At 41.9% G+C, this 144,179-nt stretch overlaps 1 protein-coding gene across 1 annotated transcript; it reads left to right on the top strand.

The window, feature by feature from the left end:
* Positions 1–28,663: 28,663 nt before the first annotated feature.
* Positions 28,664–141,371, top strand: XPR1 (xenotropic and polytropic retrovirus receptor 1). The gene is made up of 15 exons (XM_063428310.1): positions 28,664–29,037; positions 51,388–51,439; positions 111,820–111,921; positions 112,134–112,357; positions 114,022–114,171; positions 116,751–116,834; positions 117,586–117,667; positions 118,236–118,423; positions 121,558–121,737; positions 123,271–123,433; positions 123,949–124,143; positions 134,367–134,533; positions 134,757–134,896; positions 135,255–135,476; positions 138,355–141,371. The coding sequence occupies exons 1-15, from the start codon at positions 28,969–28,971 to the stop codon at positions 138,413–138,415; spliced, it is 2,079 nt and encodes a 692-aa protein (XP_063284380.1). The 5' UTR covers positions 28,664–28,968; the 3' UTR covers positions 138,416–141,371.
* Positions 141,372–144,179: the final 2,808 nt, after the last annotated feature.

The following is a 144,179-nucleotide window of genomic DNA, read 5'->3' as shown; positions in this document are numbered from 1 at the left end:
CCTTCCCTCGCCCTGCTGAGCTCAGTCTGCGCGGAGCCCTCCATGGGTGAAGATGGATTATTATTTTTTTGCGCTCGTTTTTTTTTTTTATTGCGTCGGTTATTATGGTTTTTTATTTGGCCTTTTTTGGGGCTGAAGAAAGAAGATTTTAGAAGAAAGAAAACATCGAATGGTAAGTTGTTTTTATCTCTCTTTTTTTTTTTAACAGGTTTTTAGTTAAAGGTCCCCCCCTCATTATTTTTTTGGGGGGGGGGGAGGGGTGACTAGGGTCCCCCCCCTTTGTATTTAGGGCCCCCACCCACCGCTCAGGGGTGGGGGCCGGGGGGGACAGTAGATCCCCCCCTATTGTTATTTTTAGGGCCCCCACCCACCGCTCAGGGGTGGGGGCTGGGGGGGGACAGTAGGTCCCCCCCTATTCTTATTTTTAGGGCAACCACCCGCCGCACAGGGGTGGGGGCCGGGGGGGACAGTAGGTCCCCCCTAATTTTTAATTTTAGGGCCCCCACCCACCGCTCAGGGGTGGGGGCCGGGGGGGGAGGACAGTAGGTCCCCCCCTCATTATCTTCATGGCCCCCACCCGCCGCCCAGGGGTGGGGGCCGGGGGGGGGAAGGAGAGTAGGTCTCCTCCCCCCCCTTCAACCACTATTGTGGCCATAAAGAGTCCCTGTGGGTCCTCCTCTTCGGGCTTCAGCTGTCAGCTCTAGCCACTCCCACAGCAGAGCTGACAGCCTCAGCACACAAAGCGTGTTCACAGTGCTTTGTGTGCTGATAGCCCGTCTGAAGTATTCACCCATGCGTGAATACGTCAGACGTGAGGCCTTTTTAGGGCCTCTGAACTCGGAAGTCCCTCTGGTGGCCGTCTGATTGACTGCAACAAGAGGTGTTCCAAGCTTCCTATGTAAACACTGCATTTTCTCAGAAAATACAGTGCTTACAAGAAAAAGGCTGCAGGGAGCTGTAGCACTCACCTGAACAACCTCATTAAGCTGAAGTTGTTCAGGTGACTATAGTGTCCCTTTAATGTGCTTCTTCTTGAGCCACTCCTTTGTTGCCTTGGCTGCGTGTTTTGGGTTATTGTCATGCTGGAATACCCATCCACGACCCATTTTCAATGCCCTGGCTGAGGGAAGGTGGTTCTCATCCAAGATTTGATGGTACACGGCCCCGTCCATCTTCCCTTTGATGCGGTTCAGTTGCCTTGTCCCCTTAGCAGAAAAACACCCCCAAAGCATAATGTTTCCACCTTCATGTTTGACGATGGGGATAGTGTTCTTGGGGTCATAGGCAGCATTTCTTCTCCTCCAAACACGGCTAGTTGAGTTGATGCCAAACAGCTCGATTTTGGTCTCATCTGACCACGACACTTTCACCCAGTTCTTCTCTGAATCATTCAGATCTTTATTGGCAACCTTCAGACAGGCCTGTACATGTGCTTTCTTGAGCAGGGGGACTTTGCTGGCGCTGCAGGATTTCAGTCCTTCACGGCATAGTGTGTTACAAATTGTTTTATTGGTGACTATGGTCCCAGCTGCCTTGAGATCATTAACAAGATCCTCCCGTGTAGTTTTGGGCTGATTCCTCACTGTTCTCATGATCATTGAAACTCCACGAGGTGAGATCTTGCATGGAGACTGACAGTTATTTTGTGTTTCTTCCATTTGCGAATAAGTTGGCTCTGGACTTATAAGGCACATCAGCTCCTCAAATATTCAGAGTATTGCAGTTTATATCACAGGAACAGCAGGAAATTCCAGGTCCAAAGTGAAAAAAAAGCTTTTTATTTTTTTGTTCCCGATTTGGTGGATAGGGTGAGCACACTTAAGGAGTGCTCCTAATCCCAGCTTGTTACCTGTATAAAAGACACCTGGGAGCCAGAAATCTTACTAATTGATCAAATACTTATTTCAATCAATGACATGCAAATCAATTTATAACTTTTTTGACATGCGTTTTTCTGGAATTTTTTTTTTCTATTCTGTCTCTCACTGTTAAAATACACCTACCATTAAAATGATAGACAGATCATTTCTTTGTCAGTGGACAAACGTTCAAAATCAGCAGGGGATCCAATACTTTTACAGTTTATGTTTGCTATCATTGAATGTTTGATCTTTGTAGCATGTGCAAATTTGTATGTTGTAAGTTGTAGTATGAATTCAATAAAGATTACTTGGATTTTATAGAGTGAGCTCCTCTGTTTTCTATTTATTGAGAGACAATAGAAATTCACCAGAAGAGTCATAAACTGTGCCTATTTCAGCATACAATAGAACACACTTAAAAGAACATCTTGCGAGCACAGTGCATGCATGGACACTTCTGCAGTTCATGTACAGGACTGGTCGTTGGTAGTCTGTTTGTCAGCCCCAGTGTTCATACTGAGATGCCCCCTTTGAAAGCCACATCCCTGGTATCCCGGTCTAAATATCTATATTGGAGTTGACTTGATTCCTTTTTTAAAAAATTCTTTATTTTGTTCGTGCAAGTGAGTAACAAGCGTGTTTGCTCCGCCACAATAGCTGAGGAAAACGGTGTGGTCCACAATAAAAACAAACAACATTATGGCAGTAGAGACAATGCACATTTTTTAAGGTTAGGTATTCAGGTTAAACATGTATGGTGCTACATTGAGAGATGTGAGGTTAATTGCTTGGTTCGGTCAGTGGTTTCATCCTGCATAGCATGCTGTGTTCAACAGCACGTCTTAGCTAATGAGTATGATTTTTGCAGATAACTGTGGTGAGGGCTAGAGCAGTATAGCACCTTACGTGGTGGTAACCACAAGGTGGGAGAGTAAAAGGCGGTAGAGCTTTGAAACACATGCTTGCTATGAGTATGGCGGACAACTAGTGCTACTCTTAAAGATGAAAAACAATAAAGTAAAATAAACTTTTTAAGGACCAACTATGCCCGTGTGCTAAGAGTATGGCTATCAGCAGGCTCAACTCTTATTTGGTAGTGTCACAGAGTAAGCCATGGGTGTATGAAAGACGAGGTGTCTGGACAATAGGGTGGTAGTCTGTGAAACGAATGCTAGGAGATTAGTGGACATTTGCCTAGTACTCCGTTGTGTAGCCTGGTGTTAGCTGCACTAGTGGGGGGAGGCAAACTGCCTTGTCCATGAGGAGTATTCTACGTGTCCCTCAGCCTCTCCCTTCGGGGTTCGGCCGTGGGAACCAGTATCGGTAGGTGATGGTGTTGAGTGAGGGCCACTATCCTGGCCTCTTGGAAGTTGATGGGTGCGGTAGGGCTATGTGTGGCTAAGTGCTATATGGCTGTAGGGGTGTTCCTGAGGGTGTGTGGGTGCCTCAGTGGAAAAGGTGCGAACAAAAACAGATTAACAACGAAATATGTACAGTCCTCCGGCAGCCCCAGGGTTGCAGTTGGGGTGGTTGGCGTGGCTCTGCTGGCCCGCAAGGGGTAGTCAGGCTGGGGCCGTCGTCTGTGTCGCGTGGTTGGATCCCCTTGGGACAAATGTCTCTGAGGTTGCTGGGTTCCATCGTTGGGGGTGAGAAGTTGAGCGGGGTTGCTGCGTCAGGTCTGCTGGAAGGCCCAGTGTTGAGAGTGTTCTTGCAGGTCTGTTATCGAGATAGTAGCTGTTCCGTGGGTCACCTGGAGCTTGTGGGTCGAGCGCCACCGGTAAGTGATGTTATGCGTGCGTAGCAGGGAAGTAAAGGGCCTAAGGGATGCTCGCCAGGCCATGGTTCCCCTGGATAAGTCTGCATAAAAAGTGAGGGCCATGCCCTCGAAGACATATGGTGTGCTGTACTTAATGGCGGTCATGACAGCCATTTTATCTTGTCGCTTCTGGAACCTAACAATTAGGTCCCTTGGGGCCGCTGCTGGGGCCGTTGCCGGTTTGGGGATTCTGAATATCCCATCTAGGCACAGTCCTTTGGCCTCCCTCGGTGGGAGCAGTGCGGTTATCAGGCGCCTCATGTAGTGTGGAAGTTCTGCGTCCAGTATTGAGTCTGCTATGCCCCTTATTTTAATATTTTGAGCGCGGCGTGCATCCTCCATTGCCGCCATCTTTAGGTCCAAGACCATGTGCTGTTGTCGCAGTGATTTTATTTCCTGCTGCAGCCCGGTTATTTGCTGCGTGTGGTTTCGGGTATCCTGCTCCAGGGAGACCATGCGGCCTGTCAGGCCCTGTATGTCCCTTCGTATGTCCGCCACGTCCGTCTGTATGTGTCGACGGAGTTCCGTCAGCAGTTCTAGCATTACTGCTTTCGTTACCGGGGTGGAGTCCGGCTGCTGTTTGGGCTGCGGTGGCGTCTGCTTAGTGGGTGAGCATGGTTCCTCAGGGTCCGATATTTGTTCATCTGACTCCTCGAAGTAGTCGGTGTATGAGGCCATATCATGCTCCGGGGCGCCATGTGCGCGCCGCCAGAGATCCCCGATGCTCGTGCCGGGTCGGGGCTGCTCAGGTTTCTGTTTTTTCTGCCCATCTCTGCCAATCGGACCCGGTGAGCACGGCTTGTTTAAGTGAGTAGGAGTTAAATATATTCGGTTTTTAGTAGTTTGTGCTGAAAACTTGTGGAGCTCACGGTGAGTGCGACCAGTCGGTTCGGCTGTCAGCTCCGCCCGTCGACTTGATTCCTTTTGATAAGCTATTCAAATTATCACAATCTGGTAAATGAACCTTTCAAATTACAAAAATTCCCATAGACTTTAATGATGACTTCTTTAGATAAATCATTGGGGAAAAAAATGTGTAACAAATTCTGATAATTTGATTGGCTAGAGCTCAGCTCACAGGCAGGGCCCTCTTTACCTTTTGTATTGGTTTGTGAATATTGTATTGTTTTTTCCCCAATTGTACAGTGCCATTAATAATAATAATAATAATAATAATAATAATTTTAATAGCTAATTTAAAATAATTAAATTAAGACCATTGGCAGTTATCAGTTATCATTGCATGTCTGGGACTTAAAATTTGTCCTGTGAGTAAGGACCTTGTGAAATGCGTCAGGCTGTCTTTTGTTTGCAGTATATGTTGTGGCAATATTGGATTAGACGTAATAAGTTATTTGCATGTTCTGAGCAGAACCAACACCACAAACATCTTCCCTGTATGGTCAGGGCCGTCTTTAACACAGGGCAAAAGGGGCAGCTGCCCTGGGCCCAGTTACTCCTGGGGGGCCCAAAGCAGCTGCCCTGTGGGCCCACAACAATTTGGAGGGGCCTATCAGGTGGCCCATGCATTTAGGGCCACCCGATGGGTATCTCTGAACAGGGACCCGGTGGGGTGCCATGGCCCTTTAAGAGCCGACCGGGCCCCTGTAGTATTAGCTGGCTGGGAGGAAGTGACAGCCAATCACTTCCTCCCAGCTTCAGAAGAGAGCACCGCGAGAGGAAGGAGGCAGCAGCAGCAGGTAGCAGCATGGGGAGGAGAGGCAGGAATGAGCTGCTGCTCATTCTCACTCCCATCAGCCTCAGCCAGCACTAAGCTGAGTTAGAAGGAAGGTAAGTGTATCCAGTCCCTGATCCTCTCCTTCTGGGTGAATGGCTGCAGCTAGGATAGTTTTTAGAAAAACCACCCCACTCAATGCCCCTGCCCTGATTTCCCCCACTTACTGCTTATCTTCCCTTGCCCCCACTTACTGCTTCTCTTCTCTGTGCCCCAACTCTCTGGCCCTGCCCTGCCTTCCCCACTCACTTTTTCTCTTCTCTCTGCCCCTGCCTTTCCCCACTCACTTCTTCTCTTCTCTGTGCCCCCACTCTCTGCCCCTGCCCTGCCTTCCCCCACTCACTTCTTCTGTTCTCTATGCCCCCACTCTCTGCCCCTGCCCTGCTTTCCCCCACTTTCCCCCACCTACTGCTTCTCGGTGCCCCCACTCACTGCTCCTGCCTTCCCCCCTCACTGCGTTTTTACCCTGTGCCCCCACTCACTGCCTTTCTACTATGTGCCCCCACTCACTGCTTTTTTCTGTTTAGATGAGTTTAATTATTGCTGCAGTTGCATTTAAGCACAGTGTTTATTTTATGTTTTAATTCTTTTTTGTTGTTGTTGTGCATTACATATAACAGTACCAGCTTGCCTTGCCACAGCAGCATCAGCATGTACAAGCTTTGTGCCTCCTCCAACTCGTTGCTTCTGCCCTGCTGCAAACATAAAAATTATCACATGTATGTCAGAGTGTGTGTATCTGTGTGTATGTGTGTGCCAGTGTGTAACTGTGTCGGTGTGTATCTGAGTGTTTATGTGCCAGTGTGCATATCAGAATTTGTGTGCATGTGCCAGTGTGTGTATCTGTGTGTCAAGGTATGTGCATGTGTCAGTATGTTTATATGTGTGTTGATGTGTATGTAACTGTGTATGTGTATACATCCCAGCAATCAAAAACAACATGCAAACACATCCCTGATAACACAAACATTACAGACAAACACACCCCTGATTTCAAACTCCAAAATTATATATAAAACACACCATTTACTCAAACACCAATACTATACACAAATGTTTAGAAGACAACACTACATCCTTTAACAACCCTGAAGGCAAATATTACATACAAACAAAACCCAGTATTAAAATGCCAAAATGATATGCATACACCAACTCACAGTTGCACACCTGAATTTAAAAGTCAACCATACATACAAACACACACCACTGCATTCAAACGCAAACACTACACACAAGTACACCTCTGCATAGTACATACAAATACACCTCTACATGCACACATATACTCTATACAAAAACAGGCTTACATTCAAATGCACAAACACTGCACACAAATACAACCCTACAAGAATGGGCAAAGTATAAATCCCCAGCTAGCATAGCATTGTGGGAGTTGTATGACAGATGGGGATGTATCTTTTCGCCACTCTTGTGCTAGAGGGGGATGCCCAAACAACTTTCTTGTACCAGGGCTTCTCTGCATTATTTCCGCCACTGGGTTGGAGTGTAAGGCATGATTGCATGCCAGGGAGTGGGAGGGCAGCAGGGTCCAGGGGGCCCAAGCAAATGCTTGCCCAGGGTCCAATCACTATTAAAGACGGCCCTGTGTATGGTAATGAAATTATATCCAGTAATTAAAGGACGATGATGAAATTATTTCCAACGATGAATAGACAAATAAAAACTGTACCCAAAGCAGAACAATCAAGTTGATAACATAACAAACGCACATGCACAATGTCTGTATTGTCCTTTTATAGCAGGGGTCTCAAAGTTAAACATACAAGGAGGCCATGTCATCTTCTCCCATGGGGGCCATGAGGTATCCCCATGTCCCCAAGTATCTCCCTCACATCCAGTGTATACCTTTCCCCCATGTATCTCCCTAACCCCCCAGTGTATTACCATGCCTCCGGGTATCTCTATTGGTAGGGTTCCTCCATTACCAGTAGAAGCTCTTGGTTCGCAACGCTTTGGCCTCAGGCTTGCTCTCAGTGCCTAAGTGACTCATGGCTCTGATCAAGGGTTTTTGGCACCAAACTGGAGTAATGACAGCTAGGTTTGGTAGATTTTCACTGACAGGTAGTGTAAATGTGACATTAAAAATATTAATTTCAGGGGCTTAATGTTTGATGTTGTGTCAATAACAATTGACTCTAGACTACTAGTTCCAACTGAATGGATTTGTGGCTATACCTGTGAATGAAAGGATGTATCAATAATCTTCTAGTGCACGCCATATTCACATACTATTTCACTACATGCATGCATACACATATTGCAATATACACTGATCAGCCACAAGGTTAAAACCACCGTTGACCACCCGTGACGTGATTAATTTATTGTTACAATGGCACCTGTCAAGGGGTGGGATATATTAGACAGCAAGTGAACAGTCAGTTCTTGAATTATTTGTGTTGGAAGCAGAAAAAATGGGCAAGCAAAAATATCTGAGTGACTTTGACAAGGGCCAAATAGTGATGGTTAGAAGACTGGGTCAGAGCATCTCCAAAACAGCAAGTCTTGTGGGGGTGTTCCTAGTATGCAGTGGTTAGTACCTACCAAAAATGGTGTAAGGAAGGACAACCAGTGAGCCGACATCCGGTCATGAGCACCCAAGATACATACGAAGAGCGAAGACTATTCTGTCTCACACGAAAGAGCTACTACTACTCAAAATGCTTAAAAACGTAATCCTCGCCATGATAGAAAGGTGTCAGAACACACAGTGCATTGCAGTTTTCTACGTATGGGCTTACGTAGCCTCAGAAGGGAGTATCTATTATGACCCCTGTCCACTTCTAAAAGTGCCTTTAATGTGGTCATGAGTGTGAGACCTGGACCATTGAGCAGTGGAAAAAGATTGCCTGGTCTGAGGAAGCACATTTTCTTTTAGTTCAGGTAGGTGGTCAGGTGCGTGTGCATTATATACCTGTGGAAGAGAGCAGGCAGGCAGAGGCAGTGTTATGCTCTGGGAAATGTTCTGCTGGGAAACCTTGGGTCCTAACAGTTATGTAGATGTTACTTTAACATGTACCACCTACCTGGAGATTGTTGCAGACAATGGTGTTTCCCGATGGCAATGGACAAAAATTGTTCAAGAATGGTTTAATGAACATGACAAAGAGTTCAAGGTGTTGCCTTGGCCTTCAAATTCCACAGATCTCAGCCCGATCTGTGGGATGTGCTGGAACAATCAGATCCATGGAGGCCCCACCTCGCAACTTGCTTAAAAGGATCTGCTGCTACCGTGGAGCCCATGCCTCAACGCTTCAGAGCTATTTTGGTAACACAAGGGGGATCTACACAATATTAGACAGGTGGTTTTAATGTTGTGGCTAACCAGTGTATATATAATGTAACTACTATGTAACTACTAGCAAACGTCATGTGAATATTTCTTGTGAGCATCCTAGATATCGCATAGCAACCAGTGTTTCTATTCGTTAACAAGGACACTTAACACTTCATGTGAAAATAGCTAGCAAGGCTTTTGCAATTACAGTGAAAAAATAATTTCAAGTGAAATATAAGTGGTAAAAAAAATGCTCCCATGCAAATAGGGCCTTTCATTACTGGCAATTAATTTGAGCCATATTATTGCATGATTTGTGACAGTGCAACTATAATGCACCATATTTGGTGTTCATTAACATGCAGCACAACAAGTCCCCCCCCCCCCCCCCCCGCCCTCCACGAGTGCATGGTTAATACAGCATGGTCTGGGATTACCATAGCAGGTGCAGCCGTTTATAAACGTAGGTTTATATCAAACTCTGAATTAAATCAAAGATTTTCATTACAAGATACGGAGGCTCATATTCTGCTTATCTCTTTTTTTTATTCCGTTGACAGCAAAGCTAAAAAGTTATATAAGACTAAGGGAAAAATCAAACCAACCCACAAAAGGTTAAGGACACAACCTGACTATGTCTTGTCACTCATGGTGCCATGGTTACACCATGGAAAATAACCCCTCACCAGGCAAAATCATTGAGAAAATAGAAGAAGCTAAGGCTCTCCCAGAGACATCCAACTCTGAATTGTTTCTTGTTGAGTTATCGGATAATGGTGAAGTCCAATATTTTCCGATTGGTCTTCTCCTGACCGATCGGTTACTAATTAATCTACAGACTTCTGGACTATGCATGGGGTTGCCACAGTAACCTGGCAACCTCGTGTGACCTGTGATGTGTGGAACATGTCCTGCACTGGGGAACAGAAAACGCCATGCAGCCTCCAAGTTGGAGGGAGTGGCACTGGATCCTAAACATCAAGGTTGCTGCGCAATTCCCTCTGGAGCTTGCAAGTGCTGCGCGGCCACTGGAGGTGTGACACCTGCATGGTAAACCGATGTTTGACCCAGAGGACCTACAACATACCAGGTCCATGGACTGATATCCTCATGGTCATGTGGTTAAGTGAGTCTGAGAGTCTGTAAGCCTCTTGACAAGATGATGAGAAATACATTTAGGGCTGAATGCCCACATCTCGTAATTCAGTATGCATCACCCCACAATATGCAAAGATAGCCAAAGTTTTTGGTAAGTCGAGGTGGAGAGTCAAGAAGGGTTTGGAGTTTTCTCTACGCTACTGCCAGGAAAAGGTCCTTAATATCCTTGGTCCTAATACCAAGATATTTGACATGGTAGAGACCTGCATGTGGAGGTCAAGTGGACCTGCATGTCATCAAAGGTTGGATACAAAGATCCATTTGCATGATATGCAATGCAAAAACCGCTCTGGCAACAGAGAGATGTAAGTCAATCTTACTCAAAATAGAGCCAAAATTGGTAAACTTTGCCACTACTGAGCCTGGGCTATAGGCAAAAGGTCTCCTCTTCGAAAACAGCTTCTTTAACCCCTTAAGGACAGATGACATGTCTGACATGTCATGATTCCCTTTTATTCCAGAAGTTTGGTCCTTAAGGGGTTAAGGAGGGGGGCACATATGTTAGCACTTTCACTGCCTGGGACAAGGCACAGGCTAACATGAAAAAAGTTTTCTCCCTCAAGATTTTTGGAGGGGCGGTCAGAACCTTGGGCTGTCTGGCAGGCTGCTCCTCCAAGTTTTTTCTGCCGTGCAAGACACTAGGCCAAGGCCCTCTTTCTTCTCTGAACATCGCCTGCCTTAACATGCTGTAAAGAGGAGTTTCACATGGCAGACCCCCTTAAGGTGGCAGGCTATTTCTATTTTACAGGCCATGGGAATCACTGACTTCAGATTCTTGGATTCTGCAAACTGTACGAGTTTATTGGATCCATTTTTGTAACACAAGGTCCAAACAGTTGTTCCGCATAAGATTGCCTTCTCAGACCGGGACGAGAAATTGGTTTTGGACTAAATGCACGCTTTACAGAAATATTGTACTATTATACAGATCCTACCTCTGGCACCAAGTTTCCTCAGCATTCTCTTTTTAGTCACAAAGAAGGAAGGTGGTGTCCCACCAGTATTAAACCTCTATCCGTTGAACCCTTTTGTGGCTTATCAGCATTCCAAAATTAAGGTATTCATTGCCTTCAGAATCTATTTCAATATGGGGATTAGATGGCCCAGCTTGACTTTAATGATGCATACCTGACAGCTCAGAACCTGCTCTTGGGCCCCTCTTATTCCTCTCAATTGGGAAGCCAAGGAAAAACTCTCCTGGTGACTGCAGCACATGGAGGCATGGATCGGTCATGCCATCTTCGGTACTGCCCTGGATTCTATTATTGAATTCGACACAAGAATGCTCAGGTGGAGAGCGCACTGCGTTCCTCTAAATTGGATTTTGCTGAAGGGATAATCTGGGCACGATAACAACTAAATCGCAATGCACATGTTCCTATCACTTAGCAACACAATGGCAGTGACTTCTCAGCTCCTGATTGAGATTAATCTTGGTTATCTTCAGAATGCTTGTGCTAGCTGACAAGAGTATAACAAACAAGTACCTCAAATTTGAATGTAAATTGCTTTTAAGAAATATTACATTTTTCATCCATTTCAAGTCTAGAATTTTTTTTGTCTCAGCTAGTCACAGCTTCATTATTTTATCCATTTTACCCAAATTTTGCAGTTGACATCACAGTTCACATAAATAAACTGCCTTCCGTAAGTCACTAAAGTCCTTAAGCCCTCAACATTTACAAATATTTGGTGGAAATGATTGACTTTAGATCTGCAAATCTGATATTCACATATGTAAAAATGGTCCAAGTGGTCATTCACTAAACTCCAACTTTTAGCAAATCTAGATCTGAATTTCAAAGATCAGGATAAAATAGAAAAATTGCGACTGTAGCTGGGATGGAGAATTTCTTCAAATCAGATATTTCAGCCTGAATTTTGTTGTCCCCATTTTAATTCACTACAATATGGAATTTAGTGAATGGCTTTGCACGTGGCACATCCAATCAGGGCCGGTGCAAGGATTTTTGCCGCCCTAGGCAAAAGTAAAGTTTGCCGCCCCCCCCCCATGTGACATCACAATGCCCCACCCATATGATCTGCCATGTTAACTAACGCCAGTGCTGGAGTGCCGCCGTGTTTACATTAAAAGGCCTGCAGGGACAGGCTATAGACACCAGAACCACTACATTAAGCCGCAGTGGTTCTGGGGACTATAGTGTTTCTTTAATGTGAGGTAAATTAGAGATTAGTGCCACGATAATATATTAGATTGCCTACTTACAGCCAGATGAGGATGATGATGGGCTCTAGCTGCAGTCTGGCTCCACTGGTCTGGTGTAGAACAGGCTCTCTGCAGGCTGTTTGTAACTGTGGTCATAAAAATCAATGTTCTGGGAGAACGGGAAGCAGCTCCCTTTTTTGGGGGCCCTTTACACAGCTCAGGGTCCACCTTCATGTTCCACCAATGAGTTTGTTCACAGGGGGTGGAGTGTGTAGGGGATGTCCTGATATGTGTGTAAGGAATGCATTGTGTGAATCTGTGTTTGTATGTGTAAGGGCTGCAAGGTGTGTTTCTGTGTATGTACGGGATGCAGTGTGTGCGTCTGTAAGGGGTGCATTGAGTGTGTGTAACGAATGCATTGTGTGTTTCTGTGTGTGTAAGGGTTGCATGATTGTGTGTGTGTGTGTGTGGGATGGATGTCAATGTCTTTCTCCCCCTCCCTCCCTTGTCACTCTCTTTCTCCCCCCTCCCTTGTCACTCTCTTCCCCCCTCCCTCCCTTGTCATTCTCTCCCCCCCTCCCTCCCTTGTCATTCTCTTCCCCCCTCCCTTGTCATTCTCTTTCCCCCCTCCCTCCCTTGTCACTCTCTCCCCATCCCTCCCTTGTCACTCTCTCCCCATCCCTCCCTTGTCACTCTCTTTCCCCCCTCCCTCCCTTGTCACTCTCTCCCCCCATCCCTCCCTTGTCACTCTCTTCCCCCCCTCCCTCCCTTGTCACTCTCTCCCCCCATCCCTCCCTTGTCACTCTCTTCCCCCCCATTGTCACTCTCTTCCCCCCCTCCCTCCCTTGTCACTCTCTTTCCCCCCTCCCTCCCTTGTCACTCTCTCCCCCATCCCTCCCTTGTCACTCTCTTTCCCCCATCCCTCCCTTGTGTCACGTCTAAACATTTGTTATGAAGGAACACAACTGCAGATTTCTTATAGTTTGAATATTTATTATCAAAAGTAAAAGGTATTGACTTTAAGTCCAATTACAGGTACTGTAGCTTTAATTAATAAACGATAACTGAAGTCCACAATTACAGGCACTGTAGCTTTAAGTAGTAAACGATAACTGAAGTCCACAATTACAGGCACTGTAGCTTTAAGTAGTAAACGATAACTGAAGTCCACAATTACAGGCACTGTAGCTTTAAGTAGTAAACGATAACTGAAGTCCACAATTACAGGCACTGTAGCTTTAAGTAGTAAACGATAACTGAAGTCCACAATTACAGGCACTGTAGCTTTAAGTAGTAAACGATAACTGAAGTCCACAATTACAGGCACTGTAGCTTTAAGTAGTAAACGATAACTGAAGTCCACAATTACAGGCACTGTAGCTTTAAGTAGTAAACGATAACTGAAGTCCACAATTACAGGCACTGTAGCTTTAAGTAGTAAACGATAACTGAATCAGAAAGAGTCTCTTTAGTAGTATTAATGGATTAGGTGATAAGAAGTTACAATAGCTGTTCCATAGACTTTAACTGAAGCGATATAGATGCAGCTAACTGAGACAAAGTATGAGTTGAAGTTAGCTGTAACGGTTTTGTTTTATCGAAGGACTTTGAAGACAGGAAATAACAGCTTTGAAATGCAACGCTTATCACAGAGGTTTTACTTAGCTTCCGGCACATAGAACACTGGTTCCCGAGATCTCCTCAGAGGCGGTTATCCTGAAAGGAGAGAGTTCAGCTTTAGTCGTGGAAGAGGAGAGGTGAAGGGAACTTGAAGTCTTCTAGTCCGGTCCGGTAACAGAGGGCTTTCACAACGATGTTGCAGCCGGTTCGTGAGTACGGAACGTAGTTCAATAATCCAGCGTCGCTCAGCTGGTGCGGTCGGATTAAATAAGGAGACCGTGTCATAAAGGGGTGTGGCTAAGCTCCGTGGAACCAGGAAGTAAGAGGATACCATAGTTAAGGCATGACAGTACCCCCTCCTTAATGAGCAACCTCTGGGTGCTATTGACTTGGTTTAGAAGGGTAACGCTTGTGGAACTTGGAAATCAATTTGTCAGCATGAACGACAGAGGAGTTTTCCCATGTATCTTCATCAATTCCATATCCTTTCCATCTGATGTTGTAAAGAGCCACGATGGATCCTTGAATCCAGTATACTTTGAATTTCGTATTCTTCTTCGCCCTGGACCAATATGGGATCAGGAGAAGTAGTGACATTTCTTTGAAAAGGGTCAGGATGATGAGGCTTCAGTAAGGACACATGAAAAACAGGATGTAGCTTCAAAGTAGGTGGAAGTTTCAATTTAACAACATTACGGTTGATGACCGGTAGTATTGGAAAAGGACCAAGAAAAAAGGAACTTAACTTCTTTGATGGACGGTTTGTAGAGATGTTCTTTGAGGGAAGCCAGACAAGATCACCGATTTCATAAGAGGGTGAAGGTTGTCTTTTTGTATCAAAAAACTTCTTTTGATTGGAGGAGGCCGATTCTAGATTTTCATGTAATTTCTTGAATAAAGAGGACATATGAGAGTTTTGATTCGAATCGGAGAGATTAGATGAAGAAACTGTCTGAGCAGGAAATGAGGAAGGATGAAATCCATAATTGGATAGAGATGGAGTCATTTTGCTGCTGGTATGATGATGAGAAGGAGGTAATTCCACCATGAAGTCCATAGAAATGGATTGCCAAGGTCGTTCAGGAATCGGTAAATTTAATAATTGACCGAATGGTTGTTGATGGACATGTTTGGATCTTTGGCATTCAGAACAAGATTTGACATAAGATTCAATAGTTTGGTCTTGACGAGGCCACCAATAGTATCTTTTAGACAATTCAAGGGTCTTTTTTATACCTGGATGACCTGCCAGAGGAGAATCATGAATAAATTCGAGTACTTTAATTCTGAAAGAGAGAGGTACGTAAATCCGGTCTTTAAAATAGTAGAGACCGTTTTTCTTGGATAATTTAATTGATTCAGGAAGTTCAAGAGCATCTTCACTGAGATCTTTAATGTCGTCAATAAGAGAAGATAAGATTCCAATGACTGTAGACGGAGGAGGTTCAATTTTAGTGTCTTTATGGATCCTGGAAAGGGCATCAGCCTTTTTGTTTCTAGACCCAGGTCTAAAGACTATTTGGAAGTTGAACCGGGAGAAAAAGAGATTCCATCTTACTTGTCGAGCAGACAGTGTTTTATTGGAGTGAAGATATTCGAGATTTTTATGGTCAGTATATATGATTAAAGAGTTCTGAGCACCTTCAAGAAGGTGTCTCCAGGTTTCTAAAGCCACTTTGATACTTAATGATTCTTTTTCCCCTGTAGGATAATTCTTTTCGGCAGGAGATAATGATCGTGAGAAGAAGGCGACAGGATGAAGAGGTTCTTGAGGAGTTTTGTGTTGAGAAAGGACAGCTCCAATTGCAAATTCCGAAGCATCCGTTTCAAGGACATAAAGATATGAAGGATTTGGAAGTTGAAGAACAGGAGCTGTTGTGAACTTTCTCTTTAATTCATTGAAGGCAGTTTGAGCCTTCTCGTTCCAATTGAAGGGATGTTTTTTTACTGTTAAGTTGATTGAGTGGGTGAGCTATCTCAGAGTAGTTTTTAATAAATTTTCTGTAGAAGTTGGCGAACCCTAGAAATCGCTGTAATTCTTTTACTGTAGAGGGAACAGGCCAGTTGATGATACAATCGACTTTTGAATTATCCATAGGGTCACCAGGTATGAGGTCTACAGGACAATCGTAGGAACGATGAGGTGGGAGCGTTTCAGCTTCTTTTTTACTGAATACGTCTGAAAAGTCTGAATAACAAGAAGGTATAGTTGGTTCTTTGGAGATCTGAAGAATAGGAAATTGCTGTAAACATGTTTCTTTACAATAATGTGAGTTAAAGGTGAGAGAGAAAGGAGACCATGAAATTTGAGGGTTGTGGTTCCTTAACCAGTTGATCCCTATTACAACGGAATAAAGAGGTGATGGAATAACATCAAATACTAGAATTTCAGTATGAATATGATTGGTGGTTACCTTTAGAGGGATGGTTTCATGAAGAATCGGTCCCGAGGATATAAGGGAGCCGTCAATCACTTTAATAGGAACAGAAATGGTTTTTCGAACCCAAGGAATTTTATTATTTGTTACAAAGGTTGAATCGATGAATACTCCATTTGCACCAGAATCGATGATAGCTTCAGTCACAATTCTCACCTTGTCCCATTGTAGTATAAGAGATATAGGAGTGAACTGAGTGGTTGGTGTAGAAGGGAGTGCACTGAAGATCGCAGAGGTATAGGCTTGCCTACCGGTCTTTGTCCGTTTTAATAAGGGACAATCAGAAACCAAATGATCTTGAGAAGCACAATACATGCATAGGTTTAATTGACGTCTTCGGTTTTTCTCTTCAGGAGTAAGAGGACTTCTTATTACCCCTATTTCCATAGGTTCACTTGGTAAGGAAGTCTTTTCTGGAGCTTTTGAGGGAGTAAAAGGTTTGCGGTCTTTAGAATGTAAAAGGGCTTTTTCGGCCTTTCTTTCTCTTAATCTTCTGTCAATGCTGATTGATAGGCGAATTAGAGCGTTCAAATTAGTAGGGAGTTCTGTTCTAGATAGTTCATCTTTTACAGCTTCAGATAAACCAATTCGAAACTGGTTGCGCAATGTGATGTCATTCCATTGCGTTTCTATAGCCCATCTTTTAAATTCAGCAATGTAATCTTCAACGGGTCTATTTCTTTGCTGTAGTGTTCTGATTGTTAAATCAGCTGTTGCTTGTTTGTTAGGATCTTCATAGAGAAGAGACATGGCTTCAAGAAAGTCATCCAGTGAACCTAAGATGGGGTCATCATTGTCCAAAAAGGTATGGGCCCAGAACATAGGTTCACCTCTTAGAAAGGAAATAACTGAAAAAACCTTAGATCTTTCTGTGGGATAAGATCTAGGTTTTAAAGCAATCAATAATTTGCAGGAATAAAAAAACTCCTTATATTTGGAACGATCACCATAGAATTTTTCAGGGTTACATACAGCAGGATCGCTAAGTGAGTGCAGAACAGTATGAGGAGTATGAGTTTTTAAGTCTCTGACATAAGTGAGAATTCTTTCGTTAGTAACTTGCAGTTCTTGCACACCTTGGGCTAGTGTATCAACTCTTTGATTCAGCGTAGTTATCGTAGAATCGAAATCTGCTGGATCCATTACAATGGCTGGATTATTCTGTCACGTCTAAACATTTGTTATGAAGGAACACAACTGCAGATTTCTTATAGTTTGAATATTTATTATCAAAAGTAAAAGGTATTGACTTTAAGTCCAATTACAGGTACTGTAGCTTTAATTAATAAACGATAACTGAAGTCCACAATTACAGGCACTGTAGCTTTAAGTAGTAAACGATAACTGAAGTCCACAATTACAGGCACTGTAGCTTTAAGTAGTAAACGATAACTGAAGTCCACAATTACAGGCACTGTAGCTTTAAGTAGTAAACGATAACTGAAGTCCACAATTACAGGCACTGTAGCTTTAAGTAGTAAACGATAACTGAAGTCCACAATTACAGGCACTGTAGCTTTAAGTAGTAAACGATAACTGAAGTCCACAATTACAGGCACTGTAGCTTTAAGTAGTAAACGATAACTGAAGTCCACAATTACAGGCACTGTAGCTTTAAGTAGTAAACGATAACTGAATCAGAAAGAGTCTCTTTAGTAGTATTAATGGATTAGGTGATAAGAAGTTACAATAGCTATTCCATAGACTTTAACTGAAGCGATATAGATGCAGCTAACTGAGACAAAGTATGAGTTGAAGTTAGCTGTAACGGTTTTGTTTTATCGAAGGACTTTGAAGACAGGAAATAACAGCTTTGAAATGCAACGCTTATCACAGAGGTTTTACTTAGCTTCCGGCACATAGAACACTGGTTCCCGAGATCTCCTCAGAGGCGGTTATCCTGAAAGGATAGAGTTCAGCTTTAGTCGTGGAAGAGGAGAGGTGAAGGGAACTTGAAGTCTTCTAGTCCGGTCCGGTAACAGAGGGCTTTCACAACGATGTTGCAGCCGGTTCGTGAGTACGGAACGTAGTTCAATAATCCAGTGTCGCTCAGCTGGTGCGGTCGGATTAAATAAGGAGACCGTGTCATAAAGGGGTGTGGCTAAGCTCCGTGGAACCAGGAAGTAAGAGGATACCATAGTTAAGGCATGACACCTTGTCACTCTCTTTCCCCCCATCCCTCCCTTGTCACTCTCTTTCTCCCCCATCCCTCCCTTGTCACTCTCTTTCTCCCCCTCCCTCCCTTGTCACTCTCTTTCTCCCCCTCCCTCCCTTGTCACTCTCTTTCTCCCCCTCCCCACTCTCTTTCTCCCCCTCCCCACTCTCTTTCTCCCCCCTCCCCACTCTCTTTCTCCCCCCTCCCCACCCTCTTTCTCCCCACTCCCTTTCTCCCCCTCCCTCCCTCCCTCCCCCCTCTCTTTCTCCCCACTCCCTTTCTCCCCCTCCCCACTCCCTTTCTCCCCCTCCCCACTCTCTTTCTCCCCCTCCCTCCCTCCCTCCCCCCTCTCTTTCTCCCCACTCCCTTTCTCCCCATCCCCACTCTCTTTCTCCCCACTCCCTCCCTTCCCACTCTCTTTCTCCCCCTCCCCTTCTCCCCCTCCCCACTCTCTTTCCCCTCCCTCCCCACTCTCTTTCCCCTCCCTCCCCACTCTCTTTCTCCCCCTCCCCACTCTCTTTCTCCCCCTCCCCACTCTCTTTCTCCCCCCTCCCCACTCTCTTTCTCCCCCCACCTCTATTGTAGCGTGGCCGAGCTCTGTATGGTCCGCGGGTACAGGGAGCTTTTGTTTCCTGTACCCGGCCGGACTAACAGGAAGTGTGCACTTCCTGTTAGTCCGGCCGGGTACAGGAGACAGATGCTTCCTGTACCCGCGGACCAGTGGCGTACACATGACCCATGGGGCCCCGGTGCGAAAATTGATCCGTGGGCAGTGGCGTACACATGACCCATGGGGCCCCGGTGCGAAAATTGATCCGTGGGCCCCCCCCCCCTCGCGCTTACTCTGCGTGGGCCGGGGCAGCAACACATGGCGGCGGGCACCTGGTCGCAGGGGTTGCGACCGCGGTATGTACGCCACTGCATGCAGATGCACACACACTTAAAGGACCACTACAGACACCCAGATCACATCAGCTCAATGAAGTGGTCTGGGTGTCAGGTCCCTCTAGTTTTAACCCTGCAGCTGAAAGCATAGCAGTTTCAGAGAAACTGTTATGTTTCACTGAGGGTTAATCCAGCCTCTAGTGGCTGTCTCACTGACAGCCGCTAGAGGCGCTTCCGCCATTTTAAGACACTGAACGTCCATAGGAAAGCATTGAGTAATGCTTTCCTATGGGCGGTTTGAAAGCGTGCGCGGCTCTTGCCGTGCATGCGCATTCGGAGCTGAGAGGCGGAGGGATCCCCAGCGCCATGGGAGTCCGGCGCTGGAGAAAGGTAAGTGCTGAAGACACACACACACTCTCACGAACAAATGCATACACACTAGCTAACAGACACACACATTTACTGACAAAGACACACTCAGCGGCAGACATACATACACACTCACTTACAAAACATACACTCTCACTGACAAACACACACTCACTAACAGACATCAAACAGACTCACTAACACACACACACACACACACTCAGTAACAGACACACACAGTAACACACTCACTGACACTCACTAGCACACACTCTAACACAAACACTCACACTAACACACACACACTAACGCTCACACACACACTAACACACACACACACACACTAACACTCACTCACACACACACTAACACACACACACACTAACACTCACACACACTAACACACACTCACACACTAACACTCACACACACATGTTTTTTTTTTTTATTTAATCCCCCCAGCCTCCTTACCTTTTGGAGTGCTGAGGGGATTCCCTGGGGTCCAGTGGTGCTGCTGGGCTCCTGGGGGGGGCGGTCACCCGGCGGGCTGGCTGGTCCTGCGGGCGGGCGAGGGAGCACTCTCCCCTGAGTGCTTCCTCTTCAGCTCCCTCGCGCGCCGCGTACTGATACCGGCGCCGGAAGATGACGTCATCTTCCGGCTCTGGTATCAGTGCGGTGTGCGAGGGAGCTGAAGAGGAAGCACTCAGGGGAGAGTGCTCCCTCGCGCACCATCCGGCCGCGGGTGTAAGCAGTGCCAGCCTCGGGGGGCCCGGAGGTGGCCGGCTCCTGGGCCCCCCAGGAGAAGAGGCTGGCCCAGAGCGTACATACCGGGTCGCAGGGGCGGCCGGGCCCCCTGGTGGGCCGGGCCCGGTCGCAGCCGCGACCCCTGCGACCCTGGTATGTACGCCACTGTCCGTGGGCGCTCCCCCCTCGCGCTTACTCTGCGCGGGCCGGGGCAGCAACACATGGCGGCGGGCACCTGGTCGCAGGGGTTGCAGGGCTGCGACCGCGGTATGTTCGCCAGTGCATGCAGATGCACACACACTTAAAGGACCACTACAGACACCCAGATCACATCAGCTCAATGAAGTGGTCTGGGTGTCAGGTCCCTCTAGTTTTAACCCTGCAGCTGAAAGCATAGCAGTTTCAGAGAAACTGTTATGTTTCACTGAGGGTTAATCCAGCCTCTAGTGGCTGTCTCACTGACAGCCGCTAGAGGCGCTTCCGCCATTTTAAGACACTGAACCTCCATAGGAAAGCATTGAGTAATGCTTTCCTATGGGCGGTTTGAATGCGTGCGCGGCTCTTGCCGTGCATGCGCATTCGGAGCTGAGAGGCGGAGGGATCCCCAGCGCCATGGGAGTCCGGCGCTGGAGAAAGGTAAGTGCTGAAGACACTGTCAGGATCGGGACAGGGATCCAACACGCAGAGTACAAACAGTAGCCAGATACGTATACCGGACCTTAGAATGGCCGGACTAACGTAAGTAGTACAGTATAGAATGGTCAAAGACAAGCCGAGGTCGAGGGTAACAGAAGACAGGTAAGCGAGAGACAAGCCGAATCAAGGGTAACAGAGATAAGCAGAGTAAGGTAAACAAGCCGGGTCAAAACCAAAAGGGATAATAGAATACACAAGCACTGAGTGACTAGAACAAGCTAGAACCACGACAGGGCAATGAGCTAATGAAAGAAGCTCTGTTAAATACCCTGTTCAGAGCAGTAACCACGCCTCCGAGGCGTCTTGATTGGTCCTGCAGCAATTGACTGACAGGTCGTTCCGGGGGAGTGTCCTGATGACTACTTCCTGCCTAGATGCTGTAAAAGGCAGTCACTCCCTCGCGGCCGGCCTAGCATGACCAGATAGACCGCGGGGAAGGGAGCCATCAGACCGTCTGGATGGAGGAACAGCTAAGTCTCTACCTCTTTCGGAGGTAGAGACCACAGGTACCCTGACAGTACCCCCCCTCTCAGATACGCCCACCGGGCGGAATGAACCGGGACGAGATGGGAAGCGAGAGTGATACGCCCTGCGGAGACGGGGAGCATGAACATCCTCCTGAGGTACCCAACTCCTCTCCTCAGGACCATATCCCTTCCAATCAACCAGATATTGTACTCTCCCCCGGGAGATTCGAGAATCAATAATAGAGTTAACCTCATACTCCTCCTGACCCTCCACCTGAATGGAGCGAGGAGGGGCTATTGTGGAGGAAAATCTGTTACATATGAGTGGTTTCAGCAATGAAACGTGAAACGAGTTCGGGATGCGTAAGGTATTAGGAAGAGCTAAATGATACGCAACTGGATTGATACGGGTCAGCACCCTGTAGGGTCCAATATAACGAGGAGCGAACTTCATGGATGGCACTTTTAAACGGATGTTCCTCGTGCTCAGCCATACCCTATCACCTGGAACAAAGACCGGAGCCGCCCTTCTACGTTTATCAGAGTGTTTCTTAACCAACATAGAGTTGTGCACAATGATTTGTCGAGTTTGATCCCACAACTTCCTCAAATTGGCAACATGAACATCAACCGACGGCACCCCCTGGGAAGGAGAATCCGAAGGAAGAATAGACGGATGAAAACCATAATTCATGAAGAAGGGGCTTGAATGAGTAGAATCGCAAACGAGATTGTTGTGTGCAAACTCCGCCCAAGGAATCAAACCGACCCAATCGTCCTGGTGTTCTGAAACGAAACAACGTAGATATTGTTCAACTTTTTGGTTAGTGCGTTCAGCAGCTCCATTGGACTGAGGATGATAGGCAGAGGAAAAATTCAATTTGATGCCTAGTTGGGAGCAGAATGATCTCCAAAAACGGGAAACAAATTGGGAGCCTCTGTCAGAGACAATTTGGGAAGGTATCCCATGCAACCGGAAAATCTCCCTGGCGAATATCTCCGCTAATTCGGGCGAAGATGGGAGTTTAGGTAAGGGAATGAAGTGAGCCATTTTAGTAAATCTGTCTACCACAGTGAGGATGACAGTCTGCTTTTTAGAGATAGGCAAATCAACAATGAAGTCCATTGCCAGACAGGACCAAGGCTTTTCAGGAACCTCTAAAGGGTGCAGAAATCCGCATGGAAGCGAATGGGGTAGCTTGGTCTTGGTACAAACTTCACATGCCCCGATGAATTCTTTAATATCCTTGCGTAAGTCAGGCCACCAAAAATCTTTAGAGACCAGCGCATAAGTCTTGCGGATACCAGGATGCCCAGCCACCTTGCTGTTATGGAGACAGCGTAGCACCTCCAGTTGGAGAGCGGCAGGAACGAAGTGTCGATCCCCAGGAGTCTGTTTGGGTGCCAAATGCTGAAACTTCATGATCTCAGAAAGCAATGGAGAGTGAATCCTGAGATTCGTGTTCGCGATGATATTCCCCTTAGGAACTATGGAGGACAGAAGTGGTTCAGTTATAGTGGATGGTTCATATTGACGAGACAAAGCATCGGCTTTAGAGTTCTTAGAACCAGGTCTATACGTAAGTACATAATTAAAGTGAGCGAGGAACAAAGCCCAGCGAGCCTGCCTGGCGGACAAGCGCTTAGCCTCCCCAATATAAGACAAGTTCTTATGATCCGTTAGGATAGTAACAGGGTGTAGTGTCCCTTCCAGTAAATGTCTCCACTCCTTTAAAGCCTTAATGACCGCTAACAGTTCCCTCTCCCCGATGTCATATCTGCTCTCAGGCCCAGAAAATTTTTTAGAGAAGAAACCACAAGGGTGTAACGGTTTATCCACCCCTAACCTTTGAGACAGAACAGCCCCAACTCCTGTCTCAGAAGCATCGACCTCGAGCAGGAAAGGCAGAGTCGTATCAGGATGAACTAGAATGGGAGCTGAGGCAAAAAGTTCCTTGAGAGTCTTAAAAGCACCAAGAGCTTCCTCAGACCAGAACTTAGTATCAGCCCCTTGTTTCGTCATATTGGTAATAGGCGCAATGATAGAGGAGTAACCCTTAATGAAGCGCCTATAGTAGTTGGAAAAACCAATAAACCTTTGGATAGCCTTGAGTCCTTTGGGCAAAGGCCAGTCTAAAATAGATTGGAGTTTACCAGGACCCATTTTAAAACCTTCCCCAGAAATCACGTACCCAAGAAAGTCTACCTGAGACTGATCAAAACTGCACTTCTCCAATTTGCAGTATAGACCATGTTGCAGAAGTTTGTGTAACACCTTTCTGACCTGTCTATGGTGAGTCTCAATCTCCTTAGAGTGTATTAGTATGTCGTCCAGGTAAACAATAACACAATCATGCTGAAACTCCCTAAGTACCTCATTAATCAACTCTTGAAATACTGCAGGAGCATTGCATAGTCCAAATGGCATAACAGTGTACTCGTAATGGCCATACCGGGTATTGAATGCCGTCATCCACTAGTGACCTTGCTGGATTCTCACCAAATTGTAAGCCCCTCTGAGATCTAACTTGGTGAAGATTTTGGAGCCCTTAAGACGATCAAATAACTCGGTAATCAGTGGGATGGGATAGGCATTTCTGACAGTTATTTTATTTAAGCCTCGGTAATCGATACAAGGTCTCAGCGTGCCATCTTTCTTTTTAATGAAAAAGAACCCCGCCCCGGCCGGAGAAGAAGACCTCCTGATGAATCCCTTTTCTAAATTCTCATGAATATACTCCTCTAGAACCGAGTTCTCCTGAACAGACAAAGGATATACATGGCCCCTCGGAGGCATAGTCCCGGGTAGAAGCTTAATTTTACAGTCAAATGACCTGTGTGGCGGCAAAGAATCGGCATTCTTCTTGTCAAACACTGCCCTTAAGTCTAGGTAAAGGTCTGGTATTTGTCTTTCTGTGGACTGAGTAGGATTCTCCTGTATGTTAATATTAGCTAATGGAGAAACCTTGCCCAAACACCGATCCTGGCAGCCCTGGCCCCACGAGAGTATCTCCCCTAACTCCCAATCAATAATAGGGTTATGTTCTTTCAACCATGGGTACCCCAGAACTATGGGAACGGAAGGAGACGAAATGAGCAGAAGAGATAAATTCTCCACGTGTAGGATGCCAACATTTAACTCAATGGGTATGGTTTCACGAAAGATAACAGGGTCTAGTAGTGGTCTACCATCTATGGCCTCAACGGCCAAGGGTGTCTCCCTTAGCTGGGATGGGAAATTGTTTTTACTGGCAAAGGCTTGGTCGATAAAATTCTCAGCAGCCCCGGAATCTATCAAAGCCATAGCCCTTACTACTTCCCTCCCGCAAGTTAAGGAAACTGGTAGCAGAAGCCTGTGATCTTTATAATTAGGAGTAGAGGACAAAATAGAAACACCCAAGGCCTGTCCTCTAGAGAGACTTAGGTGCGAGCGTTTCCCGGGCGGTTAGAACAGTTTGAGAGTAAATGACCCTTAGCTCCACAATACATACACAAACCCTCTCTTCTCCTGTACTGTCTTTCCTCCTCAGAGAGGCGGGTATACCCTATCTGCATAGGTTCAGGAAGCAAAGATACCGTGGAGTCAGGATTTGGAAAAGCGGGGGCTAACCTAAAAGAAGGTCTCCGGTTCTTCTCTCGAGTGTTCTGTCTCTCTCTTAAACGTTCATCTATACGAGAGATGAACGAAATTAAATCCTCTAAATTCTCAGGGAGTTCTCTGGTAGCAACCTCATCAAGGATTACTTCAGATAAGCCATTCAAAAATACATCCATATACGCCTGCTCATTCCACTTGACCTCTGACACCAGAGACCTGAACTCTAGTGCATAATCCACCAGTGTTCGGTTCTCCTGTTTCAGATGCAACAGTAATCTGGCTGCATTAACCTTTCTACCTGGAGGGTCAAATGTTCTTCTAAAAGCAACTACAAAGGCGTTATAGTTATAAACTAATGGGTTATCGTTCTCCCATAATGGGTTGGCCCATCTCAGAGCTTTCTCAATAAGTAGGGTGATAATAAATCCTACCTTTGCCCTATCTGTAGGGTAAGAGCGAGGTTGCAATTCAAAATGGATACTAATTTGGTTTAAGAAACCACGACACTTCTCAGGAGCCCCACCATAGCGTACTGGGGGGGTAATGCGAGAAGAAGCACCCACTGTGGCTACCTCTAGACCTGATCCGACAGGAGAAACAGGGGTATTATGTATCTCCTCTGGTGGGTTATTGGCACGAGATAATAGAGCCTGTAGCGCAAGCGCCATCTGATCCATTCTGTGATCCATGGCTTCAAACCTAGGATCAGGAGAGGCAAGCTGACTGTTTGTACTCGCAGGATCCATTGGCCCTGTCGTAATGTCAGGATCGGGACAGGGATCCAACACGCAGAGTACAAACAGTAGCCAGATACGTATACCGGACCTTAGAATGGCCGGACTAACGTAAGTAGTACAGTATAGAATGGTCAAAGACAAGCCGAGGTCGAGGGTAACAGAAGACAGGTAAGCGAGAGACAAGCCGAATCAAGGGTAACAGAGATAAGCAGAGTAAGGTAAACAAGCCGGGTCAAAACCAAAAGGGATAATAGAATACACAAGCACTGAGTGACTAGAACAAGCTAGAACCACGACAGGGCAATGAGCTAATGAAAGAAGCTCTGTTAAATACCCTGTTCAGAGCAGTAACCACGCCTCCGAGGCGTCTTGATTGGTCCTGCAGCAATTGACTGACAGGTCGTTCCGGGGGAGTGTCCTGATGACTACTTCCTGCCTAGATGCTGTAAAAGGCAGTCACTCCCTCGCGGCCGGCCTAGCATGACCAGATAGACCGCGGGGAAGGGAGCCATCAGACCGTCTGGATGGAGGAACAGCTAAGTCTCTACCTCTTTCGGAGGTAGAGACCACAGGTACCCTGACAGACACACACACACACTCTCACGAACAAATGCATACACACTAGCTAACAGACACACACATTTACTGACAGAGACACACTCAGCGGCAGACATACATACACACTCACTTACAAAACATACACTCTCCCTGACAAACACACACTCACTAACAGCCATCAAACAGACTCACTAACACACACACACAAACACACTCAGTAACACACTCACTGACACTCACTAGCAGACACACACACTCTAACACAAACACCAACACTCACACTAACACACACACACACACACTAACACTCACACACACTAACACACACACACACTAACACACTAACACTCACACACACACTAACACACACACACTAACACTCACACACACACTCACTCACACACACTAACACTCTCACACACTTACACATGTTTTTTTTTTATTTAATCCCCCCAGCCTCCCTACCTTTTGGAGTGCTGAGGGGATTCCCTGGGGTCCAGTGGTGCGGCCGGTCAGGCTGGCTGGTGCGCGAGGGAGCACTGTCCCCTGAGTGCTTCCTCTTCAGCTCCCTTGCGCGCCGCGTACTGATACCGGCGCCGGAAGATGACATCATCTTCCGGCTCCGGTATCAGTGCGGTGCACGAGGGAGCTGAAGAGGAAGCACTCAGGGGAGAGTGCTCCCTCGCGCACCGGCCAGCCTGACCGGCCGCCGGGTGTAAGCAGGGCCAGCCTCGGGGGGCCCTGAGGTGGCCGGCTCCTGGGGCCCCCAGGAGAAGAGGCTGGCCCAGTGGGTACATACAGGGTCGCAGGGGCGGCCGGGCCCCCTGGTGGGCCGGGCCCGGTCGCAGTCGCGACCCTGGTATGTACGCCACTGCCGCGGACCATACAGCGCTCGGCCACGCTACAGTGAGGGAGTGACAGGAGGGAGCGCTTCCCTCCTGTCAGCCCCTCTCCTCATGCTGCGCCCGGGCGGTGCGCCCTCATGGACGCACCAGTCTGGGCAAAGCTGCAGCTGCCTGAGGCTCTCTACAGAGCGCTCGGGCGGCTGCAGCATGAGGGGGGTCGGTGCCCCTTCCCAAGGGTTGCCCTAGGCGGCTGCCTAGTCCGCCTAACAGGTAGCACTGGCCCTGCATCCAATTCTGTACAATATGATGTCTGGTAAAAAAAAAAAAAAAAGAAATCAGAGAAATGGTCTGAAACTGATATAAAAAGCTCTGTATTTAAATACATATTTCATAAACTGAAAAATAACAGAATTCACTCCAATCTGTTATAGTAGGAGGCTTGTTCAAAAAGCACATTTGCCAACACTGGCAAGTGATACTAGAGAAATCCACAAGATTTGACCACTGGCTTCGCCAACAGGCGTCGTGTAAATTGTTATAAGTGAATAAATTAATTGGATTTCATGAAATTAAACAAATGTGGGACGCTGAATCTCATATTAATCAAGAGGGACCCAGAGATGTGATTCTTTCTTATTGCTTACATCAAAAGTAGCGGCATAAGGATTAATAATAAAGCATATTAATGACAGCTCTTATATTCACTCCTACACTACCAAATGTTTCGATGTATTTGTGCTATTGACCAACTATTGATTTGTATGAAAAGGCTCTTTGGGAATTTATTTCCCGAGTGACTCTGGAGTTACAGAAGACAGTTTTTACGGCCTGTCGGGCTGATTTGGATGAATACCAAATTAAAACGCTTCCTCATTAATTCGGATGTAGATTGATAAATTGTGAGTGATCTAACGAAACTATCTCCATAAATTACTTTCCTAATTGAACTGATCTCAACAGAATAATATTGCATCGTACAGCTGCTGTAAAAATATTATCCCCTTGATAGTTAAAAAAATAAAAAATAAAATGCTAAATATCCAGGTTACTCAGGTTAAAACATAATACAGTATATTAAAAATACTGTAATGATAATATATAAAAAAATTAAAAAAATTTAAACAAAACTGCACAGAATGATAAAAAAAAATGATGGTGTTTTTCTTTACTGGATGGGAGCCTGCCCTCAGTTCTCTGACAAGGGCAGAGCCAGAACCCAAAACTGGAGGAGCAGCACAAACATTCCAAAATCCAGCTTGAGAATTGAAAACATTGGGGCGGAGCTAAGACGCGAAGCCACGCCCATTTGCTTGCGGCTTATGTGCAGTTGGCTGTCTGTCGAAGAGGCGGAGTTCTGCTGTCAATCATGGCTATGCAAATTGCAGGCGCCCAATCAGAGGACGTGCATCATGGGAAGCTCCTCCCACATCCCTCGAGACAAGCTTCTGAAGCTGGCCGAGCGAGGAGGTGGTTTCCATGGCAATGACGTTGTATGTGGGCGGGTAGTACGCCGGCGCAGTGGGAGGTTTGGCAAGATGGCGGCGGGGCCAGTGAGGAGGCAGAGTCTGGAGATGCTGTGAGGCAGCCAGAGAGAGGGACAGCGGCCGCGGAGATACAAGGACCCGTGACAGCTCCCGTCACCGTTGTCGCATAACCGGACCCCTCACCACCCGACCTCGAGAACCCGGGGAGGTGGCCGGACAGTGCGGGACACATGAGCCGGAGCGGTCCCCGGGAAGCAGCGGCGGCGGCAGCAGAGGAAGCAGCCGGGGGCTCCTGAGGGCCGAGAGCAGGGCCCCTGAGGGCCCGAGCTCAGGATGAAGTTCGCGGAGCATCTGTCCGCGCACATCACGCCGGAGTGGAGGAAGCAGTACATTCAGTATGAGGTGAGACGCCATACATCCACCGCACCTGTGGACTGCCACTCTCAGAACGCTCAGCCACCTGCAGAGGGTTTCACTTAACGCTCAGCCAGGAGCTGTACACTAATATTTCCCAATACTCTCAGCCAGCTGCAGTGGGCATCACTTAACGCTCAGCCAGGAGCTGTAGACTAATATTTCCCAATACTCTCAGCCAACTGCCACTCCCAGAAAATGATCAGCCAGCAGTTTGTTTGTCTGGCTGAGAGTAGTGGGGAATGTATTCTAGAACAGGTATAGAGCACAAGTAAGCCATCCCTGCCTGTAAACAAGCCTATATTGAAGGTAGTTACTACTCTCTGGTAGGTAAATGGTTAATGAATGCAACATGTTCATGACGTCTTGTCTTGTTCTTCTATATAACAGGTACCAACTAGTCCAGGGGTGACCGAAAACTAGATGCCTAAGTTGGCAAAGCATGATGGGAGTTGTGGTATATGGTGACATCATTTAATGCTCACATTTAGCACACTAAATGTCTGGCTAAGGGTCATGGGAAATGCACATCACAGCAGCTGGAGTTATAAACCCATAATAGGCCTTTGTAACTTAATACCATTTTCATTTATTGTTAGATCCCTACTAATCCATCAATAATTGCTCATTTATAAAGCGCCAACATATACAGCAGCGCTGTGCAATAGGTCATCAGGTTTGTTTACCACTGTCAATGTTGAGCAATATGAGAATATGTTGGGCAATATGACCCCAGCAACAGTTTGCTCATCTGTTATAAGGCTATATCTCCTTTTTTATAATAAAATAACTGTGGACCCAAACTGCATGGCATTGATCCATGTATTCTGATTTATTTAAATATTTTGAACCTGAAAGTACATGATGTGTTGTTTTTTTTTTTTTTTTGTGGGTTTCTCTTGCATCAGAAGCTCTGCTATTGTTCTGTCTCTAAGCTACCCATGAAACAGACTATTTATCATCGCTGGGAGTTTTAGCAAGTTTATTTCTAACAAGATTTCATTTAGTGCAGTGAATATATGTGAGGGGAAAAAAATACAAAACATATACACTTACCGTGTTTCTGAGTCTGTGTTATATAGTCTACAAAGTAGCTAACAGTAGAGCTGTAATGTAATTACACAAGCTGAGAAGGACATGCTGAGATTAGGATCAATCCGATTATCAAAGCACCTAATCAGCCAATATAGAAAAATAGGTGGGAGAGGTGGGGGGGAGAGGATAGAAGCCATGAAAGCTTGACACTCGCAGGAACCTCCTGTTATGGACACTTGCTTTGTGTCTGTTTTGCTGAATCAGCGTTTTTGTAAAGCCATGTAATAATTAAGAACCTAGTTGAGTAGGTCATACAATGTCTAGTTCTTTATTGGCTATGGCAGTAGTTTAGACATTTGAAGGGGTAGAAGGGTTTCTGTCTAGGTACTTTCTAAAGGCCTGGAATGTAAGTTATAATCAGACAAGGTGCTTATAAATGACTTTATAATACATCAAGTAAAGTGTGGTCTTATGATGGAGCATAATCCAAAGGTTTATTCAGTAAACAGGAAATTGAAAAGAACAAGACATTTGTGTAATGTAGTCCACAATAGCTAAACTTGGGGGGAAACAAAATCTTGTATATTGGCAATTCGGCTGTTTTTATTATTTTTTACATTACCTCCATTTTGGAAATGTAGTTTTCTGTAAACCGCAAAACATTGGCTTTTTATTGACCAAAACCTGATTTGTAGTGAACTGAAAACTTAACTGTAAAATTAAGGCTAAGGTAAAACTGTAACTGAAGCTGAAATTGATCATTTATTTAAGTCTGCACTTTTTTTTCTAAAATCTTGCAATTCATATTTAAACACACTACAATCCTGGTGTTTAGTGAAAGTGCCATTGAGTGGTCCTTCTGTATATATCTCAGACTAAGGTGCAATGCATGTTTCTATTAGAATATAGCCATTGCATCAAGGAGCACAAAATTGCAGCACCTGTGTGTTGGGAGGGACATTACTTGCACCTCTATTCTAAATTCACGGAGTTTGTGTTAGTTGTCGGTTTTATATTCCAACGAGAGAGAGATTTTTTTTTTTCTCCTCCTTTTCATATTTGTAGGTATATTTCTGACCTGTTAAACTGTGTTTTAGTAACTTGAAAAACATATGTTAAAAATTCTTTGTGTCAGTGCCCCTGAGCATCCTTTGTATGGTGTCAATCAAGTATGGTAATAGAATAGTACTACCGCACCCTGAGCGGCATCGATATGGTCTTTGTTTCACACATAATAGTGACACATAGTTGTTATAAAAATGGTTTGAATTTTACAATGTTGGTGTGGCTAGTGTGCTAAATGGAATATATATGTGTGTGTGTGTGGTTAACAATTAAATGTATTTGTTAAATAACTGTATTGCATAGCTACCTGTGCTCGAGGCATGTATGTTTGGTTGTAATTATATCGACAGCACATGCCCATCTGTCAAGTGTAGGCATATATGCAATGATTTTGTTATTGTAGGTGCTATTTCAATTTTACTGCCTTTTGCTTCCCAGATAATATTGCATTGCAGAATATGGTGCTGCACTATAAATAAATGATGAGGTTATTCTCAAACTTTGTCAGACCTGCAATAAATAAATTGTGATCTACAGGATTTACAAGTGTCTTCCTCAAAAAACTGTGATTTATGAGTGTTTACAGCAACTACATGTACCCTTGTCAAACCTTCTGTATTGTGCCAGTGCAAAACACAACTGCTCGAAATGTAGGACACGGACTAAGTAAGCTGAACAGAAAGTACCACGAAATGTCTCCCAGTTTAATTCACAAAACAGCTAGGAAATCGTGAAACTGTTGGTCAAAAAAGATTTGTGCTCACGCATTTATTTAGTCTACATGCTGGCTTCTACAAATTACATGTTTAAGGTATTAATTTCTGGTCCTATTTCACCCAGTGTTCTAGACCCTCTAAAAGGGGAATACATTTCATGATCAAGTCAAACAGCAACATTGAATAATGTCTGCTGGACATCACAACTGGGGAAGTACTTCTGGATAATGTCCAACACATGATTGAATAACCAAATGTCACTGAGGGATACCAACATCTCTGAGTTTTTAGAGAAATCTCTATTTTGAAAGTCAAGTGGGTTAAAATATAAATCACTTGCATATATTAAGTGTTTTTGTGTAATTTGTGAAAATTTAAACTTTTAAAGCATTGTGAAATGGATTGAATTTTACTTTCTCTAAAAGAATAACTGTCATTGGAAATGTAGTAGAGAACCATCTGCATTGACAAGGTTATCTATCACTGTATCACAGGGAGTCTAGAAATTATAGCATAGTATTATTATATTTGCGTGGTAACAAGCAACAAATGCATTTGATGACCAAATTTCATTCAAATGCTACACCATACCTTCTTTAGTGAGTGGCACATAGTGTTTTAAAATGGCTATTTAGAGAAATTGTGTAGAGAAGAGGTTAATTAAAAAATAAATAAAAATAAATTCTGTTTAAAAAAAACAAACAAAACAAATAACTTGTAATTTGGTTTGAAAATAACCTTTCTATTCAGCCAGTCTGATCAAATATGCACTATTATGTGTCTTTCATTATGCATTTCCCCCAGCGCAAGAAAGACAGAAAAAATATGCATGAGTTACACCCTGCAGGGCCTGAAATACACAAATCACATGATTTTTTTTCAAGCTATTCTTGTAAAATAATCAAGGAACTAAGTTAACCCTTTTTGTACTGAAGAATATTTCACCATTATCCCCATGTCGCAGTGTGGCTGGTAGCACTGGCAGTGAATGGGTTAATACTGTCCAGTAAGCACATAAGCCAGTTTGGCTGCAGAAAATTCAGGTAGCGTGTCAGTTAAAGAGTTAAGCTGGTGTGTGTGTGTGTGTGTGTGTGTGTGTGTGCACACAAAGATGTTAAGCTTTGACTAATTATTAGTTAGTTGGCCAGTCATAATCATGTTCAGTGAGTCATTCTTCTCCAGGATGGCAGGCAGCCTTATATGCCTGAGCTTGCATTGTGCAATGGTATTTTATAGAGAGCTGGAACACAGGAACCAGATCCCAGTCTTACCTTTAAAAAGAGCTCGATATCACCCTGCTTGAAACTTCACATTTGGCTCGATATGTGTGTTTTGCAGTGTCAGACATGCCTATGCAGAGCAAGTGAAATAGGGTGGGCTTTGTAGGTCCTGAATATGAATGCTTGGGTAATGTGGCATGATAATGCACACTATCCCATATATTTATTCATACAATCGGTAGAGTGAAGAGGTGTTTTTCTTAATTTTTTTTTTTTGTTTCTATTCCCAGGGGCGTGCTCCCTGCGCAAAATGAAATAACCTAGCCTATTAATTCTACAATCCCTCATAAACAAGAGCTGTATTCTCTTATTGCTCGGGCTGGTTTTCCATCATAGCAGTCATGTTTAGTTAATGAGATACCGTACATGTCAAAGGCAGAGTGCGGCATGGAGCTTACCATGCATTCATCTTTGTGTTTTTTAAAAATTATTTTTTTATAATTCTTTATTTTTGTGTTTTCAACAAGGAAGCAGGTAAAACATTATTAAGTATTAAGTGTATCAGGATGTTACAGCGGGTCAGGTAAACAAACAGGTGGGGTACAGTACAATCATACAGTTTGGAATGTATATAGGTTCAGTTGTGTAGTCTTTTCATGCTGAGTTGCAGCCTAGATGTTATTGCCTGTTTTGGTTTGGGTCGTTGTGAGCTTCCTCATTCCCGGGTAGACTGGGGTGGTTTGTTTGGGGTTTCTGCCTTGTAGCTTCTGGATGAGCTTGTCTGTTGTCAGTAGGTTTTGTGTGTTTGTGTTGTCCCCTTGTGGGCGGGTTTGTATTTTCGTCCATTCGCCTGGTATTCGGGATTTCTGCTTATGGTTCTGAATTTGGGGCATCTTTGTGTTTTAATGCTGAAATACCTTAATATTGGAGTAATTTTTATAATCAAATAGTACATGGGGTTAGAGATGATCATCAGGTGCCTCCCCTGCTCCAGTGTCCTAATCTATTTTTTTTTTTTTTTTTTAAAGAGCCAGGCATAGTGCCAGTGCATGTGTACACCCAGGGCACGACCTCTCAGCTGCGTGCTGTCTTATTGTTTGCTTAAGCAGGTTTCTGTGGAAGGTGCGATCTCCTATATAGTCATAAAAAGTGTTTTTATTACAGTGTGAATTAATGGCATACATATTTGTGAAAGATCAATTGGGCAGGGCCTGAAGAATTTAAATCTCTTTTAATTGGCTATTGTATTTTGAAAAAAAGTTTTAAGTGAGTCATTTTTATTATTATTGTGTAAACTCAATTGATTTTATACCTGTTTTGCATGTAAACTTCCATAATCTTTTTTTTTTTTTTTTTTTTACTAACAAACAACATAAAACAGGACTCTGCTTTGGGATATTTTATTTCTCTTGGCTATTTTTGCCTAAGTCTTGCAAGATGATCACCGCATCTTACTGTTTAATGGCCAGATGGTGCATTGTCTTACCAAGGAGAATAATTTCCATTTGTGTCCTGAAAAGCATGAGCAGTATGTTATGCATAAAAACCAAAACAACAATAGGGTTTGTAATCACTGGCTATGTGTACCTTCCCTCTAGCGAACAAGTTGCACTAAAAATGCCCAGCTATGTGCACCTTCCCTCAAATACCTTTTGTCCAGGATCACACTTTTTATGCAGATGCATATTAGGCATTAACCCCTTAAGGACCAAACTTCTGGAATAAAAGGGAATCGTGACATGTCACACGTCATGTGTCCTTAAAGGGGGACTCCATGACTCAAATACAAATAAATCACTATTTTTATTGATGTGAAGCATTGGATTGGGCCATCGCCAGAAGAAGCCATAACTCCTTTATGATGTTGCGGGAGAGGTGAAAGCTGATGGAGTATTAGTGCTGGAAAAAAGGATAAATATAACTAGGGCTATAGTGTTGGGAATGCAAACCTGTATTCCTAATGCTAAAGTGTTCCTTGAAAGGATTACTCCAACCACCATGACCCCCCTCTGTGACTTGAAGTGGTCATGGTGGTAGGAGTGAGTATGTGCAGTGTTTCTTCTTGAACCACTGCACATACTGAGATTTTTAGATGTGTGCTGGGGGCTAGTTGCACCCTCAGCACATGTGACATTGGCACTGGGTTGCCAATGTCCATTCTGTTCTTTAAAAAAATAAATAAATAAAAAAGTCTGTCGCCAGCATCCTCTTCTCTCTTGAAGTCAGAGTGCCGGCAAGGGAAGATTGCTTCCCATTCCCCCCCACTTACTGTGTCTTCCCTCCGTTGCGCCCATTTTTTATTTGTTGTTGTTGTTTTTTTAAAGCTCCTACTCCCTCCCCTCACCGACCCAGAGCTTGAGCATGCGCCTTGAGCTGCTTCTCTATGTGAAGCCTCTGATAGGACTGTGGGAGGCACCTACCACTGTGACGTCAGAGGGGTGCACGAAAGTCAGTGCCGGGAGTTTAATCTGGCACTGGATTCCAGGTAGGTAAAACTTTTTGTTTTTTGTTAGCCGGTTAAACTGCACATGTAGGTGGGGGACCTTCGCCATAGTGCATATTACACACTGTGTTTAGTGCCAGTTTTCCTGGCACTATAGCTTCCCCCTGCTTGAAGCCTTTCCCCTCCACCCCCTCCTGTTAAAAATCCCTTCTGTCACTTACCTGGTTCCAGCGCTGATGTCCCTTGGCGCTGGCTCGGGTCCGCCTTCCTTCCTCTGATGTCGGTGGGGGAGACCTAATGCGCATGTGCCGCAATGGCCCTGCTTGCATTAGGATTTCCACATAGGAAAGCATTAAACAATGCTTTCCTATTGGGATTCCAGTGACGCTGGAAGTCCTCATGCATAGCGTGAGGACGTCCAGCATCAGTTAGGCGACCAAAAGTCGCCTAACGTTCCGAAAGTCCCTCTAATGGCTACAATAATTACCTTTGCAGGGTTAAGGGTGCTGGGATTTCAACGAGTGGTCTGGGTGTCTATTGTGTCCATTTAATTATGCGTTTTTCCCCAGATTTTCTATGTCTGTCCAATCTCTGAATTGAGAAAGGTCCTCTGAGCAATTGCCTGTGTATCAGGAAGCAACAGCATTTAAAAAAAAATATTTTTTGTGTCTGACAGCCGGGGTGTTACAAGGTTAGCTTTTCAAAGTGCCAATTTCTGTGGAAATCTGCACTTTTTGAAAATAGGTGCGAAAAGTGGAACATGGAGTGGGGTGCTCCCATGGGCTTTCCTATGCATACATTTGACAGTTGTTGAAAATGTTTTTGCAGTTATACACTGTCCAATAGTTAGCCAGTCAGACATCTGTTCTATTTTTATGGGCAATAGAGAATTGTGCCCTCGGAATGCATAGGAACTGTGTAATTAAATGTGCTTGTGCTGTGCAAGTCTACTGCAAGGCATTTTTGTAATGTTGTGTGTATGGGCAACCTGATGTTGGTATTATAGTTTGTGTGTGTGTGTGTGTGTATATATATATATATATATATATATATATATATATATATATATATATACTCTCAAAATTCATGTCCTAGGCTACTAGACCGGCCTAAAGGTTTAGGACTTTGGCGCACTCACCATGGATGAATATCTATTTGCCATGGCTTATTTTAAAGTAACACATATTCTTAATTTCCCTCTCAAATCATGCTTTATATCTCTTGCCTATTTTAAATATCTAAGCAGTATTTCTCAGCATAATCTAGTCTGCAGGTGAAGAGTCCCTATGCATAGAGGATCGCAAGCCTAGCTGCATAGTGCAGGAACCCTGAATACCAAGTCGATCATAGAAGAGATATCAAAGGGTATTGAAATAACTGATGTGTAAATATGAATAATATTAAAAAGAAAAAAAAGAAAAGAAAAAATTATCACAAGTCATCTTTCCATTTTATATTGAGTTATACATAAAAATAATTGCTCAATAGCAATGGTAATCCTATTGAACATATGTACAGACCAACACGCAAGATAAGAAAGGCAACATTCTTATTGAGTGAACATCTAATAACTACAGCAGTGAAATTCTGCTTAACCTTTACCCGGCACATGGCAGGCTAGGTACTAATTTCTATCCATCATTACAGTGTTTAGAACATTCTTAAAGGGGCAAGGGTTGATTCCGACTGCTTCCTGCTTCTCTACAAGGTTTGCATTCAAAACAACGTGACTTACTCAGTCATACAATTTTAGCCTTTTTGCAGTTAAGGATTCACCTGTAAAAAATAGCCCAGCAAATGTTTATTTCATTGCAATTGAAGTTAAAGGGACATTATAGTAACTTTAGCTTAATAAAGCAGTTTTGGTGCATAGCTTATGCCCCTGCAGTCTTACTGCTCAGTTCTATTCCATTGAGGAGTTAAATCACTTTGTTTATGCAGCTCTAGTCACACCTCCCTGCATGTGACTTACACAGCCTTCCTAAAGACTTCCTGTAAAGAGTCCTGTAATGTTTACTCTACCTTTACTGCAAATTCTGTTTAATTAAGAATGTCTTATCTTCTGCACTGTTAATAGCTTGCTAGAACTTTCATGAGACTCCTGTATGTAATTAAAGTTCAATTTACAGAGCAGGAGATAAAAACTTTTAAACTAAGTAACATATGATTTGAAAGTGAAACCATTTCTTTCCAGGCAAGCTGTATCAGCCACAGCCAAGGGAGGTGTGGCTAGGACTGCATAAACAGAAACAAAAGTGATCTAACTTTTAAATTGCGGTGAACTGAGCAGTGAAACTTCAAAAGCATAATCTATACACCAAAACTGCTTCATTAAGCTAAAGTTGTTTTGGTGACTATAGTGTTCCTTTTAACATAACATGAATTCTGCAATACACCTTCATTTGGCCCTCTTCAATGTAAAATGGGTGTTCGTTGTAACACCGTTCTGCTACGGTAAGCCATTTGATGGAGGTTAGGTCCTGATAATTGTGCCAATCTAATGGGGACCCACAGAAAATAGCACAGGCACCCAATTTTGGGCAGGTGTGAAAAACTGCTCCATGAAATTTTTAAAATAACTGAAATAAAAAATGTATTCTCTTTCAGGAAGTGTATAGAACACAATAGGAGAGTTAAAAATATATATATATATATATATATAAAAATATATATGCGGAATCTGTTGGCACTTTAATAATAATATATTCTCACACACGAATAACAAAACAAACTTTTATGCTTAGAAATATATATATATATATATATATATATATATATATATATATATATATATATATATATATATATATATATATATATATATATATATATATATATATATATATAAAGCTGAAAAGATTGGTGGTTACTTAATTTTTAAAAATACTTCATATAGTGCCATCGAGACTTCCACTGCTTAATAAATACATGAGACCTTGAGGTCTGGCCCTTTCCTGACAGTTTATCACATCAACCAGTCAAGGTAGAGAAAAACCAGAGCAATGATTTCCTCAAGGGGTGCTTTACAATACAAACCTTGGGCGATCGTTTTTGAAAGCTGATGTGGTAATCTCCATTTTGTAAACAGGCAGGGATAAGGTGGAGGTGTTATTGTTGTCCTCCGCAAAGCACTGAAGGGTTACACAAGAGGCTAGCACCAGTGCAGAGGAACGCATACAAAGAAATGGCTTTACAAGACTTTATTGGTTACTCATTTCAAGACATGGATAACCAGTGAGGGGGCGGGGGATAAACTATGCATTTTTTTTTTTTAAATATTTATTTTTAAATCAAAGTAAAGCATTTTTCACACCAGCTAATATTTCTTTATTTTTCCCCATATAGTTGTTGTTCTCTGCGTCTGTCTGTCTATCTCATCAACAATATGCAGACATGGGCTTGTTAGCTATCTTTCACATTTTATGATCATTTTTTTTTATTTATGAGCTTTGTATGGTTGGGACATTGCTGGGGAAACCCCAAACCAGTCCGTAATAAAACGCATAGAATAAATTAAAAATAAAGCCATAGGTGGCATACGCTAAGTATGGTAAATCCCATGGGTGGTATTGATTGCTGGCCTTGTTTTCCTTAAAGATTGTTTACTGCTCATGCCTGTTCGTGTAATTGAAAGGCTTCAGTGTGATTGCAGAAAATCTAGATAACCCGTACTAGATACAGGATTTATAGCAGGTTCCTTGATCTTTGAAAGGCAATTGTAGATTTTGTGTGAAATAGTAATATAATATTTAACCAGGAAGGGAACATAGCTCTAGTTGGCTCCAGCTCAGTGTGCTGTAGTGGTTATGGTGCAATGAGTGCCCACGTAATGAATCAATCAGTTTTAGAAATGGTTTGACTTCTTACCTAAGGCTTGCCAAGCACAGCTCCGCATCTCTGGTAAGTCCTATTGAAAGCAAGAAAATCTCCATACAGGACCAGCAATCAACCTGAGGGTTTTACTTCCAGCTGTCCATAAGAAGCAGAGGAGACAGGGAGCAGTGTCTGGCGGATTGACTCCTTCCAAGAATACTCCTGGCACCATAACGACTGCAGAGCATAGACAGTTTTTATATAAAATGTAAAGATTTTGATAAAGTTGACTTTTTATTTAAACCCCCCCAACCCCCCCCAAAAACAAACTACCTGCTGAATACCAGACCTTAGTCATAATCAGTGCCCCAATCGATTTACTGTGCTTTCAAAAGTCTTGGAAGTAAGATCAGATTAGAGTATATGTGGGTACTATGGATGCACCGAAATGAGAGAAATTATGGTCCGAAACCGAAAATTCAGGCTGCCCTTGGTCGAAATCCGAAAATTACTTTTTTTTTTTTCCCAAAATGATTTTAAAACAGTAGTAGTGTTTGTTATTTTTTTTTTATATTTTTCTTTTTTTCTTCCTATAATTTTATTAATATTAGACTTTTTAATGAATTTAATCTAATAAAATAAACTTCCCTTCTCTTTTAGTGCCCCCCCGCTTAATGTTCCTCTCTCCCCCTCTTTTAGTGCCCCCCCCGCTTAATGTTCCTCTCTCCCCCCTCTAGTTTTCTTCTCCCCTCCCTCTTTTTTTTTTTTTTTTTAGTGTACTTTTTCTCCCCCCCCCCCCCCACCCCTGTCCCAGTGTTCTTTTTCTCCCACCCCTGTCCCAGTGTTCTTTTTCTCCCACCACCACCCCTGTCCCAGTGTTCTTTTTCTCCTCCCCCCCCCCTTAGTATTTCATTTCTCTCCCATGTCCCATAGTGTTAGTGTATTAATTGAAAACTGTGTTAACAGAAGCTACATACAAATCGTGTGACTGTACTGGTCCTTTGAAATAGGAAAACATGTAAAGGATGCAGATTTACAAAGAGTGGAGTTTGTTCACATAAACAAAGTTTGATAAAATGCTTGGTGTTGTACTGTATGTTGGAAAAATGACACCCTCCTATGATGTTCTGTATATGGTTTGCTGTGATCTGCACAAAACCACATCATCCACTTTTATCAATTATGTAATAGGCGATCTATATCAAATCAACTAGTGAAACAAATTCAAATATTAATGTTAGCAACTTTTGTTAAAAGAACCAATGCAAAACAAATTGACACTTATCAAAGTGCACATTAATTTCAAAGTTACTACTGTTACCAAGGAAATAGAGTTCATCTTTAATAACATGCCCAACGCTTGATTGATGTCCATTTTGATTAGACAAATAACAGGTGCTGGATGCTTGTAATCTATTTTAAGCTTTTAATCTAGGGTGCTGCTCATCCATAACCCCCACCAAAAAAACCCCCACAAACTACGGTATCTGTTTTGCAAAATAATCATCGCACTGAGTGAACCTTCATGAAATACATCCCAGCTTTAGGTTACTATTATTTTCAAATAGATTTCTTTCGTTTTTATATGTTATCCTTCTTATGCAAAAGCTCTTATAGGCAGTAATGGCTAATTGAATCTGGCTGTCCCCGTAAATGCATGATGCGTGGGATAGCTTATGAAAGCCTCCTGTTTTATGACAAGCTGGGATGTTGAAGCGTAGGAGTATACAAAAAAAAGTGACAGTTGGGACAGGCGGGTAACAGTGGGGACAAAACATGGGTACGCTGGAAATTAACCCACACTGATCTGTTACAAGTGGAAAATTGTGCGTGAAATGACTGGCTTTTTCAGGTTTCATTTTGTCATCTGCCATGTGGCCAGTGATTTTTGACTACCTAGTTTTATAATTTGTAGGTTTTGTTTTTTTGTTTTTATCATCACAGTGTAAGTCTCATCCACAGGAAGAAAATAGCACTTTAAAGGTTAATGTATTTTAAAACCAAAGATCATGTGAGGTGTAATATTTCAACATAAAAAAGCAAAATGTCAAACCTCAAACAAAGCTTGGATCTGCTGTGAAATATCTCCGAGCCTTGCGTATCTCTGCAAATTGCTATGATGTCCATAAAAGAACAAGTGTTCCCATAGATGCCTTACCAAATACTCAAATATCAACGCTTTTTGTGTTCCTGTGCAGTTGAAGCAAAATGCATTTAGAGTTTTTTTTTATTTTCATTTTTTTTTCTCCCCACTTGAAAATCGCATAAGGTATTGCAGACATGAATCACTTTGTTTTCTGTATCAGTCATATTCTTTTCCGGCTGAATATGTATTGTTAAAGTTAACAATTTTGACAGACCTTCTCCATCTTATACATCTAAACAAATTTAGATTTTTCAGTAAAAAATATTATAGGAAATGTTCTTTGTTCTCAATTTGACTTTGTAATTTGTTTTTTTTGTTTCCCCATTGAGTTTTTCTTTTCTTTTAAAATGAAAATGTAAATTTGTCTACAAATTGAAACCTACCATTTTTTGTTTTGCAATAATGGTACATGTTTGCTTTGTGGCTTAAAATAAAAAAAACGTGTTTATAATTTAACTGAGGACATATGAATGTTCTAATAACACTTTTTTTATTTTATTTTTTTTAAAACAACTTGATTATCTTTTAAGTATTTCTTTTTTTATTATTGCATTGGTAGAATTCACATTGATCATCACATCATCAGATTCCTGTATCACCTAAAAGGCTCAATCTCTACAGTGTTTACTCTTTGTTCTTTCAGCTCAGTCTCTGCTGAAGACGCCAAATGCTGGGTGATGGCAGCAGGGAAATGACAGGTTAATTTGCTGGGTTACTCGGAGAAGTGTGTTCTTCAAACCATGTACATGGATAGAGGAAAGCAGCGGGGAGGAGGAGGGGGGGAGGGGGGGGAAGGAAAAAAATCATTGATCCTGATTTAAAGCATTGGCTGCACACCAAGACAGCACGCGGATCTATAAAACTGTGCATATATCAAATTGCTATGTTTAAAGCACTGATGGCTTTTGCATTCGCAAATGTAGAATTCAACAGTTGACGGCAACCTCTTGACCCACCAGACCTTTGTTTTCAGGCTGTGGTAAACCTTTTGTTTTAAATATTATTGTGTCAACCACTTCCCGAGTATATATGGCTTTATTGAATCCATCATTCTTTTCTCTACCTTACAAAAGCCTGCACCAGCCTGTGCATTCAGTCCCTCTTAAAAATTCCTATCTCTTTACTTAGAGCCTAAGAAGACCTTTAAATCTCTTGTTACGTTGTGGTCCATGGGCACACCCTGTTCTGTCCTGTAGAAGTAAGCCCAGTATTCTAAGTGAAGCCATAGCAGCTGCACTGCCCTGGTCTGTCCTTTTATGCTGGTTAACCAGTTGAAGAGACTCTTCCTTTGCATGGTTGCGGGTTTTGGTACTTAAAGCTGTGTTAGCAAATCGTACTGACAAGTCTGAGTGCCGAAGCTTCTGCATTACTCGTGACATATGAAAATGTCCAGACCTGGTCTGTGCACTCTAGTTTTTTTTCCACCTTCTTCCTGTTTTATTTTATTAAAAATACTGGTTTAAGTTCTCTGTTCTCAACGTTTTTTCCTTTTTACTTAGTCACCACTATAGTTCTCTCTTTCTCTACGGTCTCCATCTTTCTTACCAGCTCCTCCTCCACCCTTTTTCCAGGTTCTATTAGTTAGGGATACTAGTCACCAGAACAAATATAACTTAATGTCGTTTTTGTGGTGTCTATAGCATATCCCTGCAGGCTTTTTAACGTAAAGGTAGTGTCTACATTACTGTCTAGTAACACCTCTTTACTTTGCTGCAGAGGGATTTAGATAGAATGGGGGACTGGGCACTCAAATGGCAGATGAAATTTATTGTTGAAAAATGCAAAGTTATGCACTTCGGCGTAAAGAATACACAAGCAACATATACCCTTAATGGAAGCGAATTAGGGATAACAACACACGAAAAGGACTTGGGAATTGTTATAGACGACAAACTATGCAACAGTGTTCCATGTCAATCAGCAGTGGCCAAGGCCAGTAAGGTATTGTCATGCATGAAAAAGGGCATTCATTCTTGGGACGAGAATATCATTTTGCCTCTTTATAAACCACTGGTAAGACCATATATTGAATATGCTGTTCAATTTTGGGCACCTGTTCTAAAGAAGGATATTATGGCACTAGAAAAAGTGCAGAGGTGGGCTACAAAATTAATAAAAGGAATGGAACATATCAGCTATGAAGAAAGGTGGTTAACAAATTTAAACCTATTTAGTTTAGAAAAATGTCGCCTGAGAGGGGATATAATAACATTATACAAATATATTCGGGGCCAATACAAACCATTGTGTGGAAATCTATTCACAAACCGGACTTTACATAGGATACGAGGCCATGCGTTTAGACTGGAAGAAAGACGATTTCGTCTAAGGCAAAGGAAAGGTTTTTTTACTGTAAGAACAATCAGGATGTGGAATTCTCTGCCTGAAGAGGTGGTTTAATCAGAGTCCATACAGATGTTCAAACAGCAACTAGATGCATACTTGCAAAAACAGAATATTCAAGGATATAATCTTTCATGTAGGGTAATAACTGCTTGATCCAAGGATAAATCTGACTGCCATTCTGGGCTCTGCATGGTGAAGCTGAATGTTCCCTATAGAGATGCATTGATTCAATGCATCTCTATGACGGCCAGCTGCCCACTGGACACCTAAACAGCCACACCGGCACTATAGTGACACTATAATATTCCTTCAAATCTTAATATTTACATGAAGCCTTTCATCAGTCTTCATGTCCTATCTGACAGGTCACCCAAAACCCCACACCCCTCCTCCCCCCCAATATATCCTCATCTTTCTCCACCATATTTGTACTACCAATTTAACCAGTACCTCTGATACATCTCATCCATACTCACAAAGTTTCTTCTCACACTACACTATATCCGATAACATTCTTACTATGTGAATATTGGAAACCCCATTCAACCTATTGACATGTATTTTTTTTTTTTCATTTTTCTTTTTTCTTTTTTTAACTTCTTCAACCTGCAGAGTGAAGCAACTGTCTCCTTCAAAACTAAAGTTTTTGAATGAGACCATTGTCTCAAAGTGATGCATATTCCTTTAATAAAGTGATTTGGGTACAAAGATCTATGGAAATATAAAATGTTGTTCTGAGAAGTGCAATGTTTATATTTTGTCTAAATCACTCATCTGGAGGCATTCAGACTGAAAGACCCTCGAAGAGCTTCCTTACTAAAGACCTTCAGTTTTCTAAGTTCTTCACACTTGGCATCATCTTGCAAAGCGTGATGATGCTGAACACCTCCATTGCTTCTCTATAAGAATCAATGGATTGGGAGAGTACATTGACTGCTGTGCATTGCATTGTCCCCTCTATATAAACTGCTACTCAAGCACAACAAAAATACTATGTACCGTATATACTCGAGTATAAGCCGACCCGAATATAAGCCGAGGCCCCTAATTTTACCCCAAAAAACTGGGAAAACGTATTGACTCGAGTATAAGACTAGGGTGGGAAATGCAGCAGCTACTGGTAAATTTCTAAATAAAATTAGATCCTTAAAAAATTATATTAATTGAATATTTATTTACAGTGTGTGTATGAGTGCAGTGTGTGTGTGTGTGTGTGTATGAGTGCAGAGTGTGATGCAGAGCCTTGGTGGGGGGTGGCATTTTTAATATTTTTTTTATTATTATTATTTTAATTTTTTGTTTTGTTATATTATTATTTATTTATTTTTATTTTATTTTTTTTTCCCGTCCCCCCTCCCTGCTTGATACATGGCAGGGAGGGGGGCTCTCCTTCCCTGGTGGTCCAGTGGCATTGGCAGTTCAGTGGGGGGGGAGGGGGGGCTGGCAGAGAGCACTTACCTCTCCTGCAGCTCCTGTCAGCTCCCTTCTCCTCCGCGCCGGTCCGTGCAGCTCTTCTGTCAGCTCACACTGTAAGTCTCGCGAGAGCCGCACTATGACCCGCGGCTCTCGCAAGACTTACACTGGGAGCTGACAGAGGTGCTGAACGGACCGCCGCGGAGGAGGAGGGAGCTGACAGGAGCTGCAGGAGAGGTAAGTAACCGCACAGCCCCCAGTCTGTATTATGGCAATGTAAATTGCCATAATACAGACAGTGACTCGAGTATAAGCGAGTAAAATGTGCTGAAAAACTCTGCTTATACTCGAGTATATACAGTAAATTTGCAAAATTTCATGTATTAACAAATTTATTCTAAACATGAGGCAGAGATTGTACAGTGATCATACATCATTCTTTACCTTACAATATCTCACACCCCATATATAGCATATGTGCCTAAAATGGGTACATTTACTATAAAGGGATATTGCTTTTTTTCACAATAGGGAGTGCTGGACATCTTAAATATTAATTTTGGCATACAGCTTCCTAAAAATATCAGCAGAATGTAAAACAGTCTGTCTGTGAACAAAATGACTACATATAGTAGGTACATTATTTTACCATTCTTGGGCATCTGTACCAAATGAGACATTGTGGGTAAAAAAGGCCCTTGTGGTCTAAACCATACCTATAAAGCACTGAATAATCTTAGCCCTTCTTATATCTCCTCACAGATCCATAGGTATGAGCCTTATCGGTCTCTCCCCTCTGCCCGTGACCACCTTCTATCCACTGCTCGCACCCGTACGGCCAACTCGCGCTTGCAAGACTTCTCGCGGGTGGCTTGCTTCCTATGGAATAGCCTGCCTACCGTCATCAGACTCTCCCCTAGTCTTCAATCGTTTAAGAAGTGCCTTAAAATCCATTTCTTTAGGAAAGCCTACCACACATACCTGTCTTTTACTCTCTCCTAAAGGGCAGCACTCTACTCTCTCCTCCAGCTCTGCTTCACTCCCACCTAATTTGACTGCTATTTCCTGTCCTAATGTGTTTTATACCCCACCTCCTATAGACTGTAAGCTCGTTTGAGCAGGGCCCTCTTCAACCTATGGTTTCTGTAAGTTTTCTTGTAATTGTCCTATTTATAGTTAAATCCCCCCTCTCATAATATTGTAAAGCGCTACAGAATCTGTTGGCGCTCTATAAATGGCGATGATGATATTATTTATTATTATTATTATTGGACCTCTCTCCCTCTAATTGCTAGGATGTATCCATGAAGTTTGATATACAAAGGCTTCTGTAAGGTCAATTTGTAGGAGGGTACCGTTTATAGTCCCTCTGCATAGTTGCAGATGGACCTTAAAGGACCACTCTAGGCACCCAGACCACTTCAGCTTAATGAAGTGGTCTGGGTGCCAGGTCCAGCTAGGGTTAACTAATTGTTTTATAAACATAGCAGTTTCAGAGAAACTGCTATGTTTATCAATTAGTTAAGCCTTCCCCCTAATCCTCTAGTGCAGGGGTAGGCAACCTTTTAGCAGCACTGTGCCGATATAGGATTGTGACGTCCCGTAGCGTGCCGGCCCTATTTTTTTTTTTTTTTTTTAAATCGAGGTGTGTATGCTGCTGTATTCTGCTTGTGTTATTTTTACTGTAATTGCTTTGTATCGTTGTATTTGTGCGTATATGCAGGGCCGTCTTTAATAGTGACTGGACCCTGGGCAAAGCATTTGCTTGAGGCCCCCTGGAACCTGTCCCCCCTCCCCAGGCATGCAATCACGTCCTCCACCTCAACGCAGTGTCGGACCTAAAGTAGAGAGGTGCAAGAATTTTTGGGGGTCTCCCTGTTGCACGGGTGATTAAAAGGTGGGGATCTGTCGTGCAACTCCAGAATGCATTGACAGCTGGGGCTCTACCATTTACCCATGTTTGCAGGTCTGTATTTAGCACTAAGCTGTTTTTTGTGTGTTTAAATGTAAACAGGTTTTTGTATGGAATATGTTTGTATGTGGTGTTGGCGTGATTGCAAGCATGTATTTGTGTAGTGTTGGTTTTTGAATGCAGGGGTGTATTTACATATAATTTTGGTGTGTAACACAGACATGTGTTTGTACGTAGTGTTGAAATTTGAATGCAGGGGTGTATTTGTGTGTAGTGTTAGTGTGTGAATGCTGAGATGTATGCACATATATACACACACACACACACACAGACATACTGACGCACACACACAGATATACTGACGCACACACACAGATATACTGACACACACACAGACATGCTGACATACAAACATACTGACACACACACACAGATATACTGACACACAAAGACATACTGACACACAAACATACTGACACACACAGACTGACAGACATACACTTTAAAACCCACCCTCCAGTTTCCTACCTTTCCTGCTGGTGGCCTAAAGTTGTTGAAAGTTGGGGTCTAGCGCTCTCGACCAGCCCCCCTCCAATCTGCCTACTCTTCTTACCCGCGCGCTCCTCTCTTTGTGGGAGGAAGTGATGCCCGGCCGTCACTTCCTCCCAGCCTGCTGCCGAAAAGCAAGGGGCCCGCTCGCGCTGTTAAAGCGCCTCAGCGTGCGACCGGGTCCCTGCTGACAGAAGCCCACCGGGTGGTCCTTTGTGCATGGGCCACCCGGTGGGCCTCCTTAGTGTGCGAATTACCGGCTAGAGGGTTAGAAATCAAGGGGCCAGCAGGGCTCACGGTGCAGCTGGCCAGTTTGCCCCGCGTTAAAGACGGCCCTGCATATATGAGCTATTATATTGTATATGTTCATGAGTAGTTTATGGTATTGTGTATGATACATATGAATGTGGGCTGTGTATGGGGACGGCTTGTGGAATTGTGTGTGTGTGTGTGTGTGGATGGATATGTCACAGTGTGTGTTTGGTAGTGTTTGGGGTATTGGATGTGGGGTTGTGTGCATGTATGTGGATTGTTAGTGGTGTTTCATTTGTGCGGATTGTGTGCATGTTTGTGTGTGGGCTGTCCGTATTATTTGTATCAGGGGAGGGTTATTCTGCATTTCTGTGTATATCGAGCAGTGTGGGTGGCTTCCAGTAGGGACCAGGCCGGCCAGGTACATGTCAAGGACAGGAGCTGCAACAGCAACTGTGAGCTGCTCTACTACAGTGTGGATTCCTATTCACAAGTGCTGGGAGGAAGTGATCTGAGATCACTACCTCTACGTGCTGCAATGCATAAATTGAGGATTGTCCTTGACCACCTTTTCGGATTAGCAGATATCTGAAGTTTTACTGGGACTCCTGATAGGCCAGAGCCTGTTTGGCTCTATCATCCTTGAGTGCCGTGCAAATACACCTCGAGTGCCGTCCATGGCACTAGTGCCGTAGGTTGCCTACCCCTGCTCTAGTGGCTGTCTCACTGACAGCCGCTAGAGGCGCTTGCGTGATTCTCACTGTGAAAATCACAGTGAGAGCACGCAAGTGTCCATAGGAAAGCATTATGAATGCTTTCCTATGTGACCGGCTGAATGCGCGCGCAGCTCTTGCCGCGCGTGCGCATTCAGCCGACGGGGAGGAGGAGAAGAGGAGGATCAGAGGAGGAGAGCTCTCCGCCCACCGCTGGAAAAAGGTAAGTTTTTACCCCTTTACCCTTTCCAGAGCCGGGCGGGAGTGGGTCCCTGAGGGTGGGGGCACCCTCAGGGCACTCTAGTGCCAGGAAAACGAGTATGCTTTCCTGGCACTAGAGTGGTCCTTTAATTGAGCACTTGAAAAGCTCTTTGTGTCTCTGCACCGCGAAAACCAATGCTGGAACTTGAGTATTTATATGGCATTATTTTTTTTTCTTCTTCTCCTCCTTGCAATAGTAACGAAAAGTTAATCAATGGGATGAAAGACAATAAAGCCATATCACACAACATAGAATACATAAAGGCATCCCATAATATTCAAAGCTGAAGTGTCTGTGACTTTAAGTTCTTTAAATGTTCTTTTCTTCAGTAAAAGACCGATATTTGTCTGGGAAAAATGTGCACTCAAGGTGTTGGTGGGCATTCCAATCTGATGAAGGATTCAGTCCACTTAATATGGTTTCCTTTCTTCTGTTGGAACAAATAATATTTCTCTTATTTAAAAATAAATGAATGAAGGCGGTAATACATACTTATTTCCAGACTCTGCTTTCAGTCTGTTTTGTAGGTTTAACAGGTCTGATCCATTTCCTGAACCAGGTCAGTCAAGTACAGCCATTGTGTTTCTAGTCACAGTGATTATAACAGACCAACAGTTAATTTATGGCCAATCGGGTGTCCATTTATATTATAAAGCCACAAAATGTTTTGCAAATACTTCATAAAACTTATTGAAAGCAATGCTAGGGAAGAAATTATTTTTAAAGGGACACTATAGTCACCAGAACAACTACAGCTTATTGAATTTGCTCTGGTTAGTAGAAACATTACCTTCATATTTTTTTTTTTGCTGTAAACACTGTCTTTTCAGAGAAAATGCAGTGTTTACATTACATCCTAGTGATAACTTCACTGGCCACTCCTTAGATGGCTGTTAGAGATCCTTCGTGGGTCATGGCTAACTAAAATGCATCCAAACATTCAGTATCTCCTCCCTCTGCATGCAGACACTGAACTTTCCTCATAGAGATACATTGATTCAATTCATCTCTATGAGAAGATACTGATTGGCCAGGGCTGTGTTTGAATTGAACAGAACATCTTATCTTATACTCATTACTTGAAAACCTGCACACTTTAATATTGGATTTCTTTTTTTTTTTTTTTTTTTTTAACCTTGAATCTTTGTCAGTGATGCACCTTTGGGCAACTGCACTGTGCTTTAAATAGTACTTCAAGAAATCTATATATACATTTTATGAGGACCCTCACAATAGGTGACTGGTATTGTATATTCCTCAAATTAAGGCAACAATCAACTTTGCAGTTAGGAGGATGAGTTTTACAAGACAATACTGACAGTGTATATGACAGATTTTAATATTGCTATAGGTATTAAAGTAACATTCCATGCACTATGGCCACTACAGCCCACTGCAGTGCTTAAAGGGACAGCTCATTGAAGTGGTCTTGGTGAACTGTTCCTGTCAGTTTGACCCTGCAACTGTAACTATTGCAGTTATTGAGAAACTGCAATAATTACCTTGGCAGTTCCGGGTCATTAGGCGACTTTTCGTGGCAGTAGTTATAGTGTTCTCTATTCACTAGGATTTTAAGACTATATTTTTTCGTTAGTGTAATTCTTAAATTGTACACACTATTGGCATTTGCACCCTTTGTTTGTATGATTATAAAGCATATTATGCACACAATACAAAAGCACACATTACACTTCGCTTTGACACAACTTTCTTTTTATTTCATGCAAGGTTTACTCTGTCATCTGGTTTGTAAAGTGTACAACTGGTGGATTAAGATTTTAAAGGAACACTACAGGGTCTGGAACACAAACATGTATTCCTGACCCTATAGGGTTAAAACCACCATCTAGCCACCCTGGTCCCCTCATGCCTCCCTAAATATAGTAAAATCTTACATGTGTTCAAGTCTGCACCTGCTTATTTTGTGCCTGTTTCCTTTAGACCTCCTTCCTTTTTTGCTGACATCATCAGAAGTGGTAGCCTGATCCAATCACAATGCTTCCCCATAGGATTGGCTGAGACTGACAAAGAGGCAGATCAGGGGCAGAGCCAGCACAGATCTGTGACTGATGTACTCTTATAGCAATAGTTTTGTGTGTGGTTTTATTTTTTTTATTTTTTATACTGGTTGTTAGATAATATAGTTACATTTTCTGCGTATCTTCCTTAATTAATATTTTTGTAACTTTTTTGAGGGGAAAAATGTGTAGATAAAGAAAAACATAGGAACAATCATATCTGACATTCAAAAATATCTACTTTTATGCAAGCACTGCAGGAATAATTTACAATGAATGGTCAGTGTTAAGAAAACATTTAAGTTGTTAAACATTCTGTTTGTCGTCTTGGACAAATCACTTTACCTCTGTATGGAGAACTAAAGGTTACATGATGTGTACGTTTCCCAGTCTTGAAATGATTTAAAAAAATAAATACATTTCATTTTATTTCAGGCTTTCAAGGAGATGCTGTATGCAGCCCAAGATCAGGCCCCATCTATAGAAGGTAAGAACCCAATATCTGGTATATATCATTATTGGGAACTTTGATGACATTTACCTTCCACATGCAGAATGAGCGGGGCTTTTGGAAGCTGTATTTTAACAGTAAACCTGCAATACTGAGTGAATGCAGCAAGTTATACTGCATTGCACAAACCGTAAAGGTTCATACATTAAATTGGCAAAATGTTGTCTATCACCTCATTCTATCAGAATTTGTTTCTCTGTGAACAGACTCACAGGACATCACTCTTAAACCAAATGCTGTATTGGCAGTACAGAATCAATTTGTCTCTCTAAAGCATCAGCAGATTCTATTATACTGCTTTTTATTTTGTAAACTTTTTACTTTATTTCTTAACATTCTTAATTTAAGATTGTAATGGATACAGTTAATAAACAAAAAAGGGAAAACGGGAAGCCAATGCTGATCATTCCAAAGAAGTATATTGATGTATAGAGTAGTATCACTTGTTGACTGGAAGATGGGGACTTATTCAGGTATTCAATAACGTACAACTGGTCAGTCTGTGTTAACAGGAAAACCTTAAACTGTTTACAACATATAATTGGATGGGATTTCCCATGGCACTTAGTGAGAAAGGGATCAAAAGTGGGGGGAGTGGGGAAATCATCTTGGCCACGCGATTAACCCCTTAAGGACCAAACTTCTGGAATAAAAGGGAATCGTGACATGTCACACACGTCATGTGTCCTTAAGGGGTTAAAGGTACAGATGGGCAATAGGGCGGGGAGTTCAAGTACAAAAATAGAGCTAAGCAGAGGAATTTTTAGGGGGGGGAAGAATGTTCCGCATGAAAGCTATAGATTTGTAGAGTTTATGCATTTACATAAAGTGCAAGCTAGCGTATAGAAAGTGTTCTTGTCTGTTCTCTGAAAGGTAGTGTTATGAGTGGAGCTTTCTATTGAGGATTCACAAATTATAATTTGTAATTTCAATAGTAGGATTAAATGAACACTCCAAGCACCAAAACGTTAAAAATGTGCGGTTCTGGTGCCAGGAGTGCCTTGGCATCCCCTAATGTAAGTAGTCATATCTTTTGCTATCGGTTTGACATCTTCTAGAGCCAGAACCTCTCCGCTTTGACTTAAAGGAACACTATAGTGTCAGGAACAAATCTGTATGTCTGACACTATAGTGCTGGAATGCTGCATTTGGTCTCTGGCCCCCCTCTCTCCAGAGATTAAAGGTGGTTTTACCTTTTCTCCTACTTCGCGATGATTTCGCCATGCCCCGTTCCCCCCCTGGAGCGGATATTATTAATTTTGGTGATCTCAGCCAATCCAATGCTGTCCCAAAAAAAGTATTGAGATGCTATTGTACATGTGCAGCAAAATGCCGCACTGCGCCAATCGGCATTTCCTTATTGAGATGTATTGATTAAATGCATCTCTACGCGGAATGTTCAGCGCCTCCATGCAGGGAGTCAGTGTGACTTCCACTAGAGGTGTTCATAGCCAGCCTTTCCTTAAAAGGCAGGGTTAACAGTGCTACGGCGGCAGGGCCTTCCTATAGACACCAGAACCAATACATTAAGCTGTAGTTGTTCTGGTGACTACAGTGTCCCTTTAACCCCTTAAGGACCAAACTTCTGGAATAAAAGGGAATCATGACGTGTCACACACGTCATGTGTCCTTAAGGGGTTAAGCCTTTAGGTGCATGGCTTAATTCATTTGCAGAGAGCGATTAGCGGACAGTCTCAGCCTGTGAGATAGCCCTGCATGGCTTGGATTAGGAGAGTTAGCTGGAAGCTCCTAGCAGAAGCCACCTACTCTCGCTAGCAGAAGGCTTCTACTACAGCACGCTATAGTGTTTATGGTGCTTTGGATTTATCCTTTTAGAAAAGGAACGATAGACTTACATGTTAACTGAAGTCACCCTGTGTTCTCCTTACAGGTAAAATTCTAAAAGTATTTATGGTTTGACCTACTTTATTATTATTGCCATTTATATAGCGCCCACAGATTCCGCAGCCCTTGACATTATTATGAGAGTGGGGGATTTAACTATAAATAGGACAATTATAAGAAAACTTACAGGAACTATAGGTTGAAGAGGACCCTGCTCAAACGAGCTTACAGTCTATACTTCAGTCATAATTTCAACTCTGATATTGTCCAGAAGCACTGAACAATACGGATAATGCCTGTTTATTTCCAAGATTTGCTGCATTTATGATTTTATTCTGGGCTCCCCATTCATTTCTGGCCTGTTTTTTTTGTTTGCTACTGTGTATGCTAGACATTCTCCTAATCTTGGTCATGTTCTCTGTTTGTCACTACATACCTGTATATCTGTCATTCCTTTGTGTATGCTCATACATATTTAATTGGAATAAATTTATACTTGCATGTTAAGGCATTTTTATTGGTGCACATAAAGTGTTAGTGTATAAGCAGTATGTAAATAAACTGGGCTACTCCTTCAGATTTTGTTTTTCTGTCAGTCCGATTTTGTTTGTGCATGATGTGTTCAGTCACTGAAGTGAGAACACTGCACCCATCCTTACTCACAGCTCGCTGTCTCACTCATGTGATCTGCCAAGCACCAGCCTGACTTTCTTCGTTCCCGGTGGTTGTTAGCACTAAGTCAGCAGACGGTAGAACACAGCTGCGCTCTGGTAGTGGCGGGTTCACGGGCATGTGAGAAATCCCTTGCTAGGAGCACAAGCTGTCCCTTATCTGCAAACACATTGATAGTAGATGCCTTAGGAAGGAGACAGGAAGCATGCAGCGTTTATATCTAGCAATGGGCGTAGGTGGTGTAATGATTCTAGGTTGTTTCTTAGAAACAATTACATTCTATGAATATAAAACACGTAACTCCGCAAGGTCTTTTGTCTTCAGATTTTTGGTTTTTCCTGTTCTTACTTTTTTTTTGTCCACATTTTAGAATAATTTTCTCTTCCTAGGAAAATTACCCTTTTATGCACCGGCGCTTCTATGATTGGCAACAGTTATACACCTATTTTATTCCACTGTCTTCTCTCACTTGGGTTGCAATTATCACTGTTTAGTAACCTTGCAGTTGAGTTATTTACAGTTTTTTTGGTTTTGTTTTCCTTTCTTGCAGCTAGCGTTTTCTAGATAAGTGTGCCCTTGCATTTTTATTGCTAGTTGCAGAGGGTTCAGTCCACAGTCATTCAACTCACGTTTCTTTTGTATGCCAAATGTATACCTCCCCTAACCTTACCTCTTAAGACAATGTTTACCAGAATCCTGTGAGCAATATATTAGAATAAATCTGTTGATGTTTATTTACTCCAGGAAGTCTTTGATGTACACCCCCTTTGGTGATATTTCATAAGCAGGGGCACAGGAGTAGAATCCCCGTCAAGCAAATTGAATAACAAAACTGTTCTTTTTGTCTTTGTCAACAAAAAACATTGCATTAGGTAAAGAAATGTCTTTTAATGGACTGTATCCCCAGGTAACCGTTTTATAGTTGCCTGTGTTGTGCAATTTGCACATTCCAGGGAAAGTCGCTAGGCTGGTGATGTTTCTTTTCTATCAATTGAATAGGTACCACAATTGGGTCCTATCCCCTCCTCCTTGATTCTTCCGCTCATTTAGCAGATGTGCTGCTTTCTCCCTAGACTCCTTAGGATTCAGGGCGTCCAGGATGAAAGCGTGCCTGTAAATTATTCATGGTGATTATCTGCCTCACTGCCCGGGGTCCACTGGTGATTTCTATCTTGTGCTTCCTCCAACCCCCCACTTCCCTATGGACCGTGGAGGGGCAAAGTGTTATGGTCATTACTGAAAATCCATTTTTTTACAAAAACAATATTTTCCTTACCGTGGATTGGCCATTTGATACAGATAATATATTTGTTTTTAAATTAGGTGAGAACTAATTCTGCATCTGTACTAGCATTATTGAAGCAAGTATGATGTTTAAGGGTATGCTTGCCTTTCTTTGTAGAAAAAAACAAAACCTTTCTACTTTCCCAATATAAATATGGAACAAAAGGATATTTACACAGTCCAACATATATTTATTTTAGTCATGTCTGTTCTTGACAACAACGTTGTATCCACCACTAACGTTTACCTAGTGTAACGAAAATATACCCCAACACGCAGAATTAAACTAAACAGAAGACCACACAGAGGGGAGATACGTCTACCGGACCTTAGAGTGGCCGGATTCGACGTAAAGGAGAGATATACAGAGTCAGGAGCCATCCGAGGTCAAGGGCACAAAGAGACAGCGAAAACTAGGACTAGCCGGGGTCTGGTACACAGTAAACAGCAAGCCGGCAAACAAAACAGATAAGGAGAAAGAGAGATAACGTAGTCAGAAACAAAGCCAAGGTCAAGTACGAAGGAACACAACAAGCGCTAAAGGGAACTGAAACAGAAACCACGATAGGGCAAGGAACTAAGGGAAAAAGGTGAGTATATATGCCTAAACATCTATTTCGATTGGTCCCTGTCACATCCACGCCCCCAAAAGGTAAGTGTATGAGGAGTGTCGCATGACAGGGACCAATGGGAGGCCTTTTCCAATTTAGGCTCCCACTGTCCCTTTAAGAGCGCGCCCGAGACCCGCGGCGCGCTCTTAGTCAGGCGGGCCACGTGACCGCTTCTCGCGGTCACTGCCCGCCTTCCTGTTGCAGCCGTCGGATGAGCCGCGTTCGGCTCGTGCAGCAGCAGAGTCGCGCGCGGCTTCAATAGTGGGCCCCGGCCGGCCCCTGGAAAGGGTAAGTACTGCTACACCTAGTTCTATAGGTACTTGAAATATTTTCACGGTCTTGAAAGGCTGGCATACTGGGTTATATTTTAAGGAGATGCTTATAAATTGCAGTCTCCTGGTGAAAAATCATTGGAGAGTTTGTGTTTTGATTTGGTTGATCGACTTTATTGGCAAGTTGCAGATTATAGGATTGGAATTGAGATACTGAAAGTTTACCGTTGCATTAAATAATAGCAAAGCCATGGAATAGCTGGTAATAGACTGCAAGCAGACAATGTACTTTAGTTAAGGTATGTATCACAGAGATAACCCCTCTACTCCATGCATTATTGTTTAACAGTAAACAAAGACTCTAGATGAAATGGTACCAAACTCATTTTTAAAGAAACAAAAGGAATACAAACATGTAATTTTAATGCTATAGTGTACTGTTCCCATTTTACTGATGGTGGGGGTTAACCCCACATTTTTTCCAGAGCTGAGACTCCCCTTTATGCAGACACCCTCTAGGCCTCCAGTGATGTGGTCCCACACTGTATCCCATTTTCGTTGTGAAATAAACTTTAACTCGCAAGTTGGAGTAAACATGGAATTAATAATAACATTAATAGCTTAAAATAATTCCTTAAAAACCGAGTGCAAAGTCAGTCCACACTCCTTGCTTTCGGCAATTTAGTAATATTTATTAAGAGGCTAATCAAACAAACATATACATTTGAAATAGGCTAGTAAATGTTGCTACCAAAACTAGTCATTGATTGAATAGAAAGTAAACTAAATTAACATAGTAAAACAGGCATAGACGTGATACAGGTACCACGCCATTGATCATCAGCTGATAGTAAGAGAGAGAGAGAGGGTGTGTATAGTGGGGAGAGGGTGAATTCAAAAGAGAGAGAATGTGTTATTCACAGGGCTTTTAACAGGTTACCCTTCCTTCTGCTGGACACACCTCCTTCAGTCAATCCCTTAGTTTGTAACAGAACCAGAGTGCCTACTGGGGGAAGTCGGATTGCACTGGAAGGGTATGGAGGAGGAGTTTATCAACAACCCAACTGATTTTGCCTGGTGAAAGGCCATGTGCTTCACAGAGGACTCCATTATTGCCTAAGTGTAGAGTGTATTAGAACACAATAACACTTCATTGGCATACAGTTTGGCTGTTAATCAGTCCCCCCACTTATTACACGTCGTCTTTTCCACTTCATTGCTGCTATATGAGAAGTGCATGCATCAAAACTTCTCCTTGGGAACAATTTGATCCAGTGCTTCTGTGATAAGCAGATAAAGACTTTCAACTTACTTATGCAATGCATGAGGACATCAGTGACACATTACTGAGTCAAACTAGAGGAAGCACCCTCTAGTGGCTGTCAGGAAGACCTTTGCTATAGTTGTGTTTTAGTCTGGCAATGTTTATATTGCCTTTTCTTCAATACTGTAATTGTTTACAAAAGGACAGAGCTACTGCACCTATACCACTTCACTGAGATGTAGAGGTCTGGGTGCCAATAGTGGCAAACCTGGAATTTTGCAGCATCTAATCACACACATGAGGCCACTGAGATATCTGTGAGGTTAGGGTTATTACAGATCACTTATATGAGCATGTCATAATGAAGTAATATCTACTGATATATCTGTATGTAATGATAATAGTGGGAGCACTTAATTCAATAATAACTTCTTCAAAGTCAACCATGCCAAAATGATTACTTTTACAAAATCACAATAATATATCCTCAAAAGTGCCTATGCAATTACCGTATGTAGAAATATTTACTTTGTTAAAAGTTACGATGTCTACATAATTGCATATGCACTTTTCATAATATATTATTTTAATTTGCCATAAGTGACAAGTTTTGCACGGTTGACACTTTTTAGGAGTTCATTTGCACTCCCCCTATTTTTGTTATATAATTTAAACAAAGGATACAACTATATAGAGTTTATAACAGAATTTGAAAAGCTTTCTATAAACCGTTTTGCATTTTACAAATCTATCTGTGCCCTGAGTACCTTTAAAGCGGCACTGTCATACCGAACTTACCTTTCCTCAATCTCTTCCTCTTCTCCCCCTCTCTCAGGATCTGTTATTCTTTTCTTCCTGTCTTCTTTAGTTTTCTTTAAAACCATAAGACAAAGTAGGGACTCTTTGTCTTATGGGATTCCTCCGCTTGACCAGCTCTGACCAGCGGAGGAGCAAAGTGTGCTTCATTTCCGCTGGTCAGAGCAATTTTCCCATGATCCCTAGCTTTCCTCCCAGTTCCCACAATACTTCCTGTCAGTATTGCCGAAAGTCCTGTCACTTAGACAGAACGCCGGCAAAACTGCCGAATTGCATCCTAACAGAATGAGCACTGTTTCTCCATTGGTGTTAGGATGCAATTCGGTACTTTGTTCGGATCGGAATTTCATTCAAATGAATGAAACTCCGATCCTATTCATTGCTGTGGCTGCATCTTGCAGCCGCTTAGTAGATAACTCCCTAATTCCCACGGTATCAGGGAGCTATCTACTAAAAGGCTGAAAGACCTGAATTGGTCTTTCAGCCAAATTTACTTGGCATTAGTAAATAATATGCCCCTACTCGCTATACCGCGAGTAGGGGCATGTCTAGTAAGCAGTGAGCAGCCTGTGGCTGCTCACTGTAGAAAAAAAATAAAAAAAATATTGCCCCCCACCCCTAAATGACGGGTGGGGGCCGTAAAGTAAAATAAGGGAGGGAGACCTATTGTCCCCCCCCCCCCCCGGCCCCCACCCCTGAGCGGTGGGTGGGGGCCATAAAGATAATGAGGGGGGGGGGACCTACTGTCCTCCCCCCCGGCCCCCACCCCTGGGCGGCGGGTGGGGGCCATAATAGTAGTAGGGGGGGGGGACCTACTGTCCTCCCCCCCCGGCCCCCACCCCTTGCCGGCGGGTGGGGGCCATAATAGTAATAAAGGGGGGGGGGACCTACTGTCCTCCCCCCCGGCCCCCACCCCTGGGCGGCGGGTGGGGGCCATAATAGTAATAAGGGGGGGGGGGGGACCTACTGTCCTCCACCCCCCGGCCCCCACCCCTGGGCGGCGGGTGGGGGCCATAATAGTAATAGGGGGGGGGGGACCTACTGTCCTCCCCCCCCCGGCCCCCACCCCTGGGCGGCGGGTGGGGGCCATAATAGTAATAAGGGGGGGGGACCTACTGTCCTCCAGCCCCCGGCCCCCACCCCTGGGCGGCGGGTGGGGGCCCTAATGGAAAAAAGGGGGGGGGACCTACTGTCCTCCCCCCCGGCCCCCGCCCCTGGGCGGCGGGTGGGGGCCATAATAGTAATAAGGGGGGGGGACCTACTGTCCTCCAGCCCCCGGCCCCCACCCCTGGGCGGCGGGTGGGGGCCCTAATGGAAAAAAGGGGGGGGGGACCTACTGTCCTCCCCCCCGGCCCCCACCCCTGGGCGGCGGGTGGGGGCCATAACGATAATGGGGGGGGGGGACCTACTGTCCTCCCCCCGCCCCCACCCCTGGGCGGCGGGTGGGGGCACTAAGTAAATTCCCCCCCCCCCCATCAAGGTGACTAGGGGTGCCCAAGCCCCTAGTCACCCACCCCCCACCCAAATAAAAAATGCCCCTACCTACCCCCCTCACCCTAAAAATGCCCCTACCTACCCACGCTTGTAAAATGACACAGAGCACTGTGATTGGATGGATTTCAAGCCATCCAATCACAGTGCTCTGTGTCATTTTACAAGCGTGGGAAAATTCCAAAGAACTTTCCCACGCTTGTAAAATGACAAAGAGCACTCTGATTGGCTTAAACCCACCAATCAGAGTGTTCTTAGGCTAATTGCAGGGCGGGGCAAGGCTTTATAAGCCTTGCCCCGCCCTGCGGAGCTCAGTCTGCGCGGAGCCCTCCATGGGTGAAGATGGATTATTTTTTTGTGCGCTCGGGTTTTTTCTTTTTCGTCGGGTTTTTTTTTTTGCGCTCGGGTTTTTTATTTTATTTTTAGTTCGACGGCTATGATGGTTTTTTATTTGGCCTTTTTTGGGGCTGAAAAATGAAGATTTTAGAAAAAAGAAGACGTCGAATGGTAAGTTTAATTTTACTTTACAGGTTAGCAATTTTATTCCCCCCTCACTATTTTTTAGGGCGAGGGGGGTAGGTAGGGGCATTTTTTATTTGGGTGGGGGGTGGGTGACTAGGGGCTTGGGCACCCCTAGTCACCTTGGGTGGGGGGGGGGGGGGGAATTTACTTAGTGCCCCCACCCGCCGCCCAGGGGTGGGGGCGGGGGGAGGACAGTAGGTCCCCCCCCATTATCGTTATGGCCCCCACCCGCCGCCCAGGGGTGGGGGCCGGGGGGGGGGAAGGACAGTAGATCCCCCCCCCCCCTTATTACTATTATGGCCCCCACCCGCCGCCCAGGGGTGGGGGCCGGGGGGAGGACAGTAGGTCCCCCCCCCCTTTTTTCCATTAGGGCCCCCACCCGCCGCCCAGGGGTGGGGGCCGGGGGCTGGAGGACAGTAGGTCCCCCCCTTATTACTATTATGGCCCCCACCCGCCGCCCAGGGGTGGGGGCCGGGGGGGAGGACAATAGGTCCCCCCCCCCTTTTTCCATTAGGGCCCCCACCCGCCGCCCAGGGGTGGGGGCCGGGGGCTGGAGGACAGTAGGCCCCCCCCCCCTTATTACTATTATGGCCCCCACCCGCCGCCCAGGGGTGGGGGCCGGGGGGGGAGGACAGTAGGTCCCCCCCCCCTTTTTTCCATTAGGGCCCCCACCCGCCGCCCAGGGGTGGGGGCCGGGGGGTGGAGGACAGTAGGTCCCCCCCCCCTATTACTATTATGGCCCCCACCCGCCGCCCAGGGGTGGGGGCCGGGGGGTGGAGGACAGTAGGTCCCCCCCCCTTATTACTATTATGGCCCCCACCCGCCGCCCAGGGGTGGGGGCCTGAGGGGAGGACAGTAGGTCCCCCCTCATTCCCATTATGGCCCCCACCCGCCGTCCAGGGGTGGGGGCCGGAGGGGGAGGACAGTAGGCCCCCCGTCCCCCCCTTATTACCCTTTTTTTTTTTTTTTTTTTTTTTTTTTTTTTTACAGTGAGCAGCCACAGGCTGCTCACTGTTTAGTGGACATGCCCCTACTCGCGATATAGCGAGTAGGGGCATTGGGGAGATTTTAATCTCCCTTGTGCTATTATGGGGGTCATATTGACCCCCATAGAGTGAGGGGGGGACCTGGGGGGCTTATGAAGTGGTGGGGAGCTCTGCTCCCTGCCGCTTCTATAGTTACATATTACAAGGAGGGAGCTGCACGCCGGTAGCTCCCTCCTTGTAATAAACTGAACGAACAAACTAACACTGATACTCAGTGTTAGTTTGTTCGTCTGATTTTTTCTATTCATTCATTCGTCTGTCTGATGAATGAATGAATAGGTGAAATTCCCGTTCGCATGTCCAGGTGTTTCACTGGGCATGTGCGGGAATCTCAGGGCTATCTAGTGTGGGCAGATGACGTGTCCCACAGGGACTTCACCTACCCACACAAAGATGGCGGCGCCCTGAATAAAGATCGGGCAGAAAATAAAGAATAAAAAATAGGTAATGTGGGGGGCATAGGGGCATTTGGGGATGACTAGGGGGTCGATTGGATGTAGTTGAGGCGGGAGGGGGGTTAAAAAAAAAACGGAATTCGGCATGACAGTGCCGCTTTAATTGTGCAATATATATATTTTGTTTTAATCTGTCTTTGTGTCTAATATGTAGGCACCTTTTAGCACTACATATATTGATGATTTGCCAGTATCATTGCTGTAAGAGCATTACGTGAGGTGTAGTCCACAATATCTGTGATGCAGAAGCTTGCCTAGCCCTGGTTTAGGATGACCGGTACAGCCTCACTATTTCAGACACGCTCACTATGCTCTATTATTTTAGAAAATCTCACTGCATTTATAAATTTACACTAACTGGAAGCTGTAGTATAAGTCAGATTTTACAACTATAGGCAAACTGCTTTGCAAGAGTGTTGTAATATATCTGGATCTTCAGCACTCCAAACCTACTAACCTTTGGTCTTGGTGCTGAAGAGCTTAGATTGTTATTTCTAACTTTGTTTAGTTAAATTCACTTGAAATTGCCCAGCACAAAATATTGCTTTATGTCAGAGTACAAGTGTATATGCCTGATAATTAACATTGTTCCACAAATGAAGGTAGAAAACCGTTCCAGCTGAAGTGGTAGAGGTTAAAACAGTGAGGGAGTTTAAGCATGCGTGGGATAGGCTTAAGGCTATCCTTGATAAAAGATAAGGCCAGGGACTAATGAAAGTATTTAGGAAGTTGGGCAGACTAGATGGGCCGAATGGTTCTTATCTGCCGTCACATTCAATGTTAAATCTTGGCAAATTGGTAAAAGCAATCCTCGATATTAGGCTGTCTATCTCCAAACTTTGCAGCTGGGATGGTAAATATCTGTGCATGTGTGTTTTGTTTACTTCACAAATGTAATGTGTTTTGGGTCAGTACTTTCCCTGCATGCAAAATTCTATTCTAATGAAAAGATTCAGGGATCACCACATAGATATAAGAGTATCAAAACCATATAACTGATACATTGTGAAATCAATTATTTTGGTGTGATGAACTTGGCATTCCTCTGCACAGTGAGCTATTAAATAACGTTAGAAATAAATTGACTCAAAATTTTGCAGTAGAAATGTTCATGACTACCAGATCTTCTCCATCTCCTGTTAAGTAAAAGTGTGCCTTTAAGTGCTATGAATGGTCTACATAATAATTGAATTTCTTACCTGAAGCACTTAGCCTGTATGGCGTGCTGCCTATATGTCTGCATGATGCGTGAAGCTTTCCAATCATTGGTGCATCTAAGTGTATAACAGAACTTCACAGCAATAACACATAGCTACTGGTGTCTTTAATCTAACTTAAATATGTATAGAAACCAGCCTGTGAGTAAATCAGATACTTTGGTTTTGTGCTAAATTTTAATTTTTAGTTATGTTACTGGTTATCAGTTGGTCTCTAAAATGTACTGGAATAGCATGGCCCATTGGCAAACCTTCAGCCGTATGCCAAAAAATGAAAAGGTCCCACTTTATGGTGAACTACAACTCTCATGAACCATTTCGTGACCAAAACACAAGTATCTTGACAATATTGTTCTGAGATGTTGCTAGGTAACAGAATATTCTGTATTTGTAATTGTATTTCTAGCTATGATAAGCAAATGTTTTTGTTTTTTTAACCAGCTTCCATGTATGTTTTCTTAATACTTGTAATTCTATAGTCTGCGTGTATTACTGCTCTTGGTACTGGCTGCAGACCGATGATCACATTTTGTAGCGGCTCTTTAAATGGCTTTCTAGTAATTTACAATTTAGGGCCTGAATAACTGGAAAAAGACTTGCTCAGTGAATTATTATTTAAGTGCCTTTACACAGAGCTTGAATCCTCTTCATCCTCCCCCTCCATCTCGCACCAATTATAGATCAAGTCTTGGATGCTTTTGCAGACAGTGCTGATCATATCCCTGACACACAGGAATAGATTGTTCTGGGGTCAGACCAGAGACATATTTAAGATGCCAAAAGGAGTAATGTTTTCCCATCCTCAGACAACCCCCATCAGTGTAACATAACCAGACACACTGGCCTAATCTTATTACTGTGCATTTCCTGCCTGTGACCAGTGAACAGAACGTCTGGTCGTTCCATATTGCGTTTTCGGGCTGAAATGGCACTTACAATTTAAATGCATGTACCTTTTCAGACAGGATTCATATTACTCCTGCTTCTTTCTATGTTGACAATGTAGTATTGTTTATGTCCTCTGTCTGCTTCAATATTTCATTTCATTATGCCTGAAGAATTATCGAAGTTTACTGCCAGTTACATGGTCTATGTTAATGGTGCTATTGATGCAGTCTATTGTGCCTCTTGACAAATTGCACTTTGAGTCCATTTTATAGCTATATTTATGAATACAAATTGTCAGCATGCCGTACGCTGTTCTTTTAGCCATAACATATTTGCATGCTATATCGAACACTTTATTATCCCCATCCTTATGATCATTGCTAACTTGTGACCCCATTATTTGAATGTTTTGATTTGTATAAATCAGTAAGAAAATGTAAAGTCTTTAAGAAAAATAACGCTTATTGGAGAACCACTAAACACCCTCATTTAAAATACATTTTTGATTTTGTTGAGGAAACCATCATTACATGGTTTAGCCTATTGCAATTTTTCTAGAGATTCCTTGGATCGTTCTTTTTACATTTCTTCCCTTTATTAGCATTTAGACATTTTACTTTTTTTTTTGTTCTTGTTCTATCCATTCACTAGGCATTGAACTACTACTATGCCCATAGCTTGTTATATAATCCTATCGCACTGTGAAATATGCCCATATTATTTCAATGCCTCAAGTTAAAGGACTTTGGCTACTGATGGATAAAAACACTACTTTAAGGAAACACTCCAAGCACCATAACCCCTCCAGCTTGCTCTACTGGTTAAGGTGCCAGGACTCTGATGCCCACCACTATAAGGAGCCAAACCATTTTGTAAACAATTTTCCTTCTTACATGGAGTTCGATGGGCACCGCTCCACTCTTCCACTGCCTTCTTCAGAGAGCCAAAAGTGCCAGTGCGGTATGACTCCTTACATTTGTGGTGCTCCGGTGCACTCCTGCCACCATAATCCCTATGAGCAACAAGGTCAGCATAATATTTAGTCATCGATAAAATATGTATGTAGACTTCAAAGTATGTAGAATTAATGTGCTGACGGTGGAAAACGTCAATGTTTATAGGCAGTTCATTTGATAAATCTCTCAGTATTATTACGAAGAGATAACTTGTCAGTAACTCAAAGTGCATTGCAAATGTTTGAATTCAATTTGAATTTCCTAAAAGTCACATTTTAGATAAACTTTATAGATTATTTTTTTTTTCTCAAACGGCAAACATATTATTTAGTTTGATGCCCCACAGCATTAAGAATTGACACAAGTCCAAATAGATGTGGTAGATCTGACAAAACAAACTGGACTTCAGTAGCATTTGTACATACAGTATATCATGATTACGGAAACACTCAGTTATTTTCTAAATCATTAATAGTGCTGCCCACCTTTTCTAAATGTTTTGTAGCCCAATTCATCTCTGAGCTGGTCAATCTGCAATGAAATATTCTATTTAACCACTCCGGACCACTGACATGTCAGGATTGTCATGTTGATCAAGAATTTGTATAATCATGATCCTAATGTCAATTAACGGTAGCTTTTATACAGGTTTAGGATTATTGTGGTGCAATCTTCAGACGTTTACTTCCAATTTGCATCCATTTATATTTGTGTATGACATTTGATCTGTTTTGTGCACATGCTGTGTACACCGTTCCGTGTTAAAAATTGTCACTCAATCCTTCGTTCACCATGGTGCTCAAAGCATCTATCAAGTCTTTGTGGTTGTGGTGTTTTGGTATTTTTGCACTTATTCAGAATATACATCCAAAAGTCACTTGGGCTGAAATAATGGGCACTGTCTTCCTTTTGGATTTTGGTTTCTGCCTTCTTAGTGTATGTTTTATTGCTCTGGCTGATTGTTATGTGACTGCATTTCTATATAGCAGTTAGCATTGCCGTCTGTTTAATTAAAAGCTGCCAAGCTGTAGTTGACAATGTGTCCTTTATACAATGGCCCCTGGAGGGTGCTGCAAATGTCATTCTTAGAAAGCCAAAGCCCTCAGAAATTATACCAAATCAATAACCCTCTGGCTAGGAAGGGGGAGGGAAGTCTGTATTTTAGAAACCACTTGCCGCTGTTCTTTCGAATCACCGAGTAACTACCTGGATCTCTGGGCTATGGCCATAGCGCTGGCACTCAAAGGATTAACTATCAATTATTATTATTATTCTCTCAGACTCCTGTTAATAGAATGTAGAGTGCAAGATATGCATTGTACATGCTAATGACCAATCTGTTGCAGTCTGTAACTGGCCTTCCATTGCCCGTGGCTTGAGATCTAATGCTTGCATTGCAATAATGTTAATAAATTCACTTTCAATCTGCAAGATATTTTCGTCTTGTGTAAACTGTTATTTGTATTTATTCCTCTGATTTAGAAGCGGATATTAAACCAATCTGTTAATAATTTCATTCTGTATGCCCGTGAGAATGCACTCTGCCTTGAGATGGAAGTGTTTTAGTCATTATATCTACTGTTTGATAATGAAATGACTTGCTTTCAGGGTGGATAAAAATAGATGTAAAAATATGGTTATAATGAAACAAATTATTTTTTTTCAATTGCATGGTTGATTTACCATGCTTTTAAAACATTTTTTTTTTTTTTTTTATTTATTTTAATTTCTTCAAATTGTAGTTTATTGCAATTTTCAGATTGTGGGTACAGAAAAGGAAAGGGCGAAGGGGTCAAACAATAGAAGGTCACAATCACCATGGATACATTAAAAGGTATTTGATAACATTATATATCCTGCATTGACCACACCTTAGGTCCTACAAAGTCATGCAGGGCTACATGCCAACAGGCAAACTTGACTACCAAAACGCTCTCCATAGAGTCTGTCCATGACGCAATGATGCCTCATCTTGTCACCAAGATGCTCATCCGGTTTGGTCGTGTTTGTCCCTATAAAAGGTACACCATGGGCCTCAAAGGTTGTCAAATGTTCACCACTACTGTTTAGGAGAAAATATGCTGTTCTTTCATAACTATTTATTCTCTCTAGTAGTTCCTTCCTCCCATGATATTTTGTATTCTTCCAAATGAAAGCAATTGGGTGTCTGGCGCCTCCTAAGTCAGCTTTTTGGGTGTTGAGGTGCCCTGGACGAGTTGGTAGCATTCGGATAATAGTTTTGGCTCAGAAGGTGTCATACCACACATAGTCAGCATTCCCTAGTGTGTGTTTAGAGCCTCCTTGCCAAATTCAGGTGTCATGTACACATTTAATTATCAAGTCTTTTGACTGTAGCAAAGGAAAAACCCATGTAGAGTCAAGTGAGTACCCCTCTTGAAGGTCCCCCAGTGGTAGCACCCTACCATTCTGCAACAACTAAATTACGTAAGTAATCCCAGTCTTTATCTACCTTTGGCTCGGAAAGGTCAGGGATATCAGTGCCAATGAGTCTATAGGAGTTAGGTAAGTAAGGTGGTCTACCCTCCTTTCAAATGAAAATGAGTGAGCCAAGGTATTGTTCTATTGGTAATGAGCTTATAATATGATATAGCTTCATAAGATGCAAGCACAGCTTACAGGTTGAAAAGCGTTTGGTGGGTGTAATGGCAAATAAAAGTATTTTATGTTCGGTATTGTGTATATGAACAACCTAATGTATGTTTTGTCTTATTTTGTGTGCTAGATATTCCATTGAGAGGACAAATTTATAGTGGGGAGAGGGGATACCCCTGCCACGTACCACTCGTGATGTCAAAGGGGGCAGATAGAAAGACTGCATTTAAAACTTTGTCAGCAGTAGGAGTTATACAGGGCTAGGATGTCCAATACTAATGCTGGAGGAAACCCAAATTTCTACAGCACCCCTTGCATGTACATCCAATTGAGCCTGTCGAATGTTTCTTTTGCCAGAAAACAGATATGAGAGAGGCTGAACTTGATAGACAAGGGTCTTTTCAGCCCATGTAACTGTAACATTGTTGGAGTTCATATAGTGTTCCCCAACCCAATCCTTGTGGACCACCAACAGTCCAGGATTTATGTATTTCCCTGTCTTATTCCAATGGAGATACAGACAAAATCTGAACTGTTGGTGGTCTATAAGGACTGGTTTGGGGAACACTGGTCTAGCCCAACCAAGATCCTGCTGGTATTGTCAGACCCCTCACAAACCCCAGATTGGTCTTTGTGTAAAAGTTTAGGTAACGTGAGACAATCTATTTGCGATTTAGTTTTGCATATAGTTTGGTGTCGACATTGAGTGGTGAAATAGGTCAGAAGTTTTAGCAAAATTGTGGGGACTTACCTGTTTTGGGCAGATAACAATATGAGCATTTCTCGTGGCAAGTGACCTTGTGGGCAACAGAAATTGAATGAATGTATTAGATAAGGGCCAAGGATATCTTTTAAAAAAATGTTTTTTTTTGTTTTTTTTTTTTAATATAGGCTGGATGGGCAATATGGCCCTGGGGATTTGTGGGAAGGAAAAGTCTTAATATCCGTTATGATTTTTAGTTGCTTAGAAGGATTTCCCTAATTTATTCCTGTCTTCTTGAGAGAGGGCGAGGAATTTGTCAATTTGGACTGTGATGTCGCCTGTCCATCCAAATGATTTTGCAGTTGAGTATAATATGCAGCAAATAAATCCACAATTTTCTGCAGGGCTGAGAATTTTTTTATTTTCTCTTATGTATTGTAATGGAAACCCCTCTGTTCTTCTTCCTATACCATGCATGGTGGCAAATAGTGAACCTGGGGGAGTTAAATTTGATTCAATGCCCCTCATAAAAAGAGTTTCCTGCAAGTATGCTATATGTATAGTCAACACAGTGAAAGGACGTCTCCGGCTTGAGCATCAACAATAATTTGACCCAAATAACCCATACATAAGACAATGAGTGGGTAACAACGGTCTACCCAGGATCAGTGTGTAGTGCACATGTACACATTTTACAGCAATACAATTGCAGAATAGGACATTTAAATGGAAAAACAGCTATGGGGCAATAATATTGACACATCCCATTATATAAAGCAACAGAACGTGTCCAGCAGCGATGGACATATTGCCCATCGGTCCTATATTACAAAAAAAAGATATAGTTGGCCCTTATCTAATACGTTTATTCAATTTCTGTTGCCCACAAGGTCGCTTGCCACGAGAAATGCTCATATTGTTATCTGCCAAAAACAGGTAAGTCCCCACAACTTTGCTAAAACTTCTGACCTATTTCACCACTGCAGACCAGGGGTGGGCCGGGTGGCTGGCCGCCCTTCCTTGCAGACAAGTGGTGGGCCGGCCGCCTGCCCGCCCTTGTAAAGAAATCTTTTGGCAACTCTCCATATTTTGTACAGGAATTCTTGGCAAACACATCTGCCTACCATTTGTCCAATACAAAATTATAGTCTAAGATATGCAAATACAATTCTCCCATTATCACCGGTATTGTTTCTTTAATTTTGCATTGCAAATGAGTGTCTAATTGTAAAACAAGCATAAATGCCTGTCATGTTTGTAATTTCATGGATCTTTAAGGTAGAAGTGGCTAACATCCCCTTCACATTTGTAGTTGGCAAACTATACGTTTACTTTGATGGAAAATGGTCTTTTTGGTGCAGCATTCCACCCATTCCTATTCTCGAGCAATACTTGATATCTAAACTGTTGCAGTAACTGAGCTGCAGATAATCCCCTGTTTACAGAACATGCAAATTAGTTGTTGCTATCTTTCTAATTACACAGTCCTTCATCTTTTGACTGTTAATCTGTGGCTGCTGGATTTGAAGCAATATTCATGGTAACCGTTATTTATTTTATTTTACAGTTATTTTAAAATCTGAATAGCATACCGTAGCAACTGTACATGTTTCTAAAAAAAAAAAGTACTAGGACATCTATACAGGGCAGCGTTTCTATATATGTATGTTTTTATGTATATGTGTGTGTTTGTCTGTGTATGTAATGTATGTGTGTGTGTATATGTATATATGGGAGGCTGGGCCTGAAGTTGTAGGAGGGGCCTGGTTCCCTTCTTAAGGAGCACCAGCCCCTCCTCACTACAGTCTCCGGTCTGGCGATTTGAACTTTACCCGGACGTGGCAGCAGCTGTTAAATGGGGTGCTTGCTGTTCGGGTAACACGGTACAATGCTTTTCTGACAACATGGCAACTTGCCATAATGTTAATAAGGGACGTTCATCCTCACTGGCCATTATGCTTTTCCTGACACATATTCCTGGGGTCCGATTGCAGGAGTTCCAAGCGGCACTACCAACAGTGGCCCAGAGACCTACCCCAGCACCACGGTGGCACGACATGGTTATGGACTAGACAGTTTACTCACTCACGGGTGTCACCTCTCACAACTAGGTCTTTCTGTTAACACTAAGAAATCATATGACAGAGCTTTTCATATTTACAACAGATGTTTGCAGGAATTTCACATAATAGACATGTTCTCAATGGAGACTTTGATTGCGTTCATTTCCTTTTGCCACCTTCACCTAAAGCTTACTGGTATTCAACACCACATCCTCACCACTTGGCGTAATAAGCAACGCTTCCTTTCATCTTACCAGGTAAAAGCCATATTAAAAGGTATTAAGGAGTCCACCCCTACTCACACACCTACTAGACTACCCAATTCACGATCACCTGTTCCAGTCACTGTCAGACCTCCTAGATACCTCACTATTCAAAACACAGACAAACCACGTGATTAAAATGGACATCTATTTAGCTTTTTACAGATTTCTTAGGCCCGGAGCATTCACCACCTCCAACACTAAATCCCCAAACTTAATCAAAAGGGCACAGTTAAATCACACAACCACTACCTACTGTCCCTAAATAATACCAAAACTGGTGGAATGGGACAGGCGGTAACAATCACGTATTACCCCACAAGCAATAAATGGTGCTCCGTGGAAGTCTTCGATCACTACCTTTTCTCCATTCAAAATGCACCACATCAACCACTTCTGGTTCTGCCGGGCAATACCCTTACTACTAGCAGGTTCATGCTCTATGTAAGAATGTTATTGGTACGGTTAGGCCTTAATCCAGCCAAATACTCGGGTCATTCGTTCTGTATAGGAGCCGCTACCACCGCATCCAAAAGGAATATTCCAGCACATATCAAAAGGTTAGGGCAATGGAAATCCGCTGCGTACACTAGATACATACCTCAACCAGTACAGGAGATACGCCTAGCATTCAGGAGTATGATTATGTGATATACTTATGTTGTATTGTAGGCGGAATAAACTTGTTATATCTTTTTGCCCTCTTTTATTTCAGGGCTACCGCATTGTCAGTTCCGGCACACCACAACTGACTTTGCCCCTTCCTCTGTATGTTTTATGTTACTCAATCTACGGCTTTTGAGGCCCTGCACACAAATGTGTATATATATATATATATGTGTGTGTGTGTGTATATAAATAATTATACACCAATCACACACACACACTCCTCTCATATGCGATTTAAAGTGTCAATTTTTCTAGGGTATAATGTTGATTGGGGGAGAACAATCCTGTCCTACATTATGAAGTACCAGGTTGTGCTACAATGTATTTAATGACTGCTTCGACTGTATTAATTCTAGTGAGGTTTGAAAGTATTAAAGGGACACTATAGTCACCTGAACAACTTTAACTTAATGAAGCAGTTTTGGTGTATAGAACATGCCCCTGCAGCCTCACTGCTCAATCCTCTGCCATTTAGGAGTTAAATCCCTTTGTTTATGAACCCTAGTCACACCTCCCTGCATGTGACTTGCACAGCCTGCCATAAACACTTCCTGTAAAGAGAGCCCTATTTAGGCTTTCTTTATTGCAAGTTCTGTTTAAGTAAGATTTTCTTATCCCCTGCTATGTTAATAGCTTGCTAGACCCTGCAAGAGCCTCCTGTATGTGGTTAAAGTTCAATTTAGAGATTGAGATACAATTATTTAAGGTAAATTACATCTGTTTGAAAGTGAAACCAGTTTTTTTTTATTCATGCAGGCTCTGTCAATCATTGCCAGAGGAGGTGTGGCTAGGGCTGCTTAACCCCTTAAGGACCAAACTTCTGGAATAAAAGGGAATCATGACATGTCACACATGTCGTGTGTCCTTAAGGGGTTAAACAGAAACAACGTGATTTAACTCCTAAATGACAGTGAATTGAGCAGTGAAATTGCAGGGGAATGATCTATACACTAAAACTGCTTTATTTAGCTAAAGTAATGTAGGTGACTATAGTGTTCCTTTAATGTTTAAGAGTTCATTAAAAAGGTTGACTTGCTGTAGAAAACTATTGTGGACTAAAATTCATAGACTCAGCCAAACACTTAATGAGGTAGTTTGCAGTTATTTTCCACATATGCTTCATAGAACTTGGTTGCCTCATTATGCCACTTTATCAGATAAATATATATTTCCGCCAGCCTATGCTACAATCTCTCTGAGCATGGTAGTAGTCTGACAGGGGCAGCCTATATCTTGCACTTAATTTGATGGGACATAACCTAAACCACCAGCCACTCTGTTTTGTTTTGGTTTAGTTTGTCTCCCCCCCCCCCCCCCCCCCCACCCCCCCCCCTTTTATTTTTCCTCAAACGTCTGCACCAAAGATTTGCAGTAGGCTCCTGTGCATGTGTAAGTTAATTTTAGTGATGACCTGTCTGTGCTGTGGTATCACTCTGTGTTTATATCACGTTTTTGTGACCTTAAACAGGAGTTCAGTGTAGGTAAGGCTTGTGATGAATCAGGAGCCCTGTCCAGAATAAATGGTAATATATTGCACTCATAGTCTCATTAAAGTGATTAATAGGAGAAATTATTTCTCACTTACCCTTCCTAGCAGGAGGGAGCTGTTTTTGCTAACCAAACACAGCGGCTCCTAATCTGCTGTGACCTCCTGTTATTTAAATACTGGGAGAGAGACTTGTACACACACATGCAACGACCAGGCACAGCGGTTCTGAAATTTTAGCTTATGCTAACGTAGTGTAACTATAATCTTAATTTTAGTAATGACGGGGGAATATTTGCATAAACTTTCTTTACTTTAACCCCTTAAGGACCAAACTTCTAGAATAAAAGGGAATCATATGTCGTCACACATGTCATGTGCCCTTAAGGGGTTAAACTCCAGCAGCACAGATCAATCAAAGTTTTAAACCAATCAGAATCAAGAATCATTACTACATATAGTTCTGTGATGTTTGCTTCCTCCTCTTTCTTTGACGCGAACAGATAGTCCAATCCAGTGTAACTCCAAGGACCTCTTGAACAGTAAGAATGTGATGGGTAGATCCAATGTATAATGCCTATTTTCACCCTAGAAAGAACAGAAAGACGTGAAAGGTAGCGAAATGACCGTAGTTTATCAATACAATTATTGTGTATATAAAATAACATATTCATATCTGATATTTATTATAAATCAGATTCTAGTTCAAACAGTTAGGAAAATTAAGCGTAAACATCAGACTGACTTGTAAACAAACAGAAGATAGATAACCAGTATAGGAAGAGGAAGAAGGATGGGAAATATTCACCTCATGTCATTACTAAAATTAAGATTATAGGTACGTTGGCAAAATCTACAGTTTTGACACATGACAGGATGCTTTCTATTTGCATTTTTAACGCTTATGGAAGAAGCATAAGAAGCGGGAAAATAGAAAATCCGAAATGTATCTTCGCGAGACCAGTCAGCATAACGCATAATGTCCGCCTGAGAGGCCCCCGACGAAAAAGCTTGCGTAGCCGCTGCACCGCATATTGAGTGCGCCTGACAGTTATAGTAGCCATTGGACCAATCTAGCGACGGTCATAACTGAAACTGGTCCGTGTGGTTGTACATAGCATACGAGTAATTGTCCTGAAGGGGAGCAATGAAGTGAAGCAGTAACTTGTACATAGTGAAGGAGTTTTTTACCACGCAAAGCCGGGACACAGAGGGGAAAAAATGGGTAAAAAAACAAAGCAGAATTCGCCATCGTACGACGCAAAACCAAAAAAGACAAACCGTACACGTTGAATGCCCTAACATCCGAGATCCTACGGAAGGAAACCAGACATAGTAGCAAAGTGAGCTTTGCCGATAATTGACACAGAGATAGCAATGCATTGTCCGGCTATTTCCGAAGGAAATTCAAAACCAACTAAACGTCCCAGAGACTTGAGTACTTCGGACCAGGTGGACGAGACAAACGCATACCTCTCATGAGGCGGCAAACCAATGGATCCTGCCCCACCGGACATCCTTGTACAGGGATGTGGGCCGCTGATATCGCTGACCGCGTAATGTTAACCTAACTGTAAGACTGACCCTACGAAAAAAGTGAAGAGAGGAAATTCAATAGGACGATAGGGGCAGTAAAGGGATCTGAATTCCTCTCCATACACCAGCTAGACCATTTGTTCCAGGCTGCCAGGTAGCATTGTCTAGTACCTGGAGCCCACAAATCCCATAGGAGGTCCTTAGTTGTCTGCGATAGTCCATGGACATCCCAAGATCCCCAGAAACAGTCTAGGCCACTAGAGGGAGACAATCTTGCAGAATGAGCGGGTGCATCTCCGCTCCCGATTTGGATAAGAGGAGTGGGAAGTCTTGTAGCATCAGTGGATGATCATATGAGTTCCAATAGGTCCGGGAACCAAGCCTGGCTCGGCCATAGAGGAGTGATCAGCAGGAGTGAGGTTTGGTGTGTCCGTGCCTTGTGCAGGACCCTCGCCAGCATGGACAAGGGTGGAAACGTGTTGGTCCCTTTGTTCGGACATGTCTGAAGAAACGCATCCACTGCCTTGCATTCCGGTCCTGGGAGCCAGCTGAAAAATCTAGGAAGTTGACGGTTCATCCATGAAGTAAAACAATTCGACATGTGCTTGGCCAAGCTGCGGATGGCAAAGGAGCCCGCTATTAGTTCAAAGCAGTTGATGTGCTTATCTGATTCCTCGTGTAGACATGAGCCCTCTGTGAAAGTGTATAAGCAGTGCGCTCCCCAGACTTCAGACTGGTGTTCGATTCCCCGCGAAATCTGGTGAAGGATCAAAAATGGCTTTCCTATTCCTGGCTTGCATATGGAGGAGCCTTCAACGGAGTTCCGTGCGCAACTCTACGTTGAGAAGTATCAACTAATCGTATGAGTAAACTGCTCGCAAGAAGAGAGCCTTTAGCCTGTTGCATGGCTCTGTAGTGTAGGGGACCTTGGTATATTGCCTGAATAGAAGCGGACAATAGACCCACTACTTGGGCTGGGAGTCGAAGAGGGATAAGTTCTAGTTGCAGGATTTTCCGTATTTATTTTCGGATGGCGGCAATCTTCGACAAAGGGAGATGTAGGAGGTGTGTCTTGGAGTCGATCTCGAACCCCAGGAATTGAATAACTTTGAGCCGGTTTGAGAGACTACTTCTCCCGATTAACCACGAGTCCCAGCGATTCAAAAAAATTCCACAATAAATGTTGTCTGAGATACTAGCTGTGAGGCCGAGTTGCAGAAGATCAGCAAGTCATCTAGGTAAATCAGGCACCGTACTCCCAGAGCTCATAGATGTGCCATGACTGGTTTCAGTAGTTTTGTAAAACGCCAAGGGGCCAAACTCAGGCCGAACTGAAGACTGGTGAACTGACAGGTGGGATTTCTCCAACGGAACAGTAGGAATCTCCAGCAGTGAGGTGCAATCGGTACCGATAGGCAAGCGTCTTTGAGGTATAGACATGTGAACCAATCGTCCTTTAGCAAGGACGTGTAGTAAATGAATACCTTCCATCTTGAAGAGGTGGTAGATTACAAAAGTATTCAGTTGATGACTGGCCGATATTTGCCTGTATTCTTTCGTACCAGAAAGATGTTGCTGAAGAAACCCCTGTCGTCGGGAGCAAACGGAACGGTCTATGAGGAGTTCCTGAACCTTGGACACCCGGAGAGGATGTGGCAGTTGTGGTTGAATGTGGACGGGAAAAATTTTATGACTTATACCTGCAAATGTCCCTCCAGTTCTGGAATAAGACAACCTTCCTGCAGTTAAGGCAATGTAAGGGAAGCCTATGTCGGGACCCACCTGAAGGGAATTGACCATATCCACGGCCACGGGGGCCTCTAGACCTGGTCACACCTCGGTAGTGTGAGGGTTGGCGGTAAGCAGAACTGTGATAGAACGAAGTTGAGGGAGGCTTGGGCCTGGGTCCGGGTGACCAAAAGTGGCTGGTGGCACGGCCTCTCTGCTGACCAGCCCTTCCAAAAACCGCACTGTGGTGGGGCCTGAAAGACTACTTGTAGCGATGTTTGTTTGGGCCTTGAGTGTCATGAAGAGACTATTTATTTATTTATTTATTTATTTATTTTTATTCTGCGATGAATGCATCACCAAACAAGAGGCCATTGGCCAAAGCCCCCAATTCTTTGGTGGCAATGTTCAAGAGCTTGACATCTATCCGTACCAATGCTGCTCTACGTCTCTCCATGCAGAGGGCGGCATTGGTGTTGCCTAGGAGGCATATGCACCGTTGTGCCCATTCACGCACGGCGTGATGGTCATGCTGCGTGCATTGGGCCAGCGCCAGGTCAGAGTAATTAAATCTTCGCTAAGGGTCCCAGGATGTCGAGCAGCTTATCCTGTGTGGATTTCAACCCTCTCTCTGGCCGGGACATAAAAGTAACCACCATTTGATCGAATTCCGGTGTCACTACCATCTTGTCGGGTAGGATGGGCCGTGGGCATTCCTCCCATAGTCTCGCCCTGACCTCTCTATCTAGAGGTTTACGCATCTGAAAATACACGAATTGTGCTAGGTGGTTTGATAGGCTCCAGTTTGAGGACCTTGGATGCCTAATGGTTCGAGGATCGAACAAAGGACAACCGTGGGGGTCCAGAAACAGGCAGTCAGCCTCCTGTAATATCCCAAGTGGTGAGGGGTCGTCTGCAAAAGACTCCTTCACATACTTGGAGTTATGTGGGAGCAAGTCTTGCCAATCGTCCCCGTCATCAGATACGGAGTCATCCGCTTTCCACTCATCTAGTGGTAGTCATCATCTTCCCTGGAGGAGGGCATAGGGGGAGGGGGCCCGGGTGTTGTCACCTCGTTGGTGCGTTTGGCAGCTTCCTTTCCCTTAGACCTGACCGTGGTTGGTGCACCCATTCTGTGGTGTTTAGGAATGGATGGTGGTTCCTTAGTGTACCTCTCTGAACCTCCTATATCCTCTTCCTGTGGTGGGAGCACGCTTGTGTTAAGAGTGGATACCTCTGGAGGCGGTTGGGTGAGTATTTTAGGTACGGCTTTCTCCACTGATGCTGCTACTGCAGCGTTAATCGTGGACTGAATTCCTGCGTTTCTGGTGGCGTGTTACTCATCATAGCGTATGGGTAGTCTTGCGGAGGAGAGGACATAAGTTAACATCCGAACAGACTCCTAGACCAGCCTGACTGGGATTTCCCTGTTAGTACAATCGGGCATGCCCAAAACGTTTAACCAACCACTACAAAACTCACAGGTGATGGTGTCAATAGGATATGTGTGAGGGGTCACCATTCACTGCCGGTCGTGTAGAGTGGCTAATGTGTTGGATTGGCGCTCAGAAGTAGGGGGAGGCTCTGGAAGCCTCCAGTAGTGCAGGGGTTAAACTTGTGCCACATTATACTCTTCATGTTTTGTGGCGTAATTGATTTCAATCTCAAAATCCATTGTGCAATACTGTATACCTTTACCAGAATTCCTTCATTTGCTCTTAAAATAAAGAGCTAAAAAAAAAAGATACACCCCATCATGGTGTTTGCTGCTGACCTAATTCATAAATAATTGATTTATTCTCTATGGCCTTTCTTTGTTCTATGCTTAACCCCTTAAGGACACATGACATGTGTGACATGTCATGATTCCCTTTTATTCCCTTTTGGTCCTTAAGTGGTTAAATCTTTAACAAGATCTTGTCCAAAACACACAGATTGAAGGGGAAATGTTCTGTACAGAGTAGTTGTGAGATTTGTATATAGACTGTAAGCTCCTTTGAGCAAGATCCTCTTCAACCTATCGTTCATGTAATTTTTCTTGTAATTGTCATATTTATAGCTAAATTCCCCCCTCTTATAATATTGTAAAGCATTACGGAATCTGTTGGCGTTATATAAATGGCAATAATAATAATGTGTATTTATTTTACTCTTCCGTATCTGTGTATACACAGAGCCATTGCAGGGTTTTGTGGCTACACAGGTGAATTTATAGTAACGTGCAGTGTGTATCAGTTTATCACAGGACTTCACAATAATAAATCTTGCAGTAATGCGCAGAGTGAATAACAGAGCTCTTCCATAATAAAACTCACAGTAATGTGTATATTTATCACTGATCCTCCACAGCTAAAAAAACACACATAGCTGTGCATTTTGTAGGACAGTGTCACAAAGCTCCACTGTAATAAACCTCACAATGATGTAATGTGTGGTGGCTGTGATTGGTGTGTGAGTAATGTATGCAGGATGTGTGTGGTGGGAGGAGGGGATGTTTGTTGTAATGGTGTAGTGTGCTGCAAGTGTGTGATATATGTGGATGTGATGGCTGTGTTTTGTGTGCGTGTGTGTGTCCAATTACCGTGTGGCAATAGTTTTCAGTCAGGAAGCCAGCTATAGCAACATCCCATGGCGTGAATAGTAGTCATAGCCTTGGTGCCAGTCTACACAATGACTCAAACCATGCTTTTAGTGATTGAAGTACCCAATCAGATAACTAATTGCAATGCTTTAATCAGGGTGTGTTTAATAATAAAAGCATAGGCAACGTGTCAGTTCATTAATGACCCAGCTAGACAGGTATGATAATGAACCAGGTGGGCATTGCCTTGTTACTTCCAGGATGCCAGAGTACGATCACCCACTTTTTACCATGTTTCATTTCCTCTGAGGGATGAGACCCTCAGTCAGGGCAGAGGCTAGGAGTGGGCATGCTGTTAGCAGGTCCAGTGGTGGGGAATATCCTGTCCTCTCGTGCTCTCAGTACACGAGTGCTAGCTGGTGACCTATGAAAGAATTCAGACACCCTGATCGCTTCAGTGAGATGAGGCAGTTACAGTACCTACAGTGTCCCTTTTAAGCATCGCTTTTCAGAAAACCCTGATATATTTCTCCATATAGGTTACGAGGTAATAGACGCCATTTAAGTAATGGTGGTGAGGTATGCAGTATATTGCAGAGACCGCAATATTTTCCTTTCAGGTTCTCTTTTATACACAAACAGGACAGCTTATTTTTTGGCAGTTGGTTGTGTTGGCAAAAGAGCATTGCTCAGCACGTCTCAGATAGGTAAGCAAATCTGATTTCCTCTGCATGTAATACTGCAAATTGGAATTCTGGGTAGCCGTCTCTGTCCACTTTATTTATAGAACCAAATAGCATTGCTTTGTTGTCAAGACAATTTTTGAAGCATAGTTCAGTGTAAAGAGAACTGTCATTCCTAATTTGAAATGCTTCTAAATGCTTGAAAAGCATTTTCGACCTGAGGAGTACAGAGGAATAAGTATAAAACACACCTGAACGATTAATCAGGGTTCTGTTGATGTGGACATATTTTAGTGACCTGCCGAGTGTGGTCTGTATCTGCTTACTAAATGCTCTATTGGGAGCATGTGCTTTAAGACATTCCTTCCATAGTGTGGCACAAGCACCCATGTGCTGTATAATACTCCTTGTATTTTACGCATCAATGTATGAATTGCTTTCACACCATCTATTCCTATCTTTATATCACTGCACTGCTTCCCAGTGCCGTACATACTCTAATTCCATTCACTGTTTATCTGTCCAAGAAAGAACTGTGTATACCATCCATTCCATGCTGCTATTGTCCCAGCATCCTCTGCAGTGGCATTTTCTTGTTGGTTTGGCAGACTTTGATCTCACTTTGCAGAAGTTGCTATGTTTACTGCTGTTTGTCAGAACACTATTATTGTACTTTTCTGAGATTCCTTCAGTGTCCTCCCCCTGCTCCTGATTATCTTCATCCCAGGAGCTGCCTGTCCGTTATCTCATTCCGCAGCCAGCTCTGTTTAAAGCCTTCTCCCCACTCTGATCTTCAAAAGTGTTTGCTCCTTTTTTGGAGTTTTATCTCCCCGTGCCAGCATTCGGGGACTTATTTACTTGGATCAACTTGTCCTGGGCTGGTTGGGATTTGGGAGGGCCTCTTTAATCTGCTACAGTTAATTTTTTCACGGGTCAGCTGCTGCCGCGCAGATGGGAAAATGACCCTTTTTGAGGCAAGACTGAACCCTGGGAAATAGTCTAGCCGCAGAGTATATCATTTGTCCTTTGTATACAAGTCTGAGTGTTAGACGAACGGATTACAGAGAATTAGAAGTCACTGGGAAATTATGTATTAGTCTTTGATTCTTTTATCTTGGCAATAGTCTTGTAATGTAAACTCAACAAGACATGGTTTACAATTACCAGCATAATTTTGCATATGTGATTTACTTATTTCTATTTATTTTAAGCGATCTCAAGGGACACTCGTTACAGTTCCAAGGAATACAGAAAATATCCTTATTTGTTTATGTGGAGATCCGTAAACACAGCTTTGGCAATCTGTTGCTCTGCACAATTTTCGAGTATGAAGTATCCAAGGTCGGACAGTGATCATAAGTGTACTTACCATAGGAACAGTGCAGACAGTTTGGATAGCAGCAAAGTGTGTCCAGAAAGTTAATTAAAATGGATGTTTTGCTCTGATTCAGTAACCCCATTAAATACCCAACTGTTTTATTAATAAATAAATAAAACCTAGTATGCAATTTCTTTACATAAAACCTGTTGCATTAAGTAGAAATCGAAATGCAAATTCCTGTTCAGCGTTTCTCAAACAGGTCATCATTTTATTATTTTAGAACCTTGTTTAAATTATGTATTCATCAATTATAGAAATATTTGGCGGAAGACTTTTTAGATACTATATGATATCTTTTCTCTTGCAATATTTTATATTGTCATATAAAATGAGAGGGGGACCCTGGCAGATACACTTGAGACTAATTTGTAAACGCTTTAGTGCCCTGTTGAAGCACTGGTGGCTCTGTAGGTGACCGGCAGTGCATGTGCTGTGGTTGCTATGGGTGGAAAGCAGAGGGACCTATTCTGCTCTCCCACTCTCAGTTCCTCGAAGCATCACATGGGAGAAAAAAATATTTTTTAGATAGTTTCCCCATAAGCAGTCAGCTTATGTTCTCAGCCAATCTGTGACTTGTCATTCACAAAACTGTCTTGATTGGGACTAAAAGCAACTTTAGTGTTAAACCGTTCAGTAACAGTTTAACCCCTGAAGTTAAGAGTGCGCACGGGGGCCACCTGGCACCATAGCTACTTCATTTAGATAAAGTTGTCATAAATTGCATACATTTCCTATACTCTCCCTTTAAGCTAACTAGCACCTAATTAAAGAACACTATAGTGTAGTGAATGATCAGACAATCTATGCCTGCTAGCATATATCAACTCTTCCCTGCCATAGCCAACACATTATCTGAGTAATGTGGTACATTGTTATAAATTAGAACTAAGGCTCTCAGATATCACATATCCCTTGACACATATTTTGTGTGCTAATGTGCTGCACATGATTAGAGTACCGCATTCATATGACATAGGAAAAGAATCAGTTAACTAATCTAGCAGTTCCTTTTGGAAATCCTCCTAACTAAAAGATTTGATTTTGCCTTCTGTATCATATGAATTATGCATATTGTATGACAGCATATTTTATTCCTGCACATAAGCATTTTCAAGTCAGGTGACCAGGAAAACAAGTCTTCCTCTGCTGTTGTACACAAGTGTCTGCCACTGCGAGCCTGCCAAAAAAAAAAATTCTGGTAACCATCTCCCCACTCAAAACATTGTGATTAGAAGGGTGAGAAAGGACTATATGAATGTACAGCTATGGCCATGTTCTCTTTTGGACCCAATTTTGAAGTCTGTTTTTCAGTGACATTAAATGAGTAGATAAGTTCTGAATTAAAGTTCTAAATGTGACGTGCTCTCTAAGAAAAAAATCCTGTTTTATAAATGTGATAAGATCTAAAGTTTAATTCCTGCACCACACACCAGCCCCGGATGATTGAGCGATGTAATAAACGCCAAACTACTTGCTGCATTGTTCAGTTTCCTTATCTTAATATATGTAATATTGCCTTCCAGAAGCCAGCTTAGTCATGTACTGTTTGCAGCCAGCGATAAGGGAAAAATTAGAACAATAGGCCGTATCATAACTAAATAAAACAATGTTGTCTTGTGGTTTTTGAATGAAAACAAGGTTGTCTAAACTACTGCATTAGGAGATTCTCAATAGTTAATCTACTTTGAACGGCAGAATCTGCCTTTTAACAGTTTTCTTCCTGGCAGAATCTAAAATTCATTTGAGGTGAAGGAAAAATAAACTCTTTGACCTGCTTGGCTAATCCTGTTAATGTTGTAGCTCTCATTGAGTGCTGCAACACGTGCCTGTCGGGAAAATTAGCCAAATGTAAGCAGGTAATCTGCTGACTAAGGACCCGATTTGTCATGGTTATCTTCAGGACCTGGACTTTGAAATGGAGGAAGTAAAAGGTTAGTTAGATTTCCTGGCATTTCTCCTGAAACACAGCGGTGCTGTACGAATGGTTAGTTTTCACTCTCCCCCACCCCACCCTTCCCTTTTTTTTTTTTTTTTTTAAATCTTTTTTTTTTTCCTTGGTTTTGAAAATGAAAGTGTTAAATATCTGCCATTGCTTTCTGTCAAACACACACACACACACACACACACACACACACATATAGATCCTGCCATAGGATGTCTAAATTATAGCCTGTTGTGTTTATCCATCGTTTAGCAGCCTCATCACACTCTCGTCTCTGGCTGCATTTCAATCAAAGATTGTCCAACCTCCTCCTGCAAGACTGCTTTGTTTTGTAGGGATGGTTTATTCTAGAGCAGCGCTTCCCAATTGGTGCTGTGCAGAACACAAAACCGGGGTTCCGCCACGATTTGCCCATTGGGTGGCCCATGCACATAGGACCATCCGATGGATATTGCTAAACAGGGGCCCGGTCTGACGCTGCGGCCATCTAAGACTGGGGGGGGGTTCACAATGTTAATACACTCTGTCAAAGGGTTCCACACGAACAATTAATTTGGAACCCCAGATCTAGAGTAAATCTATGCTTTTTATTTATTTATTTATTTTTACTAGACTAATAAGCATCCCCTTTTTTGTTAGTGGACATCTAACTCACAGAATGCTCAGTCACTAGTTGCAGGTTCTGTTTCCTAAGTTAAGTTTTCTCCAAGTCCTTCATAGTGGCAACTTCAGCTGTCTGAATGCTGTTCTTTCACAGCCCTGTTAGTGTACCAGCTGTGAGATTACTGAACCCTATCTATTGCCACCTCAATCCCTATATACAAACTGCCAAGGCTTGTATCCGGTTTAGGTTTGCAGCACCCACTAATCTCCATGGCATCCATTTTAGTATTATCGGACTAACACTATATTCCTGAAATCCCACTAGATGGTCCTACAAATGCCACTAAATACTAAATGATATATATACTATGCTATTACAGCAAGCTCTGTGTATTGGTCGATAGTATGATTCGTGATTCAAGGCTTTTCTCTTGGAAGCGGTTTTTCTAATTTCATATTTAAGTAACAGTGTGCTAGCAGACATAAACACTTAAAGGGAAACTCTTGGCACCAAAACAACTTTAATTTATTGAAGTAGTTTTGGTGTATACATTATGCCCTTGCCGTCTCACTGCTCATTATTCTACCATTTACAAGCGAAACCACTTTTGTTTCTGTTTATGCAGGCCTAGCTACACTTTCCCTTGCTGTGACTGGCCCACCGGGATACCAGGAAAATTCCCGGTGGGCCGCGGCACCTGGGGCCGCTCTGACAGCCCTGGTCAGTCTCCCAGCACAATTAACCTTAATTTCGGCCGCATGCCCCGCCTCTGCACACAAGCCACCTCTTGAACATAACTCCGCCTCTCTCGCGTAAGCCCCGCCCCCACACGTTGCTCGCCGGAAGGAAGAGGCTAAAAAATCAAAACTTCTCCTACCAGGTAAGCTTCAGCCATGACAGTGATTGTGTGTGTGTGTGTGCCTGCTAGTGAGTGAGCTTGTGTGTGTGTGTGTGTGTGTGTGTGTGTGTCTGCTAGTGAGTGAGCTTGTGTGTGTGTGTGTGTGTGTGTGTCTGCTAGTGAGTGAGCTTGTCTGTGTGTATATGTCTGCTAGTGAGTGAGCTTGTCTGTGTGTATATGTCTGCTAGTGAGTGAGCTTGTCTGTGTGTATATGTCTGCTAGTGAGTGAGCTTGTCTGTGTGTATATGTCTGCTAGTGAGTGAGCTTGTGTGTGTGTGCATTCTAGTGAGTGAGCTTGTGTGTGTGTGTGTGTCAGAGCTTGTCTGTAGTAAGCTTGTGCGTGTCAGTTTGTATGTACTACATTTGTGTGTGTGTATGCCAATAAGCTTGTCTGTGCAGGTCAGTGAGATTGTCTGTCAGTGAGCCTATGTGTGTGCATCTGTAAACTTGTGTATTTATGTAAATGAGCTTATATATATCAGTGAGATTGTTTGTCTATGACGCTGTGTATCAATGAGCTTGCTGTGTCTGCATGTGAGTATGCTTACTGAATAATTAAATGTTTGACTCTGAAAGGAATATTTTATATTAGAAAAAACAAATATATATATATATTGACCAATAATATCTAATGGGCTATGTCTTGCCACCCCAGATGATTGAGTCATATATAAATACATATTATTGGTCAATATATATATTTGTTTTTTTCTAATATAAAATATTCCTTTCAGAGTCAAACATTTAATTATACAGTAAGCATACTCACATGCAGACACAGACAATCTCACTGACATACGCAAGCTCATTGATACACAGCGTCATAGACAAACAATCTCACTGATATATATAAAGCTCATTGACATAAATACACAAGTTTACAGTGGCATACACACACACACACACACAAATGTAGTACAGACAAACTCTGATACACACAAGCTTACTACAAACAAGCTCTGACACGCACAAGCTTACTACAGACAAGAGCACACACACACACACACACACACACACACACACACACACACACACACACACACACACATATAATAAGTATTTATATATGACTCAATCATCTGGGGTGGCAAGACATAGCCGTACGTATTACATGTGACAATACGTGGCGCAATTACTTATGGGGCTGGCATAGATTTTTTTTTCCCCAGGGCGGCTTTGTATTCCCAGTCCGACCCTGCTCACAGCCACCATTAAAAAATTTTTTATTTTAAATTAGATGAGAATACTAATATGTTCTTTGACAATTGAAAAATTAGTCACTGGGGTTGCTTTAAAATTAAAGAATTGGTCAAAGATGTGTAATTTTTTGAGTTTCAAAGTTAAAGGGGAATTGTGATTTTTAATTATGTTTATCCCTTTATTTAATAAGTATTTAAGTCTGAAATTTTTTTTTGAGTACTGCCATCTTGGCTCCCTGTCAATCATAAACTCTTTTCTGACATTGAACATGTGGAGAAGGCGATACAGAAATGGTTTTTCTTCTCCTCTGCTCTATTGTCTGTGCCTTGATTTAACAGGATTGTGGTGCTAATTGTAAATCATTAATGTACAATGAACAGATGATTTTCAATGTTTTGTTCAGCAGGTTATTTTACTCTGCTGTAATCAGTCTATTAGCAAGATTTTAAATTTCCTTATTGATACTGCATTTCTAATTGTTAGTTTACAGACCTGATCCAACCTTTCTCAGCAGGTTTAAAGGGACTCTCCAGTGCCAGGAAAACAATCCGTTTTTCCTGGCACTGCAGGTCCCCTCTCCCTCCCACCCACCCCCATCCCCGGTTGCTGAAGGGGTGAAAACCCCTTCAGTCACTTACCTGAGACCCCCGCCAATGTCCCGTCGGCAGTGGTTTCGGGTTGCCGCCGCTCCTCCTCTTCATTATGTCAGCCGGCGGGGGAGACTGATCCCGCCCGCCAGCTGAGGAGACCTAGGGGCTCTCCATAGGAAAGCATTGAAAATGTTTTTCAATGCTTTCCTATGGGGAATTGAGACGTTGGAGGTCCTCACACAGCGTGAGGACGTTCAGCGACGCTCTAGCACAGAAAACATGTGCTAGAATCCCGGAAGTGCCCCCCTAGTGGCTGTCTAATAGACAGCCACTAGGGGAGGACATAGCCCTGCAATGTAATTATTGCAGTTTATGAAAACTGCAATAATAACAGCTGCAGGGTTAAGGGTAGTGGGAGTTGGCACCCAGACCACTCGAATGGGCAGAAGTGGTCTGGGTGCCTGGAGTGTCCCTTTAACTTGCCTGAGTGTGAGTATTCCCCAATGTTCTGCTGCTTCACCCTGTCCTGGCAAGCGGTCTCATGTCCCGCAGCTGGGACCTTGTAGAACGGACCCTACTTTGCATACTACTCTGCCTAGCACTTCAACCTACTATTTCTGGGTCCCAGACCTGTGTCTCCTTAACATTGATTTGTATTTTTACTGAGGCGCAGCTGTTCCTAGCTGAATACATTCTCAGGAAAAATCAATTTGAGTGGGATGGAAATTGAGTAACAAATTGTAAGGATTATTTTTCTCAGCACTCTTGTGTGTATAAATCGGTGCCTTCCAGCTTGCTGCCGTCTCGAAGAGCTCTGCGTTCCTACACGAGGCAGCCTTCCATAATTTCTTTAACCCCTTCATTATAGTTTAAGAGATATAATAATGGTCCTTTGGACATTTCAGCAGTATAGCCATCTTTGGATTTCTAATTGTCTGAAGTTGGGAGACCCTCACGCTGCATGCATCCCTGATTACGGCCTTAAGGCTAAATCTCCTTCTCTTTATGCCCGTAAAGAGAATTGATCTTTAACTTATTGTTTATTCATGTTCATTTCAACATAACCCTTTGTGCCTTAGCAGTCTGTTTCATGTATCCCCTCTCATAATATTGTAAAGCGCTACGGAATCTGTTGGCGGTATATAAATGGCGATAATAATAATAATAATAATAATAATAATGTATTTATTTTTCCATTCAATTCTAGGTTTCTAACTTGTGTTTTTGGAATATGTACCTCCCATGTGGCAAAATTATCTATTTATACATGTAGCCCACCTTCATTAATAAAACAATCCAAATACATGTGTATAATGTATAGTGCTGCTATGATCTTTCAATTAATAATAATCTGATTACAGTTTCAGTAAACCACATAATTGACAGCAACATTTCATCTACCCATTGCACAACATCACTACTGTGCATTATTTTGACACATACGCAGTCATCTCCGGTACATACGCAAAGTTTATTTGCAGTTTCTTGGACAAATTATTTTTATAATGCATATATTTTGCTCTTTTGGTCGATGCCCTCATTGACTTGTGTCCAGTCCAGCGCTTCTCCTACAGAGGTCAAATACACAGGGAGAGAGGTCAAATACACGGCAATTGAAGTGCTCCTCTCTGAAAGAAACATTAAAAGTGTTCGGCATCCTAATGTTTGGGCGTGTTGACACAAACGGCGAAAACCTTGGGATTATTAAGATCTTGAGGAAGTGCATCTAGTGGCTGTCAATCTGAGAGCCTCCAGATGCGCAATACTGGACAAATGTATACCTTTCCCATTTGGATACTGCAACCATGCGATTACTTTATATTTATTTACGGGATATTTCATTGTGTGCTATTTCCCAAACCAATACTTTGTGTGAACAGTTTGTCCACTTTTTTCATTTTACATAAAGTGCAGATTTCAATAGAAATTGGCACATTTATGAATTAACTATGTTGGCTGTCAATCAGGCAGCCGGTCCTTTTACTTCCTGGTTGTTTAGCGTAATGGAGCTTAACCCAAGTGACCACAATTGCCCAGAGCACATGCCTTGCAAAGACTTCTCATTAAACTGCAATTAAAGGCAGTGATTAGACAGCCACAGAAATCACTGTTTAACAGATATACCTCAATAAACACATGCATTTATTTAATTATGCATTTTTTTCATGGGTAGTGTATATCTAAAACTGCTTCCAAAAGCTGTAGATCTTTACCCTGCAGCCTTTGCAAGCCCTCCCCATCTAACCAACCCAGACTTTCTGTGCTGTTCATTGACAAGTCTTTGTAAGGCAGGTGCTCTGGGAAATTGTTTGTATCTTGAGTCTAGTTCCACTGAGATAAATAACCAGGCAGAAATAGGACTTGTTATTTGATGGACACCTAATGAGGTGTAACAAGATTAATTAAAAAAATTACATATTTCTATTAAAATCTGCACTTTATGTAAAATAAAAAAAACTGAAGACATACCCTTCACCCATAAAGTACATCAGCAAGCTGAACTGCTTTAAGGGACAGGAGTGTCTCTTGAATTTATGGTACTTTCTAATTAACACAGTTATGATTTTTTAAATAAATAACCATAACCATTTTGGCATTAATTTATTTATTTTTTCTTACATTCATATGTGTCCCCAACTTTTAACCACTTTTATTCCCACCAAATCATTTTATTTTATTTCATCTTTATATATCCAAGTTCCATTGCTTTCAACTCTGTGGTTGGTTCAAAGACCTCCAGGGCATGATTTTTCATATTTGTCCGTTGTTAAGCTAGTATACTGTAGATTTTGACACTGTTTAGTTTCTTGCAGCAGGGAAGCGCAAGTACTTTTTTGACTATTTTGATGTCATGAATATAGCTGTACGGTTTCCCAGTTGGTGACTATTGGTCAATAATGCGACTAATTCCAGGAATGTGCTCATCATTTTCCAAAGCTTAATCATAGAAGGGGATTTCAAGATGGGTTGCTGTGTGTCTGAAGGACTCAAATTTACAGGTGCACATTTTGGCATTATTTACACATGTAGATGAGAATTCACGTTTGGGGTTTTTTGGGGGGGGGGGGGGGGGGGGTGAAGCCTGCATCTCGAGCTAGCCAGACTTGCTTCAAACGAGCTCCTGCAATTGGTTTTGATTAACATAACATCTCTCGGGTCACCAGGCTGGAAAGGTCTAACTCAGGTTGCGGCCTACTACTGCATGTGGAGGGGAAGAGCAGCCGACTTCCACACTCCACTCAACCCCGCACGGATTGGCAAATCCTTTATTTTTTCTCCCCCACCTCCCCTTTTGGACTGGTGGGGGATATCCCAGTGCCCACTGGACTGACCTGCTGAGTGCTCAGACCCCAAACTCCCACAGTACGATTGGCAGCAGCGAAGCTCCAAACTGGGAGCTAAGATGGCGGATGCGCATATCATCCACAAGGCAAGGCAACGGCATACAGCACAGCTCCCTCTTAACTCTGTCCAGCAGTCTCTGCAATGGCTAGATGAGCTATTCACCTGATTCTGGGCCAAACTGCACAGATGAGCGGCAGCCACACAGCAGCAGACTAAGGAGGGAGCTCGGAGGGACATCAGCCCGAGAGTGAAGGAACCCCCGTCAGGCATGGCCTCTACCAGTCAGCCTATCCGGCTTCAGGTTAGCCTGCCCTAGGCCAGGGGCCCCCAGGGTGTTAACTCCAAAGCATCACCCACACCGACGGAGAGCTACCCGCCGCAGGCATCGACTTACCACCAGGTCTGTGGCTCGAAGATCCTAACCCGCATACCGGCCTGGGGCAGGGGGGATGTTCCGTCTTGCTCTCACTGTGCTGCGTCCTCTAATGCAGTGTTTCCCAACCCAGTCCTCAAGGCACACCTACCAGTCCAGGATTTAGGGGTGACCCAGTTGTGTCTAAGGTGTTTTTTCTTTTTTTTCTAAAAACACCTTAGACAAAACTGGGTAATCCTTAAATCCTGGACTGGTAGGTGTGCCTTGAGAACTGGGTTGGTAAACACTGCTCTAGTGAATTCCCTGCCTCTATCATGAACCTCCCACACGTGGGCATTGGCTAAGCTTGGACTGGTTGTCTGGTGCACACTGCCATAAACCACTACTGTGGCAGCGGACCTTCTCTTGTCTTAATTTGTGTAGCATGCTTTCACTATGCATGTTCGTCTCTTTAGCCTGTGCACTCAGTTATTTTTATTTATTTTAATTTTTTTTTTTTTTTAAGAGGCATTACTGGTGATGGGTAGATTAGGTGGCTCACCCAGCATGATACTATAACTGTGATTATCGGCTGACCTACTTACTTTCATGTAGATCAAGCATTACCTAGTTGTATAGCACCGTGTCAGGATAATTATCTGCATAGCATTAATTGCTTTATATAAACCTGTGCCTAGTCTATTGCATATTGCGTTACTTCTTATATGCATAGCAAGTTATGTGCCCTAAGATGCGCAGTGTCACTCCTTCGACAATATTCTGACAAACTGCTCATGATCATATGTTATTAACCAAAAATGTGCATGTCCAATATATTACCACAATTGTAAAGCTTGAAATGAAGCTAGAGGATTGCTGTTGGGGTACCTCGAACCTGATTGTTCTAATCCTATGAACTGCAAAAAATAAAATAAAAAAAAGTTTGGGGATGTTCCAAATTGTTATGAAAGTTTTTATTTTTATTTATTTTTTTTAATTTATTTTCACAGCATAAACATTTTTATTCGATTTACCAGATTTCACCATGACAAAAGACTGAGTGTTGCACTCTGCTAGACTTGTCACAAAGTTGATGGCAATGTACGATGATTGGCTTATAGGATGGTACTCTTGAGTTGGCCAAGCATTAGAGAAATGTTTCTCAACTTTTTACACTCTTCTTGCGCATCTGAAATCGCTGTTTAAATGTGGGTACAAGCTTTGACTGTAAAAGATCAGCTTGGATTTAAATAATATGTAACATAAAACCTAACCGTAAAGTTTTTAAATGCCAAAAAGGTTCAAACAAAAAAAAGAATTGCTTGGTTTTTATAATTCTGTTTTCTGTTGGTTAAAAAGAAAGACTGTCATATAGAATTCTGATAACCAATTAACATTCTGGTATCACAGCACTATGGAATCTGATGGCGCTATATAAATAATAAAATAACTTATTCTTCCTTGGACTTGGCAAATGCAATTTTAAGCCATTTATTTTTAGGAACTGGCAAGATTGAGATTTTTCACCAAGGGTTGATATATTGAGACCAAATGTAATAACCAGGGCACATCACGTTGTCTATAGATGAATCTTCTTCAGGCCATATGTTTATTAAAACAGTCAATAGAAAACAAACTTATTTTAAAATGCAGGAGCACGCGCTCACAAACTGCAGTAAACACTTCTGCATTGATCTATCCAATTAAGCATTCTTCTGGGTATTGCAGGGGGAGGAGTGGGGGGTGTCAGAGGTTTGTTAATGTCATTGTTTGTCCAAGCAACAAGCATAATCTGGAAAAGCTGGGCATCCAGCGGGGATGAAAAGGGAAGGCACTGGATTTAGGTCTGTCCGGTATTCTATCTGTAAGATTAGCCTCCAGTGTGCTTGGACCCAATTGCTTTATTGTCCCCCCAAAATTAAAATCACCTACATTAATTGTACAGGTTTTTGATCATAATACGAATGGTGTTTACAGTGCACTTTTGTACTGCAGGGGTTTTAACAAATGCAAAAAAACTAAACTCTTACACAATCAGAAAGCAATTGATGATATAAATTTTCTATTTTACTTTTAAGCAAAGGCACTATGGTTATTTGCTGTTGCTGGCTAACTTGAGAACAGATGTACCTGCCGTGATGTATACTACTAATTGACTCGCTACTGCAGAAATATGAACAGGAATGAATTGACTGTTCTCCTTGTTTAGGGCATCAAGTGCATCTCCTCGATGCAAAGTTGAGAATTTTTCTTTTGGGTTTGTTAAACTAGTGAACTATTTTTAGCATAAACACTGCACTGCTCATTGCTTTTTCACAACTTGGCAAATAATGTATTCCCTAAGTTGTAACAAGATAGTTTATCTTGAGTTTCCAGCATTAAAACGAACTACTCTTTAAAATCTTTGATATAATTTTTCTCAGTTTCTCTGGTTTCTCAGCTGCCTTCTGAGAAGGCATATTAATGGTTTTTACTCTTCCATCGTCTCAAGTTCACTCTGTGTTAGTTGAAGTTTACTACTCCAGTGACTTGGAGTGAGGATAGTGTATTCAAAATTATTCATGCAAAAATATATACTTTAATGGTGATACAGGTGTGTGTATATATATTTTTTACGTGTTTATTGTTTACTGCAGATCCCCAAGAATTGCTTATTGTGCTGTAATGTCTGACTTTCAGCACATTCTGTTGCCAATGTTTGTTTACAGTTTGAAAATTGTTGTATCTCATAAATCCTTTGTAAACTGCAGGGATTTGAGACACAGCAGATATGGTAAGCCGTAGTAAGATAAACAAGTACATGCGCTGACCTGTAGCTTGCTCTTGTCTTACCTCAATGCCTGCAGTGTCCCAAGCTTGGCTCCAAGAGTGGACACAGTTTTTACGAACTAGATGAATATTGGAAATGTAAATTATGTATAAATAGAGGCCTGTTCTCATTTAAGCAAAGTATCAGTGTTCATCATCTATTTCTGTTGACAGATAAAACGTTTTATTTTCAGTCCTGCTTGCTCTTTGACAAATCCATTTAAACCATTGGTGTTTACTGGCAATGGAATGGGCTATGCAGGAATACTAAACACGATGTACTCTTTAACCGTACCTAAAATTAGGATAAATGAATAGAACTATATACAGTATTTGACTTCTAACTACTTGTAAGTCAGTACAAATAGCTGTCTTATAAAGCTTGGTAAATGAGGTAGCGTTAGTCACACAATGACTGCAGCAGAAAACAAATGTTCAATTCACCTAGGAAACACTTTTTTCTTTTTGATCTAGGCATTAAAGAAATTCTTTACATACTTGCTTCTTTTAAATACATTTTTATTTTTTTTGCCCCTTTGATGTTTATTTGCATTAATGCAAATTGAGAAAGAACATACCTTTTGGGAAATTGCAACTTCCGAGATGCTATTAAAATTCAGGCAGAAACAAAATGTAACATTGTTAACACAAGCTGCAGTTGTTCAGATCATTAGTTGACATATTACCATATGCTCACGTGCTAGAAATCATTTCAATCACATTTTAACAGTGTGTAACCCCACTCTGATAATCTACATAAATAAAATGTAGACCTGGGAGTGTCATCTTTTTTACATTGACATTCAAACTGTAATTAATTATGTATAAAATGACTTCTGTCAATTGTGATATAGGTATATTTATACAGAAAAAGTGTGTGTGTGTGTATATATATATATATATATATATATATATATATATATATATATATATATATATATATATATATAGCCACATACATAATCCAAAGAGGGACCAGTTTTACGAGTAGACAAAACGTCTTATTAGTTTATACCATCAGTAAATAAAAATTTACGTTTCAGTCCACAACAAGGACCTTTATAAAAATAGCAAACCTGTATATAACCAAATAATTTCCCCATAAACATCTGTGGAATATACCGTAGGATTAAAAGAGCATAAACAAGCTAGAAGCAAACCAGGTCCACACGTTGGATATAAAGTTACGGTATATCTGATTCACTACTCTGAGGCAACAATGTTCCAAATTAATCTGTAAGGACCCCATGTAAAGTACCACCCGAAATAGTGTGACAGGTATAGCAGTTAAAAAACAAAGTTAATAAAATAAACGAAAAGAGGAAACAAAATTCACATAAATACTGCAATATAAATGCGTCAGCAAACCAAAAATAAATGTATAAACCTATTGGGATTGCTTCAACACATACAAATGCAAATAGGTTTGCAAATGTAATGGAAATCACTGCAACTTCTTCTACTTCTGCCAACATACATAGGAATTGTAGCGCATATCCAAAAAATAATGCAGAGGGATAATCCTATTTAGGCCCCTAGGGGTTAAACTATCTACCATATAAATCAGTGCCGCAAGTTGAAGTAACGTGTATGACCGATTATCCCCCTCCGTCGGGGTGAACATGAATATGTTCAGTAACCATGAATGACATGGTCAGGAGACTATGCCCTGGATTCAAAGTCTAGCTAACGACTTATCCTAAAGTCCATCTTTCAAAGCCAAAAAAAAATAGAAGACCTATGTCTCCTAATCCGTTTTCCCAGTGAATTCTCTGTTTTACCCATGTATGGCAACGGACAGGGTGGGTGTGTGTGTGTGTATGTAATACATGAGTGTTGGTTGCACGCAATAAGTTTCCCGACCCAAAAACCACAGCCAATGTGTGGGTGAGACAAAACGCACCAGGGGACATATCTATATATTTATCTATATATCCTGCCTAGCAGCATATAACTTCAAATAGTGAGTTTTTTTTAGTTATACATAATATTAACCCCTTAAGGACTTAAGTTTTTTTTTTTTTTGATGCAATGTGCTTGTGACTATGGCTTTTTTGGCGTTTATTGCCATGCATGCGTTATACCGTAGTCACCCCCATACATATTTATATATCTATTTAAAAAAATAAAATAGAATTAAATGAGAAATAGGACTTTGTTTAATACTCTCTATGTATACATAATACAATATTAAATAGGAGGAAAATGTAAATCAAAAATTAGGGGAAATAAAAAATTTAAAACGATTTTCTTCTCAGTTTTACATGCAATAATTTCTACACACCAAGTTTAAGTAAACAAAACTACCGTATATACTCTAGTATAAGCCGACCCGAATATAAGCCGAGGCCCCTAATTTTATCCCAAAAAACTGGGAAAACTTATTGACTCGAGTATAAGACTAGGGTGGGAAATGCAGCAGCTACTGGTAAATTTCTAAATAAAATTAGATCCTAAAAAAAATATATTAATTGAATATTTATTTACAGTGTGTGTATAATGAGTGCAGTGTGTGTGTGCGTGAATGCAGTGTGTGCAGGGGCGGTGCAAGGATATTTGCCGCCGTAGGCAAAAAAAATTTTGCCGCCCCCTCCCCCCCCATATGTCCTGACTTCCCCTCCTCCTCCCTCAGTGGTCCTTACCTCCCCACCCCCGTGTTCCTTCACTCCCCCCCTAGTGGTCCTGACTCACCCCTCCCCTAGTGGTCCTGACTCACCCCTCCCCTAGTGGTCCTTACCCTCCCCTCCCCTAGTGGTCCTTACCCTCCCCTCCCCTAGTGGTCCTTACTTCCCCCTCCCCTCCCATAGTGGTCCTTATCCCACCCCCTCCCTCTCATAGTGGTCCTTATCCCCCTTCTCCCTCCCATAGTGGTCCTTATCCCCCCCCTCCCTCCCATAGTGGTCCTTATCCCCCCCTCCCTCCCATAGTGGTCCTTATACCCCCCTCCCTCCCATAGTGGTCCTTATCCCCCCCTCCCTCCCATAGTGGTCCTTATCCCCCCCTCCCTCCCATAGTGGTCCTTATCCCCCCCCCTCCCTCCCATAGTGGTCCTTATACCCCCCCCTCCCTCCCATAGCGGTCCTTATACCCCCCTCCCTCCCATAGTGGTCCTTAACCCACCCCCTCCCTCCCATAGTGGTCCTTAACCCACCCCCTCCCTCCCATAGTGGTCCTTATACCCCCCCCCCCTCCCATAGTGGTCCTTATACCCCTTTTTTTTGTTATTATTAATTTTTTTTTTTTATTATTTCTTATTTTATTTATATATATTTTTTTTTCGTCCCCCCTCCCTGCTTGTTATATGGCAGGGAGGGGGGCTCTCCTTCCCTGGTGGTCCAGTGGCAGTTCAGTGGGGGGGGAGAGGGGGGCTGGCAGAGCTGTAACTTACCTGTCCTGCAGCTCCTGTCAGCTCTCTCCTCCTCTGCGCCGTCCGTTCTGCTCTTCTGTCAGCTCCCAGTGTAAATCTCGCGAGAGCCGCGGCTCTCGCGAGATTTACACTGGGAGCTGACCGAGGTGCTGACCGGACGGCGCAGAGGAGGAGAGAGCTGACAGGAGCTGCAGGACAGGTAAGTTACAGCTCTGCCAGCCCCCCTCTCCCCCCAGTCTGTATTATGGCAATGCAAATTGCCATAATACAGACCTTGACTCGAGTATAAGCCGAGTTGGGGTTTTTCAGCCCAAAAAATGGGCTGAAAAACTCGGCTTATACTCGAGTATATATGGTATGTCAAAATAAATTCACTTAGTCCTGATTGTTAAAAGGCCTAATATGTCTCGGATGTCCATTACTTTTTAGAAGTTATAAAATAAATACTGCAAGCAGTTAAGTATGGTTTTAAAGCTAAAACTTTGAACAGTTTGTCATGCTGAGAGTACAAATTTAATAGTCACAGAATCCAAAACCGATAAACAAAAGTATATATTTATAGAAAGTACGGTACATTCTGCAGGCTATATAATTAAGAGCATTTTTTGTGTGTGTCTCCCAGGTCTTATTTTGGTAAAATTCACAAACCCCGCATTTTCCACTAATACAAACATCGCAAATCTGTATTCTGCTACTGTTCTCAAATAAAATTATACCCCACAAGTATATCTTTTCCCCATAATCTGACCCTATAATATTACAGTTTTAATCCCACCTTTCTAGGGATTTCCTAGCTCACACAGTACAGAGGGTCCTTAGTACCCTCTACTGTGTGATTGCAGCATGAGAGAGAGTGCTGTCATGAAATCAGTGCTGGGCAGCTGGCAGAGTCCAGCACTGATTCTGCTGCATGGGGCAAGTAGGGAGACCTCCCCAGGGATTTTTTTTCCTGTCAGATTTCAAATTTGCTTATTTCCGCCACTGAGGCGGGACGAGGTGGGGCCAGCTGCGTCGCTGGAAAAGATGTGAGTAAAATTACCGTTTCAAAGTAGAAAGGGGGCCAGGGGCCTTACTCTATAGTGTTCCCATAATTTTATATCTTTTTTTTAAATTATGTAAACTTCAGGACACTGTGTGAGGCACGGGGTAAGCCTTTTTAAATTTACTGCGGCATTTAAAAGACTATGGCATTTTGTCACCTAATTATGAGTAAATTGGGCCACATGTACAGTTTAATGTATTGAGATTTACTTTTTGTCTCAATAAGAAAAGTCGGCTACTGCCAGTAGTTACAACTAGGGAATAGTTTATTAATTTCAAACAAGAAGTCTTAATGTTCTTCAGGGACAATTGTAAAAATATGATTCTTTAAGGGCCACTCTCCGATCTTATCTGAATTTCTGGTTATGCTCTGGCCCGGAAGTGATTGAAATGTTTCAGCCAATCTGTTTTTTTTCCACAGATGAATGGTAAGAGCACTGTGCATATAATAACTCTGATTTCCAACTGATGCTTACTGCCATGAGTGCTTCCACCGACTTAAATGGAGCATTAGTGCTGGTAATGTGCTTTCCAATGCCATGACATGTTATCTGCTAGTTAGCCCTCTCTTTGGCTGCAAGCCAAATCTTTTCTGATTGCTCATTTTTCTGAGAATCCCTCGGGTTTGTAAGACTGTTTACTTAGCAGAATACAGCTATTTTTAACCTTCGAATGTTCCTAGGCTATAGATGCAGCACCCTCGCAGAAAGAAAAAAGAAAAGGCCATGATCATACTTACCTGTACTCTAACATAAAGTCAGCTGATTCACAGCAACTGTTCTGAGAACATCGTGACAGATCATCTCAAAGAGAAGCATTAGGTACATTTGACACATATGTGGAAATCACTGCAGTCATTTAAATGCTTCTCCTAGGGCGGTGGTTCCCAAACCAGTCCTCAGGTTCTACCAACAGTCCAGGTTTTGTCAGTATCTCCATTGGAATAAAAAAGGGAAATACATAAATGCTGGTTTGTTGGTGGGCCATGAGGACTGGTTTGGGAATGCCTTAAACTTAAAATATTACATTAGTTATCTAACGGTAATAACAATATCAATAATTAAATGTTAAAATTGTTTGTCTGTAGATAACGTGGGAAAAATCAACCGTTTCTCAAGTAATTTAGGAAAACTGTAAGGACTTTTTGATATGCAATTTTCCATTTAGTGATAGTTTGAAAGCAATTACTGGGGCAGGAATAATGGGAGGCTGCAAACTATAGGTAATAAAACGAAACCAGCAAAAAAAAAAAGCAGTCTGTGTTTTGATATTAAAAGTGCGTATGCTTAGAGAGAACTATGCATAATGGGAATATCGGACATTCCTCTGAGTAGTGCTTGAGGAAACACTTTGAAATTGAGGTGATCATGAATGACCCTAAAAAGGAACTCTATAGGCACCCAGACCACTTCATCTCAGTGAAATGGCCTGGGTGCCAAGCCCCTGTCTTTCTAACTCAGTAGCCGAAAACATTGTCGTTTTACAGGAATGGCATTGCTATCAGGAAGACCACCACTAGACGTGCGCCACCTTTTAAAACCCTGGTGGGTTGACACCTACATAGATAGGGATGCACTATAGCGTTAGGAATACATCCATATTCTCACGATATACTCTACATTGTAATGCAGTGAGTGGTAAGTCTTCTCATGCCTATGAAACAAGTTATGTGTGACCCTTTAGACATTTGCTCTGTGACCCTTGGTTAGTTTATGTCCTATTTCTCTTGAGCCCACTGAAATGATGTGGGTAGGCAGTGAGCCGTGCAGGGATACCTCGAAGCTCCATCTGCGCTAGAGGTAACAGAGGTTTCCCCATTCATATCGGTGGCCCTGCTGCAGTCCACCATATAAATTACCATAGACAATGTGTAATGCTTTGATAGTAGTGTCTTTGCACCTGAAACCCAGCCTTGAAATGCCTTTATGCTGTGGGTCTTTTAAGTACTTTATAAACAAAACTAGTTTAGATTATAAACTATAGTTGTATACACACACATTGAAACACCTGTATTTGCTAATAATAATCTGTGTGTTGGAGTATACTACTTGCTCAATGTATTATGGTGGGACATGCAATACTAAAACCTTATTTGGAGTACGGTATATACATACTATACAATCAGTCACATGTGCCAGCCTGCCATGGATTACAGATGTATTTTCATTATTAATGATCGCCAAACCGACTCCTTTTGTGATTTGCAATTTAATGCACTTTGTTGCGGTCTTTCATTCAATTGCACTTGCGTACAAAATTACCCAACATAAAGACAAAAGCAGACCGTATGAAGGTTGCTTTGTATCCGTGCGGAATATCACACAACATCAAAAGATTTGGGAAAAATTGTAACTTGGGAGAGCTTTCATATATGACCTCCTTTTGAACCATATTTGCTTAGTTTAGTGGGGCTGTATTTGCCAGACTGCTGTTCTGCCATCATATTGTCCTAGTACCTGGGTTACATCACCTTGTTACATTTGCGCTTTTATACACGGTACTCATTACATTTGTTCTACTCGCTACCTACCATTTCATATCTTGAAAAAAATCCAGTAAACATTTAATTGGGGGGAGTGGGATTGTCTTTTGGCCGTCAAAATGAAAAACTTTTATTTCCTTATTCTTTCATATTTGATCCTCCCTTGGCTCCATTTTGTTATCCTCAGATCTTTACTTCTGGGGTGGTATAATGGTTACTCTAAAGAGAGCAAAGATGTGATCGGTTTGGCAGGTGCTGCTGAAGGATTAGCGATTGTGCATTATTGTTTCCACTCACTCCAACGCACAGCCTCCCCCACCTCACTCTGCTTCCCCCAACCCCTCCTCTTTTCTATGGAACAAAAAAAAATACAATTTTCTCTAAAGCAGCTATTTGCTGCCATTTTAAACACGCTTGAAATGTGTCAGTAGGGTCACAGATTCCATCTCGTGCAGTATCCCCCCTTCATTCCCGCCTGGCTTCATATAATGTACATAAGAAATCTGATTGCTGCTTACTCAAGGGAGGGGTAGGTTGCTTGCGCTTTACCATTTTCTTCACTTGTTCATTAACCTCTTCTCAGCTTGAGACCAGCCTGGCATTTCTCCATTAATCACTTGCTTCACAAACGTTTGTAGAACACTGGTCAATAATGCTCCCCGACCGAAGCTGTAGGACACAAGGCAACCTCCAGTTATCTTACAAATACTAAGAGTACTTATGGCAGGAAAGGCTAAAAACTAGTCCTCTAGCTGCTGTTAACCAAAACTCCCATGATGGTTTTTTGTACCTAAAAGCTGTAAAAGATTTGTAAGTTATTTGTAAGAGCTGGTTTTCAACACCTCTGGGCTACCTGTTGGCCTTGCATGGCAAATAGCATTACTTTAGCTCTAGCCTTGATTGAGAATGATTGCCATTTCATGGCCAACGTGGACGTGAATTCATTATCTTATGTGTTCCCAGTGTTTCAGAACATCATCTATACATTATACCTGATGATTAACAGCTCATGTTCACAACACAAGACAAGAAGTTTAAGTAATTGTTGGTACAAAAGGATGGCCACTGGGCAGTTGCTCTCTCCTTCCCATATGTGCAGTTATTGCCATAATAATTAGAATCGTTTAGTAGATATTCTTTACAATATGTCATCTCTGTATTAAGAGTTTTTCCCCATTTTATGGTCGACCTTATTGCAGCCTTTTTATTGCTTGATACTGAGGAGTTCATCACTTGACACGTGTCTTTTCAGAATCCTGCCAAGCATTGTTCCATTAACACCTTCCCGGTTGCCTAGCTGTTAACATAGACCCACCACCATTCTCTGATGGGTTTCAGCAGGTAGCTGTGAGCATGCAGATTTGGGGGAGGGGGTGTTTGATGCAGAGCGCTGTGATTGGGGGGGCAGCAGCTGGTGCACACATAGGGTTGGGAAGGTCAGTCTTTTGTGTGAGAATAAAGAGGTTTCAGGAGTGACCTAGTAATTGCAAGCAGAATACACTGATTGGATACAGAACTGCGCATGATACAATGTAGCTAATGGGGAATTCCATTGATACTGTGTCAACACTGCCTTACTGCCTGGTAATTGCTTACACCCGGATCCAAAAACAAATTGTGACATTGTCTGTATTATCCTTTAATAATAATCAAATATTCATTCCACCAGTTTCTACCTGGCCTGTATATCAGCAAATGCCAGCTTCTGTCCTTCTGTTGCTCACGTACTCTTATTTATAAATAAATAACCGTAGCTGTAACACCTTTTAAAAGAAAAGGTACTTTGGAGACGATCTTATTTCACCTTCTCATTTCACCGCAGAGGAACCTGTTCCTTTGATTTCATTCTGCGCTTGACCTAGAACATCTGCAGCCACCAGACCTACTTATTCAGCAGTTTAATGGCTGTCAATAACTTCTATTTCCTTAATAAAACAAGCACATTTTCATTTCATTTTCAGATCTTACTCAAGTCATATCTGCACAGCTGATAATTACCTTCATGTCCGGAGGCGACAAACTGCTGTGCCGAGTGTGTGCAGTACAGTAGCTGCTTGCTGGGAATTGGTGGCTGCTGGCTGGGAGCTTGTCCACCGAGAGAGGGAGAGCGATTACAGATTTTCATTAGGTGCTCATAACGAGCATTTAAATGGTATAAAGCTCATTTTTCCTTGAGATACTAGAAGTCAGAAGAGCTAATTAGTTTTGTTCTATAAAAAATGCCCACGGGCCCAGGCTGCCTAAATTGTATGGATTGTTAGTTCACAGTAGGGTTTAATCCAGTGAGAGACTCCTTCAGATAATGATAAATCCTTGCCGTGTGATTTGGTGGCTAGTTTGAAAAGCTTAACCTTGTGAGCTGTATATAAGTGTATGTGTGTGTGTGTGTGTGTGTGTGTATATATTGTGACCGAAAGCAAGGAATTGTGCTGGAGGGAATCTATATACCTCCCCGGATTTTGCAAGGTTCATACTTTGTGTAATTAGCCCCAGGGAAATGTGTTATGTTATAATGAATGTTGCACTTTAAATATGTGTATATTTGGGCCCTGGGGTGGAGCACTTGGAGAGTAGGGTGGGCCAGTGCTCCACTCGACATTTTGGAAGTTGCTTGTAACCTACAGGTGAGAAGTCCAGTTCCAGAGTTTGAATCCTAATTTAACTCACCTGAAAAGGATTGTCAATTACCAGTGCTATTAAGTACTCCCCTGCCAAAGGAGGAGAGAGATTGTGTTTGGTTTCTGTGAGTGGAAACAGAGAGCTGAAAACCCTGAAACAGTAAGGTTGTTTATGTTGGGAAATGGACAAGCCATCCAACCCAGTTAGCTAATTATTTTGTTTAGTTAGTGCTCAGAAGAGCAAGGATTTTGTTTTATATATTTTGTTACCTTTATACTTTACTGTGCATTTATTTTGGAACCACAATATAAAGAGCAAGTCCTTTTACCTCATCCAGCGTGTGAAGTGTCTCTAAAGCCTGAAAATACTGTGTGTAACACCCCAATCTTAGGACAAGGTACCAAGGGAAAGGAGTACTTTTGTCACAATTTATATATAATATGCACGCGCGTTGAGATCAGAATATAAGCAATGAGTAATTAAGCACAGTATTGTTAAACTTGCAGTCCTATGTTGTCACAAGTGATATCAAGAATAAGTACTACTGGTATATGAATTAAACTGTCCTGTTCGTTTGTTGCTACTGTAGGTCGCTGTCAACATTGGTGAAAAAAATAAACTCCATTGCTCAAGTAAATAAAAAATGGAAAATATCACTATTTACTTGTCATTGCTTTTTATGTTAACCTTGTATGGTGAATCTAGACCGTAAAAGTGTAAGACACTTATTGGGGACACTCCAATTCCCAATTTAGTAGATATACGCGAGTGAAAACACGCATGCATTTCATTTTGCATTTTTTCATGGAGTTATATCTAAAAATGACTTGCAAAAGCTGCAGTTCTCTTGCCTTTCTAACCAGACAAGATTTTCTGTGGCTCTCCAATCACACACTTTCCAATGCAGCTCAATGAGAAGTATTTGAAAGGCAGGTGCTCTGGCCAGTTAAACACTTCTTGAGTTTAGCTCCACTGAGCTAAACTACCAGGAATCAACTGGACCGGTTGTCTGACAGCCAGGGGGGTTGTCGCAAGGTTAAAATTGCCAATTTGTGCTAAAACCTGAACATTTTGGTAAAATGGAAAACAAAAACAAAAAAATTCTCTCTTCACACGTAAACCAGATTTAAAAGGACACTTAAGAGTTGAATGTGACCCCTATTTTGGAACCTCTTATGAAAGTATCACAGAAAATAGGGGAAAACCGCTTAGAAGTACTAAATCTGCTGTGCAGTGTTGGTGTAAGGCATTAATAAATGGGGGTCACCTCAATGCTCTTGAGTGTCTCTTTAAGTACTCTTGTGTGCTCAGGTGTTCTCATCCGCCCCAGAAAAAAATGTGAAAGTAAAACACAGATGCAAACTGTATATGTCAAACTATAGCAAGAGAGCATCATGATCACCAAAAACAAAAAAAAACTACCTAAAATAAATGAAATGACTGTCTCTGACCGTTAATATTACTGTGTGTGTGTAACACATTTTGTATGTAGTGATACCGGTTACAATTTGACTGAAATAAATGTATTCTGTTAATGTTATGCAGTACATTACATGTTTACTTTTGTACAGGGGTTATTGTGGTTTATTTTATATATCGTACTTTGAATATGTTGGTGTATTCAATGGGACTTCTTGCACATCTTCCAAAAGATCTATCAAAACCATTCTCTTAAAATGATCAGGTGTTTTTTTTTTTTGTTTTTTTTTTTTTTCTTCAGACTTCACTAACACATATTTGTTAAAAACCGTGGATAAGTAAACACTATATTGAAATCCTGGAAAGTCGCATCCAAGGCTGTATTTATTACACCACAGTATAATGCAAGATCTGTGGGCAGATATTTCATTGAATTTAGTGTGCCGCCTCATTCCTGGTAAGCTTTTATATACAGTTAGATCCACAGAATTGGGTGAACTGATTTCAAGACAGATTGCTATCATTTTTTCATGGTGAGATTTATGGAAATGAAGGAGCAATGGCAGAGAGTGCAAAGATGGATAATGAATTTCCAGTCAGGTGGCAGGACTGCTTTTGTTTGTCCTTTTTTCTTTTTATTGCATATATGCCAAGAGTCTCTCTAACGGTATCGAAGGCTGACTTGAATGTCACTGAAGCAACTGCGACCATAATAGAGAAAACAGCTGTGTAAACGACAGATCTCAATATAATAAAATGCCCATGGCCTCAATACAAAGATAATTGGCTTGATTTTAATAAGCTTCTCCCACTTTTGTCAGGATTTTTTTTTTATTTTTTATTATTATTAATTCTGATCCTTGGATGATGATGGTACATAAAGACATTGTTCATGTTAAAAAAAAAATTGTTTTTTTTTTATCCTCTGAACCTTACTACATGCAAATGAAACCTGCGTTAATTTGAAATTCAAATCTATTTCTGAGACATCAGATTATGCTTTCAAACCAGTACCCTGCCAGTGTTAGACCTCCCATTCTTACTGTTACAAAGCCACAAATGGAGCCCCCAGCGCGACTCCAATGTGAAATCTAATAGAGGTCAGGTAGAGTGAAGAAAGAGCTGTTAAATAGCACATCGGCATTGCGGCAACCAATTATGGGATGGTCTTTTCATGAACATACTTGTTATTCTAGAATATTGGTGCGAACAGCCAGGCAAAAAATAAGAAAAAGCTGTTAAAGCTGGCATAATGCGTGCAGGACTGGTAGCAGGTACAGGAGTGTATACCCAGCTTGTCCATTCACTGCTTGAAGGACTGGTACGCACCTTCATTTACTTGGTTGCCTGCGTATTTGTCTATGCGGGACAATGCATAGTTGGAGGAAATTGGACTGAGCAAAATCAATTGACCCACTTGTGGTCCTTATTGTACTCAAGCTTCCACATTGTAGTGTGTTTTTTTTGCAAAGAGGTGGCATTGCAATGGTGTATGCAATGGATATTTGTGATATGATGTAGTCTGTGTATCCAATTACAAGCTCGCATTGGCGGTGATCAGAATGGCATAATGTGCCATGACAACCTATTCACACATTGTAAAGAATTAATTTGATGCAGTGGGAGAAAAAAAACAATAATCACAAACTCATCATATTGTGATAAAAACAAAAGACCATTTAAAACTAATGAAGGGAAAAGCTGCAAACAGCACTACATGATTTCAATATTTTTTTGTATATTGCAATTTTACAATAGGAAAAAACTGCCTCGGGCCTTTCACACATAGTCTTACTTGAATGGTGACTGCACATAGAATCATTTACATGAATGGAAGGGGGAGTATTGATGGGTAAGAAGGTCAGTTGAATTATGGGTATGTCTGAGGAGGGGAAATCGATACTGATCTGGCAGGACAGGCCAGCAGTTATAAAACCTAAAATAAAAAAATAGTTTGTGGAATTGTGCCACAATGTATTTTAACAAACTGCTACTGTAATGGTTTAGTGCAAGTGCTTTTTAGGAATATGTTCTGTTCCTTTTATGCACCTCTGGCACCCACCTACAAGACTTCTCTTGGGCTGCACCATTCTTGTGTAATTCCCTTGTCCGGTCCCTGCTCCTATAGACTCTCACCCAGTCTCCATTCCTTCAAAAATCATTGAAAACTCAATTCTTCAGGAAGGCATATTAATTCAGCTGATTTTCCTCTCCACACCTTCGTAAGCCACATTGCTTCCTCTCCTGCTACTGTGTCATCCCAAATATTAAATTATAAACTCTAGCAACCTGTTTTCCCATAACTATAGTTACATAGCTGAAAGGAGACTTGTGCCTATCACATTAAGCCTTTCTCACGTTTGTTTCTGCTGTTGATCCAAGCGAAGGCAAAAAAACTGAATCTGAAGCTTTTGTGACCAACTAGGAAAAAATTGCTAGTTCACCCCAGAATAGCAGTCCAATATCTAATAAAAAAAAATATCTCTGTATATTATGTTTTTGCAAGCATTTATCCAATTGCTATTTTAACATCTGTAGAGACTCTGATAAAACCACCTCTTACTGGCAGAGAATTCCACATCCTTACTGAAAAAAACTAAACAAAACAAAAACACTTATTTTTCATTAGGAAAAAAGTTACCTGCGCTCTTTTCCAAATCCCTATGTATATTTATATTTAAACTCGATTTGTTTAAATATACATAGGGATTTGGGAAGGGCGCAGGTAATTTTTTTCCCTCTGGTTTTTATTGTATGTAGTGGGGCTGATGTGTACTATGGTTGTTGCTGCAGCCCAGGAGTGTTGGGAGTTTGAGCGCAGAACTTGTTTTTTTTGTATTTGTATTCATGTTTGTATCACACAGCTATGTTACAATGCTGCTGTCCATCCCATGTGTTCCCTATAAAGGGTTAGAGTATGCAGTGGTGTATATAAAAATACCCCTCTCTGTCTCATTAGAGATATTTTTGCCAGAAGCTCAAGGAAGCAAGGTGAAGGGCTAGTGTAGGACCCACCTGGGAGGTTTGCCTTGATGTGCCAGGTGGGCAGTCCCACTAATGGCCATTGGAGTAACTAAACAACCGCTATTTGTGTAAATATGCATAGGGATTTGGGAAAAAACGCATGCAAATTTTTTTCTTTTTCTTTTTCCTTTGGTTTTTACTTTAGGTATTGGCGCTGATGTGTACCATGGATGTTGCTGCCACCCAAGAGTAGTGGGAGTTTGAGCGCAGGACTTTTTTTTTTTTTTTTTTAATTTATTTTTCCTTAGACTAAATCTCCTCCTTTCTTCCAGTCTAACTGTTTGACCTCATGCCCTATGTATAGTCCAGTTTCTGAATAATTTCCAGATCATGGTTTGTATTGGCCCCGAATATGTTTGTATAGTGCTATCATCTCCTCTGACGTGCTGCTTTTCTAAACTAAAGCGATTTCAATTTGTTAACCTTTCTTCATAACTAAAATGTTCAATTCCTTTTTTTAATCAATGTTGTAGCCCGCCTCTGCACTTTTTCTAACGCCATAATATCCTTCTTTAGAACATGTGCCAAAAATTGCACACCGTTTTCAAGGTGAGGTCATTCATAAAGAGGCAAAATTATATTTTCATCCCAAGAATTAATATATGAAACACATCTTACCCTTCTTGTGCCACTTTGCCCTACTCCCTCGTTGGTGCAGGGCCCTCCGCAGCATCCAAGTTGTCTGTAAGTTCACCTATTGTACAGCGCTGCAGAATTTGTTTATTGCTTTCATAAATAATAATAATAACCACATTGGTCTGTGAGATGGGTTGCACTCGGCTTGGAACTTTCTACCTTTTATACCTATAAGACAACAGCAGAAGCTGATTATTCATTGGCTTGCTTTGTTTATCCCAGGAAACCCCTTTCTTAGATGTTTACTAAAGTGAAAAATGCATAATTACCATATGCTGTTAATTAAGCTGATTCTGGTAGTGCGGTGAAGAACATGGACATTCTCGTAATCGCCACGTCCCCAAGCTGTCTTTATATAATCGTACGTTTGCATTATGTGGAGAACTGCAGTGAGCTATGCTTGTGGCACAATTCCTCTTTGATGTTGGAGAGATCTTAGTTTGTTAACGCAGCTAGATCTGGCAACCAGCAATCACATGTATGCCGTTGTTGAACCCTCATTGTCTCCAGTAGGGAATCAGTGCAGGGTAATTGCATGAACATACGTAATTTAAGTAAAGTGAGATATTATGGAATATAAGTGCCTTTCGATACATTTCAATGGCATGTCTTGTCTGCGTCTTCACCAGACTTTTTTTGTACAAACCGTTTTAGCTGCAGGTTTATATACTCTGACATATCTGCAGTAATAGACCCAACCCCTGATGTAATGGGCATTCCAGGGGACAATTCCTATTCATGTAACGGACATTCTGGTTAATTTTCTATAAATCTAAATAAGAGCGGCAATAAAATAAATTTGGTCCTGCGTAATGGATTCAGAAATGTATTCATTCTTAACCCGGCTTTTCTGATTTGTAAGAATAGCAATAGAAACATACAGCTTACTGTTACAAATGAAAGGTAATGTATTGGTGCAAATGAGCCCGTGTAGAATCCGGTGTATGCTTTTGCCATTAAACTTCTGTTTTCACAATTTTGTACAGCAGGACTCTGTGTTTGGGATGCTGTTAATAGGTGCTTGTGGAGGCATATTGCAGGTCTCTTGATCAACACATTTTTTTTTTTTTGCCTCTCATAATAAATGATTTATTTTTCAATAATCTAGATATATCTTTTCATGATATATAGACTTACTATGCTTGTTGTTGCCATGGAGTGTATGTATATTCAAGGCCAGTAGTCTTTCCTAGAGAGGAGGGGTACAACAGAATCTTTGTGCTTATTCTATAATGAGTGTCCTTGGGCTGTTGCTTAGAAATGCAGTCTGTTTGTCCTCTTCAGCAAATGATCATGGCACATATAGATAATGGTTAGTGAGCACTTGCCATGATTTAGAAACAATAGCTGAAAAAATGAATTTAGTTTGAGATTTCTAAACACACTCTGCTGGTATAACAGCAGCTTGTGCACTTTCCATGGAATCTGTATACTCTACTCTAAACTTCCTGTCTTTTGGACAGTTGCAAGTGGGGGGAAAAAAACAACTCCTTCCTCCTGGAGGAAATGGTTAAATTGCTTAGCAATGACCATCGGGACATCAGCTTCCTGAAATAATGTGAGCAGAAACACATTGCATGTGTGAGTCTCGCCTGCCTAATGTGTAACCCTGCAGCTGTATATTCTGCTTACAATGTGAGAGGGCTTTGTGGCAAGCAGCTGAGAAAATCTGCTTGGTACATGAGCATTGAAGTGTCCCTTTAGGCTGAACTGAATAAACATTCAAGGAAATAAAACCACAGTGTCTGTATGTAGCGCTCATGTCACAGACTAAAAGTGAAGGTTGTACAAACTTCTGATTGGCTACTTGGAATTTCTGCTTAACTAATCTGCTATGGGTGCTCTGTGTTCTTATTTGGTACAATGACATTTAGATGCAAAGACTTCCTATTTAATTGTACAGCTAGCAATGAATTGGCTTTAGCAAAACCAGAAACTATAATCTGGCTCCATTCTCTTATGTTTGTTGGGTAAAATTAATTCACTTTTATTTCACTGTATAAAAATTGCATTGAACCAAATGGGTCCCTGGTATAATAAAGGGATCTTATTTCTACATTTGATGGTAGCTCTGCCAGATTGAAGCCGAATAGTCCTGGACAACAGCACAAATTCCCCACTATAATAATAATTTTTTTTTTTTATTCTTTATTTTTGGTCGTGCATAAGGTTAACAGGTGGAGTTGCACAGCCACAATAGCTGGTGCGCTCAAGTTCGCATACACGCTTAATCACATAAAGTAGTTATATAAACAGGATAACTTACGCTTATAGAGACAAGTAAAAGTAGTATTTTGATTCACAGATATGTGTCACTTAGTAGTCAGATTAAGATTAAGATTAACAGTCAGGCTAGGACATTGCATTACAGAGCATAGCTATACGCTCTCATCTTAGTGTTGGATTAGACAGTGTTATGCGTTTAGTACAGTATGTCTGGTCAGAGCTGCGATTTTAAGTGTGCCGCGCTAGGCGGAAGAAAAATGAACATAAAGAGCCGTCCCCTAAGGTTAGCGGCAATAAGTTGAGTAATGCATATTGAGACGTATAGAGTGTAAACTTCACCAGTGAAACTAACTGGGTGCTTAACAACTGAAGGTACTCCTGCGAGGTGGTCCAAGGGGACACATTAGGACTATGTTAACTGTGCAGCTTAAATGCTTCGCTGAGTATGGAAATGGGCCAGCTGGGGTAGACTATATTCAGGCTGTCCGGAGCAAACATAAATCCCCCTAGTTATGTGGTAGGGAACACTTAAGCTCATGGTTAATGTGTGATTGGGGGTTGATGGCCCGCCAGGCTTAAGGTAGTAGGGTAAAGTTGTGGTGCTTTCTGTTTTGCATATGGCAGGGTCCCAGGTGATATCCTAAGAAGCTACCCTCGTCTGCTAGGTGGGATTTCCCTGTACCTTTCTGGGTAACAATGTTATATGGGAATTCTTGCTTAGGGGTGCTTGCTAAGGAGGCGAATATTTGTATGTTAGCCATCGCTTAATATACCACACATGGAGCTCAGTATAGAGTCATTTTAAAGAAACAAAGGCTACATAATATAAAAAAGGAAAAAGGGAGAAACAAAGAAACAGGGAAAGAGGGAGAAAAAATAAAATAAACGGAGAAAAATAAGTTATGTGCCTTATAAGTATGACGTATTAGTAGATTAATTATTAAACAAACAGTGGCTATGTTCGTGTTACTGCAGATGAACAACCCCAAACTTGCCAAACAGAGCAACAAGGTCCCCTGGTGTTCTCCAGGCAAGAGTCCTGTATCATGTACTGGCGTATTTAATGAGAGATAAAAGGGAGAAGAGGAAAGTAGAGTCCCAAAGGTCTTGATAGTTGATCTCATCAACTGATGCCTTGCGGGGTATTGGTAGCGCCCTGGCGCAGTACTCCCTTTCTCGGCAGTTCGGTGTAGGCAGGTCATGGTGTTGCGGAGCTTGGAGGGTGCGCCCTTCGGCTCCATCTATGAGTTAACTGAGGCGTAGGTAACCGGTGTGGTGCTCCGTGGTCTGAATGGGGCACTTTTTGCTGGATCCCAGGGTGGGGGTGGGGGCACAGGGTCCCGCTTGGGGGAGTGAATCCTGTGGCAATCCCAGGGTTCGGAGAAGGGACGCTGCATCTTGCATGCTGTAGATTTGGTGTGTCGTTTCACCTTGCTGTATCAGGAGCGTGTGCGAGGACCGCCAGCGATACGGTATGTTGTTGCGCTGGAGCGTGGAGGTGAGAGGCCGAAGTGACCTGCGCCATGCTAGAGTTCCACTGGACAGGTCGGCGTAGAAGGTTAGTTTAGCATTTTCAAATTGTATGGGGGCTTTACCCCGGACGGCTGTGAGGACCGTCGATTTGTCAGTCCCGTTTTTGAAGGTGAGTACGGTGTCCCTTGTGGCCATGTCTGGGGCCCCAGCGGGTTTCGGAATCCGGAAGAGATCTGTGGGTGTTATGGCTTTAGCTTGGTCTGTGGGCAGTATGCTGGTTAGCAGGTGCTTGATCATGTGCGGTAGGTCAGTCTCCGGCAACCCCTCTGGGAGTCCCCTGACCTTGATATTGAGTCTCCGTCTTGCGTCTTCCTGGGTTGCGAAGCGCCGTTCATACAGCATATTTTGGTTGCGCAGGTCCTGCACGTCGCTTCGCAGTGAGGCAATAGTGCTCTGCTGTTCTTGGGAGGAGGCCTCTAGTACTGCAATGCGACCTGTCAGGCCCTGCAGCTCTCCCCTTAGTGCGGTGACGTCCGCGAGGATGTTTTTTTGTAGGTCAGCTAGCAGGGTCTTTAACACCCCAGTGGTTACCAGGTCGGCGTCTGGGTCCTTCCTTGGTTTGCTGGGTTTTGCCCTTGGCTTTGGGTCTGGGGTTAGGAGGCATTCATCTTCAGCTCCCTCTGAGTAGTCATCTAAGAATTCTGAGCAGCCTCCGTGGAGTGCCGCCATATTGGATCCGCTCGGGCCGCATGCTTGCTGCCACATTTCCCCTATTGTCCTGGGGCTGGTTTATCCGGCATCTGTTTCTTGTGTTTGCGTCCCATTAGGGCTTAAGGGGTTCCTGCTTTCGGTTAGTGGTTGTTGGGGGTAGTATCTGTCGATTTTAAGTTTATTTTCTTCCGTTTTTGCTCGGAGCTCCTTAGACTTGCGTCTGCTTGCCTCCGCTGTTGGGCTCCGCCGGGGCATCTATAATCTTTAATGCAGGGTCTGCTCTTCAGTATTTTGTTTGCATAGATATATGTATGTACTCTTATTACTTTAGTCTGAGAGAGAGAGAAAATATATCTGAACAGCTAGCCGATAGGCAGCTGAATTGTGGTGGAAGTATAACTGGGATACCTGAATTTGCCTTTTATGTATAGCTGTACGGGTTTGACATGGCAAACTATGTGTTAAAATAGCCAAACTTGGAGCACCTTTCGGCTGCTTTTAGTGAATAGACTCTGTGTTTAAATGTGTGCCCATGCTACGCTGTCTGTAACAACAATATGTTTTTGTCTTGCAGTAACTGATGAGGATACAGTAAAGCGATATTTTGCCAAGTTTGAAGAAAAATTCTTCCAAACCTGTGAGAAGGAGCTTGCCAAAATAAACACTTTTTATTCAGGTAAATGGAATACAAGAAGCACAGAGAACACTATGTAAGTGATGTGTGGTCTTGATTGTGGAAATTTGCTGAGAAAATGCAGTGCAATTTCTGTGGCACTGATTGTTGAAGATTGCTAGGAGAATGTCATGTGAGTAATGACTCTCTGATATGGATTGTTGAAAATTGTCACTGATTTTTGTATTTTTTTTTTTTTTTTACTGTGGTTACAGAAAAATTGGCAGAAGCTCAGCGACGCTCAGCCACCTTACAAAATGAGCTGCAGTCCTCGCTGGATGCACAAAGGGAGAACAGCAGAGCACCAGCCCTCCGGCAGCGCAGAAAGGCAGTGTTCACTCTGTCACATGAAGAGAGAGTCCAACATAGGAACATCAGGGACCTAAAATTGGCATTCAGCGAGTTTTATCTAAGCCTTATTCTGCTGCAGAACTACCAGGTGTGCAGTCTTTCAATACACCTGCCAAACTAACAGGGTTATTTACCAAAGGGCAAATTCAAAGTGAATAACAAATATAAGGTCAAATCGCCGAACTTGAACAATTCTGTAAGCCAGCAATTCTCTTATTTTGGCTATTCTGCCCTTAAGGTTGAAATTCAACTTGACTTAATCAATTTACTGATTAATGGAAGTGATTGAATGTGGTTCACAGTAGCTCATCTCTGCCTCCCTTTTCATGAACTAACCAGGGTAGCCTTAAAAGAAGTTTCAATTAAATAGAATAATGACCGTAGCAAACAAAAAGTATTAAGTGCAATCATTCAAACTCTCCCCTGAATTTTTAACCCCTTAAGGACCAAACTTCTGGAATAAAAGGGGATCATGACATGTCACACATGTCATGTGTCCTTAAGGGGTTAATAAAGAAAATGTTTGTGATTAAACAAGATTTTGCAAGACTGGAATAAATAACGTCTCTAAAAACATGGATTTTCTCTCTAAAAATATAATCGAATTTTCAGAAACCAAACCTCAGAGGAGGAAAGGATAAGGCTGGAAACTATGGTTGACGTGGGATGGTATTCTATCTGTATGCAACTTTGGGCTGCACACCTTAACACTTTTTCCATGAACAATGTGGGGGGAGGACTTGACCATGATAAGAGCTTTTCTAATGTGTACTAAAGTGTTACTGGAAAAGGGGGCGAGACAGTGCAGCACACAAGCACTTTTTAGGATTTTATCTTTTGTCCTTGAGAAGTGGAACTGAAGGTCCCAGTTTACAGCTGCCTTCCCATCTCTTCCAAAACCTTTTAGTAAATCTATGTTTATGCAGCAGTTTAGCTGTTCGTCTAAAAAAAATAGTTATCTGATCATAACAAGACAAAATACTAAATAAAGGGTGAATCACTCACTAACAAGCTTTGCATAAGGAAAGGGAGAGAAAAAAACAATGTGAAAAAGTTACCACTTCTAGATAATGTTACGTGGACTCATTGCAACATTCCCTATACAGTATTATATATAATATTATAGCATTTAACTGTACCATATCATCCCTTTCACAACACCAGTTACATTTCAACTTCTCTATGAAGCACATTCTTGCCCATGAGCACCAGCAATTGAGAATATTTGGTTTGGTACCCCAGGATTATGTCAACCATATAGATGATCTATTTCATGGTTTAATATATACTGACGTGTTTATTGTTTCTGCATTTAGTTATTACAGCAAAGATATGTATATAATACAGGCCAAGTACCACGTCAACCTTTTCTTTAATAGAGCATTTAGCAGAGGCTGCATACAGTTATTCTTATTTGAGCACTCGCTATACACATACTAGTATTTACTGAGGTTTGATGTCATAGCAAAGTATCAATAAAGTCAGTTAACATCTTCTGATAAAACTAGCTAGTGAGCTCTAACATTTTAATAGCTGATCATGATTATTCAAACACATTCTTACTTGCAAACCTATAGTTAATGATGTGTTTATCTCCTACAAGTTGGGTCCTCAGAGTCCATATGACTTCACATGCATATCATAGCTGTGTACTGCAAACCATATGCTATAATCTCAAACCATTATTCTGTACAGATTACCAAGTTTATTGGTTACAATAATGGATTTTTTTCTTACCCCTGTTTTCTTCAGAATCTTAACTTTACCGGCTTCCGCAAGATCCTAAAGAAACATGATAAGATCCTGGAGACAGGTCGTGGGGCAGACTGGCGTGTGGCTCATGTGGAAGTGGCGCCATTCTACACATGCAAGAAAATCAATCAGTTGATTTCGGAGACTGAGGTATTCTAGAAAGCGCAACTACCTGTTAATTGTCAGAGACATGAAATACATGCACCTATGTATTCACAACTCTCAGATTCTTAGCAAGGCTGCAAAATGATGCATAATGTGTATCTCCTTTTAGTTATGCATCCAACACATTATTATTATTCACGTCCATTTTAAAAAGATGGCGTAAAAACTAACAATACAATAAATAAAGTTCAATATTGTTTGCAGCAACCCACTTCAGATCTTGGTAATAAGATTCAAACAGTGAAAAAACAAAAGTGCTGGTGCGCAAGATTTAAAAGAACACCCTTAGTGATGCTATGTAGCAAAAGTGCTCTCTGGGTGTTTATATACAAAATAGTGAGATAATATTAACTCACAATATAACACGTGTATATACTTGCAATTCTGTAAGTATACATTGGTGGTATCTGCAAAAAGTAACACAGAAAGCACTCCTAGTGCAAAAAAGTTACAAAATAAAACAAATATGTATAAAACCTTTGTAGGTATTGAACTCACAAGTTGAGTGGTAATAGACCCACTCCCCACTCAGGGACCTGTCCCTAGAGTATGTGCGATCCAACAGATGCTCTGGTGACCCGGGTTACAGGTAAAAATAGCTCCTTTATTTCAAGCCTTAAAAAAACATAAAGCAGCAAAATAAGTCCACCGTCTGCTCACCAGCCCTCTGTTAGTGAAGGACCGTTGGGATGTAGCCGCCGTCCTTCTCCTTTTGATCGTGGCTGGTCTCGCTGGTGTACAAGCTTCAAACACTTCTGTGGTCCCGTGACGCGTTTCGCCCCTCCTTCTGGGGCTTTCTTAAATGAGCAGTTTCTCCTCCCACCACTGATTGTCTTTTATTTGCAGGGCTCTTTGCCGTGATCCAATCGGCATATAGCAATCTCCACCTCGCACAGAGAAAGTTTCTAGAATACCAGTCCAAATAAAGTCCTTAATTCATCAGTTCAAAAAATGTAATGTTATAAGCATAAAGTATTCGAACTAACTCATAAAGTGGACAAAATAGGAATCTGATCAGAAATTAAAACGAACCTCACACTACTTACATAAACTATTTACATTAAAAAAATCACGTATCCGAGATATACATAATGTCTGCATGTTAACCAAGGAACTGATGTTCGTTTCCCCATTACTATACCAGACTTAAAAAAAAAAAGCAGAGTTTTGTCTAACTCAAAACTTAAAACAAGTCACTTATTAAAATACAAATATGACACCCAGAGAGCACTTTTGCTACATAGTGTCACTAAGGGTGTTCTTTTAAATCTTGCACACATCACTTTTGTTGTTTCACATTACTATTATTCACATTAAGTGTTTTACATTTCATGTGTTAGCAGAATTTGCATGCATTACTTACTGCACAGTCTATAGCTGCAGATTTCTGAAGCTTTCACTTTTTTCTCCCTGTACCTTGCCATTGTCAGAGAAGATCTTTATTTTTGTTACATTTTTTGCATAATAAAGTGAGTATTTTTTTTTTTTTTTTTTTTTTTTTGTAATTTGTTTTGTAAATATTGTGACCAGTGGAGGCGGACCCATACAGCTTCTGTCCGGGGATTCTGCTGAGTGACATAGCGACTTAGCATATAAAGATTTTGTGATCGTTCTGGGGAACTAACACAAATCGTGGATGTCATTAAAGACAGGCTTGCGTATTGTCCCATCTTCAAGAGTTCTCGTCAGAGGGTTGACATCTTAAAAGTCTATAGGTTTATGGTGTTGAACAGGTTATTGTGTGTTATTGGATCAGTGACCAAGTACGCTGTGTTAGAGAAATACTCCAAACACCAAAAAAAATATTAAACTCACCTGTTGTCCAGCACAGGGACAGTCTCATTGCTGCTGCATGTCACTTGTTGAAGTAATGAATTCTGATGACTTTTGTCCAGATGCTTTTTATAGAGAAGCATTTAGAATACCTGGTGTATGCAGTGCACTGCAAGCCTAGTGCACCTCACAGGAAGTATCGAATCCAGTTCTTCTCAAAGAGAAGCATTAGCTGCATTTGTTAGTGTTGTGTGGTGCATGATAACTATAACGCAGAATGTGAAGACCATTGAAGTGAAGACCATTGAAAATTAACGTCTTAAGGAGGAAATGCCTTTAGAGTCTGTAAACATTTCTGTGTATCAGAAATGCCTGTGTTTACTTTACTAGACAAAAGGTACAGCATCTACGCACCAAAATATAAAAATTAAGAGAGACTAGTTTTGGTGTGTAGAGTCTCCCTTTAAATATTGGCTAACTGCAATCTTCACTCAGGTTACAGAGCTGGAGAAACCACCCAACATACTTGTATCACTATGAGGAAGAGAGGACAATTAAATGGAACAATTACAATTTAAAAACTAGGAACATTTGAAAGAGAGAAAAAAAAACATGTAGACCTAATACATTTTAATTAAAATATTTTTTATGCACTGTCCAATGCAAGCAATATTTACCTCATCATGGCAAGATTAGGATATGTTACTGTGAAAGTTCCAACATCTTATGTCATGAAGGGGTTGCTGAATACAGATTGTGCATCTGTCATATTCTTTCTTTTTCATAACCAGGCTGTAGTGACCAATGAGTTGGAAGATGGGGACAGACAGAAAGCCATGAAACGCTTGCGTGTGCCACCTTTAGGAGCTGCCCAGGTAAGCTGTTTTATGTGAATTAATGAGTTTATTGAATTAGGTATATATTACAATCCGTAGTTCCCTTTATTTCAAACTCAGATGCTCTAGTGAAACCAGCAGCTTCCCAAGTATTAAGATAATGGTTTGTCTCAATTTCTTTGGGTTTAAATCCATGATGAAATGTTCCAAGTATGTTGATCTTTTGTTACTTGCTATTGCCATGGTTCTGATTAGGTGATGGTTTAGCATGTGTTCCTACAGGCTGCTTTCTAAATCATAGATGTTAGAGAGTTGCTGTGAATAGAACTTAAATTACATTATATATACACAACATGCCTCACTTTTTAACTTACCTGATATGTGCCAGTATATTGCAATATCAGTACTGTGACACGGATAAGAAGTAACAGAATGCTACAGTATCTCGTAGTATCTTTTATTCTACTAACACAATTTTGCGAGCATTCCATTATTGTTTTCCTTTATCAAGTCAAAATTCTGTTTGCGCTACAGAAATGATATTATGCAATACAGCCATGTGCAGTAGTGCGTTGTTGCGCGCACACACACACTCCTATATTTATATATCACATAGATGACCTCATCCTTATTTCATGTAATTCTGCATCTCTGTTTATTATAACAATTTAGTGACTCCTCCACTAGCCATGCTGTCTATATTTCCTTTTTGCTGTGCCGATTTAACATGTTATTAAGACCTTTAATATGCACATCTAATAATGCTAAAACACTGTTTTTGTTTACGCAGCCTGCACCAGCATGGACTACATTCAGAGTGGGACTCTTTTGTGGGATATTTATTGTTCTGAATATGGCTGTTGTTATTGCAGGTGAGTTTTAACTTTGGGTTACAGACATCCCTTTTAAACTGACATTTATTTGCACAATATATTGTTAGAGTATTTATGAGTTGGACATGAACTATGGCATGTTATACCCACACCTGCACTCTCAGCACATTATTGTGTAGGAACATGTCTAAAGTTGGACAAATCACTGTTTGACCCTGCTGAAGTGTACGTTCTGCATTATCAGTGTAGCTACAGAGGGCATAGGCTGTGACTGTCCCGGTTTCTGACATACTGCTCCAAAACCGTTTGAACCTCAAGTTGGAATATTATTTGTAGGATTTTTATTTTTGAAGACTGTTCTTCAACAGGAATATGACTGCCATTCCCTATTTCCCAATATATATGTTACATTAGAACAATGCTATTGACAATGCATCCAAACATAAGAAAGAGGGTCCAGCACTCCAATTTATTGGGTAACGACAAAGACTATTATATGGGTCGAAATGTTGCACTTGTATGTGTGCTGTTACCTAATATTTGGAGTGCTTATTACTGGGAAAAAAAATACTGTTCTTTTATCCTAATGGACTTCCTTCTTTTTAAGGTGCCATCAAGCTTCCAGGTACGGATGTGTGGCCCTTAGTGAGGATTTACAGGGGTGGCTTTCTGCTGGTGGAGTTTCTCTTTCTCTTGGGAATCAATACATATGGCTGGAGGCAAGCTGGTGTCAATCACGTCCTCATCTTTGAGCTCAATCCGCGAAACAACCTCTCCCATCAGCATCTCTTTGAGGTAAGACCTCCTTCCCCTTCCATCCTTGTACTTTAAATGGGTGAGAGACAGCGCATCACTCTGTTTTGTCTTGTGCACAGAAATATCTCACTTTATCATTAAATAGAATTTTTTGGTAATCAGAGGTAACCAAAAAGGAGATTACCAAAATAAATGAAAGGCCAATGTGTGCATATTTAAAGGAACACTATAGTCACCTAAATTACTTTAGCTAAATAAAGCAGTTTTAGTGTATAGATCATTCCCCTGCAATTTCACTGCTCAATTCACTGTCATTTAGGAGTTAAATCACGTTGTTTCTGTTTATGCAGCCCTAGCCACACCTCCCCTGGCTATGATTGAAAGTGAAACCAGTTTTTTTTTTTTTTTTTTTAAATGCAGACTCTGTCAAACAGATGTAATTTACCTTAATTGTATCTCAATCTCTAAATTGAACTTCAATCGCATACAGGAGGCTCTTGCAGGGTCTAGCAAGCCATTTACATAGCAGGGGATAAAAAATCTTAATTAAGCAGAACTTGCAATAAAGAAAGCCTAAATAGAGCTCTCTTTACAGGAAGTGTTTATGGAAGGTTGAGCAAGTCACATGCAGGGAGGTGTGACTAGGGTTCATAAACAAAGGGATTTAACTCCTAAATGGCAGAGGATTGAGCAGTGAGGCTGCAGGGGCATGTTCTATACACCAAAACTGCTTCATTAAGCTAAAGTTGTTCAGGTGACTATAGTGTCCCTTTAAGGATATATAAAGGTATTAGATTCTATGATAAAGTGTGCTCCTGTCTTAATAAACATCTGTACATCTATCTTGCCTAGACAACTCAAAGCATTTTTATTTATTTTTTTGCCCAATATTTTTCATTTTTTGCCCAGTTCAGAGAAAGCTGTAGTTGAGGAACACATTAACCCATTAAGGACACACCTTCTGGAATAAAAGGGAATTTTGACGGAATATTTCCGTCACGTGTCCTTAAGGGGTTAATATTGGTGCATACTTGGCTTACTAATGGTTTGCTTTTATACGTTTATTTCTAAGCGAATTGGTGCACTGAGTGAGTCTTTACATATAATTTGTGATGTCACCGATATTCAGCCTATTCACTATTTAGCCCCTTTATTAGAATATGTGTGTGATTTTCTCTCGCTATTTGTGTGTATCATTTATTTTACAGAGAGTACAGCACACTCTATTTATGACTCATTTTAAATATTTTATATATACATACAAAAACATGAAAGCTTCATAACATTTCGTAAGCCTGCCACAACATCCGTGTTTCCTATGTTTTTTTGGGTTTTGTTTTTTTATATTAATCCACCTGCTTGGGATATTAACCCTTCACGGCTGTATGCAGTGCCAAGTTTAAATCTGGCCCTGCAGTAAAGCATTTTGACAGAGAAGGGTGCAAACAAAAGTTTGGTTAGATTCCAATAAATTCTATACAACAAAAAAAGATTGCACGCACCTAGAAATCCACGTTTTATACGGGTGCTGATGGCAGCCCAGGTGAATGGATATCTAATGGAAGTTTGTTAATTTCATGAGTGCAGGCATTAGGTTGTTGGAAAAAGACAATAAAAATGTGGTAGACGGACGTTGTGAAAGATTTATGAAATGTTTTATCATATATTGTAAGGAGTCTTTAATATTTGTGTGTTTTTACTCATGCTTTGGTCTTTAAAGTCAGTCTGAAATATTGTTACGTTGGTCCAGCAGCACCCTTCCAAGCTATGCTCATACAGGAGAGGTCAACCTTTTCTATTCTGTATACGTGTATCTGTCTCTATATCGTGTGTGTGTGTGTTATATATACATACATTCTGTGTCTACCAAGCGTTAACTGAGTAGAATGTGCTTGCACCTGAATATTCATGAGCTCCCCTGTATACAGCCATCCTTCCTGTGCAATCAGTGCACTGTAGCGTGCTCAAATCTCTCCTATCTTAGAGACTCGCATATTGTTTTTCACAGCTTCCAAGCAATATATATCCAATGCCTGCCAGCAGTTCATCTACTACAGTTTTATTCCTTGGTATCCTGGTTTTATCTATTAAATATACTGTACTGTGCTGCATATTAATACAGTACTCAATTCACTAATATCTGGCATGACAACAGTGGATATACATCCTTATTTACACTTAAATGCCTGTTAATTATAATTTTCTTTGTTCTGGTTTGGACTTTGTATGTCATCCTACCAAACTTGACCCTAACATGTAATCTCTGTCATTTCTGTAATTGGTTCATTCGTAGATACAAAGAAATAAAATGGCATTCAATAAACTCTATTTGCAGTTAATCTGTATAATGCTCTGTGTGTGTACATAGCAATACACTCTTGAGTATTGCAACCAAGCCTTCTTAAACTGCCTTGTTCTCCCATACTGTAACCTGTAGCATATCCCAAAATTGATGCATTTAATATTGCTATTATCTTCTGCTTCATATCTGCAGAACCCTGTATTTAGGAAATATGCCTGTAGAAAGTTTTATTGATGACCCAAAGCCTGATAAGACCAAGTGTCCTCCTCGTGAAATTGGTGTCTTAGACATTTAAGTAGCACCGTATGCAGAGATTTTTCCATTTGCTTGTGTGTGAAGGCACAGTCATCTTGTTCTGGCGGCTCCTCTCGCAAGAGTACCGCATTGAGGTCTATCCTACGGTCTCGCTGGATCGTCCTTAGACAGAGCCAATTCCCTGCAGCCGTCACTGGCTACGGATGTCGGGATTGAGACTATAGCTCTGCCCAGAGTCTAAGAAAGTCAGGCAGAGGAAATATACTGAGACAAAGTAAGGCTTACTTTGTCTCCGCATATCTCTTGACTGGGTAGGAATTTCAGTGAAATTCCAACAAAGTCAAAATGATTTTCATCTTCATGAGATACTAATTTTTCAGGGGGGCTACTTTGCCACTTTTAAGGGAGTTTGTTCCAGTGCCGCACAAGCATTTGTCATGATGCACGTTCTGTGTGGCTGACAGATCATAGGATACCTGTAAATGTTCTTCCCAGATGTATACATACACATTAACCTGTCTTTCTGTTGATTGATGGATGCATTACTGAACATATTCCAGGAAGTGTTACATAAACTGTGATGTACATGTTCTGTTTATTATTTGCTATCATTCAGATTGCAGGCTTCCTTGGCATGCTCTGGTGCCTCAGCCTCCTGTCCTGTATCTTTGGATCACAATTCTATGTGTACATGCAAGTGAACCCTCTCCTACTCTATGGCTTCATGTTGCTGTTCCTTGTCAATCCCACTAAGACCTTCTATTACAAGTCTCGATTCTGGCTTCTTAAACTGTTGGTAAGTGTCCTTCCTTCACAGATTATTATGCTTTACTTCCCGTTTCAGGGCATCATACATGTTCCATTATGCTCCCATCCTCGTTAACTCTGTTAGGACAGAGCTAATTGTCCACATTCTAAACTAAAACAAACCTTTAATTTTAGCTATAGCTTTGTTCCACCATAATTTAAGTGTTTCTCTTCAAGTGCACCCATACATAGTATATATAGTTAGTTAAAGGAAGAAATTGCTTTAATTTAATGTGACCTACATATATAGCTTCTCTTTTATAATTTGAATGCCTTTTTAAAAAGCGGTTTGCAGCAGAGAATTTCAGTGGTGCAAATAGCTTATAAATGTCCAATGATACCTGAGACTCCCTAGTGTGAACAGGGTTTTAGCCCTGCTCACACCAAATATGCAGGGCGTTCTATGCTGGAATAAAGGTAAGTTTTAACCCCTTCCTCACCATCCAGCCTGGCGGGAGGGGGTCCCTGGGGGTGGGGGTACCCTCAGGGCACTATAGTGCCAGGAAAACAAGTGTTTTCCTGGCACTATAGTGGTCCTTTAAGGGGTTAACTTAGATGGTACTTACCTGAATGTTCTAATATCTCGAGAATTAAACTTGCGTTTAACACCCAGTGATGCCCCCATCATAACATTGGAGGTAGAGATGATAAACACAGTATCACTGTGATCTTCAGCCAATCAATAGATCACACCTGAGCAGCCATTTTCAGTAGGTCAATCCAACATGTCAGAACAAATGCTTGTTTTAAATGAGTAGTGTACATGACCTAGTTAATGTCTCCTTTCTATGATCTATACTAACTAGGGTCTCACTGCCAGAGCTAATTTTTTGCAATGGAGTTTTATGCTAAATAATATATATATATATTTAAAGGACCACTATAGGCACCCAGACTACTTCAGCTTAATGAAGTGGTCTGGGTGGCAGGTCCACCTAGGATTAGCCCGTTCTGCTGTAAACATAGCAGTTTCAGAGAAACTGCTATGTTTACTTTAAGGTTAATCCAGCCTCTAGTGGCTGTCTCCTTGACAACCGCTAGAGGCGCTTTCGCGCTTCTCACTGTGATTTTCACAGTAAGACGCCAGCATCCATAGGAAAGCATTAAGAATGCTTTCCTATGAGACTGGCTGAATGCGTGCGCGGCTCTTGCCGCGCATTCAGCAGATGACGGGGAAAGGAGGAGAGTCTCCAGCACCAAGGGAACCAGGCGCTGGAGAAAGGTAAGTGTTTAACCCCTTCCTCTCCATCCAGCCCGGCGGGAGAGGGACCCTGAGGGTGGGGGCACCCTCAGGGCACTATAGTGCCAGGAAAAAGAGTGTTTTCCTGGCACTATAGTGGTCCTTTAATATACATTTAGAATAATATATGTATATATTTTTTTCTTAATCTTTGCATCTCCTAAAGTAGCCAAAGTCTCAAAAGACAAAAAAACACCACAAAGATATATAATTGTTTTTCCTCTACATTCTTCCTAATGTGAGTCTTTCTCCCGTGACCCTCTCCCTTTTGTTTCCATATAGTTTCGTGTATTCACTGCACCCTTCCACAAGGTGGGCTTTGCAGATTTCTGGCTGGCCGATCAGCTTAATAGTCTGGCTGTAATCCTCATGGACTTGGAGTTTATGATCTGCTACTACAGTTTAGAGCTTGATTGGAATTCACCTACTGGATTGCTCAAAAAAGGTATCCAGGCCAGTGCCCTCCCACTCTTATGGAATCCATTTTAACTGCATGCCTTAAATTATAATAACGCCAGTAGCAATACTAAAATATACTCTGGGTACACATCCTACGTTTATTGTGTACTTGTTATGTAGATATGACTTTATTATGGTCAATTTTATTCTATTATTGTATATTCCAAACTACCAACAATAATAAAGATGAAATATATGTGGAGATGATTTAAGCTTTCACATGTGTGGCCTTACGATCATCCTGGACTCTGAATCCATATATATATATATATATATATATATATATATGGAAACATTATATGTCCTGTTGGGTGTTTGCGGATCGCTCCTGTGAGCCTGGAATCTGGCTAATACCTTTTCGTGCAATGATGTGTTTATTGAGCTTCGTTAGCAGTTCTGATCCCAACCACAATCTAAGTTCAAAAAATAGGTTACCATGTTTCCACATAGTGTGAGATTGTCTTTTTGTAGTTGTTTCACTGGCATCTCTATTTCTTAAAGATACCGGCATATGCAACACATATACATATGGAGTACGTGCTGTGGTTCAGTGTATTCCTGCCTGGCTCAGGTTTATCCAGTGCCTGCGACGATACCGTGACACCAAGAGAGCATTTCCTCATCTGGTCAATGCTGGCAAATACTCCACTACCTTCTTTATGGTCACGTTTGCTGCTCTTTACACCACTCATAAAGGTAAGTGTTTTTCATGTTTGGCACAGATAAAAGGTACAGACAAGTACTTTAGCTGGCAGGTAGGTTCCTCCTTTGCAAGGAAAGGACTCCACCAGTCTGGAGCCTCTTCTTCTAGTATTATTATTATTATTATTATTATTATTATTATTATTATTATAACTGTTATTTTAAAAGCACCAACATATTCCGCAGCGCTGTACAATATGGAAAAAGACCATATAAAATGAACTGACCGATACAACAGGTAAAGGGCCCTGCCCGAGTGCTTACAATCTAAAGGTTTAACTGGGGAGATGAGACAAAAGGTAGCAGAGGAATTTGTATGTGATGGCAGAGAGAGTTTTAATAGTATAACTGCAGCAGCTGATAGCGTGTGAAGGTAATAAGGAGGTGATTGGCTGTGGTTCCAAACAGCTTGAAGAGCATGCTATATAGGTAGCAGGAACCAGAGTGGGCGGGAGGAGGGGCAGGGAGGTGGGTTGAGCTTAAAAAATTAAATGGGCTTGTTGCCAGGATGGATGTTAAGAGTAGAGAAACAGTTATTTAAAGGAATTTATGGATAGGAGTGGCGGGGGGAATGGTTGAGCAGACTAGCCATTTGTCTCATGCAATTACAATATTTGCCCCCTAAAAATACTATCAGCCAGATTATTAATAATTAAATGTTACTGCAAGTACAAAATTATGCAGTAGTCAACTACAGGTACAACTACAGGGAGTGCAGAATTATTAGGCAAATTAGTATTTTGACCACATCATCCTCTTTATGCATGTTGTCTTACTCCAAGCTGTATAGGCTCGAAAGCCTACTACCAATTAAGCATATTAGGTGATGTGCATCTCTGTAATGAGAAGGGGTGTGGTCTAATGACATCAACACCCTATATCAGGTGTGCATAATTATTAGGCAACTTCCATTCCTTTGGTAAATTGGGTCAAAAGAAGGACTTGACAGGCTCAGAAAAGTCAAAAATAGTGAGATATCTTGCAGAGGGATGCAGCACTCTTAAAATTGCAAAGCTTCTGAAGCGTGATCATCGAACAATCAAGCGTTTCATTCAAAATAGTCAACAGGGTCGCAAGAAGCGTGTGGAGAAACCAAGGCGCAAAATAACTGCCCATGAACTGAGAAAAGTCAAGCGTGCAGCTGCCAAGATGCCACTTGCCACCAGTTTGGCCATATTTCAGAGCTGCAAAATCACTGGAGTGCCCAAAAGCACAAGGTGTGCAATACTCAGAGACATGGCCAAGGTAAGAAAGGCTGAAAGACGACCACCACTGAACAAGACACACAAGCTGAAACGTCAAGACTGGGCCAAGAAATATCTCAAGACTGATTTTTCTAAGGTTTTATGGACTGATGAAATGAGAGTGAGTCTTGATGGGCCAGATGGATGGGCCCGTGGCTGGATTGGTAAAGGGCAGAGAGCTCCAGTCCGACTCAGACGCCAGCAAGGTGGAGGTGGAGTACTGGTTTGGGCTGGTATCATCAAAGATGAGCTTGTGGGGCCTTTTCGGGTTGAGGATGGAGTCAAGCTCAACTCCCAGTCCTACTGCCAGTTTCTGGAAGACACCTTCTTCAAGCAGTGGTACAGGAAGAAGTCTGCATCCTTCAAGAAAAACATGATTTTCATGCAGGACAATGCTCCATCACACGCGTCCAAGTACTCCACAGCGTGGCTGGCAAGAAAGGGTATAAAAGAAGAAAATCTAATGACATGGCCTCCTTGTTCACCTGATCTGAACCCCATTGAGAACCTGTGGTCCATCATCAAATGTGAGATTTACAAGGAGGGAAAACAGTACACCTCTCTGAACAGTGTCTGGGAGGCTGTGGTTGCTGCTGCACGCAATGTTGATGGTGAACAGATCAAAACACTGACAGAATCCATGGATGGCAGGCTTTTGAGTGTCCTTGCAAAGAAAGGTGGCTATATTGGTCACTGATTTGTTTTTGTTTTGTTTTTGAATGTCAGAAATGTATATTTGTGAATGTTGAGATGTTATATTGGTTTCACTGGTAAAAATAAATAATTGAAATGGGTATATATTTGTTTTTTGTTAAGTTGCCTAATAATTATGCACAGTAATAGTCACCTGCACACACAGATATCCCCCTAAAATAGCTATAACTAAAAACAAACTAAAAACTACTTCCAAAAATATTCAGCTTTGATATTAATGAGTATTTTGGGTTCATTGAGAACATGGTTGTTGTTCAATAATAAAATTAATCCTCAAAAATACAACTTGCCTAATAATTCTGCACTCCCTGTAGTAACATTGTTATAGTAAATTCTGATTCTCAGTCTGTAGTATATGTTTGTTTATTAATTACTACACAATCCTCTGTTCATCCTATGTGATGAGTGGACCTGATGAATGAGTTCATCTATGACCCTTTTTAGTATCCTGGACCATTTCTGTATTACCTTTTTGCATACTGTTTAATAAATACGAATATTTTTCTCCCTTTTTTTGTGTCCAAAAGTTTTGTCGTTATCCACACACTTAGTGGCATAATATATTTGCCTAGTATTGTTTTATGCTCACAAGCACATTATTGCTTTTGTGACATTCGTCCATCCAATATACTAATTATAGATCTTCAAAACAGTAGTGTATTAAATTAAGCACTTAAAATGAAATGAATATCGGCTTTAAAACACTTTTGTATGGGAATACCGCTATACCCACACACGGGTTAAAATACAATTGTGGTAAAAGTGATTCAGAAAGGAGCGCTAAAAACGTGTGTGCAATTTTGTTACCCTTTTTAAAATTATGTAATATCACGGATACACTCCAAATACAGAAATGGAAAAAATATATATTGCAGATGGTAATGTACATAAAACTTAAAATAGATTTTAATAGGGTCAGAGCCTGTAACTACTGGCTAATTAAACAGCACTTCTATGCCTTTTAAGGTACCATGCCACCTCCCATCGAATGAATTTCCAAATGTGAGCATAGGGAAAGAAAGCAAGTAGACTCTAGTTGTACAGTGTATACTAAACCTGCATATGTAAAAATTGGCTTAAGTCTCTTAAGCTCACTTTACTCAGATCCCACAAACCCTGGCTCTGGAGTTGAATACGTGCTGCCAAGTTGGGGCCTGGCATAAACCCTAATAGGACCACCACTGGAACTGGAAACCACTTTTTTAAAATAAAAATTTAATTAAAAACCAGAGTCATGGGGGCAGGGCCTGACTGCCATGGCGGAGAGTCGCATCTTGCTTGAGCTCCTCTCCTACTCTAGCAATACAAGCCGTTTTTGCTACATCAAGCACAAAATATCACTCTCCCAACGACTCACCTCCTTCCCGACCTGACTGCAGCACACTGCGGAGGTTGGAAACGTGACAGACTGGTGTCCACCTAAACTGCGGGAAAACAAGACACCCAGACCGCGAAGATGGATCAAGTCGCAACTGACTGTGCCCCGCTCCACACCTTCTGAACTGGCCACTGACACGACTCCAAAAGTGAAGAAGCTCAGTCAAGCACACCAGCCTGGGAGATTTGGCACGGCTGCTTGAGCACAACACTCAGCGTGTCAGCAGACTTACCAAGAAGCCCGAGCCGTACCAACGACCCGACACGGGACTTATGATTTCAATGACCTGGGGGGGGGGGGGGGGGCGGTAAAGATTGGGGTTGGTGGGGGGCTACCTTGCAGAATTTAAGCCACAAGCATACATACGAGGTGGGATGAGCCACCCAACTCCAAGAAATGCCTTAGCAGATACAAGCCTCTTATCTCCCACACAATAGGGATAAAATCTCATTGGTATTCCCTAATGTCACTACTCTGTTATTCTCATGTCATTCACCTTGTCCTCCTAACATTAGCATGTTTCACAATCTATTATACACCCATACTGACCATGTCTGATACACCCATACTGACCATGTCTGATACACCCATACTGACCATGTCTGATACAGCATAACTCAACATTTCTCTCTTACTATATAGCCTAGACAAGATCGGTTTCACCTGGACTCTAAACTATACTATAAAAAACAAATGTGCTGCATACTCAAATGCCATATAAAGTTATGCTTTGTCTAATTGCTTGTTTGACACTGCTTTTGGGGCATTGACAGAATGTCTGTAAATCATATGCACGCAAAAATAAAGAATTAAAAAAAAACACACAAACCAGAGTCCATGTAGTGGATTCCAAAACGCGTTTCGCCTGGTTGAGCTTCCTCAGTCGGGTGATTTGCAGCTCCAGAAGTTATCCATTTTTAAATGTTGGTGCCGGGTCTCATTCCCGGTCACGTGATGCCCTTGCAGCCAATCTCTTCCCTTGTTACAGAATCCCAACCTTCGCCTCTGTTGTAGTCATATGTATTATAGATCCTATTGATTGTGATTTCAGGATTACTTTGGTGTTATAGGTCTTTTGTTTTGTTAAATTTCAAGGGTCATCCCCTATCGTATAGCTCTTTTTCTGACCCATTGGTTCATCGTTTTGCATACATACTATAAATTAATAATAGCCGTACCGAGGCTACGGTCAGCCTATTCACAGCCCAGTTCATAGTTTTGTGAGCATGTGTGTGCAGCAATATTACTGGCCAGCAAACTTGCACAAACGTGCAACAGCTTAGACTATAACTGTAGAAGGCGCCAGGGCCGGCGAGTCCATAAGGCGTGGGCCATGACTTCCATTGCTCTTCTCCCGGAGTCTGGGGAAAAAATAGTGGAAGTCACGCCCCCTTCTCCTGACATAATCAGGAGAGGCCGGCCGACTGACTGACGTCCCTGGCTGCAGTGGGCTGGCTGCAGGCTCCATTTCCTGTCCCACCTGTCCACCAGGGAAAAGGTTTCTCTCTCCCTGGTCCAAGGTAAGACTTAGGGAGGGGGGGGATTACAACTTTTAAACTGCCCCTATCCCCTCCACCACAGCCCATTTCCTCCCCCCTCCCCCCCACCACAGCCCATTTCCTCTCCCCTCCCCCCCACCACAGCCCATTTCCTCTCCCCCCCACCACAGCCCATTTCCTCTCCCCCCCACCACAGCCCATTTCCTCTCCCCCCCACCACAGCCCATTTCCTCTCCCCCCCACCACAGCCCATTTCCTCTCCCCCCACCACAGCCCATTTCCTCTCCCCCCACCACAGCCCATTTCCTCTCTCCCCCCACCACAGCCCATTTCCTCTCCCCCCCACCACAGCCCATTTCCTCTCCCCCCACCACAGCCCATTTCCTCTCCCCCCCACCACAGCCCATTTCCTCTCCCCCCCACCACAGCCCATTTCCTCTCCCCCCCACCACAGCCCATTTCCTCTCCCCCCCACCACAGCCCATTTCCTCTCCCCCCCCACCACAGCCCATTTCCTTTCCCCCCCACCACAGCCCATTTCCTCTCCCCCCCACCACAGCCACTTTCCTCTCCCCCCCACCACATCCCATTTCCTCTCCCCCCCACCACAGCCCATTTCCTCTCCCCCCCACCACAGCCCATTTCCTCTCCCCCCCACCACAGCCCATTTCCTCTCCCCCCCACCACAGCCCATTTCCTCTCCCCCCCACCACAGCCCATTTCCTCTCCCCCCCACCACAGCTCATTTCCCCCCCCCCCCTCACCACAAACACAGCCCCTGCTCCCCACTTCTACTCCTTTGACATCGCAAAGACCTTTTGTTTCCTCAAATCACATACTTTATAAGACCTGCTGCTGGATGCTCTGTGCACCATAAACTACAGTGATGCATAGTTTCTGTGGGTCTTAAAATAACGGCTTCTGCTTATTTTGGAGACAGTGGTGTTAAAAGTTGAGCACCCAGTAATTTCTGAAATGCATTTTGTGTGCTCATTTTTTTTCTATGATGGATGGATCCCCCTCCCACAACTGTTGACTTATCATTCTCTGTTGCGCACTATACTCTTCTCTAGAGCTATTATTTATTGCACTAAATATGGAAATACATATCGGCTGTTGAAGGCAATATATTTTTTATTCTGCTGTATGATCTGAACAATTTAATCATTGTATAACCATTCTCTGCACGCTTCTCCAGAAGAAAATCATTATATTTGATATGTTATCCCTGTAATATCTTTTGCTACAGTTATTGCAGCGTCTCATAACCTTGTTTCTGCTACCAATCCTTATATATTTTCTTTCACTTGGCGAGATATGGGGATCATTGCTGCTTTTTTAATGCTACTATATGATCGGTAACAGAGTGATGGATGGATTTTTATTTAAAGTGATGGTATTTTTAGGACTACAAGGGTTATACAGGTTAATTTTAAATAAATAAGAATCAATTTTATTTTTCATGAAGACTAATATATATTTATATGTATGTGTTTGCATATATTAAATATTCTGTGAGTGTATATGTAATATAATTTTAATAGCTAGTGCTACACCTATTTGTCATAATATAGACAAATTTCTAGCGCTTCTAAAAGCAAATTATGAGCGGTTACTAGTGTGTAAATCCTACTACGGGATATAATGCATGGCCATATGGATATTTTCCTAAAGTTAAATAGTCTGCCTGAGCTTCTCTGTCACCTGGAGGAAGCATTTCACTGGTGAAGGAAGAGCTAACTAGATAAGTTGTGGAAAATCTAACACTATCTTTCTACTCCCTTGTGTAGCCATGATGTGCCAGTAGAAATATGCTCATTAAGTACCTCCCATGGGTAATGGTGGAATGATGTGTGCTGTGTCTTTGAGACCTGTATATATGTGATTGTGATGTCTGTACAAGATACCAATGAAAACAAAATGGGGCCAATAAGAAGCCTGGAAACCCTGTTCTAGGGAATTGTATAATGGCCATTTATTTTCTAAAGGTAAAGCTGGAGATTGGGAGTTGGAGACAGGGTAGAAAACCACGAGAAGGACAGAGAGGGTTGAAGCGGCACTGTCATGACAAATTTACATTTCTCCTATTGTTTCCTCTTTTCTTCAGGTCTCACAATCTGTTCTTCTTTTCTTCACTTCTGATCCAGTTTTCTTTAAAAACCTTTTGTATTTTTCGTAAGCTTAACTTTCTTTGACCCAAGGAGGGGCTTAAGTCAGCTCAATTTCCTGTGTCAAGGAGGAGGGTGAGTACTTACTCTGATACAGGAAATGTATCTAACTTAATCTCCTCCTTTGGTCAAAGAAAGTCAAGCGTAGGAACAATACATATGACAAAGTAGTCCTTACTTTATCTTGTGTTTTAAAGAAAACTAGGTCAGGTATGAAGAAAAGAACCAATTCTGCAAGAGGAAGCGATAGGAGAAAGATATGTTCAGCATGACCGTGAAGGTGTGGGAATGCCATCAGATGCATTTCGTAACAGAATTGCATTTGTTAAGAATCTATCTATGCAAACCTCATTGTTTGTGGACATGTCTTACCGTACTTTCCTCCCCATTGGGGTTTTAGCTGAAAGCCATATACTGCTGATTGAATGATCCAGCAGCACAGCCCGAGTGCGACATTGTGCAGGGTCTGCCTTCACATGGGTACAATAGAAATACACATCTAGTTTGCCAATTTCTAATAGTTAAACTTATTGGTTTTACTCATGATTTCATGCAGTGCCAACATGAGGGTTAATGGGGCTGTAGATGCTTTTTTTTTTTATTATTATTATTATTTTTTTTTTGGATGAAATTGCACGAAGACATATGTTCACCTATGTTCACATATTAATAGAATAGCTTGAACAAGTTAGACACTCGGCACCATAACCACTACAGTTTAATGCTGCCTCAGCTTATAATTGCTCACCAAGTTTGAACAGATCTGTATAGATAATGCAGAAATGAAACAAACACATGTACAATGCTATGGAATTTGCTGGTGCTATATAAAAAAATTATAATCTGTGCAGAAGCAATGGATCTGTTTTTTTGTGCCCAGAGAGCATGTTTTTTTTAGTTTTTTTTTGTCAAAGTGCACAAATGGTCTGGTTTAAAAAAACAAACAAAAAACTGAGGGACTGCACCCATAGCCTCTTTGCACCATATCCACTACAGTATTTGTGTTTAGTGTATTTTAACGTGGAGAGATTTTACTGCCCTCTAGTGTTATATCAATGGAAATGAAAACAACGTACCTCCTTTCATAGTCAGCATTAAATATATAAAGGGGCATATGCTTTTGTGTACAGCAGGCGTGGGCAAACTAAAGCATAATTGCAGTTGCAGTTCCGCAACATCTGGGGATCTACCTTTTGGCCAGCCCTGGTGTACAGGTTGAGTACTCGCACACTTAAGTACATTATTTTCTATGAAAGCAGTGGAGTTGTGTATGAGTCTTATATTTATTTAAATATAGTAAAGTTCAAGACCGCAAACATTACCCCAGGGTTATCCATATAGCCTCAGATTGTAAGCTTGTCTCAACAGGGCCTTCTTCACCTCTTGCCCATTATGTTCTGTATGTAAACTACTTGTCAAATATCCACATTCTGTAATTGTAAGGATAGGTGAACCAGGTGGATTACACTACCACCACAAGAATCACTCAGTGGAGCGCTAAAGGGAAATGTCTTACCCATATTTGGTATTGGGGAAGTCAGATGACACTTGTCCCAGTTGTAGAAATATAAGAGACAATGTTGTCTAAAATGAGAGAATTGGAATCTGGGTATAGTGCAGAGGGGGTATATATATCCAACTCACATGATAGAGAGCCTAAGAATCGTCTCGAATCTCAACCACTTGGGTATATATGGTTATACCAAACCCTTCTCCAGATCCACAGCTCACAAATGTTCAGATATATGGTGACAAAAAGTAGAATGTCCTAGTGCAAATATGTTTAAATGAAGACTGTGATGAAGGTGCATAAAATTGCTCACCTGGGATAGAGCCAGTTATACAATGCTCTATGTATAAAAGCACCTGTGCCTTTAAGGGAGACAATGCCCTTTTTTGTATATAGATGCAGGAAGCGAATGGAAAATCCACTGGATAGATGTATCAAATAAAATAACAATTTATTAGGTATTATAAAATTTAAATAAAAACTACAGTGAAAATACCATATATTAAAATCAATAAGGTGGTCTTCCTTGATTTTAGAGGTGACATCTTTACATTCTGGTGACATCACAAAGATCAGGGTAAATTATTATACAGTGCAGGGTATTACATTCAGTTTGGTCCCAGAGTTTGATGCTTTTTGGGGCTGACCGTGCAATGTACTCTTACTTAACCATTTATTCGCTGGAAATAAACACATACAGGAATTTCCAAAACTCTTTAATTACAGAGAGCCAGGATCAATTTCCTTGGTCTTTGGGATCTCTGAAATATCACTGGAGGTACGCTTTTTGTCCACTTCTTTGGAAACAACTGCTTTTAAGGAATACTCCAAACAAGTGCCCTGGTACCCTTACAGAGTAAAAGTGTTGCCCTTTATGGACAATTTGATAACTTATCTGGATAACTTGCCTATTGCCAGGTGCTCATTGCTGCCGCTCTGGTTCCAGAAGCTTCGGTCACTGAGCTAAGCCTGGCTGTGCAGGACTACTCTCATTGGCTGATGCTCTCTGCCAATGTCACACACAATCATGTCTCTGCTCAGTGGAGCTACTGGAAGCTCCTAGCAGGAAATTTCGGTACCAGGGGAGGCAGCAACAAGCACCCGGCAAATGGTGTGACTGCTTACTCTGGGAGGGTACAAGGGTACTCCTTGCATCAAAACTACTACAGTATGTACTTGTGGTTCTTGGAATGTTCCTTTAAATGTAATTGTTTTGCTGTAATTGTATACAAGGCAAGGAAAGGAAAATGTATTTCACCAAACCTTTAAGTTGGGTATATGATGTAGTGTAGGCTAAAAACCTTTTCATTCCTGGCACGTTCAATCTCCACTATCTATACACTGTGACTAATCTGAGGTCAGTGCTCCATCTAGTGTTTTAGTCAGGGAAGATCAGGATTGTTTTCATCAAGTCCCAGATATAATCCAGGAAGGAACATTCTGATAAAATCTGCAAATCCTGTTCCTTATGGATATTAGGCCATCTTTTACAGTTGCTCAGGTTGCCTATTGAGACTTTAAACAAGAAAATATCCATTTGCATTGGTTAAATTTTGGTGTGACTCAAGTATGACAAGTTGCTATATATTTTTTCCTGCCGTATTAGACCAATATAAATGTTGCTTGGTGTACGTATAGATATGTAAGCCTGTTTTGATTCATCATAATTCTCTGTTCATATCATTTTCTTCTGCTTATACACAGATCGAGATCACAGTGACTTCCAAGTGTTTTTCTACTTGTGGATTGTCTCCTATTTTGTCAGTTCCTGCTACACACTCATATGGGATTTGAAGATGGACTGGGGTCTGTTTGACCGTAATGCAGGAGAGAATACTTTCCTACGGGAAGAAATTGTGTACCCCCAAAAGGTAAAATTTTGACGTTCATGTAAAGGAAACTTTGGTATCTCCTAAGTTTTATCTAATGAACAATGATTTGTGTTTAGAAGGCTTGTTACGAACTCTGTTGGAAGTCAAATCACTGTTTAGTAAATAAACCCCATGGTAAATTTGCATGGCCCTTACTAATGTTGTCCATCATCCTTTCCTTATATGTAATGTTCCAATTTCCCCCTCTCTCATACTTCTCTAGGCATATTACTATTGTGCAATCATACAAGACATCCTTCTCCGTTTTGCCTGGACCGTTCAGATTTCAGTCACCTCTTTAAACCTCTTCCCAGACGCTGGAGATATCCTCTCCACAATACTTGCTCCACTTGAGGTCTTCCGGTGAGAATATGCATTTATAAAAGTTTGCAGAAGTTTTTCCTTATTTTACTTTGTTCATTCTGTCATTTTCATCAACTGTCACAATCCTGCTCAGTCTTGAAAATATTGTGTGATCGCACATTGCAACAGATACTGCAAAAACAAAATAACACTCCTGTAGTAAAGGGCGTGATGATTTTTTTTTTTTTGTAATTTAAAAGGATGCTGTTACTCAAACAGTGGTGTTGAAATACATGTGTCTCAGATTTTAAAAAAGTACAAGAAAATCATACATCTTTATTAAAAAAAAAAATTTAAAATAACTTTAGAAATTCTATCTTGCTATGCTGAACATGATGGAATGTAACTTTATTTTTAGCCGTTTTGTGTGGAATTTCTTCCGTCTGGAGAACGAGCACCTGAATAACTGTGGTGAGTTCCGAGCCGTGCGTGATATTTCTGTGGCACCAATGAATGCAGATGACCAAACACTGCTGGAGCAGATGATGGATCAAGAGGATGGTGTGAAGAACCGTTGCAAGAGCAAGACATGGAAACGCAGCCAGAGTATATCCCTTCGTAGACCACGACTGTCATCACAGTGAGTTTTGTGCTTTGTGAACCTTATATTATTATTAATAGATGTTATAATATTTCTCTTCCTATAAAATCTAAATCACTTTTTAGTCTACCATTTCTTACCCATTCTTTTCTACCACTCTCCTCACGACCACCTTGCAAGCGCGCGCTCTCTCCTTTACCTCATCTCTCCTCTATATTTATTTAGCCACAGTAAAATGTCATATGCCATGTGTTCATACAACATGCATATAAAATAAAGTAATATTAACCACTTAACGACGTTGGGATTTGTCAGTACGTCCTGACTATACTTTGCTTTAATGTCGTTGGGACATATTGACACATCCTAATGTTTAGATGTGAGCAGGATTAAATCCCTGCTCACACGACGGACTCCAAAGTATCAGTCGGTATCTGTGACTCCCCTTTATCAACTGGGACTACAGCTGTGTTCACAGTGCTACATAGAGCCATTTAAATCCCTTTTAAAAACTGCTGGTGAACAGATCATTCAGCCACAGTATTTCTTGGCTGGAAGGTGCTCAAAGGAGAGAGCCCTAGGTTCTGGCCAGAGTAATTGTTGCTGGGTTTTGTCAGCTGTCTAGCACCTATCACAGTGTAATGCGGAAACCATCCAATAGATGGCAGCAACAAACAGCATTACTGTTTTAACTAAGAAACACATCTGGTGATAGAAGTACTGGGTTTCTTTTTGATGTAGGGGTATGGTCTGTGGCGGAACTACCGCGGTCGCAGCTGCGACTGGGCCCGTCACTCCAGGCGGCCCGGTCGCCCTGCCGACCCCTGCAACAGGGGTGCCCGCCGGCATTGTTGAGCAAAGCAAGAGCATGGCCCACCTGATGGCAATTAATTACCTGGGGTTACGCTGGGGCACTTTAAGAGCACGACCGGGCACCATTGATGACGTCCGAGCGCCCGGTGGGAGGAAGCCATCACTTCCTCCCAGCATACACAGAGCAGAGCCGTGCGGGAGGAGATCACATGGAAAGGAGTGTAGTGAGTCCTAAAGGTAGGAAACAGGACAGTGACTAAAATGTTTAACAGTTTGTGTGTTTGTGAGTGTCTGTATCTGGATATCTGTGTGTGTGAATGTATCTGTGTGTCTGTATCTGTGTGTCTGCATGTGTATGTCTTTGTATGTGTCTTTGTCTGTGTATCTGTCTGCATGTGAGTCTGTATGGGTATCTGTATGTCTGTTTGTGTGTCACAGTTTATATCTGTAGCTGGTCATTCTGTGTATCTGAATGGTTGTTATTAAGTGTGTCTGTGTATCCGTCTGTGTATCCGTATGTGTATCTGTTTGTCTGCATATGTGTGTCTGTTTTTCTGTGTCAGTGTGTGCCCCTACTTATCTGTATGCGTGTCATTCTTTGTCTGTGTATCTGCATTTGACTAGGTGTTTCTCTCTGTATGTGTGTCTGTGTATCTGCATGTGTGTCTGTGTTTGTATCTGTTGAAGTGTCATTCTGTGTATCTGAATGTGTATTAGCATGTGTGTTCGTGGATAAATCTGTATGTCTTGTATTATACAAATGGAGGGGCAGGGGGAGTAGGGAAGATGTATGGGGAGGGGGCCCCAGGGCAATTTTCGCACCATGGCCTTTTGGTTTCTAGTTACGCCTCTGGGTATGGTAATTGTAGAGTTGTAGTTAGGGTTTGGGTAAAGTTAGTGTTAGGGTATGGTTATGATTAGTGGTAGAGTTAGGGTATGGTAAGGGTAAATGTGGATTCAGGATTTGGGTACGGTCAGGGCACGTATACTGTGTAAGCATAGGGTTTAAGGGTAGGGTTTGTATTTAGTTAGTGTAAAGGGTAGTATAGGATTAAAGTTAACTAACAAAAAGATATTTAAATCCTAGACTTATGAGGCATTCAACAATCGGGACTGATATGTGAAACTATTTGGAGCGCTTTTTATTTAGTTGCACTGGATGTGTAAACAATAGAAGCAAAAATGGGAAAGGTGTGTGTGTGTACATTTTATTCACTTAAAGTTGTATTAGTTATACAAATAGGATATTAAAAGAAAGCCCTTTCTCTTTAAAACACAATATGTAATATGTGTGGAGACACTTAGAGAAACCCTTAAACTACAGTTGAACAAACAGATATCACAAAATCCAGGTTTTATTTTGATTCAAAACGTACTCTTACTCTGTGATTCCCAACACTTGAAAGTTTATACAAACTGTTTATCACTAAAATGTGTTTAGGATGTTAATAAGAGGAACTGTCGCTGTCTATGATCATTCATATGCTGTTTACATATTCCTAGATTTAACAAGTAATTGAGATGTGCAAATTTAAATGTAGATATTGACACCTATTTGTCCTGCAACTAGGTGTTTCAGTGTCAAGTCTGTCAATCATTGTTTTAATCTTTGTCCTTTGTACCTAGCAGCTAGCATACAGAAAAGAAATGTGAAACAGGGAATATTTATCAAACTGTGCTCAAAACTGACAGTTAGAATTCATTATTATTTTAATCCTATTTATCAAAGTGATCTAAATTCCACAACTTTTCTGTCAGAAAAATTGGCATAAATTTTCATAAATCTGTTGCATCTGTGAAGTCATTAAATATATAAAAAAAATTGAACTGAAAATCAGATGTAAGAATGTTGGCATAACTTTGATAACTCGCCCCCACTGTGTATATTTTTCCTCTTTATTTGTAATGTTTGACTTGTCTGAACTGGATTAAGATGTAAGTTGCTAAATTGTTAATAGAAATGTAAAGGGTTAATGCACGTTATAGGAGATTTTCAATGTTCTGTTCAAAGGTGTAAATTCAAGAAAAGTGACAGCTCCACTTTAAAACCTGTAAATCTATTTTCACCTTTCTAATACTACCTTCTCGCTGTTTTATCCATTAGGAGTAAGGCGCGAGATGCTAAGATTCTGATTGATGACACCGACGATGAGGCGAATACATGAACAACACAATTCTTGGAAAAATCCAGCCTCAGACCACTTTAATCAGGCTGTTACCCCATCGTTATGGCTTCTCTTTTTGTCTATCTCCACAGCCTATCTTTACTGGGTTGGCCTCTTGCACGCCTGCCTTTTCCAGCTTAATTGATTTATTTTCCAATCCATGCACAGAGGTAACAAGGGAAGCTGCGGACAGACCTTTCCTTGCCAGAAGCTACCCTGATGGAAAGGACTGTCGGGGAGTCAAGGGGTTGTACTCCAATGCACCAATCCCCATTTATGTAATCTCTTGCCTGTTTCCAAACAGACTTCAATTACCTATTGATTTATTATTTTTTATTTTGTGCTCTCGTGCCACATACATCAGCATTTTGCTGGTATTGTTTGGTTGTTTTTTTTTGTTCTTTCACAGCTGCTATTTTTTTCTCTTATTTCCCCTTCCTTGATGTTTTTCTTCACATCCCAACTCATGCGTTTGTTTGCAAATCATTATGGGTATTTTGTGTTCCCACCCCCCAGCAGTGCTGGATGGGGTCCCAATGATAAGGGGCTGGGGGAGTGACCGTTACATACAAGGTATATGTTCCTTCATTTACGCTATCAACAATCCTTTGTTTTAAACCAAAGTTCCATTATTATTAATTTTTTTTCTTCTTACTCTTTATAAACCTCTCCCTGATTTTCTTCTGGACTATCTTAGTGGATATGTTCAGATCCTTAATTCTTGTCTTAAAGGCTTGCAGTCATTTCAGAATTTGAGAGAAGCCAGTCCTGCCAAGGGCCTGTATTCTGCTCTTTGTAAGAGCTGAGCACTCCCTCTCATAGCCTCAACAATCTGCACTTGGGGACTTGTGGTACTTAACCACTTTGCTGCTTAAAATATAACAACGGTGGGGTAAATTGATGGCACCCTGCCGACAGCAGAGTGGTTAAATTTGACCCTTTCTTCCCCCCTTACTGCCAGACAAAGACATGTAAACACTTGCATATTGAGGTGCAAGACATGTCTAAAGTATTCTGTGTGACTTCGAGTACTGGATGTGCTGCCTTTTGGGTTATACCCACATTTGCCAGTGGATCTTCCCACAAGGGCTGACAATAGGGTAATCAGTCTTAAACCCACCTCCTCCCTCTTCACCCAGCACTGCAGTAGATGCACAATGCAGTAATTGGGAAGGGGGTGGCAGAGTACTAATATACCATTAACAGACATTAGAGAAAATGTCACCCAGGTTTTGTTCTGAAGATGCAATCCATACCTGCTCCATGAGACAGGTCCAGAGTTATGACAGAGCTGCCTCCCTTCCCTTTAACCTGTTTTCTTTCTCCAGTTAGTGCAAGGACAATCTTTTAAAACTAGACCTCCTTTTTGGTTACAATTTACCTCTAGACCATCCTGCCTCTGTCAGTCCTACTCCCTTCTTCTCTTTTTTGCAAAGGGGATATTTAGAGGGAGCAGCGCCCAGAGCACTGCTGAGGTTTATGACCACTGCTTTCTTGTCTTGCTGTAGCTGTATACGTGCATTGCTGTTCAGCTTGGCTTTTTCCTGTCCGTGCGCATGCTGTGTTCCTTCTGTCTAGGGGGGAATTATGTGTTTATTAGAAACGGGTTCCACTGCTGAGTTTAGGGAGAGAGTACAAGTTGCTTTTCCAGTTCAACTCATTTGATCACGCCCTCCATCTTACGAACCACAGCCTTACAAGTAGACATGCAATTATTGTAAACTTTGCACCATTCACGCCATGCGCAGATGACGTTAACACTGCATATAGGAAGAAAAAAAATCGTATTTTTAGGCTAATGTTTTCTTTTGTCTGGAGTTGCCATGAAGCTTCTTTTAATTCCTTATGTGTTTCTAGTTAATATTTCCCTTCCAGAAATATATCTAGAACCCACCTACCATCTTAGCCATAAGTCTTAGGGAGCACATAAAAGTCAGGGAGTTTTCTTTTCATAGACCATGTATATCTTGCAGTCATCCTTTCTTAGGTTCTCAGAACACAGCCATATTTATTAGCAGTTCTTGGCCAGCCCTGGATTACACATTTAATGTTTAAGCCAGTGTTGTTGGTTACACTGTTGTAGGCTTAAAACCCATAGTGGATGATGGTTACATTGTCTAAGATTATCTATTTGCTGCCTGAACATGCACAATCCAATCCTATATAGATGTCTTTCTAGTTATGAAAAGTGCTGTGGACAAGATTTGTGATCCATGTCATCAAATCATGGCTATCCTAGTGAGGAAGTGGTTTTAACAAGTTGTTGTTTTCTTTTAAGGCCTAATAAATAGGGGTGCTCTCCCTGCCTCAGACAGAGGCCCGACACAAACTTGGTAGCTGTAATGTGACAAACATGTTCTTGTGTAAGGTGTGGTGTAAGTTCGTGTAACAAGGGAATAGTGTCTGGAAGAGGGATTTAGAACGTCAGGGAATATAGGGGAAACTAAGCACACTCCGTCCCTCCCTGCTGCACTCTCCAGCTCTCTGCCCAATGTGAAGCTCTCTTCCTGCTAGGTGTCTTTAATATAAGCACTGTGACTTGTTCTATTTCAGGTTCATTCCTATCTCCCCTATGTCCCCTTCCTTTCATTTTGTCTTCATTGATTTTTTTTAATTTAACTTTATTTTTGTTTTTCTTCAACCTTAACCCACTATGTGACTTGCTTGTATTCCTGATCTTTTTTCCTACCTGCTGCACTACTTTTTTCTCTCAAAGTGCACAGGCCAGTTCTTGCTTGCTCCCTATCTGTTACCGTGCTTATAGCTTTCTATTCCCCTTTGATGGATATAAAGAAATTTTCTTTTCTTTTTTTTTTTTTTTTTAATTCTGTGGAGTACTTTATGGTCAGTAGGAAAACTTGGCACAAAGTGCTTCTGATTTGTAGATTGTATAAAATATTTGTGGCTTTGTGTTTATTTTTAATTTTTTTTTTTTGGTAAAAGAAAAAGAAAATGATTATGGAGTCTGTCTTGATTTTATTTTTTTTTATTTTTTTTTTACAGCATTTAGATGTTAGGTTTAAAAATAGTAAAATTGTAAAGGTCAAATTAAGTTTTACAGTTGTGTTAGTGGGATTTAGTTGAGTTTACAGTTGATAGGCTATCAGTCTAATCTGATGTATTTGTTAGAAAAGCTATTTTTTTGGCAATCCATACAAGAATTGCATTTTCATATATTGTCAACAGAACAAGAACTTGGTTAAGTGGTCTAGATAGGCCACATGAAAAAGTTCAAGAAAATTAAGACTTGACAGAAAAAACATATCAATATAGCTTATTAGATAATAGAGCAAGCTTCAATAAGACCCATAGGCCTCGATCCCAATTTGTGCTAAGGTCAAATTTCTATAATATCGAACAATGTTCTTGTGTTAGAGAGGAGAAGTAAACAGCTAGCAGAAGAAAAAGATGCCTGTCCCCCCTAACCCTCCCCAACTATCCAGCCTGCATTCACCAATCAGTGGGTGCATCCCATTTGATAGCCCGCAACCTCTGCTCCATCCACCAAATGAGATATAAAAAATGTCACCCTCCCCACCAAAAGCAGGCAATGCATAACGCCTACATGGCTTGGGTTGAGGCGACAGTCCTGGACATGCATGTGTCTTACTGGGACCACAATTCACCATGTTTAGTACCGTTATTCAATAGGTACACTATCAGAGCTTTAGCCGCTTCTATTTCTTCTACTCTGGACATCCGTGGTGCTTACTAGGTGCTTTAGAACATTTCCACAGGGCAGGACCCAGTGACTTTGCTGCATTCAGTATGTGGCATAAATTGGTTTCATATATTTCAGTATGGGCAATGTAGTAACGTGAAACAGGACATTTTCAAATGCAAATAGAGGCCTTTTTGGAAAAAAAAAATAACTTCAGGATCGCAACCCTGATCATTTGCCAAAATGGTCAAATGTGTGAGCAATTCCACCATATATGTTGTATATGCACCTTCTGTGGTCTCCTGGGCCCCCCTCTTCACTATCCCTAACAGCATGCTCTGCTGTACTATTGGACCACCAGAAAATGTAATTCCCCCACAATTCACAAGCCCTAGCTTTCCTACCTCACAAAGTGACACACAAAGTGTTGCATCCACTATGTTTACAAAGCATTTTTGTGGGTGGACTTGGGTGTGCGTCCTGTGGTAAGACTCCTGTGTACAAACTCAGGGGCTGGCTGCTGAAGGGCCCATCCTTGAGCTGCATAAGGGACCCTAACATTTCTGATGGCAGCCCTATCTGGTGGTGAAAGAGCTTGTAAGGTATAAGAGCTGGGCTTTAGTCCACTGATCTTCAGTAAAGGATTTTTCCAGGATCCTTTCCCAATCTTGTTTGAATAGGTGAGACTTATTGTTCCAGTTATCCAGCAAATACTTATATAGGCTAGATATGGCCCACACTAATTCAAAAATCCCCACGCAGAGATCTTCATACCATATCAAATCCCTGTGAACCACAGTCAAATGTGATAAAAAAAAATGTTGTAGTTGCATATATCAACTTTTTATAGAAATCTGTCTCCTATTAGTGCTCCAAGGCACTTAAGGCTGTAAGAGTCCAGTATCCTTCTGATTGGGTGAAGATTTCAGGGTTTTAGAGACCAAACTGGTGGACAATAAGCCCCCTTGTCAGGAGGCTATTGTTAATCCGGGGCAACAAAGGGCTTGATGTTGTCGAGACACACGTAGTTCTCCCAAGGTGATACCATACTTTGAATGTTTGTGTTACTGAGGAACCTGGATGAATATCTTTAGGTGTAGTGGAGAGTACATTCCAGACCAAGGATGGCAATGGGGTTCTAGTATCCTCTGCATAGTAGCAGCCTGTAAATATTTACTAAAATCAGGCAGAGCAAAGCTGCCCATAACTCTTGGGCGACAGAGAGTGTTGTGTTTTAGGTGCAGCCTCTCCCTTCTACTAACATTTTACTGAGATCACAAAGATTTTAAAAACAAATGCCATTGGCAAATTAATATTGATCATCTGGGATAAATAGACCTCTGTGTAAGATGTTCATCTTGAATACAGAGATTCTACCAAACTTTAATATGTGAGGGATAATTAAGCCGACGCCCAGTTGGGCAGAGTTAAGAAGTAACGTGATTATTATTTTTTTTTATATAGCTTTTCCAGGTCACTTATGATTTCTAGATATTTGTCATTTGGTCCCTACACCAACAAACAGGACATTGGGATTGTAATGATTTGAATTTAAGATGCAGGGTTAGCAAATTTTGTTTTGACAAGACAGAAGGGTTGCTAACAGCTCCGCACACACCACTAAAAATAATAAAAACAAAGGCACCAAAGTGGTTTTACCATTTTTGAATTTAATTATAGAGAAAATACCAGGGCTCTAATTTTTTTGTCTTTTAATGCACAACCAATCCTGCTGGTCCTACCATAAGCTTTGCTTTGTTTTGTAGGAAAGCAAATGAACACTCTTTTCTTTAGATACAGTACTGATAAAAAACTGATTCATCTGGTGCAATGATTCGATAGAGAGTTAGAAGTATGCTTTTACTTAAAAAAAAAAAAAAAAAATATTCCTAAGCTCGGTATACCAATTCAGAGAATGCCTAAGCATACGGTCATATGGTGAGAGCAATGTTAGTGTCTAAAGTGTCACAATTAATGTGAAATTGTGTGAATGCAAAATAACATAAATTAAATAGACATCCAGTAGGAATCAATAGAATCATTTTTATTTTATTTTTAGCTTTAGTGTATTTATAATCTTAATTTTAGTTATATTAGGAGGAG

Source organism: Pelobates fuscus, chromosome 7 (assembly GCF_036172605.1).
Source record: "Pelobates fuscus isolate aPelFus1 chromosome 7, aPelFus1.pri, whole genome shotgun sequence".
NCBI classification, from domain to species: domain Eukaryota; kingdom Metazoa; phylum Chordata; class Amphibia; order Anura; family Pelobatidae; genus Pelobates; species Pelobates fuscus.
This window is presented reverse-complemented; position numbering and strand designations above follow the sequence as displayed.

Excerpts from the sequence above, each read along its gene's own strand:
- XPR1 (XM_063428310.1), top strand. The coding sequence starts at position 28,969 with ATGAAGTTCGCGGAGCATCTGTCCGCGCACATCACGCCGGAGTGGAGG. Across the intron at positions 121,738-123,270 it reads TCTGGCTTCTTAAACTGTTG|TTTCGTGTATTCACTGCACC; the intron begins GTAAGTGTCCTT and ends GTTTCCATATAG. Across the intron at positions 134,534-134,756 it reads AAATTGTGTACCCCCAAAAG|GCATATTACTATTGTGCAAT; the intron begins GTAAAATTTTGA and ends ATACTTCTCTAG.